The sequence below is a fragment of the Bombyx mori genome, chromosome 21 (assembly GCF_030269925.1).
Source record: "Bombyx mori chromosome 21, ASM3026992v2".
Lineage (NCBI taxonomy): Eukaryota > Metazoa > Arthropoda > Insecta > Lepidoptera > Bombycidae > Bombyx > Bombyx mori.
This window is the reverse complement of record NC_085127.1, coordinates 11,180,133-11,324,311: the sequence shown is the minus strand read 5'-3', so window position 1 is coordinate 11,324,311 and position 144,179 is coordinate 11,180,133. Positions and strand designations below refer to the sequence as shown.

General features: G+C 39.1%; 5 protein-coding genes and 2 long non-coding RNA genes across 61 annotated transcripts; 3 read left to right on the top strand and 4 right to left on the bottom strand.

Annotated features, from left to right (window-relative positions):
- Positions 1-2,084: 2,084 nt before the first annotated feature.
- LOC101745435 (synaptotagmin-4) lies at positions 2,085-47,373 on the bottom strand. The gene is made up of 10 exons (XM_004929732.5): positions 47,107-47,373; positions 22,015-22,140; positions 21,269-21,459; positions 20,522-20,676; positions 7,199-7,333; positions 6,127-6,240; positions 4,635-4,746; positions 3,962-4,089; positions 3,013-3,205; positions 2,085-2,372 (listed from the first exon to the last, which is right to left on the bottom strand). Exons 1-10 carry the CDS (start codon positions 47,156-47,158, stop codon positions 2,256-2,258), a joined length of 1,323 nt encoding a protein of 440 aa, XP_004929789.1. The 5' UTR covers positions 47,159-47,373; the 3' UTR covers positions 2,085-2,255.
- Positions 47,374-48,129: 756 nt separating this feature from the next.
- LOC732984 (tropomyosin 1) lies at positions 48,130-60,618 on the bottom strand. Of its 2 annotated transcripts, none has more exon segments than NM_001046980.1 (7): positions 48,130-48,434; positions 49,889-50,066; positions 50,680-50,781; positions 50,887-51,004; positions 51,961-52,220; positions 52,735-52,892; positions 59,905-59,934. In NM_001046980.1, coding segments are annotated over 6 exon segments (855 nt in total). In that variant the 5' UTR covers positions 52,849-52,892; positions 59,905-59,934; the 3' UTR covers positions 48,130-48,351.
- Positions 60,619-65,391: 4,773 nt separating this feature from the next.
- LOC100101174 (tropomyosin) lies at positions 65,392-115,461 on the bottom strand. Of its 51 annotated transcripts, XM_062674488.1 has the most exons (13): positions 115,233-115,461; positions 113,629-113,724; positions 112,811-112,918; positions 110,623-111,829; positions 110,139-110,277; positions 103,418-103,570; positions 101,379-101,504; positions 83,502-83,635; positions 81,328-81,445; positions 79,941-80,011; positions 76,938-77,013; positions 76,616-76,678; positions 72,236-74,578 (listed from the first exon to the last, which is right to left on the bottom strand). In XM_062674488.1, exons 6-13 carry the CDS (start codon positions 103,529-103,531, stop codon positions 74,411-74,413), a joined length of 870 nt encoding a protein of 289 aa, XP_062530472.1. In that variant the 5' UTR covers positions 103,532-103,570; positions 110,139-110,277; positions 110,623-111,829; positions 112,811-112,918; positions 113,629-113,724; positions 115,233-115,461; the 3' UTR covers positions 72,236-74,410.
- On the top strand, positions 97,512-100,577 carry LOC134200879 (uncharacterized). 2 transcript variants are annotated; one of them, XR_009975976.1, is made up of 3 exons: positions 97,512-97,826; positions 98,194-98,340; positions 100,286-100,577. It is a non-coding gene; the product is annotated as an uncharacterized LOC134200879 (long non-coding RNA). The 2 variants fall into 2 exon arrangements; XR_009975975.1 differs by lacking the exon at positions 100,286-100,577 and having other exon boundaries at positions 98,194-99,216.
- Positions 115,462-119,565: 4,104 nt separating the features above from the next.
- LOC105842148 (uncharacterized) lies at positions 119,566-128,650 on the top strand. 3 transcript variants are annotated; one of them, XR_009975972.1, is made up of 4 exons: positions 119,566-120,158; positions 120,362-120,439; positions 120,907-121,023; positions 125,632-125,863. It is a non-coding gene; the product is annotated as an uncharacterized LOC105842148 (long non-coding RNA). The 3 variants fall into 3 exon arrangements; XR_009975971.1 differs by lacking the exons at positions 120,362-120,439; positions 125,632-125,863 and adding an exon at positions 128,510-128,650; XR_005245920.2 differs by lacking the exon at positions 120,362-120,439.
- Positions 124,557-128,507, bottom strand: mrg (mortality factor 4-like). Its single transcript, NM_001146064.1, has 6 exons — positions 128,453-128,507; positions 128,219-128,336; positions 127,481-127,593; positions 126,833-126,928; positions 125,894-125,984; positions 124,557-125,196 (listed from the first exon to the last, which is right to left on the bottom strand). Exons 1-6 carry the CDS (start codon positions 128,478-128,480, stop codon positions 124,623-124,625), a joined length of 1,020 nt encoding a protein of 339 aa, NP_001139536.1. The 5' UTR covers positions 128,481-128,507; the 3' UTR covers positions 124,557-124,622.
- A 4,939-nt stretch (positions 128,651-133,589) lies between the features above and the next one.
- LOC732915 (fructose-1,6-bisphosphatase) lies at positions 133,590-143,948 on the top strand. The gene is given in 6 exon segments (NM_001046916.1): positions 133,590-133,837; positions 136,751-136,895; positions 138,271-138,377; positions 139,488-139,714; positions 142,223-142,401; positions 143,718-143,948. Coding segments are annotated over 6 exon segments (1,011 nt in total). The 5' UTR covers positions 133,590-133,661; the 3' UTR covers positions 143,895-143,948.
- The last annotated feature ends 231 nt before the right edge of the window (positions 143,949-144,179 follow it).

Sequence of the window (144,179 nt, the reverse complement as noted above, 5' to 3'; positions counted from 1 at the left end):
GTATATATTCCAAAAATGCTAAATATATATAAATTAATGTGGTTTCTTCTTAGATCTTATATATGTTTTCTAATATTCTATTGTATTTAAATTTGTTTCAAGACATGTGTCTCGATTTAATGAAATTAATATTCTTTAGAATGGCTAATGAAAATGCTATCGAAATTAAGAAATGTAATACTGTGCGCTATCATTTTATTCTAAATCATGGACACTGTCAATGTCTGAAGCATTTATTTTCAAATAGTTTTAGTCCAACGTTTGCTGTAATGATCATTTTTCAATTATATCAGTTATTAGACATGATCAGGCGCCGTTCTGATGAATCGCGGGTCGCAACAACATAACGAAAAAACAAAAACATTACTTATATTTTCATTACGAATCATACGAAACTATATTTTTGTCTATCTATTATAAAATTATAATGCAATTACAAATTAATTTTTCTAAATACGTTTTTTCTCTTCACCGGACCCCGGCTTTGCTTTTTGGTAAAGACCAAAACTAATAAAATACGTTGTATTTAGCCGATAAGCCGCACAAGTTAAATATACTTTGAACAGCAGAGACATAATTCTGCATATCTTCTAAAGATTTTGTCAGATTTTTTTTTTATGATTGAAAGATTACTGGTGATGGCCCTGAGGCCTTTCCAGCTTCACCGGGACAGGTGAGCGAGCAAAGGCTCAGCCAGGAGGGGTGGGATTTGCTAACAGCTTCCCGAGCGCCTCCGAAGGAGACCTAACAACTCAAGAGCAATTGCTTCGCGAATGAATCTACTACGGGATCGGAATCGCGACCCGCTGAGAAGATCCGGCGAGAAACTCAGCGGGCTGATGCATGGGTTAGGTTGCACGTCGACCTCTTTGTCGAGTTCGACGAGTACGGTTACCGGGGTTCCTCAGCTTGCTCCTAGTGTTAGAGCTGAAGGTATCTAATACAAGAGTTATTGGATCTGATGGATCCGTAAGGACATATTATTATGCATAATGTCCATAAACATATAGTAGTTTAGCGTATCTTATTTATGAAAGAATTACGTTAATCTAACAAGATCCTTAGAAGATATTCAGGTTTTTTGTTTCTGCTAGAAGTTAAGCAAGTTAGAATTGCGATGTTTATCAGCTGAGCGATGATTTGCAGTTTATGCTTTGTACACGCACGTTATCTATCGGTCAAACTTTCCTCACAATAAAAATGGCAGACTAAATTCCAGCTTTAGATATATATTTTTTTTTTGCTTAAATGGGTGGACGTGCCCACAGCCCACCTGGTGTTAAGTGATTACTGGAACCCATGGACATCTACGACGTAAATGCGCCACCCACCTTGAGATATAAGTTCTAAGGTTTCAAGTATAGTTACAACGGCTACCCACCCTTTAAACCGAAACGCATTACTGCTTCACGGCAGAAATAGGCGGGGCGGTGGTACCTACCCGCGCGGACTCACAAGAAGTCCTACCACCAGTAAATATATAAGTATTTGATTATTTTTAACGCACTATACTATCTGTCACGTAAATAATCAATAATAATTGCCAGAATTTTACAAATGCACGTAACAGTAGACAAGAATATTATTTGGAATCTGGGTTCTATAATATAACCATTAATGTTATGTGAAGGAAATTTTTGTGGACAGGATTTTTGTGTTGACATTCAACTTCACAGCTCTATGCGGAGTCGATGATTATTTAATGTAGAGTACTTCAAGGTAATGAGTATTTAATTAAATTCATAGATATTTTGTATAGATTTAGAGCAGATTTTGTTATCAGTTGCATTACATCGATAATCTGACATATAACACGTCTGGTGTCGTCATGAAAGCTCATTACCAGTATGTGAGTGCTGTCAAGAACCGTGAGATATGAAGTCTGAGTCTTAATATGAGTCATATAAAATAGGGACTTTCAAATAGGAATGTTTTTTTTAAATCGGATTTTATGACCTGGTAACTAAGACCTTTAAGTCATGTCTTATGTTAATTTATATGCTTATTTTTAGGAAAAATGATATTATGGAGTGAAATGAAATGAAATGTAATTTGAGACATTAATCAACTGGGATGAAATTAAATTAAATGAGATGATATGGGATGAAATATAATCTCAGTAAAATGGTGGTCATTTACTCATATTTTTTCAGTGGACTTTTTGAGGGAAAAATAGGAATGTATTCGCGCATAAATAGAGTGGTCGTAACTAAAGAGCCCTGGACAGTTGGAGGTGTGGAGGTGTAGAGGCGCGTCTACTCCTTCAGCTTGTGCCAGTCGGCGATCTGTCGTCGCGGCGCCGCCTGCACCTCGCGCCAGTGGTGCCGCGCGCCGCCCGCCGCCGCCGCGCCCAGCTCCAGCCGACCGATCACCTGGATCACGGAGACCGACGAAAATATTAAGTTCCGTTTAGCGGTAGGCAGCGGCTTGGTTCTGCCCCTGGCATTGCTGAAGTCCATGGGCGACGGTAACCACTCACCATCAGGTGGGCCGTGTGCTTGTCTGCCTACAAGGGCAATAAAAACTGGTGGAAGGAACTCTTGTGGGTTCGCGCAGGTAAGTACCACCACCCCGCCTATTTCTGCCGTAAAGCAGTAATGTAAAAAAGTAAATAACACTTTTTTTTGCGAGTGTACATGCGCGAAAATTCACATGCGGCTATATTCAGACTCGCCAAGTTACGTCGGTCGTATTGCAATGAGCAATTTAGTGGGCAACTTCATTTCTGTTAATTTTGTGTTACGGTGCGCGCGCATCGTAAAATTTCACTCTCATCAATTTTTCATAACGCGCCTAAAGAAGTATAACTTCAAAAATGACAAAAGAAAGCGCAGGGCCCACCTCGTTTTTGGTGACGCGGTCCCAGTCCAGCACGAGCATGGTCAGGCGGAGCCCTTGCATGCTCAACTGTTCTAGTGAAGCTAGACAGACGTCCAAACCACCAGTAACCCCAAAGAACGTTTCAGACATTCGCATTTATCTCGACTCGTAGTACGGAAGCGCAGGGCCCACCTCGTTCTTGGTGACGCGGTCCCAGTCCAGCACGAGCAGCTCGAGCGACACGTGGTCGAGCGCGGCGTTGGGCGCGGCCGGGACCTCGAACACGAACGACTCGTTGAACACCGGGTTCAGGGTGCGCTTCTTCACGTGGGTCTTCTTCTTGGCGATGCGTTGCCCGTTGTACAGCAGATACATTTTCACGTAGCTGGAAGTTATTAGAAGAAACGATTTAAAGTTACCTAGAAAAATCTTTTTTTATTACTAAGGCCGTCCCAGAACAACTCGGCGTCGCTCGGTGAAGCATGATGTGGGAAGAGCTAGAACTGCCCAAGACCGATGTAAATGGAAGGATTTGATTCGAGCCCTACACCCCAGCAGAGGGTAATAGGAAAGAAAGAAGAAGAAGATGGATATACGAACTCACAGCCCACCTGGTGGTTAAGTGCTTATCGGAGGATATAGACAACCACAACGTAAATGCGCCACTCACCTTTAGATATGCGTTGTTAGGTCTCAGTATAGTTACAACGGCTACTCCACCCTTCAAACCGAAACGCATTACTGCTTCACGGCAAAAATAGGCAGGGTGGTGGTACCTACCCGCGCGGACTTACAAGACGTCCTACCACCAGTCTTAAAAACTTATAGAAAATTGACCAAGTTCTCGGATCAATTTTGGTTCGGCGATTCAAGAAGTATTCAAGAAGTAGTCCCGTGGACGTCTTAAGGCAAGTAATAGAATCACGGAAGAATTTGAGTAGCGTTCTTTGAGTATTATTTTAAACCAATTTGTAACTGGTATTATAACGTTAATAGGGCGTATTATAAAGAACGTGAAGACAGCGGAAACCACTTATGAGTTAAACACTGTACAAAGATACGTGTTATACGAATTTCGATAGTCAAGTTGTGGCATGCATCGGTGCGTGTCGGCGGCTGTAGTGTGAGCGTGTGTGCGTACGGGTCGGCGAGGCCGGTGAGGTCCATGCGCGGCAGGTTGCGCGCCTTCAGCAGCACCACGGTGAGGCGCGCCGCCGCCGGCTGCCAGCACAGCGACACCAGCACCTCGCCGCGACCGGCCGACCGCATCTGCGCACCACACAACTCCACGCTGCACAACTCAACCTGAGAAACTTTGCTAATATCTAGTGAGACTGGTTCTTTATAGAAACCACCAACGGATCGGGATCGTGACCCATTTTTTTTGTGAGCCACCTTTAGCTTTTATACAAGCCTTTAATCTGTTTGGCCACGAATGTATGGATTCACGCACTGTTTCCAATGGAAATTTCGCCACTGCTTCCTCCAAAGATTTTTTAAGAGACTCAATTTTTTTTATTGCTTAGATGGGTGGACGAGCTCACAGCCCACCTGGTGTTAAGTGGCTACTGGAGCCCATAGAAATCTACAATGTAAATGCGCCACCCACCTCGAGTTAAGTTCTAAGGTCTCAAGTATAGATACAACGGCTGCCCCATCCTTCAAACCGAAACGCATTACTGCTTCACGGCAGAAATAGGCAGGGTGGTGGTATCTACCCGTAAGGACTTCTAAGACGTCCTGTCACCAGATTTGAGCTATTGTGGAACACTATGGACTCACTGATGGACTCTTAAAGAAACTTCTGGGCTTACCTTGAGGCTGCGCGGTTGGATCTCGCGGCACAGAGCCATGGCCTCGCCGCTGTGGAGCTGGAGGTTGGACAGCGGAGACACGACCTCGCCGATTATCTCGTCCCGGGAGTATCTGGAAACCGAAGTAAATATTTTATGGAAATATTATATGCTTACTACAACTTACAACTACTACTTACTATTTTCAACAAATGCATAATGAAAACCTTGAATTTTTCTCATAATTAAATAGTCATTTACTCCGATATTAAAATTGTGTCAAATTGTGTATTTGAAATAAGTCTTTATTTAATGTAGCCTTGGTTCAGCCCTTGGGCTTGAAGTCTGAACACGACAATATCCATTTAAGCTTATGTGCTATAATTGGTAAGAACCACAAAGTATTAGAATAGTATTGTATAGGGATTATAAAAATAAGTTTAATTTAAAGACACCAAACAAAAAAATAAATGATGTGATGTTTTATTATTTTATTGAAGTGAAAACTTCTTTAGAATCGTTGTGATTTCAAACCGGATGCAACGGAAAAAACGACAGGTAAGAGACACAAATACAAAAATGTGTAGGATGAAGCCAGCAAAGAATGAGACAGAGATATACATACTATTTAATACAGCGGCATCTGTGAGATTTTTTAATACTAACGTGTGTATGAAAGCTCTTGTAGTGAATTTTAATTCAGGATTATACGTGAAATTAAAATATCAATTCACAGAGGGCGCTACCTTACAATTATTTACTAATGACAAAATTTTACATATACTTCAGACGTTTAGGATAATTGTATTTTAATTTTGGAAGGTTTCACTTCTACCACGTGTCAATTGCACACATTTTGTTTTTTATTATTATTGTGTTGGTTGTATGTAAACTGTCTGTTTATGTTATGTGTGTTGAACAGAAATAGAGGATAATCTCTCAAAGTACAACATGTAAAGAAACTTTGTGGGTAACGACAAAGGAAAGATTTTAAACGGAGACTGAGGAGTACGGATGCTATTTATTTATTTTCCTACCTATGCTGATAGTCTTGAGACGCTATATCAGCGTTACCCTAGCTCTCGGGGCTCAAACCGAAAGTGTTTCTAACACTGGTCTTAGCAAGAGCAGTGCTTCGCAAAATCTACCACCGGATCGGAATCGCGACCCACTGAGAAGATCCGGTGAGAAACTCAGTGGGCTGTGTCTATGGATTAATTCACTCATTCACAAACACATTCATTAACAAAAGCACCGGTCACCGTCCTCGTCGAACCCGTCGCTTGAGACGAAGGGCTCGACGAGGACGGTGACCGGTGCTTTTGCGGTGCGGTGCCGTACCTCAAAGTACCGTTAATGGAGCGGACGTTACTGTTAAAGAACTTGCATATATACAAACTTATCTGGTAAATGTCGTTAGCGCGATTCAGGCATCTGTCAGAAATCACGTATTCTATCATAACTACCCGCAACTGAATTCAAATACAAATAAGAGTAATGAAGCTAAACATACCGATCAAAACTGAGGACCACGAAGTGCAGGGTGATGCCGGCGATTTGATGCGGAGCGATACCGTAGAAGGTGAAGTCTTCATCGTAAACTGGGCAACGGGTCTTACGGACAACCCTGAGTAATGCGACCATCATTTAATATCAACTAAAGGATAATGTTATGAAATTACCATTTATTATTAATACGCTTTTATTAGCTTCAGACGTATTGTATGTAACGGAAACTTTGAACATGATTTTGACCCCCTTCAAAACGTCGGATTAACTCGAAATTTGGTATACTTATTAAGGACCGATGACAATATATATATACATATAAACAAAAAATATTGAAAAAATTGAAATTCAACTCCCCATGCTTTTTAACAAAAAATAATTTTCTTACACTAGTCTTAATTTAAATTTATTAAAATTTATTTTCTATTTTTTAGTTGGATTTTCTATAAAAGCGTATTTTGTTAGTTTTTTTAAACTATAATTTTTTTAATTTTTTTAAACTATTATTTTTAGAACCCAATTTTTGTGAGCATTGTTTAAAATATGCAGTTGATTCGTCGTCTTGTATTAAAATATTTTATTGTTAAGTGATATGAGTCATATAAAAATGCCTAGATTACCTTTAATGATGCTGGGCCCAGTGAAATAGTTCGTAGCGGATGGATAAAATGTATCAAACACACACACACACAGGGTTTCCATTGTTTGCTCATCGATCATTATTCATATATCATTCCAATTTAATTAAGAACGCCTTTATCAGAGATAAATATTTGTGCGTTTTCTTTATTAATTTATTCTATAATATATATATTAATAAGAATTAATGCCTAAGACATTCCCTGCCAGCCAACCAAAGATAGGTTAGAATAAATAGTAGTAAGTGCAATGAAATTTATATTAAATTCAAATACATACACAAAAATATATACATACGTACATACATTTAATAGTTTTTACAGTATTAAAGGGAGTATATTAATAAATTCACCTAACAAAAACTTCAACTTAATAAATTCATGACGATTCCGCTAACCTTTCATACATAACTTGTACATAGCTTTTTTCATACATACCTAGTTTTAACCTTGTGCTGTTTGTCGGGGAGTAGCTGAAGCTTGACGTAGGGGTCAGGTCCGGCTGGCTCGCGGCCCGGGAGGTTCTGGCACGACACCACCGACACCACCAGAGCGTTCTTCTCATTCTCGTATCTGAGGTGACACGATTGAATTACAACGAAGATCGGATGATAGAAATCGAAATAAACATAAATTAGGTGCGGCGTATAGAGGCTATTGACGAACCCTCCGAGCACATTGCCCCAAATAGATTAGAAGAACGCTTGTCCCAATTTGAAGCCAAATAACGGCTGCGTGCCGGAAACGGATGACGACGAACCCCGCACGCTTACAGTATAATAAAGCACAAAACACTTTATTGCACTTAGGTACATCATAATAACGACAATATACAGAAAAAAATAATGAGAAAAATTATACTTAAAATCAAAGTACAATGGGTGGACTTATCACTGAAAGCGATCTCATCTAGTCAATATTCGGATGCCAAGATCTCAAATAACAATCTATATCACTAGGACAACGCGTAATAAGCATCTAGTCAACCTTCGGATGTCAAGCAATACCGTCTTTACCATAAGGGCACACGGGGCCCGTGCCCAGGGCCCCCATTCTCAGGGGGCCCCGAAAGACCGACAATTTCTCTCACACGTTTATTCTCAAAACATTTTTGTCGGGCACATTACACTTTTTTCACAAATCAGTAATCAGAAGGTATTTACAAGGCATATACTATGCCTATAATAGAAGATTTTGCTCAACAGAAATCCCGAAAGAAACCGTTATCGAAATCGTAACCAAAAAACCGGCAGCATTTTAATATCATTAATGACATATTTTATCATACTGTATTTGATTACCTATAATAAATGGTCATACTCAGCAAAAAAATGTTATTATAATTCGTTTTTTTACTTTCCAAAAGGGCCTCAAATTCTTGTGTGCCCAAGGGCCCCATCCTAGTTTAAGACGTCCCTGATGTCAAGATCTCAAAATACAATATGTATCATTGGGACAACGCATAATAAGTTAGCCATACGAAAAACTCTCTAGTTATTAATTTTCTATTTGCATTTGTAACGCACATTAAAGCAGGTGAATTATAAGAGAAATAAAAACAAAAGAAAATAAAACTTCCTCGGAAGTAATTCATTCATGAGATACTGAAAATGGCGGTCGTAATGTCAAATTCGAATGCAAACTGTCGAAACATCGAGTTTATCAGTTCAGAATCTGTTCAACAGTAATATCCTAGTAACTGTCGCGTACATACCTCGTCGAGAATTCAAGCAATAATTTATCGTATTTATGTATTACTAGTGGCCCCGCAGTACTTAGTCGAAATTCGACTATAATTAATTGAAATTATAAGTTTTAACGTTATTATGGTCCTATTGTTACAGATTTCGCCAAGACTACACTATAGACCAATACTCGTAATATTAAAGATAAACAATACTAACCTATTCTCAATTGGACAACAGACTTTAAGCAATAACAAAAGTTTGACAATAAAGAAAGAGTATATTATGTGTGTGTGTGTGTGTGTGTCAAATACATGGTAGTATGTGTAATGTTTTCTTTATTGATTTAATGAATCTTTTATGCGTTATTTAAAAAAAAAATTAGCATTCTGCACTTCTCTATATTCTCTATAAATGTGCGAAATTTCATACTCCTCCGTCCGGGCAATTTTCGTAAAAAGGGGTACAAAGTTTTTGCTTCACGTATTAATATATAGATATATTTCCACCGTGCGTACTTCAAGAATAAACAATATACAATTCAAATTTAATTTCTATTTAAAAACGATTAGCGTAAGATGAACACATTTCTGTATCACGATTGCGAAATTATTTTTAAGCATGAACGAGATCAGTGTGCTTAGTGCGAGCTTTTTAACGTTCTCGATAGCGTAAAAGTTAGGCCAATTTTGTATGCAGTTGGAACAGCGCCCCTAGCGGCAAACGTACGCAAACGATCCCATTCCATACAAATATGAGCTAACTTTTACGCTATCGAGAACGTTAAAAAGCTCGCACTAAGCACACTTGTCGTTTGAATCACGAGGTCCTAAACATCAATTGTATAGTGTAACTGATGTCTCGCCCTTCAAGCTGGAACTAAAGCTTTCGCGGTTGAAATAGACAAGAAAGTCATGCTAATCGTGCAGCCTGACAATACGTCCTAAAACTAGAAATTCGGTATTAACTTTGCAGTTAAGATTTTTATAACGCTAAATTACTCCTTGTTATTGTTTCATCGTGATAATCCTTCGTGAACGTCTTGCGTCTAGAAGTTTTCTTTCATTGCTATTTTTGTAGGCCTGGCATTTTGTTGAACGCTATGCGTTGCTGTAGGCTTCGAGCTCATTAACGTCTACCTTTGGACATTGATATAACTAGACTGGATGTAGACGCGTCTCTGAAAATCCTAAAATTCATTAATATGTAGTTTAAAAACTTAAAAAAAAAAATACACGTTTTTAATAGCAAACCGACCTAAAAATTTAATTTATAAATCGTTTTATCCTTTTGATACTGCTCAGGATATAATTAGAGAGAACAAAATGATGCTACCTTGGACCTTGATGCGTGTGCAAATTTTCAAGTCAATCGGTCGTTTTAAGACGGCGAAGGTGACTTTCAAAGATTATATTCCATACTAGCGACCCGCTCTCGCTTCGCTTCGGAATCATTAACTTTTATTATTGATAGCTGAGTCCCGCGATGTTAACCGCCGTTATCGTCGTGCCGCGGATGACGTCGCAGGGCGAAGCTAGTTTTAATAAAGCCTAAGTTACTCCTTATATCATAAGCCACCTATCAGTGAAAGTCTCGTCAAAATCGGTCCAGCCATTCCAAAGATTACCCGGAAAAAACAGACAGACAGATAGACAGAAAAAAATTGTAAAAAATGTTATTTTGGTGTATGTATCGTGTATATATTCATATGCATGTAGTAAAAAGCGGTTATTTCAATAATATTACAAACATACACTCTAATTTTAGTTATATGTATAGATAAACAAACTTACAAACATGCCAGACTAACAAAGGTATGTTAAAAAGAAAATATTTTATTCTTGAGGCACTTTTCTCGGCCTTTCACTAGCACTGAAATTAATAATCTGGGGCCGAACGTCCTCGAACTTCAGATTCAGACGAGACGATAAGCTAATCCAGGCATAATGTCGGTTCAATTTATTTTAACCTTACATTTTAGGATCCTAATTTGGAAGGCGGCAGATTTATTCCATTCAATTACGCAGTAGCCTTGGAACAAAATTAAAATTACACTTTAAGTGTATTTAGGGAAGGGAAAATATTCTTATTATAAATTTATTTTTTAATAAACAAATACTTTATTTTGGTTATTAAAAATCCATGCCACTGTCTGAAAATATTTAATTAGTTCGTCAATAAGTAGTCTCGCATTTTCTAAACTACATACTTTATTTTGATTATTAAAAAAAGCCGCTGCCTGAAATTAATTAATTAGTTCGCAAATAATAACTATTCTCGCATTTTCTATGCAAGCTACACAACTACCTTTATTATTGCTTAGATGAATGGACAAGCTCACGATCCACCTGATGGTATGTGCTTACCGGAGCCCGTAGACATCAACAATGTATATGCTATCACTCGAATTGAGAAATGAATTCTAAGTCTCAGAATTATAGTACAACGGCTGACCCGCCATTCAAGCTGAAACGCATTTCACGGCAGAAATAGAAAATGGTAGTGCTTGCCTGTGCGGACTTCCAATACTCCTGAACAGTTGTAATTAGTATTTATGTAAATTATGCTAATTAATAATTGATTGTTGATAAATAAAATTATTAGGATTCTCCAAGTCTATTATCTATGAACTCGCGCGCCGTCATTTGGCATACCTATTGCGGGGATTATACTAGCTTCACCGAACGTGAGCTCATGGGGCTCAGCCTAGGAGACTTTGCCAACATTTTCGCGTGCCATCTATCTTACGCTTACTGAATTATATCCAAAAACCTTCTCTATTATTAATTCTACAAAGGCAATGACGTGTAAACGTATAAAAAAAAAACATAACCTCAAAAAAACCTTTATTAACATTCGCTTTTAAATCATGTAACACCACTGGGTGTTACGTAGAATATAAAAAAAAAAATGTTTTCATAAAATTATAATATCGAAAGCTAAGTACGTAAATAACCATCGTCTCGGGAGAGTTCTCTTCGGTACTAAATCGAAGTAGGGTACAAGTAAGCGTCGAATTCGCGTGTATCTTCTGAAAAGTGTTTTCAGGCAAAATTACGTGGGCGTGGAACATTGAAACCCTGAAATTGCGTAGGTACAGACTACAAGACGACTGACTGGAGCTAGGCCGACGTAGATATGAGTTATATAGCATACGTATCGTCAATTTATGAAAGTCGTCAGTGTAGTTTGAATATTTTATTAAGGCACCCTATAAATTGATTGCAAAAGTAGATAAAAGAAACTTCTAGAACATTTTAATAGTTACTTCGAAGGGCTTTTAGTACATTAACAACTGGCAATTCCAGCTCCTGATGTTTCTCGTGAACGATTCTTTAAAACATCTCTTACAAAAACATACATCCCTAGCAAATTTTCAATTCAAAATACATTCATAGAACATTTATACTAGATTTAATTTAAATATCACTACATAGTATAAAACAAAGTCGCTTTCTCTGTCCCTATATCTGTCTGTCCCTATGTATGTTTAAATCTTTAAAACTACGCAACGGATTTTGATGCGGCTTTTTTAATAGATAGAGTGATTGAAGAGAAAGGTTTATATGTATAATAACATCAATTAAATAGTGTAGAAATCAATAATAAATTACAGTTTCCGAAGCGAAGCGTGGGCGGGTCGCTAGTAATTCAAATATTTGCATTTGTTTAGTTGCAACATAAGATCTCCCTTGAGTACAGCCAAATTTATTGTTACCTATAAATCTATATAAATAGATTAATATATCGTTTGCTAACCCTGGAGAACGTGAAATAAATGTCCGATGTATTTTACGAACGACCCGTCTGGGGCACCTTCGCTAAACACCAACCAGCGCAAACGAATAGGTCTATAAAAAATTATTAAGAATTGGCACATTAAGGTTATTTTTTTTTTATTGCCTTTGTAGGCAGACGAGCATACGGCCCACCTGATGGTGAGTGGTTAACGTCGCCCATGGACTTCAGCAATGCCAGGGGCAGAGCCAAGCCGCTGCCTACCGACACAGGTTCGGACACAATGTATTTATTTATTTACTGCACTGCTGCTTGAGATACAGTTTTTATCACCTAGGTCGAGCACCGATACAAATTATGATTGTTTCTACTTCTATGTTAACAACGAATAAATGAAAATGAATAAATATAAAATTTATTTATTATTTCACAGTTTATTATTTAAAAAAAACCTGTCATGCTTAATTAATTAGAGACTGCAATTCACAGTATATTAATAAATACTACATATTTAGTAATGGAAATACGATTACCTATTATATGTATAATTTTATGTTAATAAACCAAAACTACAGTTTATGAATTTAAAAATAGAAGCAATAACTAAATTCAATCGTTATATTGCTGAAAAAAAATCTCGATCGTGCGGATTGCGTTCAGACATTTTTATTTTACCATCACACCGTATGCATAGTAAAAAAAGGGTAAACTATGAGTCATGAGACATTTACTTGGCCACGAAGTAAGTGTGCCATTTAGATCGATTAGTTAATATTAAGACTCGACCGTGCTTCGCACTAAAGGCAAAGTGTAAAAATCGCTACTGAAAAAATCACATTTTTGTGTTTTGCACTGAATTGTTTATTTAAAAATTCACGTTGCGATATCCATGGGTGACGTTACATAATAATTAAACGGTACTTGACCTTGATCATCTAATCAATCATAATAAAAACAATAGCTGACGCACGGAATTCATTGTCACAGGGGATGCTCGAGGTCAACCGTTTGACTTCGTTTTACATTGAGGTCTTACAATAATACAATGGTTAGCCTTACCTAACTAAAATAATCTATATATATAAAAATGAATTGCTGTTCGTTAGTCTCGCTAAAACTCGAGAACGGCTGGACCCATTTGGCTAATTTTTGGCTTGAATTATTCGTGGAAGTCCAGAGAAGGTTCAAAAGGTGAATAAATATGAAAATGCTCGGAGTTATATAAAAACAAACAATTTTGTTTTTCCTTTGATGTGTCCCCCGTCGGACGGATTCCTTTTGTTTGTTTTAAGTTTGTTTTTTACAAAATTTTAGGTCTTTTATTTATCGATTGAGGCACTACGAAGTCTGCCGGGTCAGCTAGTTATCTATAAATCTTGTCATAAATATCGTCGCATGTTGGTTTTTTTTTTGAGAGCGTTCTGTTTGCAACCCAAACGAGATATAGACTTTTCTTTCGATCGCCCTCTTAAGCTGAAGGAAAAATTACGAGCTCTTCTAAACATTTGCATTGAACAGAGTCAAATTAACTTTACAGGCCTGATACGTATTTATGTGGATGGGATAATGTGAAACTCTTCTTCAATCCATGTCCACAAAAGAAGGCTCTTAGTCGTCTTTTTTTTTTGTTTAGATGGGTGGACGAGCTCACAGCCCACCTGGTGTTAAGTGGTTACTGGAGCCCATAGACATCTACAACGTGAATGCCGCCACCCACCTTGAGATATAAATTCTAAGGTCTCAGTACATAAGAGGTCCTACCACCAGTATAATTACGCAAATTATAATTTTGCGGGCTTAATTTTTATTACACGATGTCATTCCTTCACTGTGGAAGTCAATCGAGAACATTTTTTGAGTACGTATTTCATTAGATAAATTGGTACCCGCCTGGGATTCGAACACCGATGCATCGCTCAACACGAATGCACGTCTTATCCTTTAGGCCACGACCACTGTAAAACCACGACGTCTTGTTAGGCCCCATAAATCATAGGTGCTAAAATAAAACCCGGCGCATCAATGCGACAACAGCTCATAAACGTAACCCAAAAATTATAATAAGTAACCTAATTATTTTGTGTTTTCAACCGGATCGTAAACATTTTATTAATAGTGAAACGAACATCCTATCAATGTTTATAGCTTTCGTTCAATGCCGCCGTAAAATTCGACTACCCTCTGCGTACAGACGACATAACAAACAATATAAAGGTCTCAGTAATATGTCCAGCTTGTTGACATAAACCTTTCTTGTATATTTCTATATTTACAGAGCGGTAGTCGATTATGTCTGAGCGAAGTAAGTTATTATTCAGAAGAAAACAGAAAAGCTAAGATATAAATTTGAGTCTCCTAACCTCTGGCTACTCCAACTTTTGTTTTGAATGAAAGCCTAGTAGATCATGGCCTACATCATTTTAAAATCTACCGGAGTCCCAAAATCATAACATTAATACAACCACCCTCCCTAATGTACATACACATGTATAACTATACTTGAGACCTTAGAACTTATATCTCAAAGTGGGTGACGCATTTACGTCGTAGGTGTCTATGGGCTCCAGTAACCACTACACCAGGTGGGCTGTGAGCTCGTCCACCCATCAAAGCAATAAAAAATATGTATTTGTATCTAATAAATTACAACAACAACGACGGTCCTAGCCTTCGAAGTGAGAGTGCTTCGTGTTGAACAAATCAGACAATCTTCTTAGCCATACATATTTGATCACAATACATATTGCCACATCAATATTGGGAATTAGGAATTTTTCTAAACTCAAAATACAAATTTATGCTCTGTTTAAACACGTTAGAGTATTGCACCCATTTGACGTGAAAACCGTACATGCATATGGTGCGTCGTTGAAGATTCCGTATCTATCGATGCTTTATCTCCAAGTCCAATAACCGGTGACGTCACTGTACAAGGGGTGTATCCGATATAGACAGATTCTATCAGTGATTCCTCGAATACCCCGGCCCGTCCCGTAAGGGACGCCAAGTTATAAGTAACTTAAGATTCCGACCTTCACCGGCTATCCGTACAGTCTCGATGGGACTCGGGACGGACAGTCCGCCCGGGCCTCCGGTCTCCAAGGCCTCCCTTACTGCCCAACCGACATCAAGTGCCAAGGAGTGATCCGCGAGATCGCCGATCGACCAGGCGACGACTCTTGTGCCCAGCGGCGGGCCCAGAGGTAGACTCCCGGCCCATCTGAAGGCGATTATTCGCCGGAAGAGGAGCCTGAGGAGGCTCTGGGCGACAACTCGTTCTCCCAGGATCAAGCGCGAGCTTAATGAGTTGGAAGCGGAGTTGGCGGCGAAGATTAGCTCCTTTCGGGGCTATACGTGGGAGGAACGGATTGAGGAGGCCTGGGAGGACCCCTCATCCGTGTCCCTCCACCGACTTTGCCGCCAGCTCTCAAATCGGCCTGCCCCTACTTGTCCACTAGTGGACGAGAGGGGCAACCGATGCTTCTCGGCTCAGGCCCGCGCCGATGTCCTGGCCGTAATGCTGGAGTGGCAGTTCGTTCCAAATGACTCTGTACCCTCAGAGGCCGCATTCCACCAATCGGTGGAAGAGAGCGTAGCGAACCTACTCTCCTCCCCGGTGCCACCGTTGGGAGATGGTGATTTCATCACTCCCAGCGAATTGAGCCTCTCCATTAAGCGGATGAAGTGGCGCAAGGCGCCGGGTGAGGACGGTATTCCCTCCCTCGCATTCTTCCATTTCCCTGAAACGGTCGTGTCATACATGACACGGCTGTTTAATTCCATTCTGTCCACAGGACACTTCCCGGGAATTTGGAAATTGGGCAAGGTTATCGCCTTGCCCAAACCCGGTAAGGATAGGAGGAATCCCTCCAGTTACCGTCCGATCACTTTGCTGTCGCATGTGGGCAAGTTGTTCGAGAGGCTGCTGCTGAGAAGGGTGTCGCCGCACATCCTTCTCAAACCCGAGCAGTTCGGGTTTCGCAGCGGTCACTCGTCACTCGACACAATTGGTCCGCGTCATGCATCATTTGGCGGATCGGTCCAACGCGCGCCAGTACACGGCCGCAGTCTTTCTCGATATCGAGAAAGCCTTCGACCGTGTCTGGCATGCGGGACTGATCCACAAGCTGGTGCAGAACACGGACCTCCAGCACGCCTACGTGCGACTGCTGGGGTCGTATCTGGAGGGAAGATCCTTCTTTGTCGCGGTCGAGGGCGCCAAGTCGTCGGTGCGCCCAGTCACGGCCGGAGTTCCGCAGGGGAGCGTCCTGGCACCATTCCTCTACGCTCTCTATACCAACGATATTCCCACGCTCGAGGGCAACCTCGAAGCCTGGGAAGCCGACGTGAAGTTGGCGCTGTTTGCCGACGACAGCGCCTACTTCGCGTCATCCAACTTCCCCTCTGCGGCCATTTCGAGGATGCAGAGGTTATTGGACTTACTGCCCCAGTGGCTGGACCGATGGAGGGTCGCGGTCAACGTGGGGAAGACCGCGGCTATCCTCTTCGGTCCGGTCAGCACAACAGTCGTCCCGGGACAGCTCAGTCTCCGTGGCGCTAATGTCGAGTTTAGATCCAGCGTCCGGTACTTGGGGGTCGATATCGACCGGAGTTTCAGGATGACCGCCCACGACAATAAGGCGTTGGCGGCCGCTCGCTACGCGAGATTCCTCCTCCGGCCGGTGTTGGCCTCCAGGTTGCCGGTCAGGACTAAGCTCGGCATTTATAAGACGTATGTCCGTTCCCGTATCACGTACGCAGCTGAGGCTTGGTATCACCACATCCCGCAGGGTATGCGGGCGAGGTTACAGGTCCAGCAAAATCTGGCTCTTCGCACGATAGTCGGAGCAGGGCGTTACGTCAGAAATGACGTAATCGCCCGGGATCTGGATGTGAAGCCGCTCGAGGAGTTCATCCGGAGGCTAGCTCGTAATCTTTACGAGCGGGCTGACGGTGGACCCCACGAGCACCTCCAAAATATAGCTCCCTTGCACGCCAGACCACCTGATGGTCGGGCGCTACCAAGGGAACTACCAACTGGAACCCCCGGCTATGGTAAGATAGTCGGCTTAACCGGAGTGATATGGGAGTGCTCATAATGAGTCCCCCATGGGACTGAGCTGTCCACACTCTTCACTTCCCCCCACATCGTTGGGGTGCCCCCCTATGGGGACCCATTTTCCACCCCCGTTGGGTGGATCACTCCCCCGTCTGGGGAGTGTTTCACATCGGTCCCTCCCCGCGATGGTCTTCCCCTTTTGGGGAGCCCAGAACGGGTGAGCGCCAAACTAGTGCCGCGGCTCCCCCTCTGGTTTGTAAGATGGGGCCGCGGCATGGGGCCGGTGGCGGGCCCCCCGTGCTGACTGTTGTTCGTCTGTTTGTATAGTAGAGTAGAAACACGACGCCGGACGATCCTGCTGCCGGGCGTCATCCCTGGAGCCAATCAAGCCCATCGTTATTATGTTTATTTATATATTTTTTGACGATGTGAGTGTGCCGAGCACGCTGCGAACAGCCCCCCCCCCCACCTGTCTTGCATCCATTTCACCCCTGCCCTGTGTGGCAGGGAGCGTCTGCTCGGGTAGTGGGGTTTACCCCGAGGCCCGCTCCGTGCTCCCGTAAGGGAGTACGACGACCCGCGAAGTATTCCTCGAATAATCTCACCCGTTCGTGCTTTTAAAACTACCCGATGAATGTGGTAATATATGCCGTAGTTTGCCGAAATAAAATACAGACCATCCAAGACTGATAGCATGATGGTTTAGGTATTACATTACATGGATTAGCATTACATTATTTTACAATTACAATAAATTACATTTGGGAAATACACTTATTTTCAACAGACTTGTTTATTGACCGATTTCTTTGAAATAAATATAAACTGGGAACAAATCATGCAGGGTCATCAGGCCCCAATTTAGGATTCCCTGTGTTATGGGTACCAGAGAATAACAAGCATATTGTGAGTGTTGTTGTAATTCATAAATAGACTCCTATAAAAAAAAAACATCTTTACTATTAAAACTTGTCACAAATCTATATATATAAAAGAAAGTCGTGTTAGTTACACTATTTATAACTCAAGAACGGCTGAACTGATTTGGCTGAAAATTGGTGAGGAGGTAGCTTAGAACCAGGAGAACGACATAGGATACTTTTTATCACATTCCCGTGGGACTTGACATAAACCGTGGTAACTATAACAAAACGCAACTGACAGCTAAACGTAATAATATATATTCTATGGTTAATTATAGTAGAATTTTGAAGTTGATCAGTTGATGTGTTTGAAACAAACCGTGTGGCGGAACAAAGTTCGCCGGGTCCACTAGTACGTAATAAATAACACATTTTACGACATTCCCTATTAAATTACATAAATGAATACTGATTGCGCAACTGCATTGAACTACAAATACAATAAACACGCGTATATAAACCACGTTGCAGTGAACAATGTTTGTTGAAAGTTCTATAGACTTGTATAGGTCTTAATCACTGCGGGTCGACCGCAATCCCTATTAGCTTCGTGCCAACAATGAGCTTACGTCGGGAATAATGGGCAGCGCTAGACGTGTATCGATTGAACTCTCTTCGAATAGGTATTTTTCACTGTAATATATACACTAATACGTGAAGAAAAAACTTTGTACCCCTTTTTACGAAAATTGCGTGGACGGAGGAGTATGAAACTTCCCACACAATTACATATAATGGGTATATAAATGGACTTAATATGAATTGTCCATCGCAACAAGAAGCCGGTTGGTAATCATATATTGACACTTGTGACGGCACATACATATGAATATGCAGATCGACCGTGCCGAGTTTATTAGCTGATTCAATGATATAGTCATATTTTAGATACAGTGCTTAGATTGGTGGACGATCTCATCGCCCACCTGGTGTTAAGTGGTCACCGGTGCTCTTAGAAATCAATAACGTAAAGCCGCCACCGAAATTGAGACACGAGTTCTAAGGTTCAGTGTTACAGTACAACGGCTGCCCCACCCTACAAACCGAAATGCATTACTGCTTCACTACAGGAATAGGCAGCGTGGTATCCTACCTACCTACCTACCACAAGACTACCTACCACTAGTAATTACGCAAATTATAATTTTGATTTCTACTACACGTTGTTATTCCTTCACCGTAAAAGTCAATCGTGAATAATTAGTACGTATTTCATTAGAAATAATTGGTAATTTGGTAACTTGGGCGCCTTAACCTTTAGGCCACGACGCCTTCACTCAATCCATCTGTTATTTAGAGAATATCGACGTCGCCTACCTGGAGATAGAGTTCGAAGTCTTGTGCATTGTTAAGGCTGTCAATCCTTCAAACTGGAACACTTAGCCGTATATATAAATAGAAATAGATCGGATGATGGTACCTGCCCTCTTTGTTAAAAAAAAACGCTAAACACGAGGCTAAAACGGATTGACAGGGATAATCAGACAACAGTCCAACGTGACGTAATCAAGTAAATACTCTCGCACCTACAAAAGACCATTTCGTAATTATCAGCCAAAATAATACGGCAACTGGCCACGTAAGCCGAATAAAGAAATTAATGCAAGATAATCTCACAGCCGAATCGGACTTCCAGACATCTTTTGTCACTACGTCTGACCTTTTCGGCTAATTAACAAGAGTTATCATTATGATTAAAATTTAATAATATTTCAATAACTCCTATATACACATACGGACTGGTATCCGAAATTAATGATCTTAATTTAATTTAATCGTACGAAGCAGTTTCTTTTTTATGATTGAAGGATTACTGGTGGCCCGGAGGCCTTTACAGTTTCACCAGGACAGGTGGGCGAGCAAAAGCTCAGCCAGAAGGGGTGGGATTTGCTAACAGCTTCCCGAGCGGCTCCGAAGGAGACCTAACAACTCAAGAGCAACTGCTTGGCGAATGAATCTACTACCGGATCGGAATCGTGAGCCGCTCAGAAGATCCGGCGAGAAACGCAGCGGGCTGATGTATGGGTTAGGTTGTACGTTGACCTCTACGCAATAGTCTAATCAACTACTTTGTTAATATTGACGGCTTTGATCACCAGGCCATTATTTACCTAGCCTTTTTATTATTCTACTACCCATTATTTTTAGTTAGCTTTACAAGGTGGAGCCGTCTTCCCCGATTTAATAACGATACTTTCATACACTTTGCAGGTATCAATGGACCGGCCGCACTGGAATTTATTTGGAGAGGTCTATATTCAACAGTGAACAGTCATAGGATGAGATGTAGCTCTCATATATTATAATATTTTTCGAACTTGACTTGCATAACAAACATTCATGTAGCAAAACTCACCGCAGCTTGAAGTGTAGATCGCCGAGTCTTCCATCATTGGTTTCCGGTTCGGTTGGTTTGGTCTTTTCAGTGGCGTGGACGTCGGCAAGCTCCTTGCTCAGCGGAGTTGGCTCGGTGGGGGCAGTCGGGGTGTTTGGGCTGTTGCTTGCAGAGGACTGGGTGAAGACAGACGCAGGTTAGATGGTTTGGCGTATTCTTAAATATTCAATTTACCCACTGTACGTTTCTAACGAAGTAAAAAAAATGTCAATACATTTCGTTATTGCCTTTGATGACTCTTGAGGTTCGTGACGCGTTTGACGTAGTCGAACTTGATTTTTTTTTTTTGCTTACATGGTTGGACGAGCTCACAGCCTACCTGGTGTTAAGTGGTTACTGGAGCCCATAGACATCTACCATGTAAATGCCGCCACCCACCTTGAGATATGAGTTCTAAGGTCTCAGCATAGTTACAACGGCTGCCCCACCCTTCAAACCGAAACGCATGACTGCTTCATGGCTGAAATAGGCGGGGTGGTGGTACCTACCCGTGCGCACTCACAAGAGGTTCTACCACCGGTAATATAAAGTTAATAACAAACTCAAACCAGAACGCGGGTTTGCTTAATGGCGGTCATAGATAGGATGTTATTACCAACTCTAAAGAGCTACAATTCACGCTACCACATTTGGATGTAGTACAGAAACCTTCAAAACAGCGCCAAAGAAATCGGGCAGTAGTTAAGTTGAAACATCCAATTTTCTTACCGCCTTCTCGGATTTGACGGAATTCTGGGTTGGCGGTTGTGGCTGTGGGGGAGACGTAGCGGCTGGTGGCGCAGGAGCGGTCGGCGATGGAGACTTGCGCAGGTAATGGGTGGCAGAACCCGGGGAGCGGACGGCGGTGGCGCGTCGAGGGGGCTGGAACACCAGCGCTTTGTCCGGGCAACGCTTGCTTCCTGTCAATCAACAAAGTAATTTAACGGACCAAGATTAAACTAATCGAAAAAAATACGGACCTAGTTTTTTTTTATTGCTTAAATGGGTGGACGAGCTCACAGCCCGCCTGGTGTTAAGTGGTTACTGGAGCCCATAGACATCCACGACGTAAATGCGCCACCCACCTTGAGATATAAGTTCTAAGGTCTCAGTATAGTTACAACGGCTGCCCCACACTTCAAACCGAAACTCATTACTCCTTCACGGCAGAAATAAGCGGGGTGGTGGTACATACCCGCGCGGGCTCGCAAGTCTAGCACCATTAATTATGCAAATTAAAATTTGCGGGTTTTGATTTTTATTACACACGATGTTATTCCTTCACCGTGGAAGCCAATCGTGAACATTTGTTAAGTACGTATTTCATTAGAAAAATAGGTACCCGCCTGCGGGATTCGAATACCGTTGCATCGCCACATACGAATGCACCGGACATCTTATCCTTTGGGCTACGACAACTTCAACTGTAACTGTAACTTAAGCCTGTAAAATGATTACTTGTACAATCAACTCACCCAGCTTATGAGAGAGGGAGCTCTTGAAGCGCACGATCCAGCAAGCAATGCCCACACATAAGGCCAGTAAGATAGTGCCCAAGACAACGGTCATCACCCATATGGTGTCAGTCTCCAATCCGCCCGCTGCAAACAAAAAAAAAATTCATTTACAAAGAAAACAGAAAAAAAGAATATTATTAAAGAATGCAAATTGCTTTAAACAAAATAACAAATGACTTAGACTAATCTATACTAATATTTTATATAAATCTACAGTGGTTTTTACGGATGTTTCGTTATAACTACTGAACCTGAACCATGCATCCGATTGACTTGAAACTTGGTATCCATGTAGAAAATACATGTACTTAATCCATAGGCTAATATTTATATGAGTATTGGACTCCCTAATAATAATGGCAATAAATACTAATGTTAATTTTAAATGCCCAGCGAAGCGGGCGAGTACGGCTAGTCTTATTACAAATATGCTGAAAATGCTGATATGTTACCACATCATTTTCATGAAAGCTCGAACGAAATTAATTAGATTAAATCGCAATAAAGATTTAAAAAAAACTAATTTCCTCAACGCATCTAAGACAAACTGTGATATTACGTCGCAATCAGGAAGGAAACTTGCAAAGTTCTGTCTCAAATCTACACGCTCTTGAAATAGTGGCACGAATGATAAAATGTATCGTGAGATTGTTTTTCTTTCTTTACTGATGCACAAAACAAAAATTACAACCTGGATTGCAATTCAAAACAGGCACATACAGAAAAATTATAACAACTGAACAGGTGCCTAAATACCTTGTGTGTATATATACACATACGCTCACACACACAGCCGCAGGCACACACACCCACACAGATATGTAAGTTACTATCTAATTAAATTAAATCTAATGTATAATTAACTTGACAATATTCATTATTTGAGAATATGTTTAACTAATTTACAATATTTATAAAAACTATTTTTATAAATATATATATTTTTTTATTGCCCTTGTAGGCAGACGAGCACACGGCCCACCTGATGGTGAGTGGTTACCGTCGCCCATGGACTTCAGCAATGCTAGGGGTAGAGCTGAGCCGCTGCCTGCCTAATAATATACTAAATATTATCGAATCATAAATTCGTACCAAGATATTGTCGTTTGTATGCACGACATCACTCCAATCTACACGCTACCAATCCACTTGAAGCATTGCTATTTCAAACACGACTTCAAATCAGATTGTATTCGTGATGTGAATATCTGCATAGCTCTAAACGGCAACAGGGGGCAGTTTTTAGTATACAGGTTCTACAACACGGTAGATACATTTTTAGAAAGTTCCGCGTTGTGCGAAACCGTGTTATATGAGACTACAAGCCAACACAAAAAGGAGAGTATTTTTCTGAATAAAACATCTCAACTATGCCTGTATATATTTTTTACCTATTATAAGATATATAAACGATAAGCAGTAAAATTTATGTATTGTGTGTTCATAGTGCATAATGTAATTTTCTAAATAATTTTAACAAAAATCTCATTGTATTGTGTTGTAGAAGTGTCATGTAATTTTATTTTATTTTTCTTTTTGTCCTACCTATGCTGAGCTACCTATTCTGGATTGAGTTTCTATCCAAAGTTTTTTTCTGAGAACCTGTAACATGTTCATCTTCAAACGGACCTCGAACTGAGATATCAAGGGCAATGGCTTTTCTGTGCCCTTAGTATTCGTGATGTCCAAGAACGACGGTAACCATTCAATATCAGATGCAACGTAGCCTTTTTTTTCTACCTAAGCTAATGGTTTAGAGAGATCATATCAGCGTAACCTTAACTAGTAGCTGAGCTCACGGGCTCAAGCCTGACGATGTTGCTAACACGAACCCTAGCAAGAGCAGTGCTTCGCAGAATCTACCACCGGATCGGAAACGCGACCCGCTGACAAGATCTGGCGAGAAACTCAGTGAGCTGTGTCAGTGGGTTAATTTACTCGCAAGCGACGGGTTCGACGAGAACGATGACTGGTGCTTGAGGTACCTTAAAGCACCATTAGTGGATCGTGAGGATCCGAAATGACGTGTTTTGGGTGACGTCGACTGTTTACCATTTGGTCCGCAGGATCTGCTATATAGTATCCGGCGGCCACGATGAGAGGATTCTCATATCGTGCCGTTTTATCAAAGTGGCACGTAGCCTCGTATGGTTTTGAAGGCAATAAATAAAGCTAAAAAATACTCGATACCGAATCCATAAGATTCAAGATAATTTTCAACCGATACGTATATATTTTACTTCACTGTTCCCCACAAACGCCAAAAATAGATAATAAAATTGTGAAAATATAATAGATAATAAAATTGCGATGCGGTCATTATATAACGAAAGTAGTATAATGTTCTACATTTACAAGCTCAATTAAAATTCAAATCGTAAAACAAAACGAACTTGTTAGTGATGACGTAGTTTAAATTTGAAGCCGCAATATCAGACACGCAGCCACGACGTTTCTCCTTCAAAGGAGACAATGTCACGACCTATAGACCGGTAAAGCCCGAGATTAGCTCTCTGCAAACAGACAAACGCGTGGACTCAGTGAAGCGGGGGAAGCGAATATTGACATTCGTAAATAAGGATATCGAATTATTTTAGAACTAGCGACCCGCCCTCGCTTCGCTTCGGAAACTGTAATTTATTATTGATTTCTTCACTATTTAGTGGATGTTATTATACATATAAACCTTCCTCTTCAATCACTCTATCTATTAAAAAAAACCGTATCAAAATCCGTTGCGTAGTTTTAAAGATTTAAGCATACATAGGGACAGAGAAAGCGACTTTGTTTTATACTATGTAGTGATTAGGCCATTTATAATTTTGTTAATGTCTGTCTCGCTACTTTTTTTTACGAGGGCGGCACTGAAAATTTCGGGAATTAACGAAGTGACACAACATTACTATTTAAAAATGTATTTATTGCTTTTCGAAGTATTCTCCGCGAAATTGGACACATTTTTCCATACGATGGAACCAATCATTGAAGCAACCATTCCATTCGGAAGTTGGGGTCTCCAAAATGACCGTTTTGTAGGCGTCCACAGCTTCTTCAGGTGATGAAAATCTCTGTCCACGCAATTTATTCTTTATTTTAGGGAAAGTATAGAAATCATTAGGGCTTAGGTCGGGGCTGTACGGCGGATGGTCTAATAATTCTATGTTTTCTTGTTCTAAAAACTCTTTTGTTCTGTGCGCGGTGTGAGAACTCGCATTGTCGTGATGGAGGATGATGCGGCGGTTGCAGTTCTCTTTACGGAGTTCAGAAATGACCTGTGGCAAACAAAAGCTAGCATACCATTCTGCATTAACCGTTCTTTGTCCCTCAAGGGGAATAGTCGTAACATGGCCGGTTTTGGAGACAAACGTGGCCACCATTTTTTTTGCAACACTCCGTGAACGAACAATTTTTGTTGGCTTTAACTAATTTTCAAACACCCAAACTCGTGACTGGTTTTTTGTTTCGGGTTCGTACGCGTATATCCAGGATTCGTCACCTGATACAATGTTGTATACAGCATTTGAGGATCCTGCGTGGAATATTTCGAGAGTTCTGACGCACCAAGTAACGCGAGCCGCTTTTTGCTCTTCACAGAGCGAATGCGGTATCCATCGGGAAAACAACTTTTTTACACCAAATTGTTCATGCAAGATTATTTGTATTTGACTCATGCCAATGTCTAAAGTTGCCTGAATTTCGCGGTATGTCACATGTTGATGTTCCTCAATCAGCTTACGCACAGCATCAACGTTTTCTTGGGTGACTGCAGTTTTTGGACGACCTTGACGGGGATCATCACTGAGCTTGACACGTCCACGTTGAAACTCAGCAAACCAGCGATAAATTGTGGTTTTGGATGGGGCTTCATCACCAAATGCAGAAATCATCCGGTCAACACATGGTTTTTGTGTTAAACCACTTCGAAAGTCATAATAAATCATCGCTCTTGAATTTTCTCGAGTCAATTCCATTTTCTCAACGACGATTTTTAAAACCAAGGAGTTTTCAATTAAAAAGATTTTAATATGACAGGAACAGTGGAAATATTCCATTCCCGATACTTTTAGTGCAGCCTAGTATTGCTTAGATGTTTAGACGAGCTCACAGCCCACCTGGTGTTAAGTGGTTACTGGAGCCCATAGACATCTACAACGTAAATACGCCACCCAACTTGAGATATAAGTTCTAAGGTCTCAGTATAGTTACAACGGCTGCCCTACCCTTTAAACCGAAACGCATTACTGCTTCACGGCAGAAATAGGCAGGGCGTTGGTACCTACCCGCACGGACTCACAAGAGGCTTAAAGAATTTCACTTAACATACATGTACTAGAACTAAATATTGTATATTTGATACATTTTCCAGAATTTTCTTATCAAAGATTTAATTTACATGCCGTTAATCATAGATGGATCAATCGAGGATGCCTAAAGTCCAGGTATTTGAGGTAAAGGTCCGCGAATATAGGCCACAGACTCGCGATGAATCTAGGTCGTTCATTTAGCGCTCATCACTGTGGTAACGACATTACATTTGGTTAACCAACAATGACGAGGGGGAATATTTCAGTACAGTGTGTCAGATTTAGCAGCAGTTTTAAGGATTATCTTTATTTATTTATTTATTGTTAACATAGAAGTAGAAACACAATCATAATTTGTATCTGTGCTTGAACTAGGTGATAAAACCTGTATCTCAAGCAACAGTGCTCCTCGTACAAAGAATACAACAGCTTTACTTCAAATACACAAAAATAGACAAAAATTAAACTGAAATTCATGGATTGCATAAAAGTGACAATATGTGAGCTTAAAAATATAACAATTAACAAAACATATAGAAATGATCAACTGAGTTTTGTATGCAGTAAAAATGTGATAGCTACGTTTAGTTGTTGACATTTGACAGCCCGCACTTAAGTGAAACGGTCATAATGTCACCTTTTTTTTTTTTTTTTTTTTTTTTTTTTTTTTTTCAGGAGGAAATCGCCGGACTTCCGCCCTCCACTGGGGACGGCGGGCGGAGCATGTCGGAGTCGAACCGACTAAAACCTCCTGTCGCTCAACAACCAACGTCCAAACCTCACATGAGACAGAACTCATGAAAAGGCAAAGGGGGGAAAGTGAAGTGTTTAGTGCGGAGCACATCTCTCCCATCACCCTCCCCCTCGGGACGCCGGACTGGCGGTCGTCGGCGCCACGACCACCAGCCCTCTCGGTCGGCAGGCTATCCGGAGCCCGCCTAGATGGCGCCGGTTAGAGTGAGCTATCCTACGGAATACCCCGCTGGGTCAGAACCAGCGTGGGTCGAGGATAGCCGGCCTTCCATCACCCGGATGCTCTTGCGTAAAACGCGTGCAGAGCAGCTTGCACGACGTCTTCTTAGGTCCCCCTCGCCGGTCCCCAGACCGACATATGAGGGGGACCCGAAACACTTAGAGGGCCAGGGCTTGGGCGAAATCCGCCTCCCTGGCCCCCGCTCGACGGCGGCGGGCTTGCGCGTCTCTAACGCGCCCCGCCGCCTCCTTCTGCGAGATGGTGCACTCGCAGAAGTCGAGCATCGCCTTCCACGACTCGTCGTCGCCGAGCATCGATGCCACAACACTCGGCAACGACAAGTCGTTTCCTATTTTTGCGACGAGGACACGGCGCCACCCCTCCCATGCGGGGCAGGCGACGAGCGTATGCTCTGCCGTGTCCAAGTCGCAATCACAATGGTGGCACTCTGCCGTCGGCTCGGCTCTGATCCGGTGCAGGAACTCACCGAAGCAACCATGCCCAGTGAGAACCTGCGTGAGCCGGAAAGTGAGGCGTCCTCTGTCACGATTCACCCAATCCACAAGGACTGGGCGAATCGCCTCGACGGTCCTACGACCAGCCGAAGGATCGGCCAGCCGCCTGGACCATGATTCCAGCACGGACCTACGACATAATAGCTCACGGTATGTATTCATGAGAAATTAAATATTCAATACCCACTCACCAACAATCTGCGAGCTGTGAAATATTTAATTATTTGTTAAATCCCTCATGATTTTATAAATTACGCAGAAGCCGTACTTAATATTCTCGGAACATACCTATTTACTTATTCACTACTCATTATTAGATTGCAGGTTTTTATGTGTTGATATTCATCATCACAAGACATCGATATACATTTTTACTATCAGACAAATTAGAATAAGAATAAATAAATAATATGTACATGATAAACATCGCTTGGTAATTTCGCTGACAAGGTACAAATGACAACTCAAGCCTGATAATGTTCAAACCCGCAGGATCGATTTCTTAACAAAACATAGGTTTTGTTTCAGAGTCCTTTTTAAAATTTATCTTTTTTAAGGGTTGTTCTCGGACTGTTTCGTTCAGAGAAAAGCCAGTAGAGTTTGACCAGCTATCTGAATTTATAATACTTACTTCGAGCGAATCTAACAAAGGCTCAATTTTGACAATAAAATTAGATCTAATACTACTAACTATTATATGAAAATGCTCTTTATCAATATGTAGGGTGCAATTTTACACTTTTTTTTTATTGCTTAGATGGGTGGACGAGCTCACAGCCCACCTGATGTTAAGTGCTTACTGGAGCCCATAGACATACATCTACAACGTAAATGCGCCCCACCCACCTTGAGATATAAGTTCTAAGGTCTCAGTATAGTTACAACGGCTGCCCCACTCTTCAAGCCGAAACGCATTACTGCTTCACGGCAGAAATAGGCAGGGTGGTGGTACCCCCCGAGGGACCTGGGCGGGCCCCCCGGCGCGCACTCTGCGTGGCCGGGGGCTCCGTCTGTGGGGGAGTTTTGCTGGACTTCCACCGGGCGCGTCCGTAGGTGGCGGATAACGGGATCCTCTGGGAAATATCATTGGAGGCGCATTTTGGCCCGCCGCCGCACCAGATGAAGAATAATGATTTTACTTGCCGCAGTAAACGTGTTAACTTTAATTACTCTGTAACGCTACTATTTGTTTCCACAGTTCATTATTACAAAATGTTTTCTAAGCTTATTAAAATATTCTTATGAAGTTTCTTAAATAAACAAGGTTAATCAATAGATAGACATAAAAAAAATTGTATATGATATTTTAGAATACTGCAGATTATTTATCATAAGCGTTTCATCGAAAGGTAATGATTTAATTAATACAAAAACAACGGAGATAGTAATGTTTTAGTTGTTTATGTAACCCTGAAACAAAACCGCTTAGAGATTACATTGTTACGCTAAAATATACACTATCCAGTCGTATTAGAACAGCGATTTCCACAATACAATGGGGCTACCATTTCAATCCGCAGAGCTGCAGCCATTGTGATAGCTTAAGCTCTCGGGAATATGTAACTTTCCTTACAATTTATTTTGTCTAAATGTCTGTATTGTTGTGAGTGGTTTATCCTGATAGAATCCTGAAAAGTAGGATTTACTTTTGATGAAGCAAAATGTGTTATTTTTTATTGAAAATGTTTTTTAATGCATTGTTGCGAAGTAACTACCGCGGTTGGTAGTGGGGTAAAAGTATTTGAATTCCGCATATATAGTATAGCAGATATGGCAAGCATTTGATGGAAAGTGGTCACCGCCACCCATGGACATCGGCAACACCCTGGGGTGCAACCTCGCCACTGCCTGCTTTAAAACATCTTCTGGTCTGAAGAGGTACATGTAGACAATATCCGTGCGAACTCACAAGAGGTCCTACCAATAATTACGAAAATTATAATTTTGCATGTTTGATTGTTATTACTCGATGTTATTCCTTCACCGTAGAAGACAGTCGTAAGCATTTATCAAGTACGTATTTCATTAGAAAAATTGGTACTTGCTTATAGAATTCAAACACCGGTGCATCGCAAGATACGAATGCACTGGACGTCTTAACCTTCAGGCGACTTAGGACGACTTCAGAATTCAAATTCAGATGCCAATTTCATAAAATGGATTATTCATCCATCAGTGACAGCCATAAAAATCAATCGCACACAAAAAGGTTGTAAGGCTACGCCTGTATATTGAAAAAAGAGAATTTTCAGATAATAATTGGTATTAGATCTAATTTTATTGTCAAAGTTGAGCCTTTGTTCGACTCGCTCGAAGGTAATATTATAAGTTCAGATAGCTGGTGAAACACTAGTACTTGTTCTTTGAACGAGGCCGTTAGAGAACAACCCTTTAAAAAAAGATACATTTTGAAACGGACTCAGAAACAAAAACTAGGTATTGTTATGAAGTCGATCTTGCGAGTTTGAAGATAACCAAGCTTGAATTGTACTTTGTAATCAATACCATGCTATAGCTTATTAAGCAATATTTCGCTCAACTCGGCCATTGACTAGATTCCGTGTCTTTACTTCGCATTGTTTCAACATGCTTTAAAACGAAAACACGACTTGTAAATGGTTTTGTTCAAACAAAGTCAACTCGAGGTGATTTCTCCGAAAGCTCCGTTCGCGTTTCAATCCTGGAAATGTTTAATTTACAATGTTCCAATGAAGTTTTTTGCTTTGACGTCATAAAAAAAATTGTACATTCCAAATTCGGAGAATATAAAATGGTACATTAGAATTTTTGGGATACCGGCTTTAGCGAGTAATTTTATTTTTACAATTTCGTATTCTTGTGTAGGTACATATGTAGCTGTGATGTTATTCGTCAAAATTCGAATTTTGTTCTAAACACTGTCTAATTTCACTGAGTCTTTGGTGCAGTAATAAGTGCCCCTGATTGCTGAGCTGAGAAGCGTAAGACGTCCGGTTCATTCGTATCTAGCGACGCAACGGTGTTCAAATCCCGCAGGCGGGTACGAATATTTCTAAGGAAAGACGTACTTAAAAAATGTTCATGATTGACTTCCAAAGTGAAGGAATAACATCGTGTAATAAAAATCAAACCCGCAAAATTATAATTTGCGTATTTACTGGTGATAGGACCTCTTGTGAGTCCGCACGGGTAGGTACCACCACCCTGCCTAATTCTGCAGTGAAGCAGTTAATGCGTTTCGGTTTGAAGGGTGGGGTAGCCGTTGTAACTATACTGAGACCTTAAAACTTATCACCTTTGTCACCGTGTTTTCGGTGTTCCCTTTTCCCTGACATCCACTGCGTTATACCGTCACATACGTCATTGTCAAACTATCCTATTTCACTCGAGCGACGTGTCTCGCCCAGATCAATTTTAATTTCAGTAAGTGAATGCGTCCTTCACTTTAGTCTTTTTCCTAGCAATGATGCCTATTGTTCTTGGTATTTTTCTAAAGTTAAAGATACTGTTCTCCACTTTTTTAATGTCGTATATTGTTTTATGCGATTTTTGTATTTATATATATGCACCGAAACTTTGCCAGTTATTGTTTTATTTCGCGAATGAAACTTACTTGCAAATCGTAATCCAATGATGCCCCATGTAATTAGTTCTGATTTTTGTTTTGTTTAAATCTATACTAACTATACTGTAACCATACTGAGACCTCAGAACTTATATCTCAAGATGGGTGGCGCGTTTACGTTGTAGATGTCTATGGGCTCCAGTAACCACTTAACATCAGGAGGGCTGTGAGCTCGTCCATTCAACTAAGCAATAAAAAATAAAAAAAATTTGCAAACATAACCTTTCTGGTTCCTACTTGCATTCATTGCAAACATTTTCAGTGTTGCTTATACTCGTAATAATGAAGCTTCATCGTCGACATATCGCAGATGACTGAAGCACTTAAAGTTTATGCTTAGACTATTAATTAATAAACTCACTTCAAAAAAAAATTTTTTTTATATATTTGGTGGGTGGACAAGCTCACATCCCACCTGGTGTTAAGTGGTTACTGGAGCCCATGGACATCTACAACGTTAATGCGCCACCCACCTTGAGATATAAGTTCTAAGATCTCAGTATAGTTACGACGGCTGCCCCACCCTGCAACCCGAAACGGCAGCTTCACGGCAGAAATAGGCAGGGCGGTGGTACCTACCCGCGCGGACTCACAAGAGGTTCTCCAGTAAAAAGTAGTGTAGTGAAGAATAAAATGAAATATTCTATATTAATCGATATGTTGGCTGACCCGTCAGGGATGGCTGAGCGCTAGATTCCGTCATCACTCGTATTTGATTGAACTCAGTTTATAAAAAGTCAATAAAACCTTTTGAATAATAATTATTGAAACCCAACACACACAACTTTCACAATGACAGGATAAGCCGACAGTTTCGTTCCACATACCGACAGACCGACTGACTGACTCAGACTCAACTGACTGAATGGGACGGACCGAATGACTGTCTGACACGGAATGCCACGACTCTGTCCACGTACCGCCATTTTATACTTTTTTTTTTTTTTTTTTTATGATTGAAAGTTTACTGGTGGCCCGAAGGCCTTTCCAGTTTCACCAGGACAGGTGGGCGAGCAAAGGCTCAGCCAAGAGGGGTGGGATTTGCTAACAACTGCCCGAGCGCCTCCGAAGGAGACCTAACAACTCAAGAGCAATTGTTTCGCGAATGAATCTACTACCGGATCGGAATCGCGACCCGCTGAGAAGATCCGGCGAGAAACTCAGCGGGCTGATGCATGGGTTAGGTTGCACGTCGACCTCTTTGTCGAGTTCGACGAGTACGGTTACCGGGGTCCCTAAGCCTGCCCCTAGTATTAGAGCTGAAGGCATCTAATGCAAAGGTTATTGGATCTGATGGATCCGTAAGGACGTGTCTAGGGCGTCGACGGTGACTGGCTCCTGCATGATCAGGATTCGGGGAGTAGTCAGCGGCGGCAACGATAAGGCGATTATCATGACGCATAGCCTTATCGAAGTATCGTTCCGACGCTGACTTCATGTATTTCCGAATTGATTCGAGGCCCAGGTCGTCGTGTAGGTCAACGTTCCTCACGAACCACGGAGCCCCGACAGCTAACCTGCAAAAGCGGGATTGTAGGGATTGGAGGGTGTCTATGTGTGTGCGGGCCGCGTGTGGGTTGTCTAAAGAGAGTAATCGGGGGTGTGAGATTCCTCCTCCTAATCCGGGAGGAAATCCGTGTGGAGCTTCCCCTCTGAAATAGCACCGCAGTACTTTTCGCTGGGTTGATGTCTATGCGCCATTTTCGGAACCACTGTCCTAGGGCTAGGGCTGCGCTCTGAAGCTTCTTCGCGATTAGGGACTTATTTCTACTAGAATAGTAAACAGTCGTGTCGTCGGCGAATAAAGCTAAATGGGTCGGCGGCGACCGGGGAATATCGTTGACGAATAAGCTAAATAGGAGGGGTGAGAGGACAGAGCCTTGCGGGACTCCAGCTGTGAGAGGTCGTGGGGAGGAGCGGGTTCCCTCGACTCGATATCGAAAAGAGCGGTTCGACAAGAAGTCCCGTATGATGAGCACGAGACTATCCGGCACGCCCATGTTGAATAGTTTGAAAATCAAACCATTGTGCCAGACTTTGTCGAACGCTTTTGCGACGTCGAAGAAGAGAGCTCCCGTGTATAACGGTTTTGGTCGATTAAGCCCCACAAGAATGTGCTCCGTGAGGCGGTGCACCTGTTGAACGCATGAGTGATTTGTACGGAATCCGAATTGTTCATCGATAAGAATGCCCTTGGATGAGACGAAGTCTCTGAGGCGTTTGTAGAGCAGACGCTCATACAGTTTGCCTAGAGACATGAGGAGGCTAATCGGGCGGTAGCTCGTCGGATCATTTTTTGGTTTACCGGGTTTATGTATGCCGATAACGTCCGCTTCTTTCCACACCGCGGGAAAGATACAGTTCGCCATAGCGGCATTGAAAATAGATGCCAACATCACGATGAGTTGGACGGGTAGAAGTTTAATAACGCGGTTGGATATACCGTCGAAACCGGGAGCCTTGCGAGGACGTAGGTCTTTGATCAAGTCTTTAACTTCCATCGGGGTGACGGGTGGTAACGCATCAGAGGGTGGCAAGGAGGCTCTGCGTTCTACCTCACTGTCTACTAATTCTACATGAACAGGGTCCACGGATTGAGTGCTGGGCGTGCACTGGGTTTGCAATGTATCGGCCAGCAGCTCTGCTTTTTCGTCATCATCGAACGCCGCGAGTCGGCCTGAGGGGCCTACGAGGGGGGGCATAGTTACTACCGTATCCGATTTGAGAGTACGAGCTAAGCGGTAGTAAGACCTTTGGGAGGGCGCGAGTCCTTCTAAGAAATCAGACCATCTGGCATCTCGGACTTCGGCGATGCGAGACTTTACGTCGCGTTGTAGGGCACGCATTCGAATACGATTTTCCGCGGTAGGATACCTGTCGTAGGCGCGTATCGAGGCGTTCTTAGCTCTAAGAAGTTCCCTAATATCGTCGGACAATTTGAAGCGGTGAAGAAAGTCCTCCGCTACAACTTGTTTCGATGACCTATCTAATGTCGAGGTGATGTGTGACGTTAAGATGTCTATGGCTTCAGCGGTATCCTGAGGAGACGGGATAGAGTCCGGGTTAAACGGGAGCGATGGTGGATCAGATTCAGCCAGGCTGATGCCCAGCGTGTGCCAATCCACCACAGTCCTCGTGACGGGAACGGAATCGGGAGCGCGACCGAGCTTCATAACGACGGGACGGTGGTCTGAATCTAACTCTGAAACTACTTCGATCGAGTGTAAGCGCAGAGTTACGTTTTTTAATAACGCTATGTCGAGTATATCCGGGCGATGCGCGATATTTAGCGGGTAGTGAGTCGGGGTTAGCGGAGCGACGATATCGAAGGCGAGATCATCGACTAACGCGTCAAGCCGCCTGCCATTCGGGGTTGTGGTGTGTGAGTTCCACCTGATGTTTTTACAATTTAGGTCGCCCGCCAGAATGACAGAGCTCCCCATACCGAGCAGCGCCTCGATATCACTGCTTAGAACGATCTTATCCGGTGGAAGATAAACGGACGCGATAACGATCGGCGCGTGTCCCGTCAGTGAGATTCGGCACACTGATGCTTCGATATTAGCGAGCGCGGGAGGATCGAGCGGGACGCAATGCAGGGCTCTTCTATAGTAAATGACGGTACCACCACCACGGGCAGAGAGCCTGTCGTTCCTGACCATGTTATAGTTCGCGATTTTAGGGTCACGGCGCGCGGGCTTAAGTAGGGTCTCCTGCACTAAAAAGATATCAATTTGGTGGTCACGCAAAAAGTCAGAAACCTGATCACGTTGATTTGCGAGACCGTAAGCGTTAAAAAATCCTATCGTTACGGATAGGGGCTTTATTCTACTTATATACGCCATTGATTACCGGCGGAGTGAGGGGAGGACGTACGTATTTAATGACGCGTATACGTCGGCGTATTCCTGCACAACGGCGATAAAGTGTTGTGCAGTGGAGGCAGCGCGAATGGCGTCGCCCAAAGCGTTAACGCGCTCAAAGTTGATCGACTGAAAGAAGTCGATCGCTAAAGCGAGATTGTCGGACGCGGTCGGAGGGCAAGTCGCGGGAGAGGGACGAGTCGCGGGGGCGGGACGAATCGCGGAGGAGGGAGTTGTAGCCGTGTTCGTGTACGGCAGCGGTTTTGCCCAGGCCGAGACACTGGGCACCGCCGCCGGAACGAACGCTGGCTTAGCCTGCGACGCAGAGGGTGCCGAGGCTTTGATGTCTGGGCCGGAAGCTCGGAGGCGGTTTAGGCGGGCGACGCGGCGATTTATTTTAGGGGCTCGGGGGCAACCACGGTAATTCGCGGGGTGACCCTGTGTTCGACACAGGACGCAGCTAGGCGGTTCCGTCGCGGTTTTTTGGTCGCGAGCGCAGAGGGCCGTGGCGTGATCGCCCAAACACTTAACACATCGGGGGCGCGCGTGACAGTTACGGGAAGAGTGCCCGTACAATTGACAGTTATGGCACTGGCTAGGAGTGCCTTTTTTATGAGGGGCTTCGACAGCGATACCAGAGAGCCTACAGACGGTCTGTGTGTTAAAGATTTTCTTACCCTCGGGGGTAGGCTGGAGAGCGACTAGAACCATATTATATGGCTCCCTACCGCGACCGGTGTGCATACGGTGCACAGAATTCACTGGTAGGCCTTGTTCTAACAGGTCGGCTTTTACGAGCTCTACATCTAACTCTTTAGGGATTCCGCGTATTACAACGCGGAGTTCGCGCTCCTCCTGGAGCGTATACGTATGGAAACTTATACGCTCCTTACGGAGGTAAGAAGAGAGGGCCCTATGGTCGTCGGGTGTTTGAACCTTAATTTGAATGCCGTTCGCGAAGTTACGGGCATTCGTGAAATTTATATTTTTGGCCTTAAGGGCCAGGCAAACTCGATCCCAAGCTGCCTTCTCCTGAAGGATAACCGGGGGAGGGGTCTGGGTTTTATTTTGTGCCACCGGACGCGGCGACGGAGTGGCACGGGCTGGGGGCGCAACGGGAGTCTGAGGGCGGGGGCGCGACGCGTTCACGGCTTTGCTAATTTTAGCGGCCGCGGGAGCTCGAGACTCCGCGGCACGCTTCTTACCCTTCTGTACCAGGGTGAATCCATCCGTCGATGAGGCGGGGGCGAGGTCGACCTCCATGTCCGAGTCAGAGTCGGAGCACGAGGAGGCGGGTGCAGGCGACCTACGAGCAAGTGTAGGTGTTTTAGAGGGCGCGACGGAGGCCGCGGATGATCGCTCAGCTGAAACGATGGTCACGGCGGACGACGCAGCAGCTTTTCTCGCCAGTATAGGCGACACGGGAGCGGCAGGCACGACAGAGGCTGCGGTGCTCAATGCAGAAGCTCTGCACGCAGGTACAGGCGACGCAGGAGCAGCGAGCGCGGCGGAGTCCTCGAGAGGGCTCGCAGTGTGATTGGCCTTGAAGGCCAAAAACTCCGAGGCGAGCTGTGGGTGGCGAAGTCGGAGGAATTCCGCGAATACAGCGTCCATGATCGCTGAGTACCCAGGTGGGGCGGCCCCGGGTCTTGAAAACACTCGCCTTGCGGCGAGGCCCCAACTTCTCGGACCTGAGCGGTTCTATTGAACACAGGTGGCAATGCGGCGCGATTACTACAGGACAAAGAAAAAGCACAACAAAACAGAAATTACGAAAAGAAACAAAACAAATAAATACTTGCAGGAAACCACTTTGTCGGCAGATGTACCACGAACACAGAAACAACAAAAGGAAACAAAACAAATAAAAACTTCCAGAAAGAGCACTTAGTCGGCAGATGTACCACAAACACAGGCCGCGCGAACAATGGCCGGGCTAACAAAAGCCGGGCGAACAAAGACCGGGCGATCGAGTGGACGATGAGCACGTCCGCACGTGACGGGTGCCTCTATCGGAATGCCGCCATTTTATACTGTGGCGTTACGGAGTCTACCCTTCATTTTGTGATATTTATCAAAATAACATTTCATCATTTAAAATAATAATCAAAACCGCTGTCTTAATATTACTAAAAGTCGTTATCCACGACAGATATAACAAGACTAATTTTCGTTTATGCAAACATTTGTCTGAATATGATTCTTGCAGTATCTTCTTTAATTGGTTTAAAATGCATCACACTAAATTCGTATAGATAAATAATTTTAACAATTAAACATTCCATATTAAATGCCGATATACATTATAAACTAGCTGACCCGGCAGACTTCGTAGTGCCTCAATCGATAAATAAAAGACCTAAAATTTTGTATAAAATAAACTTATGACAAACAAAATAAATCCGTCCGACGGGGGACACATCATAGGGAAAACAAAATTGTTATTTTTATTTAATTCCAAGCATTTTCATATTTATCAAACCTTTTAAACCATCTCTGGACCTCCACAAATAATTCAAGACCAAAATTAGCCAAATCTGTCCAGCCGTTCTCGAGTTTTAGCGAGACTAACGAACAGCAATTCATTTTTATATAGAGGTATAGATTAAAGTAAAAAAAACCTTGATGTGTATTCGAAGCAAACTGATTTTGTTTTTGTAGTTCAACAACGGATTGAGAAGAGCCACAAAGAGCCTTAAGCCGTAAATCTTGTGACGCGTTCAATAAAACAGGCTCGCCCTTGTCAGCAGCCTACATCTCAGACGCTTTACTACATAAACACGGATAAAATGGCTGACAATGCTTTTAAATTAACGAGCTATCTGTCTGTCATATTGAATAAGTATGTATTATAAAACTTGAAATTTCATTACGTTGGAAGTTCTTAATTAAGCAACAATGACGCGACCACATTAGTCTATTAGTATATTAGGCAGCGGCTTGGCTCTACCCCTGGCATTGCTGAAGTCCATGGGCGACGGTAACCACTCACCATCAGGTGGGCCATATGCTCGTCTTCCTACAAGACCAATAAAAAAAATAAAAAATCTCCCGGGGAAAACCTTATTTTATTATCATCTGTTAATCTGTACCAGAGGAATATATAGGTCTATTCACCGCTAAAAAGACTCTCCAGAGCTGCATGCTATGGACAAAAGAATGTCCTCAAACACGTCGTGTTGTTGTAGACAAGAATTCTGCTCTGGAGGCTGGTGGTGAGTTGGTGAAACAATTATTGCGAGATCATTCAAATTTCACAATATAATTTAAGTTTAATTATTGTTATTAGAAATAGATCTATTTTATTAAAACAGTAATCATTGAAAGTTATTTGAATGATGATTCCGCGAGTTGCTTTTTTTGTGCTTTATTTTAAATCTTGTAATCTTGTTTACTTCCAACTGACATGAAAAAAGCGACAAGATCCAAAGGGTGTCATGAAAGCAAAATAACTCCGTTTCAGGGATCACTTAAAGTTAATTTTATTCTGTCCCAACGAAGCCTTTTAAACGAACTTCACAATTAATTTAGTCAATAGAAAGTACCTGTTCCGACGTTCTTATGAAATCGTGAGGAAAATGGTTTTTTATATACAAAGCCATATAAAGTTCAAGGGAAACCTTTTTCCGCAGGAAACTAGAGTGCTTAAGATTTGGACCCAATCTTTGGAATTTTCCGTTTTGGATGATAAGAAGAATATCGTAGTATTTTTGTTTTTTTTTACTGGTGGTAGGACCTCTTGTGAGTCCGCGCGGGTAGGTACCACCACCCTGCCTATTTCTGCCGTGAAGCAGTAATGCGTTTCTGTTTGAAGGGTGGGGCAGCCGTTGTAACTATACTTGAGACCTTAGAACTTATATCTCAAGATGGGTGGCGTATTAACGTTATAGATGTCTAGATGGTTCCATTAACCACTTAACACCAGATGGGTTGTGAATTCGATCCACCCATCTATGCAAAAAATAATAATTGAGTTTCTTAAAAAAATTTTGGAGGAAGCAGTGGTGAAATTTCCATTGGAAACAGTGCGCAAATCGATAGATTCGTGGCCAAACAGATTAAAGACCTGTATCAAAGCGAAAGGTGGCCAGTTCGAATAGAATATTTTTTATTTTTTGCTGAGACTAATAAATATGGAGGTATAAATTTTATTTTACTACATTTAAAAAAAATGCATTTTCTTCGGTAACAAAACTTTTGGCTGGACTACGTATACGTTCGTATAACATTCTTCGGCCTCGCTCAAAACAGAGTGGAAGTGGCCGGAATTAAATTACATCGTGTCATACTGAGCGGGTCACGTTATTTACGTCACTAGCAGCGCGAATGAGATCGAGCCAAGAATAGAACGAAAAAATTGCTTCTCCGACGTCTGCAACGTGTGACGTAAAAATAACTGAAAATAAATAATTTTCTCGCGATCATTTAACAATCATTATAGCCTTAAAACTGTATGATCATACTGTTGTATCTGGTATCTTTGTTACTCTAGCATCATACAATGTATACTAGAGTATATCCTAAAGTGTTGGCGAGTTAATGTCATTTAAAATGTGTTCAATTTAATTTATTTCAATGAAACAGAACGTACAGGACTCGTTGTATATAATTCACTGTTAGACGAACAAATATAAATGATAACTTTTTTTTTAAATTATAAATTTCAAGAATATTCTAGTCTTCATTCTATTTTTAAGAACAATATTAACCATTTTACAGATCTTATAACAATCTTATTGATATAAAAATAACATGGGACATGTCGCATGACGTCACGCATCACATGATATGACCCAGGATAATAGATAAACAAACGAAATTTAGTTTGAGAAAACTTAACTACTGCAAGTTATCACTGGATGAGGCAGTGAGAACTCCCCATCCACGTAAAACTTAAGTTATTATGAAAGCATTCTATCATTTCTGGTTACCGTTGTTACTCATCACGTACCAGATGTAAATATTTCGATTATATGAATACGACAAAGGGAAGATCTTCCACCGGCCGGGTGAACTTTCTCGGTAGACCTACTGCCAAATTTTATTGTTTGGAACTTGTAAAAAATATAAATGTAGTCAGCACATAATGCCTATCGTCTATGCTATCCAGCTTACCAATCTTGAAAACTAAAAACTGGCAAACTTCTTCAATCGTGCTCAATTCATAAAATAATTAGGCTCGATCAATTAACTCTCCTCATTAAAACTTTCCATCGTTAAAAAAACAAAAACTCTTTTATTTTTATTTTACAATGTAATAGAGAAGTTCTATGGCTGGATGGAACCGTATTTATTGAAACAAAAGATTCATTGTGAAGTCTCAATAGCTATCAAATGGGACGCATAATTGCTTCTCGGATGACCGTGGAACAAACTGATGTGCACTTGCAATATACCCTTTGACGGGTATAACTAGGCGGAGGGTAACGCATTAGACAAGATAATAATAAACCATACCCTTTGTCTTTTCATTTATTTTTATATATTCTCTATGTAGGTTACTTCTAAAAGGTAATTAATGACTCACTGGATGGTGGTTGGCTATCGTCTTTATGGACGTCCGAAATGCCAGGAAGAGAACCAAGCCGCAACCTACCGCTGACTACTTTCCGCAGACCTCGTGTGATGATATATCCAAAGACGAAAGATGCGTTTTTAAAGGTTAACGACAAAAGGAAGATCTTTCACCGAGCGGATGAAATTGCTCTGTAGACCGATAGTCGGAATTTTGTTGTTCGGTGTGCTTAGTGCGAGTTTTTTAACGTTCTCGATAACGTAAAAGTTAACTCATATTTGTATGGAATGGGATCGTTTGCGTACGTTTGTCGCTAGGGGCGCTGTTCCAACTGCATACAAAATTGGCTTAACTTTTAAGCTCTCGAGAACTTTAAAAAACTCGCACTAAGCACACTGAACTTGTATATTTGTAAGCTTATTTCGATACCAGCGTTAGCGAGATTCAGGGATCTATCAAATATTTTATGTTCTTTATTAGCTTTTATTACCACCACACCGAGAGAGAGAGAGAGAGGGAGAGAGAGAGAAAGAGAACGTACTTTAATGCACACCAAAACACAATTAACATTAGAAAACAATCAACTAGCAGATACTGAATTAGTAAAATATTATTAGTTTATTTACTGCTGCCGCGGATATATGAGTGCCTGGTGACTAAAAACCTTACATACTAGTATCATTAAGATTCTGGAACCAAATTTAATGTATGTTAAAACATAGAGTACATTTATTTAAATTCGAAAAATAGCATTTAAAGAACAACAAATAAGCTTTAGTTTTCACATATGCACATACAGTTGTTGCTTAGAAAATTGAACCCTATTTCCAACAAATAAAATTAGTTTATACGCAACGTGAATAATTTGTGAAATCGACCTTCTGCCAACCCGAACTGCCACGAAATCCTAATAAAATTAAGTTTGTTGTTTTCCAAGCTCCATATTGTATGTAGTGAGTGAAGTTCTTCAACAAAAACAACTCAAATACTGACAAAAGTTTTGATTACATGACAAACAGGATTTTACCATGAGGTACATATATATTTCTGTATTCATAACAAATGGCAAACAAAATTTAATTAATTAACATTTAAGTAATTAATCGAAGTTGTTTTTTTTTCTAAATAGGCTTCTTAAAATTTAGCTAAATCCACGAACCCGTTTTCTGGAAATTATTTTCTTGTTTACGTCTTTACGTAAGCTTCGAACCTCTAATTTTAATTGATGTAAAACTCTAACAAACAACAAACATAATCATGAAACATCTATTGTGAACGATTCCAAGTATTTCATTATAATGTGAAAACCATAAGTATTGCGTAGCATTACGTAGCCATTCGACTACGACGTAGCAGTTATTGTTCCTAGCATCCATAGACAATTGTTTTTTATACTATTTAATTATAATCTGTATTATATTGTATTTCATAATATCAAGTAGCTTATTGACAGACCATTGGGGTATTCTTCTAGAATAACTCCGAAAAATTAGGTGTAAAAAAAAACACGGCACAAAAGCAGAAGAAATATGATTTTTATTTTATGATAATTATTTTTAGAATAAAAACAAAACATTTAGGAGGACGTCCATAACATGGGTACTATGCTTGATATTTTAAATAAGAAAATAGGTCATATTATATACAAAAGTGAACGCCATTTTATAACAAAGGAGTTTCTCAATGAGAGAATGAACAATAACTGGGTAACATGTTACTTTATCTGATAATGGGCCCGTTATATCAACACAAAAGGTTTGAAACTTGATAATTTAATGGTGTTTATGCAAAATACATTAACATGTTACTATGATATTGTATTGAAACTCGTTTCAAGTTTCTTTTTTTTTATTTCATATGGAAGATTGTAGATTTTAAATTGTTAGATTTCACTCAAAAATTAGTATTCTTTGACGGCTATTTTTTTTATTTTTATTTTGCTTAATGGGTGGACGAGCTCACAGCCCACCTGGTGTTTAGTGGTTACTGGAGCCTTATACATTTACAACGCAAATGCGCCACCCACCTTGAGATATAAGTTCTAAGGTCTCAGTATAGTTACAACGGCTGTCCCCCACCCTTCAAACCGAAACGCATTAGTGTATCACGGCAGAAATAGCCAGGGTGGTGGTATCTACCCGTGCGGACTCACAAGACGTCCTACCACCAGTAAAAAAGTATTTTTGTTTATGCTCACACAAGATTCCGTTATCATTAATCAAATATCGAGCTGTCAAAATCTTTACAATAGTAGTAATAATGTTTAATTTTTAATGTTCTGGCGCTTTTTTAACTAAAACCATTTTTATTTTAGATCATATTTGTTTTTCAGTTATTATATTTATTCAAATGAAAAAACCAATGTCGAGCTAAGCATGTACAAAATTATACTGACCAAGTTTTCTTGCACGCGGAATAAACAATCAATGGTTTTAATCTCTAGTATATCTACACAGTTCGCTTTACCTCCCTTCTCATCTTTAAATATATGATATAAAAAAACACGCTTAAATAGCAAACCGAACCAACAATTTTTTCCATATAAATTTTTACCCTGTCGATATTGGTCAGAATATCAAAGCGAAGTTATGAAACTAATGAGAAGTTTGTAAATTTTCAAGTTATTCGAACGCCTTATAGTCGTTAAAAATGACATTCAAAGACATCCATTACATACAGTGCAAGCCAATAAGAGTATGTTTAAAAAATACTCAACGGTCGAAAATGGCTTCTAAGTCTTCTAACTTCAAATTAAAAATAGTGGAACTAATTGTCAGATACTAAAGTTAAGTATATACAGAAAAACAGACTCTTACTTCCCCTAAAGTTAGGTTAACAGAACACTAATCCACAAAATCCGATTAGGGCACCCTTTTCTAGGGCTCTTTAATTGAATAAAACAGTCCCCGCAGTGAGCATTAACTAAATTAGTTCCCTAATTGTACGCTTAAATTGTCCTATTTGTACTATAGTTTTATGTAAATAAAATTGGCAATAAATAAGGTTGATTTGGCATTTCTAACGTCCATGAGCGACGGTGACCACTTACCATCAGGTGAGCCGTATGTTCGCCTGCCTAAATCTATCTTCTATCCTATGTATAAAAATGAATTGCTGTTCGTTAGTCTCGCTAAAACTCGAGAACGGCTGGACCGATTTGCCTAATTTTGATCTTGAATGATTTATGGAAGTCCAGAGAAGGTTTAAAAGTTTTAAAGTAAATATGAAAATGCTCGGAATTAAATAAAAATAACGATTTTGTTTTTCCTTTGATATGTCCCCGTCGGACGAATTCCTTTTATTTGAGGCACTACGAAGTCTACCGGGTCAGCTAGTAGGCAATAAAAATATAGAAAAGTACAGAGACACCATATATGTATATAACACATTTATGCACAATATGTAATCTTTAAAGGCCTTACTAATCAACGTTTTGTCCGTTTTATTGACAGTGAGCTTTAAATGGAATTAAAATGAAAATATACATTCACAGCAAGTTCATTAATAAGATCATGACGATGTAATTAAAAAAAAAAAAAAGAATTTTATTTTATCAATATCTTTGATTTTTCTTTTTAATGTATTGCACTTTGACAATTGAGTTCACAGGTCCACCTAATATTGAGTGGTTATGGGGGCCCATGGACATTCGAACACGCATGCCTTTATCAACCTTAAGACCAGATGTCCAAGTCTGAATTGAATAATATAACGGCTGCCCCACCCTTCAGACCGAAACTCCGGGCTGCTTCGCGACAGAAATAGGCAGCATGGTGGTATCTAGAAGGGCGGATTTACAATGCGCCATACAACCAACATATCGCGCCAACTTTACTTTTATTCATTTATTTATTTATTCAACTTCATGCACAAAGATACAATGGCATATTTAACGCCTGAAGCATTCTTTACCAGTCAACCAAGGGTGGTGTAGAGAGTCCTGTGGTAGGTGCATTAATTTGCATTACTTTTCCATTACTTTTCTATGTTTACTTCGATTAGATTCAATATTTCAAACGCAATTAAACCTCTAACTAATTCTAGAAACTTATTTTTTCAATAGTTTTAATAAGTTTTCAAAAGTAAGTTATTTATTACTGATGGTAGGACCACTTGTGAGTCCGCACGGGTAGGTACCACCACCCCACCTATTTCTGCCGTGAAGCAATAATGCGTTTCGGTTTGAAGGGTGAGGCAGCCGTTGTAACTATACTTGAGACCTTAGAACTTATGTCTCAAGGTAGGTGGCGCATTTACGTTGTAGATGTCTATGGGCTCTAGTAACCACTTAACACCTGCATTTGCATGTAGACAATTTCAGAAAGCACCTTTACGAGCTACTATAACACTCACCGAGATCCCTATTTTAATAGATCTAATTATTAGTGTTATAGAAGTCATTTTTAATTACTTCTATAGCGCATCTAAAAAGGTTTTGCTGTCGTCTAGACGCAACAATACTGCCGGCCATCTTAAGACAATGTCCTAAGAGTATAATGACCTTATTATACTCTTGACACCACCTCATTACTTCGCGACAGAAAGAGGTCAGGTTAAGGATACAAGTCGGTTCATAAGGCCAACACTGATATCTAATCATACAGCCATATCATACATATTCAGGGTTGAAACTGATTTTTAGTGGCATTTCTCCATCGTTAGTTATATTTGGAAGCGCATGTTAGCTTAAAAATCTTCATCTTCTGCGAATGCGTGTATACTGGTGCGCCCTCACGCCTGTATTATATCCAATTTTTGTTGTAAACCTTCTGAAACAGCTGCTACATAAAATATTGCGACGCCATTTATTTATAGTCCCGTGTCAGAACGAGGAATACATCCTTAGAATGTTCGTTTTCTGTGCCTTAATTACGCCTGTTTGTGTTCTCAAATTCTTATTTACACATTTCTAAATCTCTGTTTAGAATGTGCTGAAGAAGCATATGAAGACTGTGGAATTTAGCCCCTGATGTGGGAATTTCAATTCGCCAATAACTTAGAACTATGGACCTTAGAATCTTAGACTAATTACTCATGTCTACCAAACACTTAAGACCAGGCGGGCCGTAAGCCGGTTCACCCGTTTAAGCAGTAAAAAAACTCCGATCGGGGACTAGGCTTATAATTCCGAAGCAGAACACATACAGTAATGGATACCGCTTGAAACAAAATATCATATAGCTATATCACTATAGTTCAAATAGAAACGATGTTAATATCCTAGTTGCTGATATCGAATCTTGATAATTAAATCGATTTATCAGCTCTCGATACTACTCGGTATCGGAACTCCGAGTAATTAGTTTGTTTTCGTGCCATATAATGTTATCTGTAGAGAGCTCTGCTAGTTAAATACACATTGTATATCATCGTTTCAATTTGCGTTATCTGTGATATAGATTTACAGCGTAATCGGAAATTTTATTGTGAATAAAATCAGGAGCTTAAAAGTTAATTTTCTTTTCTGCATCTTTCTGTCAAGTTGTCATATCCCCTATCTACCCACCCTATTAGATCTAAAGGGTTTCAATATGTAATGACTGATCTGCATAGTTTTCAAATGAGGTTGAAACCGTTCGATATAATCGTATCCATTCCTTATTCACGGCTTTCCTGATCAAATTGAGATTTACCTGGGGTCAACTTAGTTATGATAGTCGCAAGGATTCCCCACAAATTCCTTTCGAATTAGAAATAGTTACGGATCGCTAATTTTTTATTAAACATCAGGGTAACGTGTTTATTGCTGTCAAATCTTTTAACATCTCACGGAACGTGTTACAGCTTATATAGTGTAATCAATATTGTTAATTTTCACATGTTTGCCCCATTTTAAATCCTACCTTCCTATTTTACTGCGAATAATTAACTCTTTTACGAAATAATTTTCAAATTATATGTACGTTCCGTATTTCAGTCAGTCGTCTATTTGAAGACAGCTAAATAATATTTTCAAAACTTCCATGTTTATTCATTTGAAAAGAAAAAAAAACCATATTCTAAAACGTAAAACAAATTACTTGTCAAATGCCTTTTTCTTGTTCCAGTTTATTTATTTTTAAGATTGAGCGAACAAAGACTACAGATTAACACGGTTCAATATGAACTACGTTATAAATAGTAGACGCAGAAACCACTTTTGATACATATTTCCAGAATAATAAATTGCATTTCTATATGCGTAAAACTGCTTAATAAACCTCAATCTTGATGAAAAATAATTACATATGTACATAGTAATAAGTAATCGATATAATGAGTTGTTATTATACGTACATGTTTCAACGGGAGCGATATCAGGACCATCGTGTGGTGCCAATATCTTCATCGTGATGGCGCCCGGTAGTACGCTACTTGACACCGACACCGTGAATTATTTCTTCACAAATTCACCGAAAGAATCTCTCGAACGCCCGAAAATTGCGAGCGGATAGCGCGAGGCCAACAGGCTGCTTCGACACTGCAGTATCGATTGAATTATAAGACTACCCGCGCCTGCGTGCAAATCCTTCAAACACGCCTGCGCGCGTTCAAACCATAGCAGCCATCTTCTACCGGAAGAACGTCATCTGACAAGTGTCAGTTTAGTCCTTTATCCACTTCCTTTAATAATGACGCGGTTTTTCAATTACGATTTCAAGTTCCGCTCCTAAGATTCCAATTTGCTAATGCTTTAATGGGTTTTTTGGTTTATAATTTTAAAAATTGTTTTTTTATAAGTGATCGATAAAGGCAGGAATACGGAATTTTTACTTATATCTGTTTGAAACTACAATTGTCTGCGACCTGCATATGACCTACTTAAAGGCTTCAGCCAGATTTCCGGGATTCCCTGCAAATGCAAACTAGGCGATGAACTGTGAATCATACAATAGGAAATAGCAATAAATTTTAGAAAATACGCTTCGTCGAATTATTGTGTTCCTTTTATATTTATTGGTGGAGGGGTAGGGCGTCTTTTGAACCCACACGGGTACGTACTGCCACCCTGCCTATTTCTGCCATTTAGCAGTAATGCGTTTCGGTTTGAAGGGTGTGGTAGCCATGTACTAAAAAGCGAACAATTAGGGTTCATGTCTCAAGGTGGGTGGCGGCATTTACGTTGTTATTGTATATAGGCTCCGTTATCTACCAGCTCTCTTCTACCTAATAAGAAATAAATAAAAACAAGTCTCGTTCTCAAGCTGTGTTCTCAGCCCTTTAGAAAAATTCTATAAAAAAGAAAAAGTATTTTGAAGTAGTTGAACTGTTAATTAATGATTGTAAGAAAAACGGGTTTGTAAGAAAAAACAAGGATTGTAAAATTTACAAAACTATTGTTATAAATTAAATTTTATTGAAAATCGTAAATAAATTTACATAAAATATTAATAAATATTATTACATCACGTGTAAACATGTATCCGAGTTGTTGTGTGATTAATGTACATGTGTTTGTGTGTGTGTGGCAGCGGCGCTGCGTATGTGTGTGTACATGTTCTGTTTGTGTGTGTGTGTGGTCTGTATGTGGAGTGCGAGAGCTTAGTAACCAGCCAACTCGGCGAAGGTGGAATCCATCTCATCAGCCAAGCTCTTGTATCTATCCTTGTTGATGCCAAGCTCGTCTGGAAACGGACACGTAAATAATATTAAAGACATTGCATTACAGCATCGCACACTACGGGGCAATAATTTCATATTTCTAGATGCTTCGATTTTTTTCTACCATTTTGTTTTCTATACTGCTATACTAATAATATTATAAAGAGGAAAGATTTGTTTGTTTGTATTGAATAGGCTCCGAAGCTACTGAACCGATTTGAAAAATTCTCTCACTGTTTAGAAGCTACACTATTCCCAAGTGATATAGGCCATAATCTTTTTAGAAAAAATTAGGGATCTTTACTAAAACTCCAATAATGTAACCCATGGTGTAAAAAAAATTCTAAAAATATTCTTTACATCGCGTGCCCTACGACTTTATAGAACACTTTATTATCAACAAAAAATGTCGCGGCAGCGTATGTCTAACTATTACAGTTATGCCGCAATAAGTGTTCTTTTATTTAAAAAAATAAAACAACGTGAAACATCGTTGAAATTTTTGTTAAATACCCGAGCCAAGCCGGACCGGGCTGCTAGTAAATAATAATTATAATAGTGTCGTGAATTAAGTCGAATAATTCGTAAGAAATTTAATTGAACTTCAATTAGGAGCACAAGCGGACAGCTTTATTTTGGTTTTAAAAAAGAAGAATTACGTGATTGAATAGTAAAAGTACCTTGGAAGCATAGGTCCACGGCGGTGGGCGCAAAGCGAAAGACAAGTTAATCACAACAAATAAAGCGGGGCTTAAACTACGATATCCAAAGGATTGTCACCAAACACTGAAATTTTGACACTAAAAGACCACACAAGACCACACTGTAGTGACAATCCTCTAAATATTGATAAATAGGTTATACAGCATTAAACATATTTGTGTAGTCGAGCTGGATCCATGAAAACTGATCTTGAATTTGTCGTTTCTTCCTGCTATGAAACTAAAATCTAATGAATGTTCTGTGAGGCATAACGTGCGCGGAAATGTATGGAAAAATGGTTGATGACGCAAATCGGATGGTAGGTACGTTTTAGACGAAAATCTATGAAGGTTTGTTAGTATCCTGTCAACTCTGCGAATGTGCCGTCCAAGTCATCGCATATCGCCTTGTATTTCTCCTTCTCGTTGAATAATGCGTCTGTAAAATGTCGTTATTTTGATAATAAACATTCATGCCGAACCGTCACAATTTTTACGTTCATTAATATTAATATTAATTATGTAATTTTATTAGAAAAATTTCAATTAAAAGCCACTGCCAATAACGAGAAAAGTTATAGAATTACATACACCTCTCTCAATTAAGTGTATTAATATGAATTTATTTAATTAATAATTTCTTTATATTGTTAAAGTTGAAAAAAATTTAGAATATTATAATATTATTTTTTTTTTGGTGTTTTAGTTCAAATCAAATTTATTTGTAGTTATTAAAAAGAAAGGTTAGTTTCGGTTTTTATATACGTTAGTGTTACCTTCGAGCCTGTCGACCTCCTTCTGCAGTTTCTTGACTGTCTTCTCGGCGTACTCGGCACGGGCCTCGGCCTCCTTCAGCTTGCCGGTCAGGGTCTTCAGCTGCTTCTTGAACTCTTCGACGCGCTGGTTAGCTTTCTCTTCGGATACTTCGAGAGATTTAAGGGAGTTACCGACGACCTATGGACCAATATTGGTCTATGTGTAATGAATAACAAAAATCTTACATGCAAGATGGTAGGACCTCTTTACTGATGGTAGGACCTCTTGTGAGTCAGCACGAGTAGGTACCACCACCCCAACTATTTCTGCCGTGAAGCAGAAATGCGTTTCGGTTTGAAGGGTGAGGCAGCCGTTGTAATTATACTGAGACCTTAAAACTTATGTCTCAAGGTGAGTGGCGCATTTACGTTGTAGATGTCTATGGGCTCCAGTAACTATTTAACACCAGGTAGGCTGTGAGCTCGTCCACCCATCTAAGCAATAAAAAAAAATACATTTATCCCGAAAATCGACATTAAAAATTGTAAGTATTTATTTATGGATAGCCCTATTATGCAGACAGCGCAGTACCGGTCTTTGTGGTGAGGCTTGGGGGAGGCCTATGTCCAGCAGTGGACATCTGTGGGCTGGTAAGGTGACCCTAATTCCATTGAAATTAAAATTCAAAACCTTCTATCTTCATAAATATCTCTATTGAGTTGCATAGATGTGACGTAGCTCTTATATTGTTTCATCGATGCAAATAAAAAAAAGTAACTTCTGTTATCCCGGCCGCAGTCCACCTTCTTACCTTTAATTCTTCTTCAAGCTCTGAGATCTTAGCGTCACCAGACTTGACACGGTCTTCGGCGACTTCGAGTTCGTCTTCAACGAAGGCCAGTTTTCGCGAAACCTGGAAGCCGTATCATGCCAACTTGAACCAAAGGTTTGACCCAAATTATTACCTTTCAGAATTGAGCTAGATAAATGTAAGCATGGTAGTAGTGCTATAATGAACCTCGTCGGATTTTCCGTCAGCGTCCTCGGCGAGGAGACGGGCCTCTTTCAATTGGTTGGTGAGCTGGTCCATACGCTCCTCGTCCTGCTGTGCCCTGTTCTCCAACACTTTGCACATACTGTAATAAAAACGAAAAATACTTTCGTGGTATTTGTACTGTTGCTTGTAGTCCTCTGTAAGTTTTACTATGCATATTAAATACTAGCCGAGACCCGCGATGTTACCCGCGGTTATTATCGTACCGCGGGTGACGCCGCGGGGCGAAGCTAGTCTAAAAAAAGGTAGCCTAAGTTGTTCTTTATATCATCAGCTACCTATCAGTGAAAGTCTCGTCAAAATCGGTCCCGTGGTTCCGGAGATTAGCCGCAATAAACAGAGAGACATACAGAAAAAATACAAAAAAAAAAATTTGGTATATGTGCTGTGGTATACATACTTACGCATTTAGTAAAAAGTAGTTATTTTATTATTACAAACAGACACTCCAATTTTATTTATTTTTATTTTAGAAAAATAAAAATGGCTATACGATCGAGTGTCTTAGAACATAGCTCCTGAACACAAAGATTTGAAAATTAACCCAAATAAAAAAATAATTGCAAATGCCAGTACAAGTGTGATAGCATTTACGCTATAAAATATACCTTGTTATTTTTAAATGTAACTTGTAAGCTATTATTATCATAATAAACAGCGCTCGATACGTGTGGAAATACAGGAAATAATGCCAGACGTATCGAGGGCAAGCCGGGATTTATACCTAGCATATGTTCAATAATCCACCCTGCCTATTTCTGCCGTGAAGCAGTAATGCGTTTCGGTATGAAGGGTAGGGCAACCGTTGTAACTATATTTGAGACCTAAGAACTTATATCTCAAGGTGGGTGGCGTGTTTACGTTGTAGATGTCTATGGGCTCCAGTAACCACTCAACACTAGGTGGGCAGTGAGCTCGTCCACCCAACTAAGCAATAAAAAAAAACCAGTTTTGTATTTCAGCTGTGAACTGTCTATGTAAATTTCAGTGTTGTTTTGCGTTCAGGATAATTGAAAGTAATATTCAAGTAGAACTGACCGGTTGTTCTCGTCAGCCGACTGCTGGGCCTCGAGCAGCTTCTGTTGGGCGGTGCCGGACCTCTCCTCAGATTTCTCGAGGTCTTCCTCAATCTGCTGCACTTTCCTGTTGAGGGCAGCGACCTCGGCTTCGGTGGCGGTCAGCTGCTTCTCCTTCTCTTCAAGGTCCTTGTTGGCCTGCTCCAGTTTGTTCTTGTTCAGGATCAGGTCTTCCTCCACCTGGGCGAGCTTCTTCTGGAGTTCGCGGACTTCCTCGTTTACCTGAATTCATAACGGACTCTTTGAAATAAAATATAATTTTTTTAATTGTGATGAAAAATACTTTTATCTCGCATGGCAAATAAGTCTTTAATTTACAAAATGAACTATACTGCACTGATTTTAACTTATGTTTTAGTTGAATGAAGTAGTGATAGACACCCCACATTTAGACACCTGTTGTATCCATGTTCATCACAAGAAAGATCGGAGCAGAGTTCATCCATATTATCTGGAACCGCTGCGTTCATCGACAGTGCGTTTCCAAAGATATTTTTTGCCACGTACCATCCGGCTTAGGAATGAACTCCCCTCCATCGTGTTTTCCGAGCGCTATGACATGTCCTTCTTCAAACAAGGCTTGCGGAGAGTACTTAATGGTAGAATGGTAGGCAGCGGCTTGGCTCTGCCCCTGGCATTGCTGACGTCCACGAGCGACGGTGACCACTTACCATCAGGTAAGGGCCGTATGCTCGTCTACCTACAAAGGCAATAAAAAAAAAGATAGGGTACCTACCTTCTCAGCACGGAGGTTGGCGTCTCTAGCCTGCTGTTCGCAGGTGTCGGCCTTGTCCATGGCATTGTCCTTCTCCAGCTTCATCGCCTGCATCTTCTTCTTGATCGCGTCCATGGTGGCGGCTTTTTGTTGTTACGGTCCGGTCGAATTAAATACGCCTGTAACAAAGTCTTCAATTTAACATTAGACAACAGAGATACCAACTACCATTCCTTCTAAAGTAGTAATGGGTCGTTGACTTGGATGTGCCTCCGAAATTGCTGAAGCCTGGGAACAACAGTGACCGCTCACCATCTGATCGGACATAGCATAATTCTTGACGGCAAATATTCAGCTCAGTTCTATTAGTTTGGAAAAATAGCCTTATAGAATTTCGTTAGAGATTTTTTTCCTTTCCCTCGAGATGTACAATATATTTTTTTTATTTAAATCTAATATTTACAGAAACCAAAGGCATTAAACCGAACAATTTGAAATGTTTAAAAATAGATTTCCGTAATGTTTCAGGACTAAATATTCGTTGACATTGGACATTTGAATATTGTGCTAATTATCGTATAATATTCCATAAAATTGAATACCCGAAATAACCGACAAATTAGTTTTAATTATAATATTATATGTATATAACTCAAAAAAATACTCAAGTAAATCAATTGGACCGTGTTTGATAAATGTCGTTGTATTCTCAATTACATTAAATTATTATGATATTCCAGATAAAGATCGCGCAAATTGCTTTTTTCCAATTTTTCCACAGAATTGAGACATAATTAAATTTGTTTTCGTAAGAATTTTCGGAGAACAGAATCTTTGAAAATTAATTTTGGTTCAGTTTCTATATTTGGTACAAATAATTAATTGGTTTTTGTTATTCAGTACGAATTTATTTCTGTAAAAGTTCCACAATAACTTAATATAATTTCACTGCACCTACCACTATTTACTCTGCACTACCTTTGGTTGACTGATAGAGAATGCCTTAGGCATTAAGTCCGCCAATGTAAAAATTTTACATGAAGTGTAATGAATAAATAAATAAATAAACAATCCTATATCCCATCGAATGGTATGAATGGTATTTATACAGAATGAAAGCTTTTTCATGTTAATAAGCTCCAAGCCAAAAAGTTTGAATGTGTTTATACGCTTCATATGTTACAATGAAGTTTTTAAGAGGCGAAAAGGAATATGAGTTAATGTGAAAAAAAAATTAAACTTTCAAACACTTTTCAAACATGAAAAAGCTTCCGTTTTATAATAAACAGCTGTTTCATTCCCTATATAAATGTTGAGCCCAATTTCAAACTAGCACTTAGTCTTAGTACTCGATATTTTATTATGATTACCTACCGTCTTTATGAAATAAAAAAAGATGTGTGGTGTCGTGGGATACCGGATAGGAACGAAGTTCCTTATTATAAAAATATTAATTTAAAGGTCTATTCGAGGTATAAAGAAAATAAAATTGGAGGCTTCGCAACAACTCACGATCATTCGGTAACGTGCGAACTCATTGTGGTACACTTCATTCACGGTTGTTTGCATAAGAGTTAGTGTATTGCGCAAACGAACGCTCTGAGATCGTGGTCAATGAATGATAAAAAAATGATATTTTTTGTACGTTATTACAAAGTTAAGTCGTACACTGTGTGCATTACTAATAAAAATCTTACGTTACGGACGTTTTTTCCAGGTTAGAGTACCCCTCCGCATCGTCCCATAAGGAACTTCGTTCCAATAATTGTATGATTATCTATTACCTATTATTATGATTATTATTACCTATGCGCTCACTTTTGTTTTATTAGGTTGAAAGTTTGTGCATTCGTTCCACTTAATTTAAAATTGTTACACAAATCAACCTTCGTTTAAACAATATACGAAACAATAGAACTATATTTACTACGAGTACTAATGAGTATGGTATTTTGTTGAGAAGCGAGTCGAAACAGACATAGTATTAACACACTTGGCAATCTGCCAGATGACCACATTAGGAATTGCATAATTATTAATATTCTTTATTAGTCCATGTGGGATGAGAGTTAAGCACGCAGCCATCACAAGGTGTATTGTAATACCTTGAGACGTAAGTGTCTCAAGTATCAATAGCATTAGCTGTCTAACCTGGTGATGATGGTGATAGTGAAATCTACCGTGCCGTGCTAAATATACCGTGTCACCAGTTAATTCTAATTCATTATTGACGAGAGACTTCCACAATGAAGAAACAACACCGTGTAATAAAAGTCACAAAAATTATAATTTGCTTAATTACTGAGGGTGACACGTTTTGTGAGTCCGCGCGGGTGGGTACCACCACGCCCATTTCTGCCGTGAAGCAGTAATACGTTTCGGTTTGAAGGGTTGGGCAGCCGTTGTAACTATAACTATACTTGAAACCTTAGAACTTATATCTCAAGGTGGGTGGCGCATTTAGGTCGTAGATGTCTATGAGCTCCAGTAACCACTTAACACCAGGTGGGCTCTGAGCTCGTCCAACCAACTAAGCAATAAAAAAATAAAATAAAAAAAACCCTAAATAATAGGTGAGATGGTGGTATCTACCCTTGCGGGCCAAACAAGCCCTACTGGTGATACCGCTCAGAATAACGTACGCTTAATTAATATTGTTTGCCCTTATGTTAAGATAGTACCTGCTACCGTATTTATTAATACAGCTGTAACCAAGTTTATTTGGTCGATACCACTGGCGTTTATTTATTATGATTTCGAAAGAACGATCTTCATTATAAACGAAGAGAAATGTTTGTGATCCTAAAAACTCGCCCAAATAATCGTTTAGTAATAAATAGTCCCTTCGTGCTATGAATATTGGATGAAAAACAGGATAGTGTTGTACTGCTTAAGTAAATAAATTGGAATTCGTATTTTGAAATGAATAATTACTTACGGTTTTATTATATCTCCAAACGAAGCTTTCCATAATTTTTATGAACGATAGAAGTTCTCTAACAAGAACTACTTGTAGAATTATGTACTTGCACATAGTAAAGATTAGGTATAATATGTATTAACAAGTGATACCCGTTTCACTGTGACTATATCACATGTAAGAAAACATCAAATTATTGAAACAGTTCGTGCGCCATTATCAATCGGTGATGTTACTATGACAGAAAGCTTCTTATTCTCAACTATTATCAGTTTCATTGGATTCGGATGAGTGGTATAAGAACGCATAGAGGACAAAGATGCAAACTAAAATTGAGTTTTATTCAAATTCTTCTCCATCGCTCCCTCATTGCTGAGGATCGTGACTCCATTTTAGCTTGTCGACTGTCAGCCTTCATCGGTTCCGGTCAGTTGCCTGGTGTAGTGCAGCGCTAAGTGGTCCGCTGGTTTGCTCGGAGATCTGGTCGGACCAACGTTTGGGGCTCCGGCCTCTTTTATTCAAATAGATAGAAGATAATAAATAATGCAACTTGTTTTTGATTTTGTTACTAATGTTTGTTTCTAATCATTTTAAGCCTACTGAGTTTCTTGTTGGATATTCTTAATGGGTCGCGTTTCGGATCCGGTGGTAGATTTTGCGAAGCGCTGCTCTTGCTAGGGTTAGCAACATTCCCGGTTTGAGCCCCGTGAGCTCACCTACTAGCTCGGCGAATCTAGAATAACCCCATCGAGGGTACTAGAATAGGTAGAAAAAAAATCATTTTATTTTGTTACTAATCATCACCCCACAGACAACCACTGCTGAACAAAGGTCTCTCCAAGGTTCGTCACAATTACCAGTCGTACGCAGTCGGTATCGATTGGATTCCCGCGACCTTTAGCAGATTGTTAGTAATTTTGTCATTCTTCTTCTTCTTCTCCATCGCTCCCTCATTGCTGACGATCGTGACTCCGTTTTAGCTTGTCGACTGTCAGCCTCCATCGGTTCATTTTGTCATAATTGTTGCTATTTTCATTTGATCGCTTTGTTGGTCAATGCCTTCCCTCAACCACGGGGTTTGGTTTGATTCTCAACCAGAGAGAATCTTTGAACATATGTCATATTCGTTTCTGGAAATGTTTTGGGGCTGTTGAGTATTTATTGAATATTGTTTTAATATTTTAAATGTATTTCTTTTATATGGTCCCGTTTTAAAAAAAACTAAAAGTAAAAACATCTTTAAACTTTCGTATTTTTAATATAATGTTTTGATGATACTATTTTTTTCGTTTTAGCGTCGCTTTTACGCGAACTTAACTTCAGCACTGATATGTTTTAACGGTGCCATAAAACGGATGTAAAATTGAAACCAGACAGTGAAGCGAAAATAACGTAGTCGCTGTGACGACTTGTATCTGGAACGTTGACAAGTTTCCGATTAGCTTAGCGAAAAATAAATTCATGCAGATTGTTACAACTCTAGGTAACCTCATTTTGGTTAATTGCCGCGGAACGTTATATAAAATCGATTATTATAATCATAATATAGATATTATAATCGAACATAATGCTCGTGTAGTATTTAAATATAGTAATTTTAGCCAAGCTAATCTGTGAACCAATGAGGTTGAGTTGTACTCGATTTTAAAAGCCTCTCTGTGGTTATTCGATGTTGTAAATTGTCTTCTCGTGCCTAACAAGACATTCGGCTCAATAAGCCGATAAGCTTCAGGCTATTTTGCGTAATTACCATTTGTGATTCCGAAAGTATATGCAGCACCATATTCAATTTCGCCACGAAGAATCAATCCGCTTTTTATGATCCCATGTCTGTATACAACGGTATTTCCGTATCACGTCCTATTGCTTGGTTCAAGAGATATTGTTATTGTGAAATTTGACATTAAAAACTTGATAAAGGATCTTAAATGAGACTAGCATTATATTTCCGGCTATCAATTAGATAATTTACTAGTGGTAGGACCTCTTGGGAGTCCGCACGGGTAGGTACCACCACCCTGCCTATTTCTGCCGTGAAGTAGTAATAATGCGTTTCGGTTTGAAGGGTGGGGTAGCCGTTGTAACTATACTTGAGACCTTAGAACTTATATCTCAAGGTGGGTGGCGCATTTACGTTGTAGGTGTCTATGGGCTCCAGTAATCACTTGACATCAGGTGGGCTGTGAGCTCGTCCACTTATCTAAGCAATATTTTTTTTAAATAATAATACAGCTATGTGACCCTGAATCAGTCGAGCCTACTACTTCTAAATATTTTTTTTTTATTTCCCTTGTAGGCAGACGAGCTTACGGCTCACCTGACGGTGAGTGGTTACCGTCGCCCATGGACTTCAGCAATGCCAGGGGCAGAGCCAAGCCGCTGCCTACCGTATCCGTCATCAATCCTCGTCATCCGTTCAGGATGTAGTACACTCAATCTATGTATTAATTCACCTACTAATCTAAGCTATCAGTCTTAAATCAAGTATCAGATTCGTTATTACAAAATAAACTTAGCAAATTCAAACGCAAGCTTTAAGATGTTTAGAGTGCATTTTACTATGAAATTCCCAGAATTTCCACCAACTGTTTTGTAGTTGACAAGATTGCTTTGTGTTCGTAAATTGTACTTAATAAGTATTCATGGCCGCCCAGGTAGGAGGCAGAATTAAACTTAGACTTAAAAAATGTATAATATTTAATTTTCATTATTAAAAACTACTTCAATAATTGTAGTTATTTTGCGTAAACTTGACCTTGAAATTTACAAAGAAAAGTCTCAATCTTAATCATCAACAATGTTTTCTTAATTGTAGATTTTAAAAGCGTAAGTATATTTCATATAAAAATTATCGTTTATCATCAAAAAATTTATCAATTTCTTATGTTGGATTAGTTTAAATCTAATTTTTTTCTTTCTTTTGTCTTTATTTCAGTAAAAACCATACATTTTGTAAGTAATACTTATAATCTTTTACTTAAAATCTATGTTAATAACTTAGAAACATAACACAACAGTATTTGACTATTTATTACTATTTTTTTTAATGTTTCCCATATTTTTTTTCAAGGGTCAGACCATTTTAACCCATTTCAAATTGAAGTTCTGAATTCGAACGGTGTTTTTTTCTTAATTTCATCTAACTGATCAAATATCTATTTGTTTCAAACATTGACAAAAAAAACGCGTATCTCTAATTAAATGTCAGTTAATCTGTTCTGTTATATTGAATACACTATTGTCGTTATCATTCATGATCATAATCGATTTTATTTGCTTTTAAAATAGCCGTTGTTTATATTCATTGTCGAATCGGTGCGCTAATATCGATGACCTTGTTCCTATTTATGGGTACCTGTTATTTGAGATTCACCATGCCTGTGAAATTGCGGACTATTTAAATTTGTGTACAAGCTCGTTCGATTGCTGTGTCGATTCATTTTACTTAGTGTAACCCGTTGTCAGTTCTGTCTTTTTTTTTATTTGCTTCGCTTTGTCAGTGTAAAACTGTAAAATATATTCAAAGTGACCTCCTACATTTCATAAAGACGATATCGGAAGGAAAATACTGACTGACGTTTAAGATATTTTAAATTTTTGAAACAAATTAAAATACCGTGATCTTTGTTTCTTAACGGTTCAATTAATTATTAAAAAATGTATTGATTATCTTGCCGGTCACCCTGATATGTTTTTAAAATTTTTTAAAGTATCATGGCTTCTCGAAGCAAATTATTTTTTAAGGTTCGAAAATAAGAGCGCCCCACACGGCGCCCCAATTCATAAATGGAGCATATTGAGCGCTAAAATAAAATTTGAAACGAGTTCCCTCATCTCGCTAAATAAATACTGATAGTCGTGCGCGCCGCAAATAGTCTAGAGGCAGCGCGAAGAACGCTCGCAGCCGCGTGGGCGGCCGCACACACTATTTTCAGCGAGGACGCGATGCCGATGAAACCCGAGTCATATCCCTGGAAATCGCGCACCGAACCATTTCTAGTCACGAAGGCTTCCTTCCGAGGCACTTCCATCCGAAACTACACGTTTTGTCTCAAATTCTGTATATCCGCGAGACTAAAATTCGCAGATAACGACATTGCACAAAACTACAACACCAAATAAGCTCTAAGGGGATTCCAAGAGATTGGATACTCCACTCTGCACGTCACTGTCACAGTATCCGGTTCTAGCCGGTGAATTCCTGCAGGAGCGGAGTATCCTGGTGGAGTATCCAAGCTCGAGGGTCCATGGTGCGCACGCGCAGCACTCACCTCACGAACGGGCTGTTCACACGGCGGAGCGACACGCACTGCGCCGCGCCCGCCCTCGCGGCCGTAGCGCGCGCCCGCCCGACTATTTTCGGTGCCAAAAATCCAGGATTCCGATATGCCGTCACGATCGTAATGAACGCCGGGATCACAGGCCGTCACAGTCTCGCACATCATCTTACAAGTCGCGATTCTGTTTGGCCAAAAGCGATGGACGCGACCGACTTGTGACGGCTTGGTGTCGATAGATCGATGCTATCAAGACACGTGGCTGATGATACGGATGGGTCTGTGCCATCATTTGTTTAAGCTATTAAAGAATTTGCAGATTTCTCAAATTCCTTCAAGAGCCCACCCGCTGATCGCTTGGCTATATTTAGCGTAAGCGCTACTGGACTCCATTGACGTTTAATTTTACCGCATTAACATAATTTTCATGATATTTGTACAAAATTGTTAAATCAAATCGTTGGAGTTTTGCACGTTAGCTATATTTTTTCCGATCAAGCATAAAGGTTAACTTTTTTTAAACATTTGTTGTCCTCAAAATGCATGTAAATAAATATGTACTAAAAAGTATTGTAGGTACAAAATTTAATACAGAAAAATCTTCAATGCACATTTAGGTAAACTACCAACGGTATTTTTTTTCAATATTATTTATTAATTTTTAGTTTCTTCGAATGGCAGACACGTCTACAGCTTGCTAAACAACATATTTCATCGTCGTCCATGATCAAGGAACTACGAAAATATTAGAAACTTCGGAAATGAAATTAAGAAATGTGAGAAACGGTAGTTGTTAGTATCATAGAAATGTATTTAACAGTTCTGTAACATCTTTAGTACGTCACGTTTCCATTATCACCTACCTAGTATAAATAATGTATAGTTTCATTAGTCACTAATAACTATGCTTTTTTTTTATTGGTTAGATGGATGGACGAGCTCACATCTACAACGTAAATGCGACACCCACCTTGAGATATAAGCCCTAAAGTCTCAAGTATAGTTACAACGGCTGCCCCAGCATTCAAACCGAAACGCATTACTTACTGCTTCACGGCAGAAATAGGCAGGGCGGTGGTTCCTACTCGCGCGGACTCACAAGAAGTCCTACCACTAGTAAAATTATGATATATTATAATAGCTGTGTATTAAATTTTATCTTATAATTACCTAATAGCTATGATACATTACATGTTACTACATCTAGGTTTCGTAAATTCAGTAGGTACGTACCTTTATAACACATGTATGAGAGGCCACGGTATGTAAAGTGTCTTGTGTACTTTTAACATGAATGCTGTTAGCCACCTTCAGATGTAAGGTTGAGGTTTCGATTATATTGTAAGACGGCTGTGCCTCTCTTCGAACCGGACCGCACCCATGAACCTAACTAGTATACACAATGCACATCATTAGCACGTGGTCACGAACTTTTGGGCAACGATTATTTTATTTTGTAGTTCAATGCTGTCGATGGATAACCAAAGTCGCGTTAACACATTAGTAAGGAGTTTGTAGACATCACACTGTCATTGAGGGCTAACTCGAACACCCTGAACTCGCAAAAGCTTTCTGGTCACAGAGGTCGTAAGCTTTATCTACGTTGTCGGTGAAGATAAATAATTTAATGTTATTTTAGGACGGAAGGATTACTGGTGGCCCGGAGGCCTTTCCGGTTTCACCAGGACATATGGGCGAGCAAAGGCTCAGCTAGGAGAGGTCGGATCTACTACCCACCGAGATTTATCCCCTGAGAAGATCCGGAGAGAAATTCAGGGTTAAGGGTTAGGTTTCACGTAGAACTCTTTTGACGAGTTCGAAAAGTACGCTTATCAGGGTCCTTGTGCCTTTTTTTGGGTCAGGAGGAAATCGCCGGACTTCCGCCCTTCTCTGGGGATGGCGGGCGGGGTATGTCAGAGTCGAACTGACTAAAATCTCCTGTCACTCAACAACCAACGTCCAAACCTCGCATGAGACGGAACTCATAAAAAGGCAAAGGGGGGAAAGTGAAGCGTTTAGTGCGGAGCACATCTCGCCCATCACCCTCCCCCTCGGGAAGCCGGGCTGGTGGTCGTCGGCACCACGACCACCAGCCCTCTCGGTCGGCAGACTGTCCGAAGCCCGCCTAGACGGAGGGTCCTTGTGCCTAGTGCTAGGCGTCTAATATTTGTGTTAATGGATCGGCTGGATCCGTAAGGACGTGTTGGGGCCGTCTGTCTGAATCCTGTGTGAGCCGGTGTCGGAGGGTAGTCGGCGACGGTCACGATGAGGCGATTTTCTAGAGGCATTTTAAGAGGTGATGACGCGTTGGCGCCTTGACGTTGCCTTTCAAGCTATGTCAATTTAAAATGCAAAAAATCACATATTCATCGTCAACTTAGTGCTTTTTAAATGGCCCATGTGCCATGATTTCTATGACAAGCCTTTTTTTTTCTTTTTTTTTTCCTACCTAAGCTGATAGCCCTAGCGGCTATGTCAGCGTAACCCTAACTTTAGTAGGTGAGCTCACGGGGCTCAAACCTGACGATGTTGCTAACACGAACCCTAGCAAGAGTCGTGCTTCGCAGAATCTACCACCGGATCGGAAACGCGACCCACTGAGAAGATCCGGCGAGAAACTCAGTGGGCTGTGTCTGAGAGTTAATTTACTCGTCGAGCCCTTCGTCGCAAGCGACGGGTTCGACGAGAACGGTGACCGGTGCTTGAAGTACCTAAAAGCACCGTTAGTGGATCGGGAGGATCCGAGATGACGTGTTTTGGGCGACGTCGACTGCTTTCCATTCTGTCCGCAGGATCGGGAATGTAGTTACCGGCGGCCACGATGAGAGGGTTCTCGTGTCGTGCCGCTTTATCGAAGTGGCGCATGGACGCCGACTGCAGATACTTACTGATGGACTCTAAGTCCAGGTCGTCATGGAGGTCGACATTCCTGACGAACCACGGGGCTCCGACGGCTATCCTGCAAAAACGGGATTGAATGACTTGGAATGATTTTAAGTGTATGCGGGCCGCGTGAGCGAACACTACACTTGCATAGGTCACGACGGGGCGTATGCAAGTTTTGTAGAGTGTCACCTTATTTCTAAGGGACATTTTACTTCGCCTACATATCATCGGGTAGAGACGTCCTAGAATGAAGGCGGCACGGTCGCGTACCGTCTTGATGTGGGGGCGGAATGTCATCCTACTGTCGAGGGTGACGCCTAAGTATTTGACCTTCGGGGCCCACGGTATGGGCTGGTCGAACATCGTGATTGGGCGAACGGCGGGGGCGGGGGTGTTGACGCGCCTAGTCGGGAGAGGGATGCTCAGCGTGGTGTTCGGAGGGCGACCCCTTTTGAAGAGCACCGCTGTGCTTTTCGTGGGGTTGATGTCGATGCGCCACTTCCGAAACCACTGTCCCATGGTGGTAGCTGCGGTCTGAAGTCTTCGATGAAGCAACGCCTTCTTCCTACACGAGTAGTAGATGGCGGTGTCATCGGCGAAGAGCGCCAGATGGGTCTCCGGAGACCGGGGTATATCATTGATATACAAACTAAATAGTAACGGGGAGAGGGCGGAGCCTTGCGGGACTCCGGCTGTGACGTGACGGGGCCGGGAACGCGTTCCCTCGACTCGATATCGGAACGAACGGTTCGACAAGTAGTCTCGTATGATGAGCACGAGTCTGTCTGGCACTCCCATGTTATACAGTTTGTATATCAAACCGTTGTGCCAGACTTTGTCGAACGCCTTCGCTATATCGAAGAAGAGGGCTCCTGTCGGAATGGGTTTCCGCCTGTTCAGCCCTAGTAAGATGTGCTCCGTGAGGCGGTGCACTTGATGGACGCACGAGTGTCTGGCGCGAAATCCAAACTGCTCGTCTATCAGAATTTTGTTCGCGGATACGAAGTCCCAGAGGCGTTTACGAAGGAGCCGTTCGTATACTTTGCCTATCGCCGGGAGGAGACTGATGGGGCGGTAACTCGCGGTTTCGTTCTTCGGTTTGCCCGGCTTGTGTATGCCGATAACGTCCGCTTCTTTCCACGCCGCGGGAAAGATGCAGTTCGTCATAGCAGCATTTAATATGGTGGCCAACATCGTTATCAGTTGGGCTGGTAACAGTTTAAGCGCGCGGTTGCGGATGCCGTCGGAGCCGATGACAAGCCATTAAACTACTATTAAAAAACATCACTTATAGTTCCCCTTCCATTCGGATTCCTCTAGGAATTCAGCTACAGGAAATATAGACGAAAAACAATGCTTTCAACTTACATCGTAGTTACTTTTGGATAGATTATTAGTCCTATGCCCAGCAGTGGACGTCTGTCAGCTGATAGATAATGTGTGCTTAGTGCGAGTTTTTTAACGTGCTCGATAGCGTAAAAGTTAACTCAAATTTGTATGCAGTTGGAACAGCGAATATAGCGGCAAACGTAGGCAAACGTTTCATCTCCATACAAATATGAGTTAACTTTTACGCTATCGAGAACGTTAAAAAACTCGCACTAAGCACACTGATCATTAGTTCTCACACAGTAGCACGTTATCTAACATTATAATCCAATAATCCACCTGAGGCCTATTAATGTAAGTTGTTGTAACAGAATGTCACAGAATTACCCAAACGGTCTGACCTATTTTCAGCGTCTCGTAAAACAAAAACGAACAGTATAATTTGATAATATGATAATTTGATTATTTCTAATTTTCATGTAGCGTAGGCAAAACCTAAAGCATATCGTGGTTTGATCTCACGGTTTTATTACGTTTGGTGTTTATATGTTTACCTAATGTCTGGCGGTGAGGTGTATTATGAGCACGCACCGGTGGGTACCGCCATCCATCCATTTACGGCCGTCAAGCTAAAAGAGATTCCAGTTTGAAAAATGAGACAGCAGTTATGTATTGCATTTGAGATATGAGAGCCCATTTCTGAAGGCTGTAACTATTAACAACAACAGCAATTAGGAAGAAAAAAAGTCATCGTAAAAGTTAAATATTTTTGTCAGATTATCCAGAAAGAATAAGAATTCTGGAGTTGTACTGTAAACACTGAGAACTTAGAACTCATGTCTCAAGATGGGTGGCGGCATTTACGTTATACATGTCTATAACGTTAACCACTTAACACCAGGTGGGCCGTGAGCTCGTCCACCCATCTACGCATTAAAAAACAAATATAAAACCAAAATCAATTCAACCAAATGTTATATCCACAATCTGAATTCGTCCGACATCCACGGTTGCTATTTACCAGAGGTGTATAAATGAAAGAAACATTTTTTTATAGAAATTTATTATTCAAAGACAGTGAATGTCTAAAGCATAAAATGCACTGTCGGAAAGAGCTGAGCGACTGAAAGAACACGGCTATTCACGCAATCTCCACAATGGAGAGCATTATTAATAGATGCCAAATCCCTGGGAACATATTTATATAGTATACAAAAACTATTTCTAATTGAATAACATTTTTTTTGTATACCCAGCAAAAAAAAATTATGATATTGTACGACGCTTAAATAATATATGAGTGTACTTATGTTAATGTAAGTTCATTATAACATATCGGATAAAAAAGGAACATCAAAATTTTCTTCTGGGCAGTTAAATTATGTTTATAGTTTCGTGTGTTGATCACTCGTGTGTTGTTTCTAGCAAACACGTCGTCCCAAATTTTGTAGCTAATTTTATTTGAATCCTCAAAACCGAGTCACTTAAGTATATAGGCATGTCCTTTATTACTAATGCTTTTGAACATTTTCGAACTATGAAGGCTTTGTGTGTGGGCTCAAAGATGATACCATGGTGTCGTTCATTACTTCAGAATTTACTAAGACTTCAAATGAATTAGAAGTTCGCGTACTGAGTATACAAAAATACTAATCATAATTTAGTTAACTCAATATTCATTTACGATACAAAATGTACTTAAATTAATTTTACAAAAACGTGGCAGTCTCATGGCAATATGTCACGGATATATTATGTCGTAAGTTTTTTTTTTTTTTTTTGGAGTATATATTCTCAGTCTAAATTTTGCAAAGAAATCAATTGCTTTTCCTCCCTCAGTATTTTCAACATCTAGCATTTATAATTTCACTTATCTATAAAACGCAGGGAATGTTCATAAGTACAAATTTAATCGCAAATATTTAGAAAGTACTATTTTAAAAAATTCAGTCAATCCTAAAAATACAACTTATCAATTGTTGGAATTTATTTTAATGGTATTTGAAATTAGAAATATGTATTTATAAAAAAATCTATCTTACCAAAAACTATTTCTATCGACAAATATATTGGAATGCCTATTTTTAATAATAAAGACATTTTAAACTCATAAAGTTTTCATAAAAAATATCGTTGCTGCTTAGAAATAAATCAAATTGCCTATGCATATAGTTAAGGCAGATTAAAGCGAATCAAGTGTTCAGTGCAATGTTTAAAAAAAAATGAATGTCCATCGCATCAAGATGGCACCCCTTTGTTCACTCCACACATAAAATAAGACTAACTATAATCTATAAACCGTTCATTCTATCCTACTCACACTTTGCAATCCTGCAATGAGCTAGAGCCAGACAGAACCGTTTGTAATTTATCAACATTATTTATTTAATCTATGATCTATTTTTCATTGTCCTAACATTTCTTACGGTTTGTTCTAGTAATTTAATAAGAAAAATAAATAATAGTTTAAAAAAACTAAAAAATACGCTTTTATAGAAAATCCAACTAAAAAATAGAATGCATGGTATCAGTAGTTATAAATATTTATTTTTATGAACAGATATGAGTACGGGTTATTTTGATAATATCCTGAAAAGCACCTCACGCTTTTTTTTACAATAAAATCATGTTTTCTTACCCTATTTTTAATTCTAATTTATTAAAATCTATATTCTATTTTTTAGTTGGGTTTTCTGTAAAAGCATATTTTGTTAGTTTTTTTAAACTATTATTTATTTTTCATTTTTTACTTATATTTCAATTTTTCAATTTTTTTTTCATTTTTTTTATATATTCAAGTGTCATCGGTCCTTAATAAGTATACCAAATTTCGAATAAATCCGACGTTCTGAAGCGAGTCAAACAAAATCATGTTCAAAGATTCCGTTACAAACATACATACGTCTGAAGCTATAATAAAAGCGTATTAATAACTAAAAACGCTGGAACGATTTATGGATTTTAGTGTTTGTCGTTTGTCTGTGTTGTAAGCTATTTAATAACCGGACCAATCTGCGAAGGTCTGGTCGACTTCCTCGGCAATTGCTTTATATTTGCTCCGCTCCTCGACCACCTCATCTGTATAAAATGTTAGTAAGTTAATAAAGACACGAACGCTTAGAACAATTTTTATTCTAACACAAAATATATAGGAGGGATAAACATTTATGGGATCAATTTGCTAATGCTTAAATTTGTTATAATATTTTAAATACCGATAAATTCGCCAAATTTTCATCACAAAGTTTAAACGCGATGAAAATTCAGACATACAAAACAGCTTGGATAATGTTAAATAATAAAATTAAATGATCAATTAGATTTTATTCTTTCTCGACTCTGACAGCCATATAGGTGGAACTGCAATCTATACATATAAATAAAATTGGAGTGTCTGTTTGTATTATTGAAATAACCGCTTTTTACTACATGCATATGAATATATATACGGTACATACACCAAAATAACATTTTTTACAATTTTAGTTTGTCTGTCTGTTTGTTTCGGCTAATCTCTGGAATGGCTGGACCGATTTTGACGGGACTTTCACTGATAGGTAGCTGATGATACTTTTTTTAGACTAGCTTCGCCCCGCGACGTCACCCGCGGGTAACATCGCTCCGCTATCAATAATAAAATTTCATGTTTCCGAAGCGAAGCGAGGGCGGGTCGCTAGTCAATAATAAAATTTAATGTTTCCGAAGCGAAGCGAGGGCGGGTCGCTAATTTAAAATATAAAAGTGCATGCCTACAAAATTTATGAAGCTTGAAACAAAACTAAAAGCATTTAAAACATACTTACCGTTCTACATACAAGATTTGTTCTAATAATAGATTTTAAGTATGCTATCGGTTTCAGTAAGAAATTCATAAAGGTGCTTTCAGACTACGCTATACTATAGTACCATATAGTAAAGCAGCGTATACTTAATCAATAATATATTATATAGTACAGTACAGTGTGAACGTGTCCATATAACAATGTATGTATGGTGCGCGATATTGTTGTGCTATGAGCTATAACTATATGCTATTATATATGAAAGATTCTTAAGGCTTAAACGTGGTCATTGTAAAAATGAAAGTTCTTTGAAGTATGACTAGTTTTAATGAAATAAATAATTTAGCTTTTTTTTAATTAATTAACAATGGCATCTGTCTATTGACCTTTCTCAAGCGTACTGCCTACGTAATGCATGTAAATGTAGTTCTCGAAGAAACGCGAGTCGTGTTCTCAAAACAGTAATCTCTCTCTAGGTAATATCCTATACCTTTAAACATCAATTAGCGAATAATAATACTATTTTTCAAAATTGAGAGCAACTAACTGCTTTAGACACAATAACACTAAAGCTATTCCAGCAGATGGCGTTGTTAAGCCACCCGAAGCCAATTAGTGTTTAGTTTAAGGTTAGACCAAGAAAATGAATTGTTTATTTATATTATTTGTGTCTTTTTAACTCACGTGTTCACTTGAAAATGCCTAAACGATCTTAGAATATTTAATTATTTTATCAATATGTAATTCGTATTTAAATATAATTTTCAAAAAGCTCTATACAAAAAAAAATACAAAGCAAGGCTTGGTCATCGTCTAATGTACACTAGAGGCTCCTAAAATACTCATTATACATTTTTATACTACGCGATGTGCGTGATTTCCACCATCACTATAAACTCGTACCAAATTTGTTTCGACTACCACAACTACCAAGCTCGTGTCTGTCTACCTTGGTAGTTAGTTACCCTAGGCCCGGGAAGACCGTACTCACAGGTATCATCGCACGATCTTACATAATCGGTTTAGATTCTGAACCAAAAGACACGACCACCATTTTTTTATTTATTGCTTAGACGGATGAACGAGCTCACAGCCCACCTAGTGTTAAGTGGTTACTGGAGCCTATAGACATCTACAGCGTACATGTGCCACCCACCTTGAGATATAAGTTCTAAGTTCTCAGTATAGTTACAAAGGCTGCCCCGCCCTTCAAACCGAAACGCATTACTGCTTCACGGCAGAAATAGACAGGGTGGTGGGACCTACCCGTGCGGACTCACAAGAGGTCCTACCACTAGTAATAAAACCATTACTTCTGAAGGGATAGCAGTATTCAATGCAGCTGAAACTTCAACCGTGCCAAGATGTGGGTGGCAGTCATCAAGTTTATAAACAACTAGATACAGCCCATACTGCTGCTAATCAAAATCTTAATATGTACACATAGCGTGGAAAGCACATATTCTAAGAAATATTACAGATTAGGCATACTAATTAATATCAGTGACTCGGATTAATCTCGGGTTTATTATTTCTCAAGTTTGCAAAAATTTACAGTTTTGTTCGTCACGAACGATTCAATTTTTTATTATGGCAACGACTATCGAAAACCGAGAAAACAAAACCTATACTACACATTGATTTTAATGTGGGAAATATTTTAAACTCACAAAGTTACAGTGTATGGTATAAAATAAAAGACATATTATTATAGATAATAAATTAGTTTATTCGAAAATAAATACCACCATGTTTGTATGGATTTTCATAACTTAAAGTCAGGAATACAAAATTAAAATTAGAATCTATGTTTGAATATTGAATCGCGGGCTGATGGTGTTGCCAGGGCACTCAGACTTCGGGTCTTTGTATAACGGAAGCTTATTCCTTGAGAATGAGCTCTACGAAGGCGGTATCCAGATCGTCTCCGATGTCCTTGTATTTCTCCTTTTCGGCGACAAGTTCGTCTGAACATACAACAATCGATTTACGAGCCGTTTCAATTCGTTAATTTGTCAATATTGATTTTAAACAAAATAATATATTCTATCGCTCGGCTGCCACTTATACATCCTCACTGAAAATTCTTCTAAGTCAAGTTTGCATTAGTTTTAGCAGTTATAGTAACAGACGGAACTTTAGGCTTACACCAGTAATAAAGATTTAATTTCAAAACATCTCTTATTTGTAATTTAAAATTTATATTTTTCATTTCTGTTTGAGCGGTGTTCGCAGTTCACACACTCCCGGGAATATAATGTTGGAATTTTTATTAATGACACAATAGTCCTTATATCATCCTAGTACCGTCTGTCAGCGATGTAAAAGCAATGTTTATGAGAAGTAATTAAATAAAAATAAAACAATGCTTACGTGTTCAGTTCCTGTTATTTTGAAGCCATGCGAAGTTTTGCGATTACGTTATTCCTAAATTTGTCGCCACACAGGCAGATTTGACATAGTAAATTTTCCAATTAGCATGCAATTTCGTTAGGGAAGCGTCATGGAAAAGTTTTTTTTTTCTTTTTTTTTTTAATCGTAGATACAGGGTAACTGGCTTAAATGCACGTGAAAAGCGCTGCTAGTTTCGTGCGATCAGTGGCAGCAGGTGCAGCGGTCGCACGGGCGCGGCACGGGCGCCGCGGACGGTTGCATGCCCAGGTCCCTGAACGCGCAGTCCAGCTCGCCGCCGATCTCATGGAACAGCTCCTTGCTCGCGATCAGATCGTCTGCGGAGACTCGGCTGTTCACTACGCCGTCTCGATTAATATTAGTTTACACGAGCATGCGGGCGGGTATTCACTACCATCTATCTGCGTTTTTTTCCTTTTTATTTCAAATTAACTATTCCATCAGCTATGTTCTTAATTTTTTTTATTTTTACGATTACATCAAATACTTTAAAATATGTTATATAAAAATCATATCGCTTTAACCGAATACGTCATAGTCCAAATCGCGCGAGAATCGAAATCAAGCCGTCCAATGTAAATAATCAATTTAGGCAGCCGGCGTGTCCGTCGGAGCGGGAGCAGATTCAGGCGCGGGGGGCGCCGGCTCTGAGGCAGGAGCCGGAGCTGGCTCTGCGGCGGGCTCTGGTGCAGGTGCGGGTGCCGGGGCACCATCTGCAGCAGGGGCGGCAGCAGGCGCCGGAGCTGCTGCATCCACAGGTGCGGGAGCCGGAGCACCATCAGTTGGAGCAGCTGGTGCCGAAGCAGGGTCTGCAGGTGCAGCTGCAGCCGGAGCAGACGCGGTATCAGCTGGCGCACCTGCTGCCGGGGCTGAAGCGTCAGCAGCCGGAGCACCTTCGGTTGCGGGTGCTGCTTGTGGAGCTGGTGCCCCTTCGGCTGTTGGAGCTGGTGCCCCTTCTGGGGTTGGAGCTGGTGCTCCTTCGGCAGCCGGAGCCGGTGCTCCTTCCGCCGTTGGGGCTGCCGTGCCATCGGCAGTTGGAGCTGGTGCCCCTTCAGCAGGCGCAGCCGGAGCCGCAGCACCTTCACTAGTCGGAGCCGCTGGTGCTCCTTCGGCTGGAGGCACTGGGGCCGGTGCGCCATCTGCAGATGGTACTGCTGAAGGTGTTCCTTCTGCTGGTGGAGCACCTTCAGCCGGTGGCTGAGCAGGAGCAGTTCCTCCTTCAGCAGGTGGAGCGGCCGGAGCAGTTCCGTCTGCCGGCGGGGCTCCTGGTGCGGAGCCGTCAGCCGGGGGAGGCACACTGTCGGCAGGGGGCGCGGCGCCGTCTGCAGGCGGTGCGTCGGACGGTGTCGGTGCGGGTTGTGGCGGCGGGGTGGGTTCCTTGGGCGGCGGCGGAGGTGTGGGCTGCTTGGGCGGATGGAGGCGCTCGTACTCGCGGCGCGCGGCTTCGATCTGTCGCTGGTTGGGGTCGACCCCCGGGATGAGTTCGACGAACGAGTCGTCGATGTCGTCTCCGATGTCGTTGTACTTCTCAATCTCGTTGATGAGATCATCTGCGACAGGCGTTGTGGATGAGCCCCGGCCGGTCGGGCTGCTCGAGGGATGCGTTAGCACGGGGCCGCTCCATGCGATACTAGCGGGGACGATGCGAGGATCCGCTCATGCCCGTGCCTCGAACCATGGTTATGTACAATGCGCCGTATTTTCTCTCTAATTACTCTAATTCTTCGGTGTTTTTCATTTAGTTTTTATTCAAATGGTTTCAAATGGTTTTCCGAATGGTGCGGTAATGATAGTGGAGGTCATTCGATTTAAAAATGAAAAAGTTAATGATATATTTATAGCTGATAGAATCGATGAACGGTATTATCAGAACAAGGATAAAAAAGGTCACACAGGTTAGTAGAAAAACAACCAAATAAAAATAATAATACAATATATTTATAAACACTTGTGTTAGAATACTCTTAAAAATCATTAATTTATTTCTCACGAACTTATCAATTCATTAATCGATAACATTGTAAAGACGGAAATCCCTTGATAGTCATACGTAACGGTAGCGCTACTCCGTTACTACATCGTTTGTAGAAGAAAAGTCGCAGATGTTGCCAGCGCTACCGGCGATAAACTACTGTACTGTTCATATTTACAGCTCAGGAATACTCGTAATACCATCGATTAATTTAAATAAATAACAACAAACTCAAAATTATGACACAAGAAATGTTCATACTCGAAACAAAAATAGAATATCAAATACTTCATAGCAAGTATACTCCTATAAATATCAATATTTACGTGTTACCAACTCTCATTAAATAAAATTTCTAATCTCTTCCTAAGTGTTAAGTAAATTTCATTTTGCGATAAGTCGCAAACAAAAGTGCAAACCAATGTGTGTCTTGCTCGTTTGTGAATTTAATCTATTTCGCGAGAAATAAAAAAAATACAAACAGACAAATGCTATTATTAGGTTATTCCAAAACAAAATAACTCGTTTAGGCCTTTACGGAGAAACTGAATTATAAAAGTGCAATCTTTAAAATAATTCGAACTCACAATCAGCCGTCGCGCAAAAAATGCGTTTAAATCACATTTTGGTCCCAATATTGGAATGTCGAATGTAATTAAGATAATAACCGTGAGTGCCGTAAAAAAAGCGTTTGTAAGATAAAATAAAAATATTAAAACATCGATCATCGGCATACGCAGGCACGCTCGTAAAATAATGACTACATAGTATGCGAGATACACTCTCAAACAGTTATACGGAATAGTATTAGTATTAATTTCTTTGCGTATCAAAATTAAAAAAAAAATTGCACTTGGCAGTGGCGTATTAAACACTCGGTATTTTGACGTTACATAAAAAAAAAGCGGCTGGCAATTACTCTAAAAGTAGTAACATCTAGAAGCCCGCTCGACTCCACTATAAGTCATTTCATCATTCATATGAAAGTGAATTAATATAAAAAATTCATAAGAAAAATAAAATTCTAAATAAACTATTAATCTACACAATTTTTTCCATAGAATGGTAGAAAAATATTTTCGGCAACCCTAAGCGATTAGTTGCGGAACGGGGAAGCCGAGCGGGCTAGTGAGGGGAGCGCGGTGTTCACATATTCTGGATGTCGTGGAGCGTGGCCTCCATCTCCTCCTGCAGGAGTTTGCTCTTTTCGCGCTCGGCCACCAGATCGTCTGCAAGATCGGACGCGGCCACGGGTCAGTCGCACACCACAACAAACAAACATCCAAACATAACCGTTGACAGTGACTAGCAAATCCAGATACAACAATCGAATCCATACATTTCTTTTTCATAAAAAAATTAATCACCAAAATTGCTGGAAACTACAGTCACCTGTCATATGATTATATTTGAATCATACAAAACAGGCAGGCAACTTAAAAACAACATTTAAAAACCATGCCAATACACAATTGAAAAAACACCAAAGGTACGGTTTTCTAGTAGGTCGTATTTAACATTAAACCATGCTAACACAACTAAAGTAGTGTGTACAAAACTTTATTATAAAGTTTCATAGACACTACAACAGTAAACTAAAAATAAAGTAAATTATAAATAGAAAAAAACGTGAAGCTTAAAGAGAATTAAAGCAAAAGTAAAATTAAGCTCTCAAATATAGTACAGCATTTTAAATAATTAGGCAAACTCATTAAAACGGTTTTAAATGATTTTTTTAGTACAAGTACAATGTGTAATTAAGCACTTGTTACTTTTTTTAAAAGAGAACTCTGTTATTTGTACTTGACCATAGAGAGAATTTTTTCTAAACTTAACCAAACTGCTGTACGACGTTTACTGCTGTAATAACTGGATAACCTTGAAAACTAGGACCATTATAGAATCAAAGTTTATAATAGAAATTATTTGTAAAATGGAATTTAATTTTCAGGAAACTGCTAGCACAAAGCCCCGTAGAATTCAGTTACAATTAATTTACAAGCGCAGTCACTGTACGATGTATGTCTAAAAATATTGAAGAGAAATCTATGGTTTGTATTGCCAACAACAAATTTTCGAATTCCGAATCAAGATTCCACTAACATTTTGTATACTGCTTTTATAATCTAAAAAAAAAAGCTAGAGTTTCCTGAACATATTTATAATTCTTCTTTCGTTTTCCTTGTAAAATATCGTATATAATACAGTATAATTTACCTTCAAGCCTATCGACCTCCTTTTGCAGTTTCTGCACGGAACGCTCGGCGAACTCGGCACGTGCTTCAGCCTGAAATATTTTTAATACGACTTTTAAAAAAAAACAGGTTCGGCTTGTTTCGCAGTCTTTTTTCTGAATTTTAAATTCGTGGCCTACTTTCAAGTACTTAAAAGATGATGAGATAAAATCAAATTAAAGTGATTTAAACTATTTATGTTCGTAAGAATGTTTTTAATTGTATGTATTTAAAGTTAAAATGTTTTGCTATTTATAAGATTTATACAACTATAAAACAAATTCAAACACTATCATCTGCATTTAAATGTATTACTATTATATTTATGGAGCACATATTAATAAATTGTATTTGAATTGAAAAAAAAAGTTTTCAGAAAAAAGACTTCAAAAAAAATCAACATGCACTTTGATTAATAAATCTTTAACTGTCGACAAACAAAAAAAAAACTGACAACACATTGTCGTATTAATTGTAAAAATAAAAAAAATAATGAAACAGCTATATTACATAAAGCATTACGAATAATTGAACAAACTCTATACGTTTAAAGCGAAAAGTTCATGCATTTCATTTTACCTTTCCCAAAGCAGCTACGAGATGTGAACTCTACAAAACTAACATAATAATAAATAATATAAACCATTATCCAATGTAACTAACGACGTCACCGATTGAGGGCGATGACAACGACATATGAATATTAAATACTATAAAAAAACAGGGTGCTCTGGTGTAAAAAAATATACTGATTTGTTAGAATCTTGAACAATAACCGTGATTTTATTTTCAAACGGTTTCATCATGTTTTATATTTTTTATCTAGTGAAAAAAAGACAAGCAAACAATTATTGTTTTTTTGCTTTAAATACAGTAATACCGATAAAGTTTTTGTACTGTGTGTTTTGATAGTTGGCAACAATATGAAACATAGGCTAACCATAAAGTTTAGGTACCAGAGCTCCCGCGTTTTATTTGCAAACTTACTTGAGCCAATTTCTGCGAGAGGCTGTGGATCTTATCCTCGACGTGCTCGCGAGACGCCATCGCCTAGCCACACAGGACGGATTACTGACGGCTCGCCACCGGGACATGCCGACGTCTACGTTCAGACTGTACGCTTCTGTGCCCGTTCGCACGTGCATTTACCGTATTCTTGTAAGCGCTTTAGACGAACTAACCGATTTACGCGCGAAAATTCAAGCGAGACCGTTTCAATGGCTTATAACTTTACGCTTACGCGGTTTTAAAGAGGCCACTCGAACGATAACAATCTACGAGTGGCAACTGAATTAAAAACGCATCAGACAATCGATAACGGGATTAACGAAGCGTACAAACTCAACGCGAACGCCACTTACATACATGTAGATAATGAAATTTATTAACACATAGAAGGATTGGCAGATAAAAGAGGCAAAGATGAAGCACCAACCGCCGCCGTCAGCCGCGACTCGGGGCCTATACCCAAACGAATACAGCCTCACGAAGCCTATACCAAACTCATTACATACTATGCCAATTTAAAACAATTAAAATACAGGTGAAATTTTTAAATTAGCATACACAGCGTACCCGTCTACCTGGCAGACACAAGACTAATGAACATGGATCGATTCTACAACCGCAACCGAACTATCTACGGGCCCTCCGCTTCGGCTGTACGATTTACCTCTTTGAGTTGGGCGTCCAGTAGTTTAAGATGAGTTTCATATGTCTCTTCCCTTTTCGTCGCCTGGAATTATTATTTGCTTACGGAAACACAAAACAGCGAAAACGGTATCACTCATGCAGTAAGTACCCCCCACAGCGCCATCTTCGTTCTAAAACGATGACATTGCGGGGACACTCCGATAGATATATCAAACTGTACATTGTTAATGAGAGTAAACATGTAAACACAACAGCTAAACAAACGTTTTTAAGAGAATAAAATCGGCCAGTTATACACGCACTATTCTCTGTGTAATTTGAATCATGCCGCTGGATTAAACGGAAAATCCATGGGCTACACTAGAGAAAAGATGCCGTGTGCGGTTAGAACAAGCATAAAAACACTCGCAAATCGACCGAGGTCGTTCATTTCACACCTCCTTCAGACGGGTGGTGAGGGTTTTGATCTGATTTTTGTACTCCTCTTCGCGTTGGTTGGCCTGCGTGGAACGGTACATGACAAGTTACATTACTGTTCACTATCATACATGTAAATAAGATCCAATTATTTTTTTGCCTAACAATTTTATATCCATGGCTGTACGTTTATTGTTCGACGAAGAATTAATTGTCTTGAGTAAATTGGTTGGTGCATCATAAAATTGGGACTGTAGCTTTGCAATATTTTGGGGACTTCTATAATCTAGCCTTGATCTTAAACTTATTATTAGGTATAGTTTATTAATGATTTACACATACCTTCTCCTCTGAGACTTCCAGAGATTTCAGGTTGTTACCAACGACACGGAGCTCCTCCTCAAGCTCAACGATTTTGCTGAAAGAAAAAAAGAGACCCCAATCAAATTTTCTCTGTAGCAACTATTTCGACATGTTTAGTAAGACTTCAAAATGAAAATAATTTGCACATCGATTTAACAGAAACGATTCAGTTGAATTGAAAATTTTTGATATTCTTACGTTTTGATATAAGTACGTTTTATTAAATTATTATTTTATTTTTATTATTAGGTCAATAATTCAAACAAATTATTCAAAAATTCGAGGTTACAACTGTTTGAAATTAAAGGCGGAATATGCAAAAGACAGTTTTCATTAAAATTAAAATAAGACTTGACTTAAAGGTCTGAGTTACCAGGTCATAAAATCCCTTAAAAATAAAATATTGTTTTGCTTATGTGCGGTAAACTAACTGTGGACTGGTACAAAGGCAATTTAGATTCAATAAAGCGAAACTCGGAAAAACTTACGTTGCCCGATTTGAATCGACTCGACTCAAATATGACTACAAATATATGTATTATAATTAGTGATTTATAGAACAAAACATGCAAAAACATATGACAAAGGTATTTATGCGAAATGAGGAGGATAACGTTTATAACGAAAATGATTCAGAACGTGTTATCCGGGCCGGTTTGTTTAATGCGACTAAAATACCTTTGACATAATGACATCTTTGATGTCCTTTATCAGCGTGTATCAGTATAGTTTCGAATGCACACAGATAAGAGCATAATGTGTCAAGCGATGAAATTCCTCATATAATTTCACTGATACACACATCTATAAGACTACTTTCATGCATCGATGATCTTTATAATGAATTCAATCTTAAGCTAAAAATAGCCAATGCGAACTATTAAAGTACTAAACCTAATAAGCGTAGTATGTTTGTAATTTTTTAATGCAATTTTTTTTATTTTTTTTATTTTATTTTTTTAGATGGGTGGACGAGCTCACAGCCAACCTGGTGTTAAGTGGTTACTGGAAACCATAGACATCTACAACGTAAATGCCACCACTACTTGAGATATGAATTCTAAGGTCTCAGTATAGTTACGACTAGCCCACCCTTCAAACCGAAACCTACTGCTTCACGGCAGAAATAGGCAGGGCGTAGGTACTTTACCCGTGCGGACTCACAAGAGGTCCTACCACCAGTAATTGCGCAAACTATAATTTTGCGGGTTTGATTTTTATTATACGATGTTATTCCTTCACCGTGGAAGTCAATCGTGAACATTTGTTGAGTACGTATTTCATTAGAAAAATTGGTACCCGCCTGAGATTCGAATACCGGTGCATCGCTTAACACGAATGCACCGGACGTCTTATCCTTTAGGCCTTAGGTATTCGATATTTGAAAAATATTTTCCTATACACCCTATCTCGTCTCGATGTGTGCATGTGTGTACTTACCAATCGCTTTGTTCGGCGCGTTCCTCCGCCCTCTCTAGGTCCTGCTCCATAAGAACAAGCTTGCGCGCCACCTACCGCCGGCCGAGCGTTAGTTCGCACGCACACATACACGCGCACACACGCACACACACACACGCTCACAAACAACACACACTAATCCTATCGAGCCGGACGCCGCTCTGTTCACTCGTACGCTTCTCCGGTGCAGTGCATACATTACAACTACGGATACTTCGAAGATCTTCCATAATAGTGAATGGTGCTTTAGTGCAGTGTGCTTAGTGCAATTTTGTATGCGGTTGGAACAGCGCCCCTAGCGGCAAACGTAGGCAAACGATTCCATACAAATATGAGCTAACTTTTACGCTATCGAAAACGTGACGTGACGTGAAAAAACTCGCACTAAGCACACAGGTCACGTAATTTACATTACAATTAATCAAAGTGCAAAAGGTTCTTGTGCATTTTAAGATTCGTTTAGCTTAAAAATATTTTAACCACTACATTGAAATCGTTAATTTCACAAAATACAGGTCGGCTTTGAAACTGATGAGCTACGTAATTTAGGCTGTAGGCGAAAATCTATTTAATTTAGGCCTTATATGCTAGGTGTAGTTCTGCCACAAAATAAAAGCAAAGCTCGTAGGTATATATATTCATCGGAAAATAAAACTAAAACAAAGCAAGCAGTCGAGAGCGGCGTCAGTACTCACTCGAAATAAAAATAATAATAAACGAGGGTTGTCCCAAAACATTTAACTTCTAAAATGTTAATATTTTCAAAAAAATACAAGTTTAATAATAATCTAAGTGATATCTAGTGCATTATCATTATCGTTATGTGATGTGTGCGGTTGTATATGCGCGGCACGCATACGGCCAGTAATTCTGGTGTAATGCGGTGCATATCTGAAAACGAAAATTGCCCTATACCACACATATTTCCTGACATCCTAGCCTGTAACCACGTTTAGCTGTACACACACTGAAAGACGGAAGTTTAGTCGGCACATGGACACGATAGTTAAACATAAGAAATATCCATGAGATGGGGCAACCCTTGTTTTAGTCTGAATCGGAGAGGATAGCATTATTTACCTACTTTGGTGACTGTAGGAAATAATGCTGACCTCTGTTTCTTATAATAAATAAGCGTCACCATTTCACGTGTGAATTAGTGACGCCGCAATGTCATGAATGATGCAAATTAAATTAAATCCTCCTAATCAGCTTGCAGCTCGTCGGCAACCTAGTAATGGACATGCAGAAAAAAAAAAAACAGTGAGAGCCGATGTTAGAAATACCTATGTAGGTAAATCGGGTTACAGTGCAGCAATGTTAAGAATGCAAATGAACAACCATGCAGAACGGCGGCGAAAACACGCAAAAAAAACGGCCTACGGATCACCACGTTAACGATCATTATCGCGTGACAGGCTCTAATGCTAGACGAAGCGACGTAAACGCCATTCTCATTAGAGCCCGCACGAGGTCAATGTCGAGACGTATGGCGATCCTTCGGCGAAATGTATGGAAACCTACGATTCGCCGGACTCGGCACGCTCCTCGGCGCGCTCCAAGTCAGCCTCAACCATGGCCAGCTTACGAGCAACCTGAAGACACCACATCATATTAAACGACCGTAATCATATGAATTGTCAGATCATGCACAGATGCTATCCGTCCGGGCGTTGAGCAAGTACATCCGTCTTATATGGACGTATAGCTTATGTAACGACATTCGCGACGATGGAGACCTGTCCTCCCCTTTTAAGGCAAATGGCCCAAGATCGGGCCCGGTACAACTCCTTAATGGGACGGTGACTTTTACGTGCACCTTCACCGCGCAGGGTCATGTCAGGGGAATTGGGACGTATAATTGCAGCGGCGACCATATGGCGTAGACCTACTACTCTACCTACCTATCCAACGCGTTACATGTCTTTCAATAAAATAAAAACTGGACATTTTTTGTTTTTTATCTAATCTTGATACGATAACGCGTCACACACAACATGGCACGAATCATTTATCAAGCAACATACTCGCGATGACGAAAATCTTTATACATTACAAAACTCAACGCTGGTGATTAATAATTTTAAAGTTTTATTAGTTAAATCACAACTCAAATCCACGTCATTACATATATTAGTAAGATTATATCAATTTCTATTAATAAAACATAATATTCAGTCTGGAAATGGTTTAGGAATATGTTTAACCGTCATCGCTGTTGAAGAAAGTTAAAATAAACAATGATTTACAATCGTGACTCGCACAAACTCATGGAAACTGAGAATTAGAAATGCCAGTACAGTATCATACATATGGGGTCAAGTGGTAAGGCAGTGAGGAGGGGACAGGTTTTGCTATTTTTTTAAGCATGTATCTTTCTTGCTCTATCAATAACCTGTCACTCCCGGTGTTGTGATATATTTCGTTTTTTTTTTCTACCTATTCTAGTAACCTCGAGGGATTATTCTAGATTGGCCGAGCTTGTAGGTGAGCTCACGGGGCTCAAACCTGACGACGTTGCTAACACGAACCCTAGCAAGAGCGGTGCTTCGCAGAATCTACCACCGGATCGGAAACGCGACCCACTGAGAAGATCCGGCGAGAAACTCAGTGGACTGTGTCTGTGGGTTAATTTACTCGTCGAGCCCTTCGTCGCAAGCAACGGGTTCGACGAGAACGTTGACCGGTATCATTGATGAGCATCGTGATATACCCTCATATAACACATGCATAGACACATCGTCCGGACTGCAACCGAATCTCATGCTATTTGGACACTTGGTCGGACTGCGACCCCAAAGTATTATTCCTGCTAGCTTTCAGTTTCCTCTCAGTTATTAGCAAGTCATTTTGTATAGGGGGAAAGCGGGACAAGCCAAACCAAACGACAACGAAACTCCCATATATAGACCTCATCGTATTTCTTGTCGGCCTCCTCAGCGAGGAACCTGGCTTCCTTCAGCTGATTCTCGAGGGCGTCCATGCGCTCCTCATCCGCCAACGACCTGTTCTCGAGCACCTTACGTGCGCTGGACACCACAACAACATACATAATAATATTGAGTAATCTCGTTACATATAAAAATCAAGAGTAACCCCAATAGTTAGAAGACATGCAAGATGACGAACAACTCAATGATGCAAGGAACACACAAAGCAACAAACAAAACCGCTACCGCCGGAATCCGCTGCGAATAGAATTATCTTCGAAGCCAACAATATGGTAATTACTGGTTTAATTTACTAATGAGCCTCATTGGTGACTTCAAAGATGTCGTAAGTTTTATCGATAACGTTGCACAAATGATGTTTCGTTCGATTTTTAAAAAAGATAAAACATTTATGCAACATTGACATATTAATTTGACATCAAGAACGTAATGTGTTTTATGCAATTCGTGTGCAACAAGTTACAAGAAATTTATCAAAAAAGAAAAAAAAAAGAACCGGTATTACATAATGTTCTTGATAAATCATTTATCTTGTACAATAAATCGTTTTGCGAAAGTTATTTTATACAACTGAGGGTAATTATTAAATTAACTTTAAGCATGATTTGTGTAAATACTTGCAAACCAGAAAATGTATTTATATTTTTAATACGAAACGATTTATTATAACACTTAAACATATCGTCGTTAATGCAGTATTCAACTCTTCGAACGTCGATATCACAAATAAATAATTTAAATTCTAATGAAATATATAACTTTGACCTAATTTGTCATACGAGTTTTCATTATCACAATGTATAAATAAGCAAGACGGTACGTCATCGGAAAATACTGCACGTAACGAGAAAGTCTACGTTACATTAGTAAGCAATCACCTCTTCGTATTTCTTGTCCGACTCCTCGGCGATGAGCTTCGCCTGTGACAGTTGAGCCTCCAAGATGGCAACGCGATCATCCTCCATGTTGGTGCGGTTCTCCAGCGCCTTGCGTATTCTGATTAGTGCGGGGCCAAACGACATGCGTGTTAAAACATCGATGATACACTCAACTACGAATACCGCACAGAATATTCGTTCTAGAAGTTTCTACCGTATTAAAGTAGGAACGGTGTGGTAGTTTTTTTTTTTTTGTTTTTTTAATAGCGATATCAAGACTAGGATCAAGAATATTGTGGTTAAGGGCATAAAATATGAAGAACAAAACACATGATCATGCACACATTGAAAACGTATTAATCGTACTGAAATATATTTACAGCTTTATTTCTAAGGTAATTAAAGACAGATCCAATTATACCATAGATTTTGAAGAAGCCACATACTTGTTGTTGATGTTAACAACTATGATGTTATAACGCGAATTTACTCAATACTGTATAAATATATTGGTATGTATATTTAAATAAATACCAAATATAGTGGCTTCTGCAATATAATTTTAGCCAGCAAAAAAAAATTGATAAAGAAACAAAAGTGATATCGCAGCTTTGCTATTTAAAATACTTTATTTTTCAGCAAATAAAAATAAATCGATTACACTTTTGTTTCCAAAATCATTTGAAAAAAAAAACCAATAAGGATAGTGTCAAACTGTCGACAAGATTTCTTAATAATTTTGAAGATCATAATACCAATAGAATCATTAAAAATTTAATTGAGTTTAGTGATTTGTGAACCTTAAAATTAACTGTAGACCGAAGTTAAAAAATATCAATAAGAATCTAAAAAACATGTTTTTTTATATAATACTAGCTGACCCGGCAGGTCTCGTAGTGCCTCAATCAATAAATAAAAGACCTAAATTTTGTATAAAATAAACTTAAAACAAACAAAAGGAATCCGTCCGACGGGGGACAAAGGAAAAATAAAATTGTTATTTTTATTTAATTCCGAGCATTTTCATATTTATCTAAACCTTTTAAACCTTCCCTGGACTTCCACAAATAATTCAAGACCAAAATTAGCCCAATCGATCCAGCCGTTCTCGAGTTTTAACGAGACTAACGAACAGCAATTCATTTTTATTTATATAGATAGATAGAAGATCGATAGAAGATAGATATAGATTTGCCACTATCCTTAGAAGGCGAAAGAATAAATCCACCGAGTCTGGTAAACTGGTACGGACTCACCGCTCGGATTCATCGGCGGCCTGGCTGGCCTCGGACAGCTTGGCGGTGGCGGTCGCGAGACGCTCCTCGGACCTCTCGAGGTCCTCCTCCAGCAGTTGGATACGTCGGTTCAGGGCAGCCACTTCGGACTCAGCCTGTACAACAACAAAATTTAATTAGCATTCTCTGTGTGGACCACATTCATAGTCACAAAATCTGTAAAGTTTTCGTTTTTCCTGCCTATTCTAGTAACCTCGAGGGGTTATACTAGATTCTCTAAACGAGTAGGTGAGCTCTAACTTGGTGACGTTGCTAACGCTAGCCCTAGCAAGAGCAGTGCTTCGCAGACAGTGGTAGACCACCGGATTGGAAACGCGACCCATTGAGAAGATCCGGCGAGAAACTCTGGGCTGTATCTGTTGGTTAATTTAGCCCTTCGTCGCAAGCGACGGGTGCGGGGCAACGGTGACAAGTACTTGAGGTACCTAAAGCAGCGTTAGTGGATCGGAAGGATCCGAAATGACGTGTCCGTGAAATATTCTAATTGAATCTATTAATTGCTGTAATCAAAAAGCTATTATTTTCGATTTAAGCGGCAAGTCATCCATAAACTTTTTTTTGTTAACTGTTCATTTTTTCCCCTACATACTCACTGGTAGCCTAAGGGGCTATTTCAACTACGCTATGTCTGGTAGGTGAGCTATAAATACGCCTCGATGGTGAATTGTTGATTGGGTTCTATTCTCCTTATTGGTTGCACAAGAACAATCTCGTTTTTTTTAAAATCTTTATTACCATTAGCTGCGATTTCGTGCAAGCCTTTTGACTATTAAAGTTCGTCAACATTTTTTTAATTTTAAATTTACCAATACCCTAAGCTCATAACAGCAGCAACTTAAGTTTTCTTTATGTAAATACCAAATCAGTCTTCAGTCTCCCACTAGACACTGTTAATTGCAATTATAATATCTACTCTTAATTATTCTTTCAAACGTCGCCATATTTACCTTTGGTTAGGTTAATCTAAAAAACCTCGTACCAAATGTTTTCAAGATATTCAAGTAAAACAGGTATGTACGTTGAGAGAAATGTCGTTACATTCACGCCTTCGATAAGAAGTAATAAATAAAAATTATCTTTGTATGTCAATACCATACGTTAAAGTCGATTTAACTATTACTGTTTGAATTACCTTTTCACTTACTAATTGTGAATGATAAGCAAGTTAATTAAAATAATATAACTACTTTGTGACTCAACTGCTGACTACCTAATGATTTTATAATTAAACCTATTATTGGTTGATTGCTGCAGTTAAAGGTCCATATTGAAGTTTTGGATATTAGACCTAGATACGATGAGGACACAGGAAACAAAATCAAAACTCTATCTGCTGTTTTCCGCGAAATCGTACCTCCAAAGTAGTATATTATTACATATTTTTCATTTTCCCAAATCTTTAGCTTCCACAAGTCATTTAAAAGGGTTTTAATGTCCAATAAACTAAATTGAACGCGCTCAACAGTGGCTACAGAAAAATATAACCAACAATAAATCCCTTTAATTTATCTGTGTGGTCTTTTGAAAACATTGCCCAGAATTCAGACCTAATAGACGTTGGCCTACTTATCGAAACATATTGAGCTAGTGTTCATTTCAGAGTTTATTTGCGTATATTTTTAAACACGATTTTGCCTTGAAATGCGCCATTGATTCCCATAGTCACCATTATGTCAATGCGTACCTATTCGGTGAGAAAAACAAACTAGAGATACACGAAATGTAAATGAGGTAATTATGTCATAAAAAATAGTTCATAGACTACGGCGTAGCTGAAGTATGGACGTACTAAAGAACTGACGCTCGATTAGTGACTAGGTGAAACTAGATAAAATTTAGTAAATTCCGTGGACATGTTGATTTTTAGCAGTCCCTCCCAAAAGTGCAAAACATTTTCGTGAAGGACTAACCCAAATAAATTACAAAAACTATATGAGATAATTAAATTTCAAAGCCTATACTTGATACGAATCTTCATTATCGATTGGTATCTTCAGAAAATTGTTTAGATTTTAGCACTTCTTAGTAACAAGTTGTATATTAATAATAAGCGTCCGTTAAAAATGGTCCGAAACAAATGCTACATCGGTCATATGAATGCCCTCGTACAATCGACATTGTTCGACGTGGAAACATCATACGTGTTGAGAATTAAGCGAGCACCGAACGAACATTTCGCGTTACAAACTTTATATTCATAGTAATGCAATGTGGGTGACATCAGGCGGCCTTGCCGCTATGAAGCACTACACAGTCCCGGTTTCTCTTCCTTTTATCCTGTGTCGTCATCACATCTAATAATATACATGACACAACTAACAATCACGGTCGCACATTACCTATTTAAAGCAAAAAATACTCGATTTTAAGGAAAATCAGCCAATATACACAATATTGGACCGCCAAAGCAACGTTATTTGGCAATCATAAACTTAATTTGACAAGTTGTGTAGATTAATATCCAGACGTTTATTTTAGACGTATGTATAGTCATTAGCACGTCGAAATCACCTTGAACTCACAAAACATCATTTAAATCGAAGTGTAGGTAAGGATATTTCCAAAGCTCTCGGAAAAAGGTCATAGACCTTTTTAACCGGCTCATTGCTTACACAACGGAATTTTAAATCAGGTAGTCGATTTTATTTACGTGGGTACATCATGCGGATAAATTTAAAAATAGTAATTGATTGTAAACATGCACTTTCACGGAATAGTGACATTGTCTAATTTTTGGGATAGGCCTGGGCCGGTCAGCCCACCCATTGTAACGAACGGACACAAAAGCAATCCCTTTGAAAGCCCTACAAATTCTATAATGGTGTCACGCAATGGAGCACCGTATTTGGGTGGGCACTGGGCTTCGACGATGCTTTCTAAATGTAATCATACCTACGACATGACTACATTCTCATATTTTTTACATGAATATCTCTATCCGTGTTTAGTTCAACTTTAAGTTCGTAAACAATAAGGTCGAATATTGCGTTAGTATAATTACTAATAAACAACAAGAGAACTTTGAATTCAAAACAGTTTTACGTGAATCGATTGCGAGATTATTTTTTTTCTCGTTTAATGGACCTCTAAGATCGTTAATTTAAACAATGTCGCGTATATAATTCCAATGTTACTACACGCCCACAAATAATTTCTTAAAACTTCCACACAAAATTATTTTTGGTCTCCGATAATCCAGTTTCAGACCTTTTAGGTATACCGTTTTAAAATTAAACAAAACGAAACAGTAAGTAGGTAGGTATATCTACACGAAATCGTGTTATCGTCTTTTCGATACATTCAATGCGATAAGAAATAGTATGCTCTAAGAATTATATAGAAAAGGTATGACCTAAACTCGCATAATCAACACTATGTTATAAAAGTTATAACAATGTAGGTACCTAATTAGACGATCATTCTTTAATGCAGTTTAACGTTGGTTCTCTATTATATTATTCAGTACACAGGTGTTCGTAATAGGAATGAACATCGTCGCTATGTTCAGTTACGTCATGTGGATGATAGCGCAAAGTAACACGGACACGCCTTCTCGGCGCCAAAGGTCCTAACGAAGAACAGGAATTTAAAGGGTGCTTCTCGATTCCAGTCGGTACGCTCTAAATGTGCCACAAAAGAACGGTAGACGGCCTCCAACGCAACTAAACCTGTTACTTGTAACATAAACTAGCATATAACCACTACACAACCTATCTTAAGTAGGTTTTAAAAACATCTCATGAATCGAAATTTTACTTAGATACGACAGTTAAATTCCTTAATTGGTGTTTACACGATCTCAGGTCGTTCTCCAGAAAAAGAAAATTAAATAATATCCAATGTTAAGGATTATTATTTTTCGTCCCTTTCAAGGGGCCCCAAAACGAGATGAATCCGAAAGAGAGGTATATATGCGTACGTCGCCTGCACACCTATTCACCTAAGTATGGCCGGACATTACTCACTAGAGGTAGATAGCACAAGACTACTGATATCTCTCGTGGATAACCTAACTTGAACTACATATTTTACACATTTCATATGCAAAATAAAGCTATCCGCACACTTCACACAAAAATAACACATTTTCTTACTTCTTCTCTTCGCATAATTTCCACTTGCAACCGTTTGTGGTACTCCTCGCACTCGTCCTTATATTTTTCCATTTCCTCTTTCGTTTGACGCATTTTCTTCTTCAAAACGTCTAAAATCGTTCCTTGCTGCATGTTTGTCGTCATTTTGATTCACTTTTGTGTTAAAATCGAATGCTTAAACGCTAATAAGCAGAGACACCTTCGTCCTACTCGCGAAAATGCCAACTGACAGCCTCGCTCGTCGTTACTATTTCGTATCGTTGAGATGGGCTCGGCACGAACACAGCCGGCGAATAAAATGGCCGCCACCGAACTTGGACGCTACAAAAATATCGTTACCGCACTGATTACTGGCAACTATGTGTCACTAATTTCGCCCAACGAGCCTGCACTAACGATAATTATTAATTTATTTTTAATGCAATTAATATTTTCCACAACCACACATTCTTCCAAATCGTATTGACTTTGACAGCGGAACACGAGTAGTGAAACGTCACACCAATATGACGAAGATAAGCACAATTCTGATCGACCGTGCTGACTTCAGTGACCGTGGCTCCACCTGTTTTTGTTTATTGGAAACAGCATCCTGTAGGGTCAAAGCTGTAAGCTTCAACTAAATGCCGAAAAATAGGTGGGGCGAAACGCTACAGCGATCGGATACAATGGATATTGAATCGGATGTGGAATTCAAAAATAGTGAAGAGTTTAAATCCCACTTTTATTTCATGATCACTATGAGAAATATAGTTGAAGAAATATCAAAAAGCAAAGCCCCAAAAGCTCCCAATTGCTATCAACACAAAAATTTGTGAAAATTGATCATAATGTTTTAAAAGCTGATTTCAGTTCTCAGACTTGTTTTAAATACTGATAGCGCCATCTAGCGTGTTACTTGAGAACACATTGGACGAGATAGTACTGTAGTACAGTTTGCCGAGCTAAGTATTGAACAACATTCAATAATACCCATACCTCGAAAACTACCGATATTCTTATGACGTAGTTTGGAAAGTATGCGTCTGATTTAAATTCCGTTAAGTAACCTGCACTCAGACGAACACAAAAAATAACCACGCGGATAACTAAACTCATACTGTTACTCGGAGCAATGCTAAGTATGTACATATACTTGTGATTTTAGCCGGGCTATCCAAAATTTCCAGGTAAAGTTTTGAATGAAATGGGCGGTTTTTCGTTCGTTAAATCGATTTAGAGTAATAACATGGTGACTTCTGTCCAATTTAAGCTGAGAAGGCGTTTTCTTGGTCTACATTTTACGTGCCTACGAATTCTCGAAACAACGACGACTCGTGTAGATTTCACGCGGCTGATTCATACTCGTGCATTTCAACACAATAATTATGTTCTGTATTTATACTCTAATTGTATCGCCCTTGAACGATTCGGTTACCTCCATTTTTTTAGCAGAAACTGTTTAATAAATGATACTACATCATGTTTTTGTTTTCCCTACCTAATCGTTGGTAACCTAAGGGGCGCGGGCCGCGGGGTACACGCTAACATCATGCTGACAGGAAGATGAGCTCACGGGTTCAACCGGAGAGAATTGCTAACACTGGCCCTAGCAAGAGCAGTGCTTCGCAGAATCTACCACCGGATCGGAATCGCGACCCACTGTAAACACCTGGCGAGAAACTCAGTGGGTTGTCTCTATGGGATAGTTTGCACGTCGAACTCTTCGTCGTAATCTAAGAGTTCGATGAGGACTATGACTACCACATTGAACAAACAAATTTACAGTTCCAAAATTAAATTGATATTAGTGTATACAATTTTCAATTCGATACGCCCCATTAAAGTTCTGTTGCGAAATAATCCAGTTAATTAAAAGATGTATGTACAATTGCCTACTCAATATAATTATTATTAGCATAAGTAGGTTCTTCATAAAGTTACGATGTTTGTGTCAAAGTGAAATTAAACTTCATTCATAACGTTTAGCATTTAAAGTCAACAAGTGACACAATCGTCTGGAAAGTTTGTCAGATGTCCATAACATTACGTTATATGGTCAAGAGACACGTTGTATGATCAAAGACACTAATAACGTATCCATTAATGGTCGATCGTAAAAGGCCAGTAATATATTGAATATATTTAGGACGCTGATATGTATATCTACATATTGTATTCATTTAAAAATTTCCCTCAATTCGAAGAGTTAATTTTTTTTAAAGGGAATATCTTTCATCAAGGAATGAGTTCAAGGCCCACCTGTTCTTGAGGCGTCACTAAGGCTGATGATTCCTATTTACTTTCCCTACTAATTGTTCAATACAAAAATTGTAAAACTAAATAGGTAACTCTATTTTCAGTTCATGCCTATAAATGTAATGTAAAATGTCTTAGCATAATTATGTCGACACCTCCACTACCCGACGTTGGCAAAGTTGTACTTAAATCTAAGTAACAAAAGCCAGAAAGAAAGAAGAAGAAAAAAAGGCTTATGATGATGATCAGTCTATAGAAATATACTGCTGAACATAGGCTCCTCCAATTGCACGCCACTGGGCACGATCCTCGGCATCTCTCATCCAGCTCTTGCCAACCACCCTGCATAGAATATAGATCGTCACTCCACCGAGCATGAGGGCGTCCTACACTACGTTTGTCAATTCGCGGTCTCTACTCAGGAATACGTTTACCCCAACAGTTATCGGTGGTAGTCCAGCTAATATGACCCATATACGTCACAAACGCCACCGTCCACCTTAAGATATGAGATGGAAACCTCAAGTTTCGTGTAATGAAAAAACCTATTCAAATCGAACCGACAACGGATATGACTGACATATTCAAACAAAGGTCCGAGTTTCCTTTCTTTAATTATAGATTTAATTATAGATTATTCTATACGTTTCAAGTCACCGCAATAGTTTTCTTCATGAATGATTTTAAATCGACGTATTTATGCCACTGGAAAGCGACGTTAATACAAATTCCAATTGAACCAGTTACAATTGCTTTGCAAAAAGCATTATTACAGCTATATTTTGACGTTGATATCGCGTGTACAATTCGGATTTCCATTCTACAAGCTACAAGCTTTTTTTTTTTTTTGGTCAGGAGGAAATCGCCGGACTTCCGCCCTCCCCTGGGGATGAAGGGCGGGGCATGTCGGAGTCGAACTGACTAAAACCTCCTGTCGCTCAACAACCCGCGTCCGAACCTCGCATGAGACAGAACCCATGAAAAGGCAAAGGGGGGAAAGTGAAGCGTTTAGTGCGGAGCACATCTCTCCCATCACCCTCCCCCTCGGGACGCTGGACCGGTGGTCGTCGGCGCCACGACCACCAGCCCTCTCGGTCGGCAGGCTATCCGGAGCCCGCCTAGATGGCGCCGGTTAGAATGGGTTATCCTACGGAATACCCCGCTGGATCAAAACCAGCGTGGGTCGAGGATAGCCGGCCTTCCATCACCCGGATGCTCTTGCGTAAAACGCGTGCAGAGCAGCTTGCACGTCGTCTTCTTAGGCCCCCTTTGCCGGTCCCCAGACCGACGTGTAAAGGGGACCCGAAACACTTAGAGGGCCAGGGCTTGGGCGATATCCGCCTCCCTGGCCCCCGCTCGACGGCGGCGGGCTTGCGCGTCCCTCACGCGCCCCGCCGCCTCCTTCTGCGAGATGGTGCACTCGCAGAAGTCGAGCATCGCCTTCCACGACTCGTCGTCGCCGAGCATCGATGCCACAACACTCGGCAACGACAAGTCGTTTCCTATTCTTGCGACGAGGACACGGCGCCACCCCTCCCATGCGGGGCAGGCAACGAGCGTGTGCTCTGCCGTGTCCAAGTCGCAACCACAATGGTGGCACTCTGCCGTCGGCTCGGCTCTGATCCGGTGCAGGAACTCACCAAAGCAACCATGCCCAGTGAGCACCTGCGTGAGCCGGAAAGTGAGGCGTCCTCTGTCACGATTCGCCCAGTCCACAAGGACTGGGCGAATCGCCTCGACGGTCCTACGACCAGCCGAAGGATCGGCCAGCCGCCTGGACCATGATTCCAGCACGGACCGCCGAGATTGGGCCCTCCGCGCTCTGACCACACTGGGGCTGGGGCGCGCCACGCCCCGGGCACGAAAGTCAGCCCGCCACTGATAGTCAGCGGCGAGCGCCTCCGCTTCCAGAACCCAAGGCGGCGTCCCAGCCAGTACACACGCCGCCTCGAAGGAGATGGTGCGATAGCCGCGGATGACCCTGACCGCGATGGTGCGTTGCGGCCGTTGCAGCAACTTTGCTACCCCCACGGCCAGGGACTGGCCCCACACGGGCGCCCCGTATAGGGCCATTGACCGCACCACCCCTGTATAGAGACGGCGCGTCACCTGGTCAGGCCCCCCGACGTTGGGCAGAAGCCGGCTTAACGCGCCGGCCACCCCCAACAAACGAGGGACCAGATTCTGAAAGTGAGCACGGAAGGTCCAACGACTGTCTAGAATGAGGCCGAGGTACTTCAACTGCACCCCGACCCCAATACGGACGCCTCCAACCACGATTTGAGCATCGATAGGTGGCACTCTCCGGGGCCTGTGGAACCACATGGCCTCGGATTTACTGAGTGCCACGTCGAGGCCCAATCTCCTGATTTTGCCGACGACATGCGCCACCCCAACGGTAGCAAGACGGGCAGACTCAGCAAAACTCCCCCCCCGGGCCACGACCAACGTGTCGTCTGCGTAGCAGATTACACTCAGGCCCGGGAGGAGGGCACCTCTTAGCACCCAGTCATACCCGATATTCCACAGAAGAGGGCCGAGCACCGACCCCTGTGGAACACCGCGCACGACCGGGAATCGGTGCACGATCCCATCATGTCCGGTACACGTGACCGATCTGTCCTCTAAGTAGGAACCCACCAGCCGGCGAAGGTAGGGGGGCACTCCGTGTCTTTCCAGCGCCCCCCCTATCACGGACCAGGGCAGGGTGTTGAACGCATTGGCGATATCGAGTGATACCGCCAGGGCCACCCCGCCCCTGGAGACGGCCTCCTCCGAGAGGGCCCGCACGCGAAGGATCGCGTCTACGGTTGAGCGGCCCTCTCGGAAGCCATACTGTTCCGCCGACAGATCGGGTCCCACCCCGGCCAGATGCTGGATGATGCGGGCTGCCAGAATACGTTCCAGCAGCTTGCCCACCTCATCCAGCAACACGATGGAAGCTACAAGCTAGTAAGGATTACATCAGTGGAGTATACGAAATATCGTTAGGCAACTGTTTGAATCAGTTTTCGTGTTTTTATTAAATACTAGAGGTCCCGCAGTAATCGAAATTCGACTATAATTAATTGGAATTGTAAGTTTGTACACTATTATGATTGTATTTTATACTTCTATAATCACAAATTTCGCCAAGACTACACTATAAACAATATTAACAAAGACAAAAAATATTTAATCTATTCTCAATTTGACAACAGACGTCAAGAACAAAAGTTTGACAATAAATAGTATGCATGCGTGCGTGCGTCAAATACATGGTATGTAGTGTGTGTAATGTTTTCTTCATTGATTTAATGTATCTTTTATGCATTATTTTAAAAAAATATTAGCATTGTGCACTTCTTCTCTATATTCTCTATAAGTGTGGAAAATTTAATACTCCTGCGTCGGCGCAATTTTCGTAAAAAGGGATACAAATTTTTTCCTTCACGTATTAATATATAGATTTCGATTAGGCATAAAAATAAAATTTCTTTCGATTTCATTAAACAAATGGGTTTTAATTTTTAAATGTCTAAAAATAGTTGACATTGTAATCTGAAGCTTTGGGTATAATGAAATATATAACTAGTCAGGTCATAAGTATTGTCACACAGTAAAAACTTTTCTTTTAGAATTCTGGCCACAAAAAAGGTTATTGAATTCGAATTTCGAATTGTTCATGAAATTAAAAATGTATACTTTTAGAATTTTACTCATTTTTAAATATGGAGTGGACGCTTAAAGAAGACCGTGTTGCAGTTATTGCGTTGCATCGTTGCGGTTACGCGCCAATTCAAATTTTTAACATACTGAAAAATTTTAATATAACCAAAAGATTCGTTTATCGTACCATCAAACGATACAATGAAGACTCTAGTGTAGATGACAGGTCAAGAAGTGGTCGCCCTCGGTCTGTTAGGACTCCAGCAGTGATAAAAGCTGTGAAGGCGCGAATTCAAAGAAATCCCAAACGTAAGCAGAAACTGTTGGCCCTTCAGATGGGGTTAAGCAGAACCACGGTGAAAAGGGTGTTAAATGAAGACTTAGGGCTTCGGGCATATCAAAGAAAAACAGGACATCGTTTGAATGTTCGTCTAATGGACCTGAGACTGAAGAGATGCCGCGCTTTGTTGAAGCGGTACGCGGGAAAAAATATCGGGAAATTCTTTTTTCGGATGAAAAAATTTTTACCGTAGAAGAGAGCTACAACAAACAAAATGATAAGGTGTACGCACACAGTAGTGAAGAAGCAAGCAACCGTATTCCGCGTGTCCAACGAGGTCATTTTCCATCCTCGCTCATGGTATGGTTGGGAGTTTCTTATTGGGGCTTAACAGAGGTACATTTTTGTGACAAAGGTGTAAAAACGAATGCATTTGTGTATCAAAATACAGTCCTGACGAACCTTGTGGAGCCTGTTTCTCATACCATGTTCAATAACAGGCACTGAGTATTCCAACAAGATTCGGCGCCAGCTCATAGAGCGAAGAGCACACAAGACTGGCTGGCGGCGCGTGAAATCGACTTCATCCGGCACGAAGACTGGCCCTCCTCCAGTCCAGATTTGAATCCGTTAGATTACAAGATATGGCAGCACTTGGAGGAAAAGGCGTGCTCAAAGCCTCATCCCAATTTGGAGTCACTCAAGACATCCTTGATTAAGGCAGCCGCCGATATTGACATGGACCTCATTCGTGCTGCGATAGACGACTGGCCGCGCAGATTGAAGGCCTGTATTCAAAATCACGGAGGTCATTTTGAATAAACTTTAGTGTCATAAGAATCTATGTTTTGTTAATTTCATTTTGGTATATGAATGGTTACATAATGAATAAACTTGTTTCATTTATTTTACATTAAACATATGACAGAATTTATGACCCGACTAGGTATATATTTTTTTTTTATTGCTTAGATTGGTGGACGAGCTCACAGCCCACCTGCTGTTAAGTGGTTACTGGAGCCCATAGACATCTACAACGTAAATGCGCCACCCACCTTGAGATATAAGTTCAAAGGTCTCAGTATAGTTATAACGGCTACCCCACCCTTCGAACCGAAACGCATTACTGCTTCACGGCGTAAATAGGCGGGGTGGTGGTACCTACCCGTGCGGACTCCCAAGAGGTCCTACCACCATCTTCTGATACTTTATTTCGTAAAAAGTTTTTGTTGATAACGATCACAGTATTGTGATTTGTAAAATTATTTCTTGAAAGTCACATAAGTGATAAAATTTCTGATATAGATATGTATATGTAAACTAAAACAAAAGAAACACCTGAAACAAGAAGCAATGTTATGATCGCTTTTATGTATTAAACACTGAAGCGATTTCTATGTAATAGCAAATTTCATGTTCAATTCATTTAAAAAATTAAAAGTTCAGAACAATGATTTGCTTAATTCCGTTTGGATCTTCACGTAATATGGCAATTAATTCAGGGCCACGCACACAGGAGAACCATTAGACCTATCATTGTAAATAATCAGAAAGCACGTCAATTAAGCAACATCTAAATAAACTGCATGCAAAAGAAATGCACACGATAAACAAGTCATGTTGGGTCACGCATTTAGATAAAACCTGTGTGATGAGTAATTATTTTACAATAGATAAAGAAACGGGCAGAATCGACAGACATCTCATCACAACGCGAATAAATGTCGTGATAAGTCAAAATGTCGATTGAATTGTGTACCTAATTAATGTCCTACCTTTCAGAGCAGAACACATGTATGATTACTTCGTGGAAAATAAATAAATAGAAAGTTCGGTTGTATTTTTTTTGTCAGTTTTTTTTGTTAATATTGCTTAGATGGGTGGACGAGCTCAAAGCCCACCTGGTGTTAAGCGGTTACTGGAGCCCATAGACCTCTACAACGTAAATGCGCCACCCACCTTGAGGTATAAGTTTTAAGGTCTCAAGTATAGTTACAACGGTTGCCCCACCCTTCAAACCGAAACGCATTACTGCTTCACGGCAGAAATAGGCAGGGTGGTGGTACCTACCCGTGCGGACTCACAAGAGGTCCTATCACCAGTAATTTTATAGCGATATGTTATTATTTCATAGAGGAAGTCAAGTTTGGGAGCGACTTGTTTGTACCCTGACATTTTCTGAGCAGTGATAACAATTAACTATTCACTAGGCCCGCAGTCTGCTTGGATTTTATCGGTAAAATCCGTCTGTTTCAAGGTTCAAGATGTTTGCGATCGCCTTCACTGAACTTGCGTAATAAATGGGTATTCAAACTAATTATGTAAATTAAACTCACATTCGCGCCATTTAGATTTAAAAGTTGAATCAAGTTCGGAAAATTCGTCTTACAAATCTATTCATGACAGTGTATAATTCTGAATAAAGCAGGTTAGCAGGTTATCGTCTTTTGAATTATTTTAAATAAATCGGTTAAAATATATTGTAGTTACTAAAAATTTTATGCAAAAAAAATAATCTAATCATACCGCAAATTTTAACAGCGCAAAACATTCTCTACATACGTCTACAACGTGAATAGGTAATATTTTCGAAAGTTGCACAGAAAAGTAAAAACTGCAATAACAGTAGTTGGTTGGCTTAGCAGCGATTTCGTTTTCAAGACTATTTCATAATTAATTGTAATGTACAGCGGAAATGTTATGAAGGCATTAAATTCATTATCTAATGTTGTTTGGTAGGTTTATATTATCACCAGTCGCTGGATATTGTCAAGTAAATACTTGAGATAGCAACGAGATAAATTATATACTTTTAACTACATTAGGCTATTCGACCTTCATTTTAGAAATAATTCTTTTTTGTGTTTTTTTTAATTCATAGTAGTACTTTTAGTTGAAACAATAAAGGGCTAAAAGTTGACTTAAGGTCCACGTGTACTGGTCGGTGGTCGCGACATCTAGCAGCGTGTTTTGTAATCCTTCAAGTAAACATTTCAACAGAAATGTCAGGCTCAGCTGATTGACTCGAGCGAGATTCTCTCGGTGGAACAGCCTCGCTTTCCAACGAACGTGATTAAAAATAGTTCTGTGCGCATTTGGCCCACGCTTGGATTACTCATACATCTAACTAACTCAAATCATATAGGACATTACCCTTTTCAGCGCAGTATTCTTTATGTTCTGCAACTCATTCTTGATAATGGAAAACTTCATCATAGTGTCTGAAGAAAATATTGAACTGCCAAAGGCGAGACCGGGATAATCAGCGCATCTTCTTCGCCGCCTGTTTTCTCTTTCGGCCAAGACCTCGGTACATTCACTAGTACATCGAAGTTTTGCAAGTTCTACAGTTTCAGGGTCATCATCGGATATATCAGAAGGAAGCGCGGCAACGATAGCTTCCGCACCGTCTCCTGCAGACCTTTCTTCAAACGAGAATTCATCGTCTAAGCTATCTAGAGAATCAGTACTCTTAACCCTATCTAATTCGTTTTCTTGTTCATCATTCGCACAGTCCTCGGCTACAGTAAGATTCGAATTTGAAAGTGCATCGTCACTATTCGTCCTTGTCACATCTTGAGATTCACTGACACTATTGACACAAGGCACAACATCGTCTGTTTGAGTTAAGGTCGTTCGCGCAGACGGCTCGGGGTCGGGATTCGTGGCGGGGGCGGGTTGACGGTCGCCCCTTAAACGCGGGTGGTGTTGGTGCCCCCTGCGCCGCACGGGGGTGCGACCGTGGACGTGGGGTGCGGGCGCGGACATCACTACACTAGCCGAGCTGCGTCCGGCCGCGCAGCGCCCGCCGCCATGTTGACTGAGTGTCGCTCGTGGCAACAGCTTCGAGACGAACACTAGCGCCATCTTTTTATTTTCCCGTGCTGTTTTAACGACTAACCAACTATACGCATGACCGACGCTAAGCGCGCGCAAAATTTGTAAATACGAATACGAAATTGTTTAGATGTAAACAAAACATAACACCTCTAATAGAAAACATAAAAAATGTATACGTATACGTGCGTAAGTGTCATTAATATTATTAATCACTTGTTCACTAATAATCACGTATTCATTACAGTGATAAGTAAAAAACATCATTGAATAAACTGTATCAGTTCCATATTTTATTCAAAATAGGCATAAAATATACATGAAGCCGATTTCTGTAACCGTGTCGGCCATTGTACGTGTTGATTTATTATGGTAACTGAAAAAGCCTAAAGCCTATTTAAACAAGTGGTCACCGTCAGTCGGGAGCTTCAGCAATGCTGATGGAAATAGCCCAGTCAAGCTTCCACTGATAACTTTCAATTAAAAACGAGCTATCTACATTACCAACTATCTTAATGTTTACGGAAAGTTTTGTTGTTTAAATCTAAATCTGTAGATGAGAGCAGCTAGTCAGGCGTCTATTTATATCGAAACACCGGGCATCGGGCCCATATTAGGCGTCGAGCGCCGAAAATAAACGGGAGCACAGAAAGCAGCCCCCTGTGGATCGCGAAGCAAACGCATTCAGATTCAACTATAGCACGTAATCATCATTGATATTTCTCAATGAACTATCTTAAATATAACGATATAATCTATACTAATATATCTATTACAGTGGTTTTTACGGATGTTCCGTTATAACTACTGAACCATGCAGCCGATTGACTTAAAACTTGGTATCCATGTAGAAAATACATGTACTTAATGGATAGGCTAATATTTATATGAGTGTTAATGACGAGAATCTTTCTGGGGGTGAGAAATAATAATGTTAATTTTAAATGTCCAGCGAAGCGGACGGGTACAGCTAGTATAATATAAAATATAACGATATTTTTGAAAACAATAAATCAATAGGTGTTATTAGGTAACTATAGCTATTGCACAGACAAAAAATGAAATGTGTTCAATCAAAAAAAATAAGGCTACTATTTTTGTTAGGTCTCTGTGGTGCAATTTCATTGATATCATTATAATTTAATCATAAGTGACAAATGAATAGTAACAATTTTATACGCGGCTTCCATCGCTTTAATGTAGATATTGAAAAAAAATTATGTAACTACATATTATATGCGACGGAAACAGTCCTTTTTTTTCTGAATAAAAAAAATACCTTGTGTACTTGTCGGCTGTCTAAGTCCTTGAATATTTCATAAATAAACAAACAAACTTACATTTGCATTAATAACAATAGTATGGATATATTGATACGAAGGCGTACGTGGTATTTGACTCTAATAAATATGTTGAAAATGATGCAGAAATGATGTTTTATATTTCAAAAAATATTTTGTTGGTTGTTTAGTTCAGTTTAATAATTTTATAATAAGTGTGTACTTGATTTTTTTAACGTTTGACGAGTAAGTATTTCTATACTAATATTATAAATAAATAAATAAATAAATAAATAAAATTCATTTAATTCAGACCCTCTTAAGTCCATATGTTGTAAGTTGAATAATACTTAGAACTATGTTAGTAAAATTAAAATTAAAATTGAAATTAGCAATTAAAACATTAAAACATTTAAACATTTAATTCATAAAGAGGAAAGATTTGTTTGTTTGTTTGTTTCGAATAGGCTCCGAAACTACTGGACCGATTTGAAAAATTCTTTTTCCATTAGAAGCCGACATAGTGCCTGATGAACATAGGCTACTTTTTTAAAAAAAAAATTTTATTTTATTTTTTTGGTTTCATGTGTTTTAATGTTTCCGAAGCGAAGCGAGGGCGGGTCGCTAGTAAACGATAAAGACAATACTACAATGCTCACTTCCGTCGTATGCATAACCATGCTATGATTGTACTTCAACCGGAAAAAGAAACATTCCTCTTTATTCCATTTTTTTAAATTTCAACTCTAACTCTTAAACCATAGCCATTCATATTAAATTACAAAATATATACTAGCGACCCGCCCTCGCTTCGCTTCGGAAACTGTAATTTATTATTGATTTCTCCACTATTTAATGGATATTATTATACATATAAACCTTCTTCTTCAGTCACTCCATCTATTAAAAAAAACTGCATCAAAATCCGTTGCGTAGTTTTAAAGATTTAAGCATACATAGGGACAGACAGATATAGGGACAGAGAAAGCGATTTTGTTTTATACTGTGTAGTGATGACAAATAATTTTTTTTTACATTACACATGCGTTTTATATTTTAAACTTTCAACGAGCAACTATAGCAGATCAGAGCTAAATAAATAATTTACTAAGAAAATAATCGACTGTGAAAATAGCATTCAATATTGTTAAACGAAGATCAGCACTAACAAAATGTAATAAACCTATAACAGTTTCTTTAATCGAGGTTACACATCTATCTATAAACGACCTTGCGAAAACGGGTTTTACAATTAGTAAAACATTCGCTTTCCTTAAAATGTTTAAAAATTATTATTTTTTTCAAAATATATTGACGCGTTCTCTTTGTGCATTGAGAGATTATTAGAGTTTATTGGTCATGTTTCAGATATCAATAATTTATTTATTTATGGTCGTTCTTATTTCCTGAGTTCAATAAACAAAATGCACCACAGTCAATATTAGAGCAGTTGGTAAGTACGCATACATACAACGAGGGGTTTTGCAACTTTACAGGAGAGGAACTTTACAGGAAAAAAGATGATATATAATTGAAGTTCAATTAAAAACATCGAACTTTTGATGCTAATACCAAATAAAACGCACCTTTAATTACAAAGATAAATGTCGGGTATTAAACGAAGTGTCGCTTAAACCAAATAAATAGCTATTCACTCCCAGATATGTGTATAATCCTCTCAACGTCACCTTCCACCCAAACCTCAAATCAGAGCTAGGTACTTGAAATAACAAAATCTACTCTTAGAGTTTAATTTCCGGATAGTCGTCCGCGACCACGAAAAATATAAAATTTTCGAGACATCAGTAATTGAAATAATAAACACCACACTAAGCCACATAAGCAATTTTAATTTTAAGCCCCGGTAATCGAAGAAAATACTACTTGAACTACTTGAAACCTTAGAATATGTATTCAGAGCCAGTTTATGAACTGTAACCACTTTCCACAAAGCCCGCTGTCGGCTGGTCTACCTACTTTGGCGGGAGCGCTTTACAGACGACTTCCGCAGTAGTACAGCACTATAACATATTAATTGACAGCACTACAATGTAAATTTAGTTTGAGAACTCATACAAAATCATTCAATGAGGAAAATTTATTGCTTCCTCAAAAAGAATTTTACCTGGAAATCACGTAACAAACGAAATATTTAGGCGGAGAACAATTTTTTTAAAACCCTATCTTGAGTAATTGTCAATTTTAAAAAATCATATGAACCAAGTGTTGAAAAGTGACGCAAATAATTGGGTACTTTTTCGATTATACGCTCAATTAGTGCTTCCTTACACGAGGACTTTGAATGTCTTTACTTCGAGATTTACTTATTATTATTGAGACAGCATTTTCCAATCGTCTCCTAGTTCTATCTGACCTAAAGGTCTTAGTTACCAGGTCATAAAATTCCTTAAAAAAACTAGTTCTATCAATTCTATCGATAGATTAGTAAGCAAGTACTTACGTTCTGCAGAGCCTTCTCCTTCTCTTCGAGCTTTCCGTTAACCTGCATGAGAGACTCCTGTGTCTGGTCGAGCTCGTTTTCAATTGTCTGGATCTTCTTCTGAAGCTGTCTCGCCTCTTCTTCGGCCTACACGAAAGATTAAAATTATTCAAAAGTAGAAAATGATAATAAATTATTAGGCATTTTGTGTTTTATTAAATCTTTGTTATTGCAAATTCCTATAAAATACAATTATATTGTAACAGATTAATAAACATGTTTTAAGGCGATTAGAGGGGTCACTTGCTTTAAAATATAAAATATTTTTACTAATTATTGATATAAATTAGCTTCTTAGCCTAAAAAATTTAGTTCTAAGTTGAAGACCGTGAACGCCGTCTTTCCTATCTATAGGACACAGGATGTTATTCTAACTCATTGAAATGACAGTAATAGTATTTTTTTATTATTTTCTATCGAAACGCTACATCTCGTTAGGTACCTAATAGTATGTTACTATTTTACTTGAGATTTTTCATTAAATACAAATTACACAGAGCAGGAAAATGTTAAAATAAATTTATAATCAAATGTTGTAACCACAAATCGTTTTACGAACCGCAAATTAATTCTAAAAGTCTTAGTTTACTTTATTTATATTATTCTAATAGGAATATTTAGATTTGATAATGAACCGGATTTTCATTGTTATTTATTTGCATTCTTCATAAAAAAAAATTTAAATATAACTCATTAAATAAAATAAAAAAACAAAAAAAAAACAAGAGATTCGTAATTCACAAATAAGAATAAATTCAAATTACGGATCTAATAAGAACATAATCTAATAAGAACATAAATAAAACAATGACAAGAAAACGTGGCAGAAGTATAAGCCTAATCTCGAACCTTTCTAGACGCATGCAAGCATACATTATTTCGTTGTGTCCAGGGGATATATTTATACTTAGTAACAAGTTTTTCTTTTCTACCTTAGCTAATGGTCTTGATAGACCATTTCAGCGTGACTTTAACTAGTAGGTGAGCACACGGGGCTCAAGCCTGACGTCGTTGCTGACACTAGCTCTAGCAAAGGCAGTGCTTCGCAGAATCTACCATCGGATCGGAAATACGACCCACTGAGAAGATCCGGCGAGAAACTCAGTGTGCTGTGTCTGCGGGTTAATTTACTCGCCGGGCCCTTCGTCGCAAGCGAAAGGTTCGACGAGAACGATGACCGGTAGTAACAAGATATATGTTTCTCTGCGTGTACTTTACAACATATGAGTAGCATTGCAAAGTCGTTTTTAGCCTTGACATGGGCTTGCGAGATGCAACCAAGGTTCGGTGCCAACAAAAAAATTGCATTTGTTTATTTAATTATGGTTAATGTCAAAGTATTATTATTTCCAAGATTTAATTCTTCTATCGTACAATATTTAGGCAACTACTTGTTTGAAAAAGAAAAAAGTTGAAATATTTGCCTACTAATATATTAATTTTATGTTCTGTTATCTTTGATAAGTGGTGAAATGTTTTCATAGATGCATTCTTGTATAATTTAGTATAATTATAATTTATTTTGTGCGTTTATTTTTTAATAATAGTGGGTAAATTATTATTCTATTACGCAACAATCGTAATTCCACATTAAAATCACAGTAAAATATTGAATTTTACATCATTAATGAATATCTTTATGAAAAAATTAACGAAAAGTCATAAATTGGTATTTCATTATTAGAATGCAATGTCTCAATCTTTAAAAAATATTTCATTAACTACCGTTGATTTTTCAGTTCTATTTTTTTTGCCCTTGTTGGCAGACGAGTATACGGCCCCGGTGATGGTGAGTGGGTACCGTCGCCCATGGACTTCAGCAATGCCAGGGGCAGAACCAAGCTGCCGCCTTTGTAGGTAGACGAGCATACTGCTTCCGTGATGGTAAGTAGTCATCGTCGCTCATGGACATCAGCAATTCCAGGGACATGTGCAGACCAATGGTTGCTGCATAATTCCGACTTTTGTTAATTCAATTAAATATAGGTTTATGAAGGTACCTTCTCAGCACGAAGGTTGGCGTCTTTGGCCTGCTGCTCACACATGGCAGCGCGGTCGAGCGCATTGTCCTTCTCCAGCTTCATCGCCTGCATCTTCTTCTTGATCGCGTCCATTTTGGTGGTTTTGTTTTTTCAGCTCCCTTAGATGAAAATCTATTGGAAAATGTACTTATTTATTAAAAATGTTTTTTTATTATTATTTTATTGCTTAGATGGGTGGACGAGCTCACAGCCCACCTGGTGCTAAGTGGTTACTGGAGCCCATAGACATCTACAACGTAAATGCGCCACCCACCTTGAGATATAAGTTCAAAGGTCTCAGTATAGTTATAACGGCTGCCCCACCCTTCAAACCGAAACGCATTACTGCTTCAGGGCAGAAATAAGTAGGGTGGTGGTACCTACCCGTGCTGACTCACATGAGATCCTACCACCAGTAGACTGAGTGCTTTAACTTCTTATCCCACTAGGCTACATCAGCATGTGTGGAAGTTACAAGTGGCTTAGTACCAGCCGTTTGCCTGACAACAACCTTGAGAATTTAAGGCCTGAGAACTCGCTAGTCAATATAGAAAACATTTCGACGCTTGAAAGGCAAACGTGACTAAGCGACAATGCGTGAACTTTACAGTAGACTAATTTAAAGTCGAAATAACTGAAAAAAAATCTAGCTATAGGATTGAAATTATTTTAATAGACCTAGAAATTATTTTTTTTGTGCATCGAATATTGTTATTGCCTATCATTTATGTACAAAGCAGTTATTGTCGCTTAGTCACGTTTGCCTTTCAAGCGTCGATTTATTGTGATTGTTAGACTAGGTTGTAAGTTGAGGATACTATTAATGCGGACGGAAGATTGGTAAATAGTGCAGTTAACTCGACGTAAAGCACACATCCTATAATATTGATTGATCATCTGTGCTCATGGATTTTTTTGCTTTAAATGGCCTAAGAGCACACATCCCATCTAATGGTGACTGATCACGCGTGCTCATGGACATCAAAAATGCTAATGTTATAACTCTATATGAACACTTTATAAACATCGTTTAAAGAAGAAAATGTCATGGCGCTCAACAAAAGCACGTGTGGGTACCACAAACATGCCTTGATGGGTGAGGCAGTCATTATAGAATACAATTATTATTGAGTCTCCGACCTGCATGGCGAAAGCTGGAAATCACTTAACACCGAGTAAAAACCTTGAGCTTACAAACGATAATTAAAAAAAAAATGTTTTTTTTTTTAAACAAAAAAGGTGCATTGATTCAGTGAAATAGATTGCCAATATTTCATCGTTTCTTTTGAAATGTACGTATGAATCGCATGTAATTCACGTAGGTATTTCAAAGCCATTAATTATCGGAACAACCGTTCACCGTTTGAATCGGTTTTTTCGGTACGTTCCGTTCGAAGCTCACGGAAGGTTAAAAACCTCTGCTCAACATTTCGTCGCTTCATTGCAAATGTTAAAAATATATATTTTAAATCGTTTTACGCATACATCCATTCGCATCCATGTGCAAATAATCTTTGACACAAATATTTTTCTATACTAATATTATAAAGAGGAAAGATTTGTTTGTATTGAATAGGTTCCGAAACTACTGAACCGATTTGAAAAATTTTTTCACTCTTTGGAAGCTAAACTATTCCCGAGTGACATAGACTATAATATTTTTTGAAAAAAATTAGGGATCCTTACTAAAACTCCAATAATGTAACCTAAGGTGTAAAAAAATTACCTAAAATATTCTTTATATTGCGTGCCCTGCGAAAACTATTGATGATCGAATAAAATAATGTACCACGACTTTGTAGAACACATTATTATTTACAAAAAGTGTCGCGACAGCATATATCTAACTATTATAGTTATGCCGCAATAAGTGTTTTTTTTATTTAAAAATATAAAACAACGTCAAATATCGTTGAAATTTTTGTTAAAGACCCGAGCGGGGCCGGTGTGGGCCACTTGTATTGTATAAAAATACGAAATAAATTTAAGTCTAAAATAAGTATGTACTTGTTATAGACAAAACTAAAATAACTTTAAAAACAACATTATCTAACATAAATAACTTTTCCTTTCTTCAATCAAAAACGTCTTTAGAATGTTCGTAGCAAAGAAAACATGTTTTTCGTCTTGTATACTTTCTGAGGAATCTTACTTAATTCAAGAATTAATTTGGTTCGAAGTTTATTTAAATAAATAAAAAGTGCTAGGAGTTATTTATGGTGGAAGCTTTTTAGCATTTGTATGTAATGGCATGTTTGAACATCATTTACATCGATTTCAATACGTCCGATTAAATTGAATTTGCACGCGCATCAAGGATCGAAGACAGTACAATGATTTTATAACTTCGCTATAATATCCTGACTAATACCAATTCTATGTACGCCGACTGCTTGCTTCGTCTATGGCTCAGCTAATAAAAAGATCTACAGATGAACAACTTTATTAAAAAACAATTTCATCTTAATGTATTCCTAATTTTACTGTGAAATATGCGATTACGAAACAGAGGTCAATGGAGCATACGGAAGAGACCTTGTCACCGTTTCTAGAAGACCGTTCGCAAGGCATTAGCATAATTTAGAAATACGGTGATTCAAAAGGAATGTTTCTGTTTCTTTCTCGTGAATATTTTTATTTTATCAGAAAAAAGAAATCGACAAATAAAAATAAAGAAAGTACTACAATTAACTGTTTGAAATTTGCTTTATAAATATGATACGACATACATTTTATATTACATAGGACATTTAAAAATTTCTTCTTTTTATTTTATTGTTCTCAAAGTTTTCTATAATAAAATTTATAGAAACAAGCAGTAAAATATGTCTTCCAATTAAAATAAAATAAATTGGAAAACAATGATTGAAAGGCATGTTGTGCTTTGCCACTAACGCTTTTGTATAGATAGCGATTTTCTCCAAACTTCATTACATGCAAGGTACAATCACAATTGCTTAGCTGGTCTAATGACTGTCAAGCGTGCCATGATGTCAGTCAATATCTCTGTTAAAGATATTTAGAATGCGGGTTGTGCAATTCTTCGTACCTCTTCTTAAAGAACAGGGCTGTACAGACCGCTGCCCGGTGTTTATTTTCGTGTGGTCCGCGACGAATGTTTTAATCAGAAAATCGTTTTGGAGAATAGAAATATTTTTCAAAACATTTAATCAGTGTTTGGTATAATTTATCTTTATTTTTGTAACATTTCATTCCCATGACATCATTTAAAAGTGAGGCTATCTTTTACTTTAATTTTATTGGGGGAATTCACGGAAAGTATTGTGTTTTAAAAATTTTTTTTGTAAATTTAATTAATGTAGTTTGGACAGCCCTGTTATAGAGTATGGAAATTTATTTATTATTTGCATCCTATAAAAAAAACAGCAAAAGGACAATTGTGTTTAAAGAAAAGGCAAGAAGAATTAATGGAATTTGTTATGAAATGCTGTGACTCATTTTGGAATTCTTTGTTGTGAGTCACATTCGCATTTCTCGAAGCGTAAGGCCTCAAGACGCGGTCACTGGACGGACAAGGTTCAGGATATTGTTTTGCTCACTAGCTTTAGTCTGGGGCATTACTCTCATTCAAAGCTCGCGTTTCCATTCTAAGAACATTTAAAAAAATTACAAATGGAAACCATTTTTTTTTCATTCCAACTTTAACGCTATGCTCTATCAGCAGTAATTACGAAAATTTGTAATATTTTTCGTTTGATTTTTATTAAACAATTTTAGCGATATGTCGTGAAGTCAATCGGGAATTTGTGCTAAGTACTTACTTTCTTGGAAAACATTTGAACTAGCCTGCAGGGTTTGAACTCTGGCATAGTCTCATTGCTTAGTATGAAAACAGCAGTCAAAAAGGTTAATATTATTTGAAAGCATCTATCTTTCCACATTCTTGTTTATTGTAAATGCGTTTCCCATTTTCCGTTTGTTGTACTTATGGACATCAAAAGCTTAAGATAGTATTTACCTTTTACAAAAATCGCTTGGGTGTCTCGACTATGATATTCGGGTTAATTATTAAAATAAATCGATCGACCTTAAAATGGTCGAGCTGTATAATGTATTAGATATCAATCAATGGAAAATGATGAAAAATTCAAAAGTTTTACTGGGTTTATTTGAGACCTACTATTAATAGTAAAGAACGTTGACGGAAGGCGCCTTAGTGAAGCCACATAAAACTACATTCAATGTTGAGACGGCGTTTTAGTGCCACAACTACAAGATGTGGATCCGACTATTTCCAGTAAACGAAGTGTCCACGGTGCCTTTAGAGCTCGCCTGTATAATTAAATAAATAAATAACTCATTTGTCAAAATGCTGGTTCGAAATCCATTATGTACTTCGTTTTCGTCGTAAATAGGATGATAGAAAACCTTTTTTTCCTTTAACTATTCGCTTGAACCTAAGGGGTATTTCAGCTACGCTGTGACTTGTGAGTGAGATCTCGAGGAAGAAAAACCTTTACGAAAACGAAGAAACTCGGTAAAAAACATACCGCGAGGAACGCCTAGACGTCACGCAAATACATTTCCATTATATATGAAATGACTACAGTAAATGAGCTTATGATAAAAAATCAGTATTTATAATAACGCGTATATTATATAGTACATTATTCCCCTTTCGCGGGCCAACATGATTTCAAATAGTTGACGGAACCGCCCCAACATGAATACTACCGTTGACGTCAACGCCTTGCTGACCTACCCTTTCAAAAATAATCCATAATTGTTGATGGGTTCAAAAGAAAACATCTGAAGCCCTGTATAAATAAATCACAGATAAGCTTTGATCACGTCCGACAAACGTGTCTTTCTCGTACGGCCACGCCAAAACGTGCATTCCATGAATTCTCGCAATATAATGTTTTTGTTTTATCAACCGCATTTGCATAGCAAACAAGGTGCACCAGTCTGTGTTTCCTGAACGACACGAGTTTCATCATTTAATAAAACAGAAGAATACAATTGTATCAATATTTATTTTTTGTGTACAATGAAACGTTGTAAATTCATTAAAGACACTTCATGTTGGGAATGTTATTTTGATAATTTATGATAGTTTTCAATTCACATGTATATTTTTATTTAAAAAGATTTGCTACTGGTAATGGTGTACCAGTAAATTGTATATTTTTGTTTTTTTTTTCGTATTTATTGTAATATTTATATATGTTAAAATATCCTTGTCAATCACACAAATGTATTTGACTGATTTCGATGAAGCACTTTGATGGCGAGAGTAATAATCGTTGCCGCAAATAAATTCGTTCAAATTTAATAACGTAAGCATTAATATAATTAAATATCGACTTTTATATCTTTAATCATAAAACTTATGTTTTGACTTTGGACATATGATATTTATCCTAAGGTAAACGACATTCCAATGCGCCTGTAAGGTATTATTTAAAAAACAAACGCAACGGGTCTAAACATGGAACGGCCTACTCCATTTTATATGTTTTTTTTTAAAATTAATATCTAATAAAAACTACTTATACTCATTTGAAAAATATATATTTAGATAGCATATGTCTCTCTCTGCCACGAAGCAGCTATTCGTCCTGGTTTGAAGGGTAGGACAGCCGTTACGCAATACAACTGTAGACATCGACCTCATGTCTCAAAGTAGCCGGCGGCATTCACGTTTATAATATCTATTGACTCCACTAACCTCAACGCCAGTGAGCTATAGCCCCACGCATCCATTAAAGCAATAAAAAAATACATAGTAGATTAAATACAATGAAGAATATATTAGCTAACGAAAAAATATATATTTTTCCACAATTTTCTCTTTAAAGCTTAACATCATTCGTCATAGCCTTGCTGTCTCAACAATTGTTACTGTTTCAAGGTGGCCATCAATTTTCTGCTATTTCAAGTGTTTCGAAATTTATTTTATAACTGTATTGCTTACTTTATTACTAATAGCATTTGTACCGTTAAACATATGTTCTAAAGTGTTACGGTGAAAAACAGCGTTGTGTTGTTTGTGATCGTGACTGAACAAATTAGGATATTTAATTGGAAAATTATTATTGAACTATTAGCATATTTAGTCAGCGAAATAGAGGCAGCTAGACGCACCAGCTGATTACAAGTCCGGTTTATATTTATCTCAGCTGAAAAATAAAACCGCATTTCTAACGACAGGAACACGCATGCGCGTCTCGGACGCCCACGCATCTAATCTCGTATGCGATTGGCTCCGCTTGGCAACCTGCCAAAAGCGCGGGAAAACTTTGGATACAACGTTCCCATTGGACGAAATAATATTGAAACCGAGCACCGCGATATTCAAAAATAGAAACGGGACGTTCGTTCTACGCGTCCACAAAACTGGCTGATTTGTCCATTGAAAGAATTTATGGGGCTAACTAAAAATAATGATATCCATACGTATCGCATTAATAAAGTTATAGTTAACACAATTAAACCGTCAAAATTAAACATTAAATAGGTCACGAGATAATTTTGAAACTCAGAAGTTATCCCTGGGACGCTTATCTTCAACAGTCTAAATTTTGCTCCTACAATTCTAAACTGCACCGAATGCACTTACCGAACGCTTGGCAATTTAAAATAAGTATACAGAGATCAATGCACCGTTTACAAAAAAAAAAAAACACTTATTTCTCACTGACACACTATGAGGCACAGACAGAGCGGTCGTACTTACATGTCGAGTCGACGCGTGCTGTGGTGCGACTGGCGAGATTCTCGAGACTCGACCGAGGCACCGGTGTCGCCTTACCGCCGCGAAAGGAGATGAGGTCGGCCGTCTCAGCCGTCCAAGAATACAGTTCATGGGGAAAAGCCTTATCGATAACACGTAATAAAAGGATCTTTCTTGAAACTAAAACATGCAGAACTTAAATGAGGGGATGTTGCAAGAAATATTTAAATTTATGCTTTTCCCTTTGTTAGTCCGCACGGGTAGGTACCATCATCCCGCCTATTTCTGCCGTGATGCAGTAATGGGTGTCGGTTTGAAGGGTGGGGCAGCCGTTGTAACTATACTGAGACCTTAACTTATATCTCATGGTGGGTGACGCCTTTACGTTGTAGATGTCTATGGGCTCCAGTAATCACTTAACACCAGCTGGGCTGTGAGCTCGTCCACCCATCTAAGCAATAAATAAAGTATAATACTTGCTACTTACCAACAATAAGCAGTAATTAAAATACGAGTACGCAAGAGTTCGTAACACAGCTTAATTCAGTTCTTCTAAAGACACCTGCACAATTTGGGCTTGATTAGCACTTTAAGTACTTTCTAAGTCCTTAGTCAGCATTTGAAATATCCCCTTGAATTAACATTTTTTTTTTTTTTTGGTCATGAGGTAATCGCCGGACTTCCACCCTTTTCTGGGGATACTGGGCGGGGTATGTCAGAGTCGAACTGACTAAAGCCTCCTGTCGCTCAACAACCAACGTCCAAACCTCGCATGAGACAGAACTCATGAGAAAGCAAAGGGGGGAAAGTGAAGCGTTTAATGCGGAGCACATCTCTCCCATCACCCTCCCCCTCGGGACGCCGGACTGGCGGTCGTCGGCGCCACGACCAGCAGCCCTCTCGGTCGGCAGACTGTCCGAAGCCCGCCTAGATGGAGCCGGTTAGAGTGGGTTACCCTACGGAATACCCCGCTGGGCCAGAACCAGCGTGGGTCGAGGATAGCCGGCCTTCCATCACCCGGATGCTCTTGCGTAAATTTATTGAATTAACTTAACCAGTTTTTCCATATAATAGTTAATCAGTTGTCCCAAAGCTTGTACTTTGTACAGCTTGTAACAAATACTAGTTGAGTATTACTAAATACTACCTCCTTAATAGGTTTTTACACGTAAAACGTGATACAGGTAATTGAGAGGTTTTTTTTTGATAATTAACTACCGCTTCAGGCCCACCGCTTCAGAAATTAGAATGTTCCTTTTGTTCTTCAACCTTCGATAAGAGTGGAACTCAAAAATTGGTAATAAAATAATGCAGGCTTTACACAAGCCAATAATACAACGGAATGAAACAAACACATCTGGTTACTCACGCGCGTGTATTCATAAATCATAATTAAATAATTCGATTAATTGGACCGAATGAAAAATATTCATGGCAAATATCTACGAAAATTTGGATATATTTTTTCATATGAAAAACTCACGTGTTTCGTTTTAAATTGCTTATTCCATATAATGTGGGATTCTCTAGCATGTCCTCTTTTTCCACACAATTAACTATCATATCATGCTGCTTAAGGATTTAATATGAGTTTTACGACCGCCAACTGCTTCACGTCACACCTCCAAAAGTATCCAGAGGGACTGTTTATGTTTCTTTCTTTAGCATTTCTTTTATTTCATCGTGTTTGGGTTCTGCAAATTACATTTTATTATACGGCAATCGTAAAATTACCTTCAAATTTGAGTTAACTTATACGCGATCGAGAAGTTAAAAACCTCGCACTAATCACACTACTGCCAGAATAAATCGACAGGATAACGGCAGCCACATCAACTAATTTAATATAAAGTATAAATAACGTATGAGGGTCGTCCCTAAGCTGACACGTCGGGTTACTGAGTGAAGTTATTGACCCATGAGCTTAGTACAGTGCACATTGCGGATTTACGAAATATAAAATCACTTTAACGATGAATATAGGCTTAAAAATGATAATAGTTCCCTGTTTTTGATTAGGATTATGATGTAAAAATATTGATTTTGAGCCGTTCACATTTAAAAAATTATCATCGTATGAAGAAGTCTTTTAACTCGAAGGTATCTCAGAAATTTCTAGACTTCGATCCCGTCCCTTTCTTCAAAAACAAGTTCTAGGTACACGACTCTCTACATTGTAAGTACAGTCCAGCTCACAGATTAATCCTTCGACACTACTTAATATAAAATAGATAGGTCCCAAAGGCTTTCTCGTATTGAAGGGATTTTCGAAAAATATGTTTTGCTTTTATTCTTTGATATATATATATATATATATAGGTATTTATTATAATTTTAGTTATGTGGAAAATTAAGTCAACCTTTTTTTCCTTTTAGATATCATTTATGCCCACATATCAAATCGGAACCCATGCTTGTTTTGCGTCGGATAGATGGTGGAAATCACCTGTGCAGGAATAGCGTATGCCATAACACTAATGCCTTAGCATGTCGCACGTGTCCTTGATACTATCTCCACCTTCGAAACCAAACTTACTGTTTTACAGCAAAGTGTGAACAAAAACCTGGGCTATCGTCATTGTTTATTACGTACCTTGATTAATAATTATTTACCTAGAATTTTGAAACCAAATTATTCAAGACCTAAATGAAGTCATTTTCCTTGAAAATCTAACCTTAAATAAACACGTAGGTGCGTACAATTTTCAGAGTTGTACTGACGATGAACGCTGATTTATTTGTCGATTTTTATGTCCACTTTGGTATTATCGTCTATTTACAGTCTAAAATAATAATAATATTTTAAACCGGAAGATAAATAAGACATAATGTGATATATTTTGAAATTGCTGTGGAGTGAATGTTTAGGTAAAAATTTTTGGGAGTTTATCTATGCGAATAAAACGAATCCATCAATGACTTATTTAATTAGGCATTTCCTATAAAGTGACAAAAGGTTCCATACGAGAAACTGAGAAAAATATTTATTTTAAGATTAATAAACTGAATAACCCTTACTAAAATTCCTAACCAAAAAAAATGTTGAGACCTTCGTTGGATAAATGAAAAATGCTTATAGAGATAAATAAGAGAGATAATAAATAAAATTAAAACTTTAAAAAACTTAGACTTTCAAATACTGGTTTTTTAATATATATTTTTTTTATTGCTTAGTTGAGTGGACGAGCTCACAGCCCACCTGGCGTTAAGTGGTTACTGGAGCCCATGGACATCTACAACGTAAATGCGCCACCCACCTTGAGATATAAGTTCTAAGATCTCAGTAGAGTTACAACGGCTGCTTCGCCCTTCAAACCGAAACGCATTACTGCTTCACGGCAGAAATAGGCAGGGCGATGGTACCTAGCCGCGCGGACTCACAAGAGGTCCTACCACCAGTAAAAACTTTCACACTAAGCTGCAGCCTCATCCTCACTGGGAGGATTCTAAGATCTATTGACTTCATATTGGTATTTTTGTTACCGTCCCGTACCGTAACGTAATTCCCAAAATTACATTTGAAGAGCGATATGCCATAGTATTGAAGTAACATCGTGCCTCGGAGTTCATTTCTTGATAATATGCACCGCTAGAAAGACAAATTATTGTTATATTTAGCAGTATCTTTTTTGTAAAACTGATAATAAGAAACGCTTATATTTAATAAAGACAAATTCTTGTAATATTTTTAGCAATAATTTTTGTAAAACTGATATCTATCTTACTTTCGTTATCATCTTCTCAATTTAGGCATCATTAATGCAGTCAATTTAATAGGTTTAGCTTCTATTCTACGACCATAACAAGTAACTTTTAATTAGCAATCAACGCCTTTGATTGAACACGTCCAAAGGTATATATGTACCATTAGAATTGGAATCTGTACATGCAAGATTACCCGTCTTGTCTGACCTATTGAATGATTTTTGTTCAATGTTGGATTTGCAACTGAAATATTTCTAGCATAGTTCTATAAAAGTTAAATAACATTAAGAACGTATTCGTCTCTCTATTATAGAACTATAATCTATTATGGGAAATAATTGAAATATTTTTGTTGATGGATCACGAAAATTGGCCTACTTGGAATTTAATTTGAAAAAAAATAATTGGCTACTAAATGCGATACATAAAATGTATTCTAGCCTATAATAATACAACAGTACGATTAATTAAAAAATAAACTGGAATAGCCCCTTAGACTACCAACGAATAGGTAAGGGTTTCTTTTTTTTATTGTTGAAAACTAGCTGATCCGGCAGACTTCGTCGTGCCTCAATCGATAAATAAAAAACCTAAACTAATGTATAAAGTAAACTTAAAACAAGCAAAAGAAATCCGCCCGACGGGGGACACACCAAAGGAAAAAAAAAATTGTTATTTTTGTATTTCATTCCGAGAATTTTTTCATATTTATCTACCTTTTAAACCTTCTCTGGACTTCCACAAATAATTTAAGATCAAAATTAGCCAAATCGATCCAGCCGCTCTCGAGTTTTAGCGAGACTAACGAACAGCAATTCATTTTTATATATAAAGATATATAGATTAAAAACCGATGCAACCGCGGGTTACGCTAATGGCAAATAAGTAACAATTTTAATGCTTAATTCGTCGTGTGAGTCATGGAATACGTAACGTTTATGTAAACATCTGACCCAGATGCGACTTTTAAGGTATAAAGTAACTTAAGTCTCACACTGCCACTAACTTCAGAACAGGGCCAAGTTGAAATAACTGCAATTTAATCCAATTCAAAACATTTTAAAACCAGTAGATATTGATAATTTTTTTCTTCATTGCTCTTCTTTAATACTAGACGTAATTGAGATAAAATTTCGCACCTTTAGAATTGAAGTGGTTTATAAATCTAAAATTCTTATTTTTTGGTAAACTCCAAAAATGTAATTGAAAAATTGTATTTTTTTTTCAGTTTAATAGATACTTTAAGGTGTGCGCTTGATTTAAAAGAAACGGAAAGAGTACTTTGTAAAGGAGACTTTTTAATTCTATAAACTGAAAGAATACATTTTTATAAGTATTTTCCTTTGCAAAGAAAAATAAAACAATTCAAAGTTTTGACAAAAATATCCGTACCTTAATAGGCGACAGGAACTCTCAGGATTATCTTTTTGACATTTTTGTATCGCATTTATGTTATTTACTGGTTTTCTTTATAATTTAATCTCATCACGTAATTTTATAAGTAATGAATCCGTTGGTTAAATTCAATAGAAATACCACAAGCGAATCACTATGACGAGTTTCTCAATTAAGACGAATTCAATCGGACAGTGACGTACGTATTGGCGAAGAGTCTGAAAACGATCGCCAAACCAACAATACGACCCTGGCCGTATTTTTATATTAGTACATGCTCCGCGTAAAGTATTAAAACTTGTGTTTGTTTGGATGTAGTTTTACATAGATGACGTCAATAACGCAGTAATAGTTTGGCCCGACGATCTTACAGAAACTATATTGCTTTTGGAGCGTACTGTGAGTCCGCACGGGCAGATATCACCCTCCTGCCTATCCAAATGCAAAACTATGTTATGTAAATTTAGCATTAAATTCTCAATACAATTTTAACACTTATCTAACTATTATTAAAGCTGCCTTAAAAGTTATTATCGGTTACAAATTCCCGACAGACGGTGCTAAAGTGAATCATCACAGGTAAAACATATTCAGTCACATTGTTCCGATTTCGAAGCGTTTCTGAAAATTTGATTCATCGTTTTCGGAATGTGTGACGTGCGAAATTTAAAATCCGCATCTGATGAAAAAAAACACCGGCTTTGCCTCTTCAAGCACCGGTCACCGTCTTCTTCGAACTCGTCGACTGTGAGGAAGAGTTTGACGTGCGAACTAGGCCATAGACACAGCCCACTGAGTTTCTCGCCGGATCTTCTCAGTGGGTCGCGATTCCGATCCGATAGTAGATTCAGCGAAGCACTGCTCTTGCTAGGGCTAGTATTAGCAATTCTCTCGGGTTGAGCTCGTGAGTTCACCTACCAGTCCGCGCAAAATTCGAATAGCCCCTAAGGCTACCATTCATTAGGTAGGGGAAACAGAGAAAAGCACCGGCTAGTTTTTTTTATTTATTGCTTAGGTGGGTGGACGAGCTCACAGCCCACCTGGTGTTAATGGTTACTGGAGCCCATAGACACTTACGACGTATATACGCCACCCACTTTGAGATATCAGTTCTAAGGTCTCAAGTATAGTTACAACGGCTGCCCCACCCTTCAAACCAAAACGCATTACTGCTTCACGGCAGAAATAGGCAGGGTGGTGGTACCTACCCGCGCGGACTCACAAGAGTTCCTACCACCAGTAAGCATTTGATTATTATATTAGTCTATCAATGAAATCATAAACCGATATTACATATCAAAGTCGAACTCCGAAACAGTGAAATTTTTGTAACATCTTCAGATTGTGTTACCGTCTGATTAAGTACATATATGATCAAAGTTCATAGATGTAAAATAATTAAAACTACTTTTACGGTTTGATATCGCATTTTTTATTGTCATTATAACATTTTTAATATTTCGAAGTTTCCGTGGTCGCACCGGACTAAGGTGTTTATTCATCGATATATTTATGTTGTACCGACTATTTTTCTAAAAGAATGATTTCTAGACTGAAACGTAACTTAAAAGTCTAGAAATAATTCAATATATGGTATTTTTTCTTCTTTTTTTTTACGTCACTGATATTGAGTGTTTATCGTCACACATCGACATCAGTAATGCCAGGGGCAAAGCCAAGCCGCTGCCTACTAAAATCAAAAACTATAATTTTAGTGATTATTGTACTACGAGTAGTATATCGTTTTAATTTCAATTATCTCTAAGTGAATCGTTGAAAATCCATGTTTAAAATAAATATGAGATTTATGTACTAAAAAAAGTATAGGATTTGAACTTTCATCTGATCTCTTAGGAAATCAAACGAGTCGCCCGCAATGCTTTTCTTGCAACCCAATCTTCGATCAACAATACTATGTAGGTATATATATTCAGATGGGTATCTGGCAGTGGGTACCTACTGCTAGGCATAGACACCTCCCCTTTATTTGCTATAATGTTCAATTGCCCGACATTCTCATCCACGTTTGTCCCGCCATTCTATGTCCTCGATCCACCTTGCCATATGAGAAAACTAGCTGAATTCTATATCTATATCTATATTATATAATAATAATAAAACATAGCCGAATAACGTTTCATCCTGTTTTCGTTGTAACACGACGAGTTCTCGTTACTCAGCTAAAAATAATGATCGAACATAGATACATTTTCATTCCTTTTTTTTACATCTACTTTTTATTGCGTTAATAGGTGAACAAACTGAAGACCGTATAATCCACAACGTGATGTAATTAGAAATTAGTTCGAAAACTCAATTGTATTGCCTGTCGCATCCTTAAAATTGGAACGCAAAATTGCTTCACGGCAGTAAAAGGCATGATGGCGGTAGGTGAGTCCCCTTGCTGGCCCACGTCCTACCACCAGTAGTCTGTCAGGGCCTTTATCGGAGCTTATGGAGACGTAAACCTTTATATTGCGATGTACTACAGCTTATGCCTGTAGTAATAGTTACCTTATTTACTATCTCCAAGTTCCTATTTTAAATATTAGTGATGGGATTTATTGTGAGCGCTCACGAGTAAATCCCGCCATAGCATCCATTCCGGTAGCTTACTTTCCAATGAAATTCGATTTCATGTCTCGAGTACCACAAAATCTATTTCAGTAAGGCGGCGCGTGTTACCGACGCCTTCAAAATAACTTTGGCTTACGTCATGTACAAGCTCGTTACATTTTTTAAAGTTTTTCAGAATCAACGCGAAATGATTTTAAGAAGATCAAATTATAGCGTGTTCACTTCTGTGAAGTATTACAAGGTTTTTAATGTATTCAACTATCTATCTATCTATATATATATATATAAATGAATTGCTGTTCGTTAGTCTCGCTAAAACTCGAGAACGGCAGTACCGATTTAGCTAATTTTGGTCTTGAATTATTTGTGGAAGTCCAGAGAAGGTTTAAAAGGTAGATAAATATGAAAATGCTCGGAATTAAATAAAAATAACAATTTCGTTTTTCCTTTGATGTGTCCCCCGTCGGATGGATTTCTTTTGTTTGTTTTAAGTTTATTTTATACAAAAGATTAGGTCTTTTATTTATCGATTGAGGCACTACGAAGTCTGCGGGCTCAGCTAGTACGAAATAAAATGTTCCAATTGGTTGAATTTCTGACAATCACATGTGATATTACCTTAAATTCTGAGACGAACTCAAGTGTCTATTGTGCACAGAATACGTATGAAATTTCTCCAAACCAAACAGCTGGATCAACAAATCGCTTCTATTCGCTATTCAAGCCCACATTTTAAATTTCGCTTTTAATTCTACCCCGATTTTTAAAATGCAACGTAAATACATTTTTTTTTTTTTTTTATTGCCCTTGTAGGCAGACGAGCATACGGCCCACCTGATGGTGAGTGGTTACCGTTGCCCATGGACTTCAGCAATGCCAGGGGCAGAACCAAGCCGCTGCCTACCGCTTAATACTCTCCACAAGCCTCGTTTGAAGAAGGACATGTCATAGCGCTCGGGAAACACCGTGGAGGGGAGCTCATTCCATAGCCGGATGGTACGTGGCAAAAAAGATCTCTGGAAACGCACTGTGGATGACCGCAGTGGCTCCAGGTAGTACGGATGAACTCTACTCCGGTGGCGGACGGTGCGATGGTAAAAACGAGATGCCGATATCATCTCGAACAATTCCTACATGCTAGGAACATGGATTGCACTATAATCCTACGAATATTATCAACGCGAAAGTTTGTAAGAATGTATGTTTGTTTACTCTTTCACGTAAAAACTAAGTACTGAATGAATTTTGATGAAACTTTACAATAATATAGCTTAATCATCAGAATAACAAATAGGCTATAATTTATGAAGATGTAGTGTGAATTATCCAAAATATAACGAGCAGTGACAAGTAAGTAGGAAAAAATCTGCTATCTCCAAAATAATCTGGCGTGCGCCGCAAGAACTGTTTGAGTTACGCGTATGATACATATAATGTAAAATGGAAATGTTTATCCTAAATAGTCATACAAAAAAACCCGTGACAGCATATATTTATTTTTTATTTGGAAACCATTATCACCAAAATAGTGAACCATGAATATAAGAAGAAGAAAGATTAGATTTTTTGTTTGTTACCTACTGTCAGGACAAGATTTGTACATATAAAAGAAAATTCAATAAGATCAAATTACATTACCCGAAGCGAAGCGAGGGCGGGTCGCTTGTAAATAATAATACCTATTTGAATATTCGAATCCAAAAAAACTCGTTCTATCTTGAAAATTAAAATATTGTTTGATGATGACGTACGGCACCGGTGACCTACATGGCTGTCAAAAGATTAATCTAATGCTATTTTGTGTAAAATTTTCGCGATATTGCAATTTTCGAACTGAATGATTTCGCTTACGTAAATTAATCAAATTAAATTTTATCTAATTTCAAATTGATTAAAATTTCAAAGTGTGACAATATTTTTGGCAACATTTTTAGTTACTTGAAAGTATAATTTAAATTATGCAGTATTAAGAGGCGAAATGCAACATGACATGTCATACAGCCGGCTAAAACGGAAAAATATTAAAACGAAAATTTCTTAATTATTAAGTACAATACGTGTGATATTGACGATGTAAGAAACAAATGAATTAAACGTGTATTGTTACAAGACAACAGACGGATGGGCATCCGACAAATGAAATATATGGCGTTTCTTCACTATAACGAAATAAAACAATGTAGTGAACAGTTATAACTGCAAGGTCACACTTGTAACAATTGTAACCTCTGTGCTTAGTGCGAGTTTTTTAACATTCGCGATAGCCAGAGCCGGATTTAAACTTAATGCCGCTCCTGGCCACCGGAAAAAAATCCGCCCCAATACTGGAATTTTACTTAAACTTAGGTATAGTTTATAATTATGTTTTATTTTTCAAATTAAAAAAACTAATTTATTGCAGAAACTTTATTATATGTTATATATCCCAAGAACTTAATATAATAAATAAATATTTGTTTTTTTTCTAACAATTATAAATTTGGCACTAAGGGTGACTCATAATTAAATTACATAAAATAAAAATACTAATTGAATTTCTTTAATTCCAGAAAATACGAAAACCAATTATTATTTTAAATCTCCAAGGAAGTAAATTGATTAAATCATTTTATTAATTTTTACCAAAGGTGCCAAAATTATAATTCACAAATAATGGATGAATTGATTTTCTTGAATTATCAATTAAACAGAAAATTATTAATTAATAGAATCAATTTATTATATTGAGCAATCTTGATAAGTAAAAAAACTTTATTTCACTTTTAAAATTTTGCCGCCCTAAAAAGTTTTCCGCCCTGGGCACTTGCCCCGACTGCCCTTAGTGTATAGGGCGTCACACACGGCGAAGATACTATAATATTTTATCTTAACATACAATATCGCTCGCTATACATTTTGTATGAACTATAACATATGGTTAAGATAATATTATATATTTTTATATTACAGTATCTTCATAGAAATAAAAGTCAAAGAGGTTAGTTTTGTGTTAGAGCCATTGAAATAGATATATTCCTCCCATGATACATTTGTTAGGTTTAAAGTTGGTTTCAGACCATAGACAATACATCTAATTTCAGACTTTACTATACAGGAAACGAATAAACTGCGAGAGATTCTAAATAATTATTATAAATATGTGATGGGAACAGTTCCCGAAGAGAGACTGCCACAGAAAACATGCCTTTTAAGGATCTTTAATAATATTAAGGTGAGTAATGACCTAAACATAAACCTGAAACGGTATTTTAATGTTATTCAAACGAAATACACGACGCAAAACATAAAAATTGAGATATCCACAGCCGCGACGAAACGTAATGTTGCAAGAATTATTATGACCGACCGGTATTTTTGTTGTAACCTAATCGACCTCACTTTGTCGACTGCTGGCGCATTTTCTACCATTTACGGTACTGGCAGACCCTGTAATGAACTACAATGCATGTTTACTTGCAATTAAATCAAAATTCATTGTCGTCGCTATCATGAGTCGAATATAAATATTAATGAGTGGAGGCAATGGAAAATTCTGCATTAGTGTCCACGATGATAAACATCGGTGTGCAGATTTATGAGGAAGTAATCCTCTTTAGTGAATATTACTTAGCCATTGTACCAGATTACTTATTTTTACTGCATAGACTGATTGCATTAATTGCATACTTAATAGAAACAAATAAATGTAATTTTAATACTAACATAACATTTAGTGCCTGATATTTCTGAACATATAATAAATAATAGTAGGTATTTACTTAATTCTTCCACGACTCTTTTTGGTATGCGACGTCTCGACCTCCTCAAGCAACCTACTAGCTAGATTACTTGGTAGGCACCCCATTCTACCTATTTTTGTCGAGAAGTAATAACGTATTCCGGTTCGAATGGTAGGACACCCGTTATACAATACAGTTGAAATTTCAACCTCACGGTCGCAAATTGGCGATATTCTCCTATCAGCCCCGGTAACCGCTTCCCACAAGCCGTCTGCAGCATAAGCTCCACTCTTTTCCTACGACCCTACCCTTATTCGCCCTGTATTTCCTGATTTATAGGTAGTAACGCATGCTTTTTTATGTTTGAGAGATAACTGGTGGCCCGGAGCCTTTCCAGTTTCACCAGGGCAAGTGGGCGAGCAAGGGCCCAGCCAAGTGGGGTAGGATCTGCTAACAGCTATCCGAGTGCCTACAAAGGAGACCTAACAACTCAAGAGTAACTGCTTCTCGAATGAATCTACTACCGGATCGGAATCGCTCCGGTAGTAGATTCGGAATCGTACTCGGTGAGAAGGGCGAGAAACTCAAATGTTGTTTAGGTTAGGTTAGGAACTCTTTGCCGAGTTCGACGAGTACGGTCCCTAAGCCTGCTTAAAGGCCTCTAATGCAACCCGCAACCTCGCAACCCGCTGAGAAGATCCGGCGAGAAACTCAGCGGACTGAACTAACGTACAGTATCGTCTTCCTTCCAATGCCTAGCGTGAAGCAGTCGAGCACCCGTCGTGGTGTGCATAGACGGTGACTGTTTAAATGGATTTCTAGATCAACATCGCATCTCCTACCAATAAAAATATGCACAATAAATCCGCCAAAAGCCTGACACATTATCTATAGATTTTACTGGCACTGTTATAAAATCTATTTGGCTAAATTTTATCGCAAGAATCAAACCTAGATGCGGCATTTATTTTTTACTGGTTGTAGGACATCTTGTGAGTCCGCGCGGGTGGGTGCCCCACCCTGCCTATTTCTGCCGTGAAGCAGTAATGCGTTTCGGTTTGAAGTATGGGGCAGCCGTTGTATTGTAAAAACGGAGAGCTTACACCTCATATCAGATAGGTGGCGGCATTTACGTTGTTAATTTCTATGGACTCCGGTAACCACTTAACACCAGGTGGGCCGTGAAATCATCCACCAAACTAAGCAATAAATAAAAAAATAACCTCTAACCAGTATAATATATGAACGAGTTAAAAGCATCGAATGCCAACGGCATGTGTGTTCGCAAGCCATATGCTCTCGGACCTTGTATAGCTTTATAAAGCTAATTTAGTATATTATTGTACTTGACAACTTGCAGTCTGCAATAATAATGACTAATAGCACACATGGTGTGCGAGTATTATGGCGTGTGCAAGTTCTGGTAATGTAAACATCACCGTTGGACTGATTACTTTTAACTAAAAGAGTATTGGGAACTAGGATAATACATTGATTATGCTCTTCCCCTGGCATTGCTGACGTCGATGAGCGACGGTACCCGCTTACCATCAGGTGGGCCGTATGCTCATATGCCTGCAAAGGCAATAAAAAAAATGCTATCTCACCTAATGGTTGTCGTAAAGGCGCCGTGAACGGGATTCACCGTGTACCGGGTAGCTATCACAGAACACAAGATTTCTAACAGATCCCTGAATTTCGCTAAAGACGTTTTCAAGCAAACAATAAATATTAGGTCCTTACTTTTGAAATTGGCGTTTTGTACGGGAGGAATATATATATATTTTTTTTGTAATATGTATATATTTAATTGACCAAAGTCTGCACCGTTGTTATCTAAGCACTTTTGCCATCTTAGAGTTCTGTGATCCCTTTACTAAAAAAAAATGGGGGCGAGAATCAATACGCTCTTTGAAGACGGTTTAGAATGCGGCATCGGAGTTGAATTTTTATCTTGTCCAAATTCCGAAAAAATGGTAATGGCATTTGGAGCAAGGTCCGGGGACTACGGTGGATGTCGCGAACATTCCAATTGTAGCACATCTAGTTAGATTTATTTAGAAGTTTAGTGGTTGTTTGTTGTACAGGGTATGTGGCCTTGCGTTGTCGTGAAGCAACAGTGGCCTAGAGCGATAGACCAATCTCGGTTGTTTAGCAGCTAGTTCTTCCTTCGTGGTTTGCAGTTGCTGACAATAGATATCTGCCGTAATCGTTTGGCGAGATTTTAGAAAGCTGTAGTGAATGATACCGGGGCTAGTCCACCAAACACTCACAAGTAACTTTTTCTGAGTCAATTTTCGTTTAGGGCAGGATTTGGGTTTATGGTATGTTTAGTGGTAGGACCACTTGTGAGTCCGCGCGGGTAGGTACCACCAACCCTACCTATTTGTGCCGTGAAGCAGTAATGTGTTTCGGTTTGAAGGGTGGGGCAGCCGTTGTAACTATACTTGAGACCTTAGAACTTATATCTCAAGGTGGGTGGCGCATTTACATTGTAGATGTCTATGGGCTCCAGTAACCACTTAACACCAGGTGAGCTGTGAGTACAAGTAATGATTCGATTTAAATTCCCTTCATTATTGTGTCAGTTGAGCAAAGTAAATCAGCAAAGTAAAAAAGCGATGGATCCGCTTCCACAAGTCTTTAAATTCTTCATTTTCCACTTTGGTCTCCGACCGTCCACGGGGTTGGTTCTGAAGCTCGACATTTCCAGAACGATAACGTTGAAACAAAAAAAAGAGGACATATTTCAGATCAAAGTGGTCAGTCATATTATTTATTAAAATAACAAAACGATATTAAGCCGTAAAAGTCGTTTTAGTTATATACAGGACTCACGAAAACAATATTAACTTCCTTATTATCTCAAAAGGCATGTTTATTTCCCTCGGAACTGTAGTATCGAGATCACCTACAAGCTCATCAATTGACATGAAAACACTAATCAAAGCTATATATATTTTTAAACACACCCATTAAATACATTAATCTTAACAAGTTAGAAATTCACATTAAAACCAAATAATAAATCACAACGATTATTTATTTCGTAATACCTAAATGTACAAACAGACATCTTAAAAACTATAAATTACTGTATTTTCCTATGATATTCAGGCGTGGCGTTGCCGTAATCTTGTAAATTGAAAAGCGTCGATCTGTTCGTCACCATGTACTTCAAGAAGTCCTGGATGTGCGACAACACGTGGTGGAGCGACTTCTCGTCGAGCGCCGTGTACGCCAGCATCGGACCCATTTTCGCGAACAACCGCAGCAAGTGAACGGCGCCGTACACCTGAGACATCGGGGTGTCGGGATACTCCTGCAGTATCTCGCTGTACTGCGGCCTCTCGAACTTGTACAGCAGCTGAGAGCCCAGGGTCGCGTTGAAGTACTCCTTGATCCCCTCCGTGATGTCGACCAGCACAGACTCCTTAGCCTGGTTGTGAGACTTGCTAGATTTCTTGAAAGCCAAATAATTATCCACTATTTGACTAACGGTTAATTTTGCTGGTAAAATAGCTAACTTCTGTTGCCTTGTGATCACGTCCCAGTCGTCAACGAGCCAAACCTTCAGTTCTTCGGGTATTTTGATCTTAACTTCTACTTTTGCTAGGTATTGCTCTTCGGATTCTATTGACAAGTCTAGACGTCCTCGTTTTTTTCTGTAAGACAAATTTTAAGTGTTTATTATCGTTTTGTAAGTTTTAAATTTATAATGGAGCTGAGTCCACCTAGTCTTGAGGGCAATCCACCAAGCACATATGTAACATACATATCGAACCACCATCAGAACACTATACAACACTAATTTCTTATAATAGTGATATATTGAATTCCTCTTTATTTCCAAATAACATAATACCTCATATTTCAATATTCAACAAAAAATATTTTAATAATATTATGTTCCGAGGATACTGGGCCATAATTAAATCAATATTGTACAAATATATTGTTACTTTTTTTTCTTTTCCCTACCTATGTTGATAGCTTTGAGAGGCTATATTATCAGCGTTACCCTAGCGTGTAGTGAGCTCACGGGGCTCAAACCTGACGATGATGCTAACACGAACCCTAACAAGAGCAGTGCTTTGCAGAATCTACCACCGGATCGGAAACGCGACCCACTGAGAAGATCCGGCGAGAAATTCAATGGGTATATTGCTACCATTTCCATTATTAGACGACTATTTTTGAACCCCAAAATTGTATGGAATGTTAAAGCGGTACACATATATAATTATCAACTTTTATATATAAGCATGAACTTAAGTAGGTGAACCTGTGTAGGAACATGAGTAGGTTCCAAAAGATTGCAATATGCGTGTGAGTGTGTGTTAAACATACGGACAGACATACTTAGGTTGATCAGATCCAGAATCAGCAGGTGTATCTTTACTCTGAGTTTTAGTTGTTTTTGCGGGAGCTGGTGTACTATCGGACTCTTTTACTGAAAAGAAAACATTAACATGAGTTTTAATGAGAGATAAAATTTAAATTGGATCTCACACTGAATGCCAACTATATTTACAATGGGAACTCATTTTCCTAAATACCTACTTGTTTTGTCATTATAATTTTTTTTTTTTTTTATTTGCGTTAATAAACCAACTACCTGTTGGAATACATCTTTTTAGTGGGTCGAGAACTGAATTGCATTCTTATGACAGCTGTCCTATCCTTTAAATCAGCAACAAGCTGCTTCGTAACTGTATTAGTGAGGATATCTGTTCTTCTTTTAATAAAAGGATTTCTAAGTGCGGGTTGTATAAAGACACACACACAGTGAACTGCTTTGTTACCCAACACATGTTCTTAAGTTCATAATTAAATAATAAAATATAATAATAATAACAATAAAGTGAAACAGTGTGAACATCGCTTTGTTTGTCAAAACATATGGTTCGAAATAAGCAGGCCATTCCAGAGAAAATTTTAATGTGAGTAAAAGGAATCCTTCAAAATCCATCCCAGCTTCTCCTCGTTGTGATTAGATCCAATTTTATTTTAAACAAAAACTAAGGCGAGACAAAACTGACACACTTTAATAATTTGCTAAACAGAAGTAACATACTTTAGAATTGCTAATTTTTTTAAGTTACCTTTTGCTGACTTTCATCCACAAATAAAAAAAAAAAAAACACTAATTGGAAAGCATTAGGTTCCTGGTGTCCATAGCTTTGATACATCAATAAAAACACCATAATACTATAGCTATCGACTTCTTATTCATCTTGAATTTTTAGGCTTCCAAATCTAATAACCTTAGCAAGCTTCTGTTAATGATAACAAAAATACCTTGAGTACTACTCGCAGGGGTAGATGCTCTTGATTCTTCTCTAGCTGGAGTAGTTGCAGCAACTGCTGCATCAGATTTCCTACCCTTTGCGGGAGCTGCAATTGTATTTAATATTGCAGATTTTTAGACTGTTGTACAGAATGATCATATTGGTTTATTTAATTTTCAAGAATCTATTGCAAAATCAAGAAGTAATACCCATTAAAACTATAAATCACCTGTTGTCATATTTTTACATTTGTAACTATCACAAAAACTATAAAAGTATAGACAGTACATAAAATGCCAGGATGAACTAATAAAAATAAGAACAGACTTTTTCTTATCATGTCTACTTTACTGTCAAACTCGCAAAACTAAGAAAATGTTAATTTAAATAAATCAAAGTAACAACAATATCTTATACTAGTTCATACAGATTCTAAATCTGATTTGTTTTCCTATATATAAAAATTTAAAGTATTTTTCAAATTCATAAAATATGTACAAATCAACTGATTTTTAATCCTTATACTTGCACCACCCTCTAGAATTGCAAGAGACAATCCAGTGTTTAATGGTATTATTTCTTTTAATTATAAAACCAAATATTTCCATGGTTCCAAATATTTTTAAATGTAACTTAGAAAACGGTGTAAATTACTAACTTTTCTTAGTTTTAGTTGGTTGTGCGGAATGAGCTCTTTGGACTTCTTTCTGCCTTTGTACATTTGCTTCATTGTACTTCAGAACACGGCTTTCAGGCACCCATTCATCCCAACTGAAATAACATTAAGACATTTATAATATACAATTTGTATTTCTCTTTTCAGTAGTTTTTCATATCATACAGCTAAATAAATTTGGTTTAAATTTAATGTTTATTAATCTACTAATAATTTTAGTGGTATGGATTCAGTCCACTGTAATTTTATTATAAGTATTAAGACTATTAAGTTAGATTTCTATAAAATACTTTTAATTTTATTGTTAAAATATTTTGATGCAATCCTTTAATTTGTTTTTAAGTCGGTGAGTTTTTAATCTTGTGTAGTTTTGAACTTCATGTGTTCTTGTGTTATTATTGATCAATGTTATAATATATTATTGTTTAACAGTTTAACATTAACCAATAAAATTTTTGGTGTGGTGCTATATGATTATAATTTTGAACAGCAAAATAAAATACTGTGAATATCACTAAATTTCTTAACTTAAGCTTTATTGTATGAATTATAATGTATAGCTTGCAGGTTTTTATAAAATAATAGTACATACTTTAATGGTAGATACTAATTACTATTGAATCCTTTCAAGTCTTCGTGATTCAATCGGTCACCGTTCAACAAATTTCGTTTACATTACTTGTCTTAATTTTCGTCAAATCTGACATCCAAATGACTTACTTTTTGTTCCATCCCGCGTAATGAATAAGATACCTCACGTGTTTGTCCTTTGTAACTGAGCTTTTTAAACATTTTGCTTCATAAATTAGCGGTCCGTGGAAACATAGCACTTTTTCACCTGAAATTAAGGAATTTGCATTGAAATAAATTACGGTAAATAAACCGATAAATATTTTCAAATAAATTAATTGATTCTAAACATTTATACTGAATAGTGTACTAAAAATAATTTACCTTCAGCAAATTTTAACTTTGGTGCCATTGCTACATAATGTGATTATTTGTTTACAGTTTACAAATGGCTGACTGACTTGTGACTTGAGTCGTTTAATTTTTACAAAAGAGGAAAGGCGAAGGTAAAAGACCATACTGCCAAATGTTTCCTGTGTTACACATAAAATGAAAATAAAGTTAATTTACAATAATAATTAACTATAGAATTATATTTTAACCTGCTTTATACATATTAAGCTATATAAATTTAGGGCGAAAATGGGCATCCTTGTTAACTAGTCAGTTTTGCCTTAGGTAGCTGTGTAGCCATGGAGGATAGAACTAAGGAATATCATTTTGTATAGAGGACAAGTTGAAAAAGTCTCCACCTCTAAACGGTAAGATATTGTTCGAAGACTCACCGAAATATCGCTAGTATAGAAAGTGCAAATGATATGAACACAGCAGTTTTAAACAAACTGAAATGTACTAGATGGCAGTGAAGGCTATGTTCCGATCATTAATTGAAATTCTGGAACTATTCAATTTGTCTATGTGTGTTCTCTGTATTTGTATTACGCAGCATTATATTAAAGTTTTATCTAGTCTTTGCTACACATATGGAGGGTAGAACTAAGAAGTACCATCTCAGTATAATAAAAAGTGTCTGCTGAAAGGAATATAATTAAGCTGGCGCCATAGAAGCAAGTGGAAAGATTTAAAAAACAGCGCCATAAACTACCACCCTTCGGTTATGTTCTAGCTTGCACTGCGAGTACTGTAAAGTCGGATGTCAATATAGCGAAGCTGTTCCTTCATAGTTAGATATATTGGTTACTATTTAAAACGGAACGCAGCATAGTATACTGTCATCACATTTTTTTTGCGTTGTTTTCACTTCAACAAAAATTAGCGGTTTCATATACAAACTGTATAACATGGGACTACAGACTCGTGCTCATCATACGAGACTTGTTGAATTGTTCGTTTCGATATTGAGTAGAGGGAGCTCACTCTCGCCCCCGTCATCTGACGGCCAGAGTCCCACAAGGCTCCGCGCTCTCCCCGTTATTATGTAGTTTGTATATCAATGATATACCCCGGTCTGCGGAGACCCATCTAGCGCTTTTCGCAAATGACACGGCTATCTACTACTCGTGTAGGAAGAAGTGGCTATTGCATCGGCAATTCCAGATCACAGTAGCCACTGTTGAATAGTAGTTCTGGAAGTAGCGCATTGACATCAACCCCACGAACAACACAGCGGTGCTCTTCAAAAGGAGTCGCCCTCCGAATACCACTTCGAGCAGCCCATTCCCTAATAAGCGCGTTAACACCTCCGCGTTCGCCCGATCACTCTCTTTGGCCAGCCCATACAATGGGCCTCGAAGGTCAAACGTTTAAGCGTCACTCTCGGCAAAGGGACGACATTCCAACCCCTCAATAAAAACGGTACCGGTAAAATGGGGCGATTAGGGATTGACAGGCGAATCGGGAAAAAACTGGGAAAATCTTTCGACACTCAATATAAGTTTTATATTCGTTGCAAAATCTTCCATTTTTTGTAGTTTAATAGTAGAATGTTGAAAGTTCACAAAACAACTCTGAATATGCATGATAATAGCTGCTAACTTATAAAAAATCACGTTTCAAATTAACTTCCTGTGGTGGTCATTATTTTAGTGCTAGAAACTTTGCTGTCTTTTATTTATTTGATAATAATAGAAGACGACTATGATTTATAAACGTTATTTAGTGTTTGAACCAGCATATATATTAAAGGTAAGTCTCAGTTGTTATTGGTTTTAATGTATTTGATTATATAAAAATACATGTAAAAATCTGTTGTTTTTGGGGATATTGGGGACGTCTTAGGTACAAATAACAACGAAAAAGGGGTCAATTGGGATGAGAATACGTGAAATGGAAACGACCTAAGTATAAATAGGTACAGGTTTGTAGGGTTGTCTATGTAGTTATAACAATATTTTTTTAATTTGTTGGTAAAAATCTGGTTTATTCGAAGCGAAATTGGGAATAAGTCTTTATTTGAAATAGATAAGCAATTTAATATAAGTAAGTCGATTTTGCAGAGACATGTAACAAGATCAATGAAATCTTAAGGTGGACAAAAATGTCTAAGTAATACATAATAAAATATTTAATATTTGTTCAGAGTGGGGGTATTCATCCGATTAATCCATGGAATAACCGACACACCTAATCTGTTAACCCAGATAGAAATATCAGCAGTGTCGATTGCACCTATAATTGAGGTGATGTCTGCCATGTACTTTTGTCAGTTTTTCAATTTTTTTTATTGATGATCACTTTGTTGGTGCAACTAAATAAATTAATTAATTAAAACTATATATAAAAATAAAAGTAGTGCCAACCCTAGGAAATTTCTCATTTCGTCCCAATTAACCGCAATTTTCGGGTAAATAGGGATTACACCTATTTTTGCATTTTTTGCTTAAACTGGAATGCTAGTTGCATAATTTTAAATTAGACAACAAAGATGCCCCCAAGACTCAATCATTTTGATCCTGATATAGCATTATATACATCAACAACTACCTTAAAATTGGTCATAAAGTTGGAATTTGTCCCTAATCGCCCCATTTTACGGTACCCGACCGTGCCACCTTCATATTAGGACGCCTCTATCCTATGATTTGCAAGCGAAGTATTTGAAGAATTGTCCCTTCGTAATAAGGTGACACTACAAAACTTGCATACGCCCCGTCATGACCTATGCAAGTGTAGTGTTCGCTCACGCGGCCCGCACTTAAAGTCATTCATCCCGTTTTTGCAGGATAGCCGTCGGAGCACCACGGTTCCTAAGGAATGTGGATCCTCATGATGATCTGCAGCTTGGCACAGTTAGTAAGTATTTACAGCCGGCATCATTGCGCCACTTTGAGAAGGCGGCACGACATGAAAACCCTTTTGTCGTGGCCGCCGGAAATTACATACCCGATCCTGTGGAGCGAATGGTAAACAGTCGACGTCGCCCTAAGCACGTCATTACGGATCCTCCCGATCGATCGGTGCTTTCAGGTAGGTACCTCAAGCACTGGTCACCGTCCTCGCCGAACACGCCGCTTGCGACGAAGGGCTCGACGAGTAAACTAACCCATAGACACGGCCCACTGAGTTTCTTGCCGGATCTTTTCAGTGGGTCGCGTTTCCGATCCGGTGGTAGATTCTGCAAAGCACTTCTCTTGCTAGGGCCAGTGTTAGCAATACTCCCGGTTTGAGCCCCGTAAGCTCACCTACTCGCCCGGCTACGCTGACATAGTCTCTCAAGGCTATCAGCTTAAGTACGATTAAAAAAAATTAAAATATATTCTTAGATTTAATAATATTTAAAAATTGAACATTCAAATTGATAGTAGATATTATATAAATTAATCGCACAATAAAAGTAGCTATACTTTTAGTAGGTAACAGAAAAGATTGTTTTTCAACAAATCTAATGTGTAATAACTTAATAACCAAATTATTGACTTGAGGTTATGAACGGTAAAAGTGATCACGAGATCAAAGTACTGAGAGCAAGGTACCTCGAAAATACCAGTGTTCATAGTTGAAAAATGACAACGATTTATGACTTCATTTAATTCCTTAAGACGCTACTGCCCTACGACGATGCTGCGACGGTATACTGTCAGTCCAAAACGGAACAAATTTATCCCCAGTAAGGGCATGAACAATGCTCGCAATTTATATCGGAACACACCCACCCATAGAACGTCATTTAAGAGTGATGTGTTTATGATTCAATGACCTTTAGACAACGTGACGCACGTTGTTAACGTAACATGACAGGCAATATTTAGTGCACACTTGATAATAAATGGAAAGTTTATATTAAGGCCCTACCGTAAAACACAATACATTTTATATTATATATATTTTTCTCTTTTATGCCTACACACTTTTATGTTCAGATAATATCAATAAATTTCGCAATAGAAATATTTCCGAAGGCAATCGAGATTTAAAAGAAAACAAAATTGTTATTAGTACATATATAAAAAATATTTCGGATGTGTGGAAATACAATACAGTCAAAATCTGTTATAACGACATCGAAGGGACTGCTCATATTCAGTCGTAAAAACCGATAGTCGTAACAACCGGTGATGTTTAATGTGTATCGTGCAAGTACAAACAAATCGATAGGGAATTATTGGAAAAATATATTTACATAATACGCGATTTTTCTTCAATATTAATTTGTTTTCTTTTTCTGTGCGACATTTTGATAGTTGTGTATAGATAAGTAATAAACTAGCTGAAGAGATATGAAGAAGCGGGCTTTGACTCTACCGCATGCACGTGTTTTGTTTCTAAGAATTAGAAAAGACCCTAGACTAAACTAAACCCTATTGTTTTCTTTCCTGATTTTAATAGCCATTGAAGACAAATGTGGATACCTATTCAAATTGTTTACAATACAGCTTAGCCGGTCGTTCTAACAGATTTAATTCTCCGAAATATTTGTTAAAGGTGGTCGTTTTACGAGGTATGTCGATATAAGCAATGTCGTATAAAGCAATGTTTTTAATAAGGCGGTCATATAGCATTCAGCCGGGACCTTTGTTCTAGGTTACTATAACCGGCATGTTGTTCTAAACGATGTCGCAGTAAACAGTTTTGACTGTATATCTAAATACGCCTAGCACTAGGTGAACAATTGACTGTGTCTAAAATGTTGATTGCTCTTGATGTGCACTCTACATTATTTTTAAGCGATTGCAGGAGATAGATATCGCAAACAATGTGCAAGCATAAAAACATAAGAACGAAGTCTCAATAGCATTTTTTAACAACTCTCACACAGAAGAATGCATGTATCGCAACATGGAGATTATAATATAATCAGTTAAAATTATTTACAAAAGTCCTTGAGCATCGGTAACGCTTGACGTTCAATGCGCCGTATGATGATCAGTCGAAGCTGGTAAAAAGATATTCTCATCTTTAAAAATTTAAGTCAAATATTTTGTACCCGTAACATGTATGCACGCAACCTAATAACAACTTTCAAACTCGTCAACAAGCATAGATAAGACATATATACCTATACAGAAATCAACAAGCGAGCCATGCCAAGCCCCCGGCCCGACCAGTCTCGTGGCGTTACGTGTTACGCGCGGACATTTCTCGGAACGTTCTCGGATCGTTATATCATTTTATTTCACGAATATTATCAAGGACAATGACACAGCAAGGGCCGGCTTTCGATGTCAACGCTATGACGTTGACACGGTGGGTTCTCGCGCAGCAGAGGACGGCGCCTACTGCCACCGGGGACCTGACTCAGCTCCTAAACTCTATACAGACCGCTGTGAAGGCTATACAATCCGCTGTGAGGAAAGCCGGTATCGCTAAATTGTTAGTATTGAATTTTGTTGTTAAAATTTACGTAATATCAGTTTAAAATTGACGGTCTTGATGTTGTTCTACTTGTAATAATTTCTTTATTTGTATTAAAAATTGGTGCAAAGTTTTTTAACTTGGTAAAGTTTCGATTGTTTCATAACTATAAATTATTATTATAACTACATCAGACTGATTTCAGTCAGTTGATTCCATCAGTCGTCAAGGACGACGACTGATTGAAATCAATTACGAGATACCTAAATATAGCATGATTGACTTATCACACCAGATATAAATCATTCTAGTCATATTCTTTTCCTACCTATTATAGTAACCTCGAGGGGTTATTCTAGATTCACCGAGCTAGTAGGTGAGCTCACAGGGCTCAAACCGGGAGTGTTGAGTGTTGCTAACACTGCCCCCTTTTTTTTTAACGCTGGGGAATCCGTTTACGGATACAAGGTCGAGAGGGGTAACAGACCGGGTTATGTCGGACTCCGGCGCCTCCAGAGAAGAAGAGGGAGAAGGGGAAGACCAAAGTCCTTCTCTTCTTCCAATTCTTACCGGGAGACTACGCCTTGAGAAAGGCGCGCGAAGCGCTGCGCGGCGTCTACCACGCAGGACCCACCCCGCAAAACCGACTACCAACTAAACCCCATCGAGCTCCACCACTCCGACTCCACGAAACTTACGGTACGGCACAGTGCGCGCGGAAGGTTCGCCGTCGCCGGTACCCGTCCTGACAATAGGACGGGATTCCATTCCCAGGAAGATCCCGTAGGACGTCTTCTCGGGAGACACACCGTGAGCGGCGCACAGGAGCCACCTTGCGCCGCCTCACCACGGAACCGACAGCAGAGCACCGGGCGCCCCCGCACCCGGTACCCAACAGTCCCTACGGGAGATTAACGGGAGCATCGTGCCCGCATCGCTCACCCCGCCTTCTTCGCTGAGGAGCCGAAGAGGGATCACACTCCCTTTCGCGCTCCTCAGCCTCGCGGAACGCCATGACCAGGTCGCAAAATCTGGCCATGGCCTCCCACGAACTCTCGTCCTCTAGCATGCGAGCAATGACAGCTCGCAAGGAGAGGTCCCTCCCCAGCACCGCGATGAGATCCCGCCGCGGGTGCTCCCAACGCGGGCACGCTTCGAGTGCGTGCTGAGCGTCATCGTCCGGATGCCTGTACTGATGACAACCCGGATGTGGCTCTCTCCTGCAGACCTTCCACAGGTACCTCCCGAAGCAGCCATGCCCCGAGAAGACCTGCGTAAGGCGGAATGAGAGCACGCCGTGTCGCCGATGCTAACAATGCCCCTAGCAAGAGCAGTGCTTCGCAGAATCTTCCACCGGATCGGAAACGCGACCCACTGAGAAGATCCGGTGAAAGACTCAGTGGGCTGTGTCTATGGGTTAATTTACCTACTCGTCGAGCCCTTCGTCACAAGCGACGGGCTTGGCGATTACGGTAATAAGCTTTATCTATATAATAGATTGGGGAAAAAGTTTCTTCGCATTTTTTAAGAAAATCCACAACATTTTTTAATATATTTATTTACATTTAACTAAAGTATGTAGTTACCATTTTATTCGATAACTTTTTGCCATCTTGTAGGTAGGGACATGATCCCAATGCTATAGATTTTGGGGCTTCTGATCAAAATACCGCGACAATTGGTTTTGGCAGTCCTGTCGTGATGTTAACCTGACACTGCCTAAAAAATTCTGAAGAGGCCGAAACAGGTGGAAATCTGAAGGTGCAAGGTCAGGACTATACGGCGGATGCATTAACACCTCCCAGCCAAGCTCTCTTAATTTTTCTTGAGTGGCTAAAGATGTGTGAGGTCTAGCGTTATCATGATGATGAAAAACCACACCCCTTTCTGTTGATTAATTCCGATCGCTTTCTCTCAACTTCTTGCTTTAATTTCATCAGTTGTTCGCAGTAGAGTTCAGAATCGATGGTCCTGCCTGGTGGTAACAGCTCATAATGAATAATGCCCTTCCAATCCCACCACACACACAGCATCACCTTTTTGCGAGTTAACCCGGGTTTCGCCACAGTCTTTGAAGCCTGACCGGCCTTTAACCACGACCTTTTTCGCACGTTCTTGTCGTACGTGATTCACTTTTCATCACCAGTTATCAGCTTCTTCAAAAATGGTTCGGTTTCATTACGTCGTAATAAAGAATCACAAATGAGTAACACGGTTCATTAGGTTTCTTTCAGTGAGCTCTTGAGGTACCCAAATATCGAGCTTTTTTGTGTACCCAGTTTTTTTCACATGCACCAAAACTGTTTTGTGGTCAATTCCCAGTTCTTCAGCTACGTCGTAACTATATGCCGATCTTGCTCCACTTTTTCAAAAATGGCATCCATTTTATCCGTAATAGGGCGACCATAGCGACGTGCATTTTTGACATCAAAATTTCCGGATTGAAAACGCTTAAACCAAATTTTGTGCTACTCTCACAGACACTACGCTAGGTCCATAAACATCGCAAATTTGTTTCGCGGCTTGCATTGCATTTTTACCTTTTTGTAGTAAAATTTTAAAATGTGTCGAATTTCTTCATTAGATTCACTCATCTTGACAGTACGAAAACCATAGAGAGTGACGAAAAATAAAATAAAAATCACACATTTTTCTATTTTGTATTTGGAATTATCTTCTATAAAATTTAAACTTTTAATGATACTAAAACCAGCCAGATACAAATAGTATAGCCAAAGAGATTTTATTACAAGTTCATACATACTATAATGCGAAAAGACTTTTTCCCCGACCTATTATATATGGCACTCGAACTTTTCTCCTTTTTCGGATTCGTTCTACAGGACCGTAAAACCTGTAAAAATATGTTACGTTTAAAAAATAGCAACCATTGTATAGTTATTTCAATTAATACACGAGCTGTTGTTTCAGACATGGAATCTCCGGTGACACAAACGTTCAAGGTGAAGAGGTCAAAAAACTGGACGTCCTTTCCAACGACCTCTTCATCAACATGCTTAAATCCTCATTTACCACATGTCTCCTTGTGTCCGAAGAAAACCAGACAGTTTTACAGGTAGACAATAATACAAATAAATAAACTCCAATCATTTAAGTCAGTGTTACCTCTGCAACGCGCAAACTTTGTTTGAAAATTTGGCCGATATTTCAAAACTGTATTAATAGGTTTTTGCAATATACTTCACGAGTATTTTGACCTCATTGACAACACCTAACATTTAGCTGACGATGTGAAAAGCAGGGTACCCAAAAGATTCCTTACACTTTCAGCATTTGGCCCTGTATTTTTGGTCATTGACAACAATAGCAATTCTTAAAATAAATTTTAATCTGTACAGTAAGCCAAATGGTTTTCAATATTATCACATATAACATAGACCAACAACCCTCAAAATTCTCTAGACTAAGCTTTTAAATTAATACTAATTCCTAAGTTGCTAATAATTAAATCACGAAAATTAAATTTAATCATAGTTTAATCATAGAATCGATGCCAGCACCATCTAATGAATAAGTCTGATTCCTGCCAAAATAAAACCTAAATAAAATAACATTTTAATTGAACTATCCCAGGAGAATGATTTACGAGGATTTTTATACGTTCTATGTTTATACCTTTTATTGCAGTTGAGAAATAACGTTTTTCTAAACATAAATATTAATGTTTCACTATTATATCAATGACATATATTACTGGAATAGTAATAATTATCATGTGTCCATCCAGAGGATAGTCTATAGGTAGGTAGGTATATAACAATTTTCATCTAAATCAACAATCCGAACATCTTCATATTTATAATAATAAATAGAAATAAGAATTAGTTGATTACAAAACCAATGATTTAGATTAGGTAGTAGGTATAGCAACTGTATTAATATTTCATGATTTGCATATTTTAGACACGCGGACTATGCTGTGACCTTTGATTTTTTATTAAAATAGGTACCTGTGAAGCGCCTTCTGCTAATATTAATGACCAAAATGTTTCACCAAAGAAACATTATTTGATCTGAAACATTGTACAGATTTGAAATGCAAATTAAATATTAATGAATGCTAATTTAATAAGAATTATTGGTATCACTGACTTATACCTAAGTCACACTTGTATATTAGTAATAACTACGTAGGTACCTATCCGTTGAGTCGCTTATTTTTGATCATAAGTTATCTCGGGTCGATGCAGGGTTGACAGAAACATAGATAATTTAATACACTTAAATACGACAGAAAGTCAATGACCCGAGATAAAAGTATCCGCTAGTAAATACCTAATCTACATTCTTTTCCAAAGAAATTATGTAATGCACAAATGATATAGATCATACATTAGTGAAGTTTTTAGTAATAAGGTTACAAGACACTTTAATATAAGTTTAATTTTGATCGTACGTAGTTCCTATTTATTAAAAAATCACTCTTTCAGGTAGAAACAGAACGGAGAGGCAAGTATGTGGTGTGTTTCGACCCTCTCGATGGTTCCTCCAACATTGAATGTCTCGTGTCGGTCGGATCTATCTTTGCAATCTATAAGTAAGTATTGTTGCGCGCTGGGGTTCGGGATAAATAAATTTTCCACCAAAGTATACTACTAAAAACTGTATTCAACACTTAGAACACTTCACAAGCATTTTAAAATTGTCAAGTCACTTCTTCCGCTTCGCTTCAGGTGATCCGTTCGCTGTTTCGCTTCGAGTAGTTCCGATTACTAACTGACTGCGTGCCATCTCTGCAACGCTTTTATAGCTGATACCACATGATCCCTAGAATTATCGAGAATATTCCACACAAGTCGAGTATTGTGTTTCCGCTATCTGACAATAGATGGCGTTGTACTCCTCGAGCGTTCTAGATGCTACTAGATCCTTTGATATTAGTTCGACCATTCAGCGATAGATGGCGTTACTCTTACCGGCGTAACAGTATTAACTTTTCTAGTAATGACCAAATATTTTGGTATTCAGTAGCAATAAATACAAACATAGCGACACGAGAACCCTCTCATCGTGGCCGCCGGTAACTACATTCCCGATCCTGCGGACAGAATGGAAAGCAGTCGACGTCGCCCAAAACACATCATCTCGGATCCTCCCGATCCACTAACCGTGCTTTTAGGTATTTCAAGCACCGGTCACCGTTCTCGTCGAACCCGTCGCTTGCGACGAAGGGCTCGACAAGTAAATTAACTCTCAGACACAGCCCACTCAGTTTTTCGCCGGATCTACTCAGTGGGTCGCGTTTCCGATCCGGTGGTAGATTCTGCGAAGCACGGCTCTTGCTAGGGTTGGTGTTAGCAACGTCATCAGGTTTGAGCCCCGTGAGCTCACCTACTAGCCACGGTTACGCTGAAATAGCCTCTCAAGGCTATCAGCTTAGGTAGGAAAAACAACACAAACGTAGCCGTCGCTTAAGTTTTTATTTATTTATTGCTTAGATGGTTGGACGAGCTCACGGCCCACCTGATGTTAACTGGTCACCGGAGCCCATAGACATCTTCAACGTAAATGCCGCCACCATTTTGAGACATGAGTCGTAAAGTCTCACTTTTAAGCTCGTCTACCCATCTAAAATGATATCTCTACGAAAAAAAAAACTAATATACGATCATCATATTAAAGCTTATAACCTCAAATTCATTTCCAGAAAAAAATCCGAAGGTGATCCAGTTGAATCAGACGCGTTGAAACCAGGAAGGGAGCTAGTCGCTGCGGGCTATGCCTTGTATGGTTCTGCTACCATGATGGTCTTGTCGCTGGGAAAGGGCAAGGGCGTGAACGGCTTCATGTACGACCCTTCGATAGGAGAGTTCATTCTTACCGACCCTAACATGAAAATACCGGAGAAAGGAAAAATTTATTCTATAAATGAGGGTAAGTATAACTACAACCCGTTTTTAAAACAATAATCATTGCGCAAGCATTTTCGACTATTTTAACACTGTATATTGCAATCTGTAGTTATTTATTGTAATGTAAGTATTGGACAAAATATTGTGTGACAGGGCATTAGGGTTCACACTATTATACTATTTTGTACTATTTCCATTTTATTTTCTCGATGACAGCTCCTGTGAAAACTTGAACGAGCGTCTTTTTTACATCTTATATATAAAATTCTCATGTCACAGTGCTAGTTACCATACTCCTCTGAAACGGTTTGACCGATTTTAATGAAATTTTATACGCATGTTCAGTAGGTCTGAGAATCGGCTACTATCTATTTTTCATACCCCTAAGTGATAAGGGTTGTCCACCCCTAACATATATTTTTTATTTCTTGAACAATTTTTTTTTGTTATAATGAGGCATTATGTGGTTCAATGAGGTTTTGTTATTTTTATATTCCTTCATCATTCACAGCGCTACATGCCTCTTTCACTCATTTACCACATCCTTACACACAATAAGTTACGTTTTTTTTTTTCTACACTAGAAATTGTCTAGAAATCTTATATATGGCAAAACAACGTTTGCCGGGTCAGCTAGTTATGTATATTATAACGGAACCAAATATCCGAACGTGCGATCCCGCCCCCGCCGCCGCCTCCCGCTGAGACAGAACTCTGTGAGCGAGAAAACACGTGCCCTCGGCGCGCGTAAAGACAACCGGCAAAATATTGTCAATCTTAGCTAACTTAGCTTGTCTGTACTGTTCTCAACTCATTTTGTTTTATTTTAGTTATTGTGTCGTTTTTCTATTAAAATCTTAACCAGATCAGTGTTAACATCATTTCTATATTCTCTTCGCAAACAGCCCGTAACACCGAACTCACAGAAACCCACAAAAACTCACAAAAGCCCCGCCAGTCGGACTTTTAGTGTTAAAATACATATTTTTTTATATTTTCCAGAATTTCTATAAATTATACGGTTGTCTGGAAGAGATCGCTTTTAGCGATAAGACCGCCTATTGTACAAATTTATCTGTTTTTTGATTGTTTTTTTGAATGTATATTGTGTTTTGGTGTGCAATAAAGTGTATTCTCTCTCTCTCTCTCTCTCTCTCTCTCTCTCTCTCTCTCTCTCTCTCTCTCTCTCTCTCTCTCTCTCTCTCTCTCTCTCTCTCTCTCTCTCTCTCTCTCTATTTATTAAAAATATGACGCTTACGTACGTACAAGGCACTACAAGGTCATAGCAGAGTCGGACGCACGTACAAGATCATAACAGAGTCGGAGAAACTGATAGGGACGGAGTTATCAATAAGCGTAACACGATAACAGACCCGATATTTTTTTTACGAAGTGTAAGAAACTAAACTATTGCCGAATAATTTTGTACAAATTTATTAACTAATATTACACTTCATTACAGGATGTAATTATATTATGTTGATTATTTATTTACTATTTATTTTAATCAAAATCTTATGAGTCGTAACGAGCTCTCCCCAACATTTATTATAAGTTCCTGTACTTCTATATTATCGAATGCCACATGAGTTCCCCAATCCGACGCTATAATGTATAATGGGTTCTTCTCACAATTTTTTCCCAGTGTTCGGCGGTTACTTCCTGACCTGCATTTTTTAATAAATCTAACATCTTGTTTGCCGTAAAAGGGTATTGTTTCGAGCGCCGGGTCCTTTGATTTGTGCCCGTATTAGTTCTGGCAATGATACAGCGGAAGTCGAAGAACCTAATGACCACATTCGGCAGATATTTCGTCGGTAATTTATCTTTTAGGGAGGCTTTATTTCGATTTTAAAATATTCAGTAATTGTACTTTTAATAAAGTATTATCAACATTTTCGCCATGACGTTGGAGGCAGTCAATTATCTCTTGTTGTTTTGTTGGCCTGCGTCGGAATTTTATCAATTTGTCTGGAGTGATATGTAGCGTTGTCCATAATAATTATCGACGGTTCTTCCAGAGATTGCACCGTTTCTTTAAACCATCCTTCGTAAATCTCCGCGTTCATTTCTTCATGGTAGTTCACTGTTTTCTTGGATTTAAAGGCCAGTAAAGCATCTGACACGAATCCTTTCGTAGACCTTGCATGGCATATAGGTAAGGTGTTCACCTTTTCCCATTGGCACTGAACTAGTGGAAGCGGCGGTGTCGTCAGTCCAGTTCTTAGATAATGTGTGGTTTGCATTTAACAAAGTCTCGTCAGTGAAAATAACATTTGACCAATCTGATCTTCGTTTCGCTTCGCTTCGCTCAAAAATTCGCAGCAAGCCATAGCAACGTCGTGTCGCTCCATGAATGTTTTACGTTTGTCTGATTTTTTATAAGAAAATCCATTTACTTTCAAAACCAAGCTTAATGACGATTTTTGGCATGGGTTGGATTTACACACATTTGCATTTACACATATCGACCGGTCTACACTATTAAATGGCATACCATTTTTGTTACTCCACCATTTTCTGTTTTAAGGTTACGCAGCCGAATGGGATAAAGGTTTGCAAGACTACATCGAGGATAAGAAGCGCCCTAAAACCGGCAAAGCGTATGGCGCTCGTTACGTCGGCTCCATGGTTGCTGATGTGCACAGGACTATAAAATACGGAGGAATATTCATGTATCCGGCTACCAAGTCTGCTCCTAATGGAAAGGTAATCCCTTAAGAGACTTGTCCCGAATTACGCGTAACTTGAAGGAAAAACCATAGGTCATTTATTAAAGTAACTGGTAAGTACCTACTGGTGGTAGAACGTCTTGTGAGTCCGCGCGGTTAGGTACCACCACCTAGCCTATTTCTGCCGTGAAGCAGTAATGCGTATCGCGCCTGTTTTCGTGCTTTAAGGACTTGTTTACGATGGATCTGGACACGGATAGATTTAAGAATTTAGATAGATTTAAAACTTTTCTTCATGTTTTCTTATGCCCATGTAATTCAGTACAAATGAACCTTTTCTATCTATTTTCGATTCGATCTATTTCGTAAAAAAAGCATGCTTAAACAAATATCTTATTGCTAAAACAATTGCAGCGTCTTGAATGAGTTCAGTGTTGCCCATTGTGACGTACCTAACACCACGACGACCAAATGGAAAGTATCCTTTAGTTTGGTACGGGTCGCGTACAAAGCCGTCAGGCGGGGAGACGCGGTAAAATCTGCTCGAAGAGGCAGATCTGCTGCCCCGCGCCTCCGCGCGTCGCAATGTGTGAATCGCCTTACCCTCTGCTGGGGTGTAGGGCTCGAAACAAATTCTACCATTTGCATCGGTCGCGGGTAGTCTGTACTACCTCCTCCCACGTTTGTTATGTAATTTTTTCCAAATTTTAAATGGCTTTCCTGTGAAGTTGTAAAAAATGTCGCTAAAACCAAATAACCTTTCACCCCTCGTCTTCAAACTTCAGCCGAAGCTTACACGTGTTGATTATCGTCCAATACCACACGAACGAATTTTAACCTTTTCCGTGTGCTTAGTGCGAGTTTTTTACCGTTCTCGATAGCGTAAAAGTTTGCTCATATTTGTATGGAATAGGATTTCGTTTGCGTACGCACGTCATTTCGGATCCTCCCGATCCACTAACGGTGCTTTTAGGTACCTCAAGCACCGGTCATCGTTCTCGTCGAGCCCGTCGTCGCAAGCGAGTAAATTAACCCTCAGACACAGCCCACTTAGTTTCTCACCGGATCTTCTCAGTGGGTCGCGTTTCCGATCCGGTGGTAGATTCTGCGAAGCACGGCTCTTGCTAGGGTTCGTGTTAGCAACGTCATCAGGTTTGGGCCCCGTGAGCTCACCTACTAGTTAAGGCGACGCTGATATAGCCTCTTAAGGCTATTAGCTTAGGTAGGAAAAAAAAGATTGCGTACGTTTGCCGCTAGGGGCGCTGTTCCAACTGCATACAGGGTTAACTTTTACGCTATCGAGAGCGTTAAGAAACTCGCACTAAGCACACCGAATAATCATTATTGTTACAGCTCCGACTTCTGTACGAATGTAACCCGATGTCGTTCATCGTGACCGAAGCGGGCGGTCTGGCAACAAATGGAAAAGTTCCGATCCTGGACATAGTGCCCTCGTCCATACACCAGCGCGTTCCTTGCTACCTCGGCTCGAAGAAAGACGTTGAGGAATTACTGAATTATTTGAAGTGACATTTCGCGAAATCCAAACGTTCTGTATAAAAATAAAGACTGTTTTTAAATGTTAACAAGGTTATGTTATTTTAATTTTCAATATATATTTTTTTGTTTGAGATATTACTGGAGGCCTTTCTAGTTTTACCAGGGCAGCTGGGCGAGCAAAGGCTCAGCCAGGAGGGGTGAGATTTGCTAACAGCTACCCGAGCGCCTCCGAAGGAGACCTAACAACTCAAGAGCAGCTTCGCGAATGAATCTACTACCGGATCGGAATCGCGACCCGTTGAGAAGATCCGGCGA

What these genes read in the sequence shown, in the direction of transcription:
- LOC101745435 (XM_004929732.5), bottom strand. Translation starts at nt 47,158, where the DNA reads ATGAAGATATTGGCACCACACGATGGTCCTGATATCGCTCCCGTTGAA. An exon ending in CCGTCAAATCCGAGAAGGCG is followed by an intron (nt 20,677 to 21,268) that starts GTAAGAAAATTG and finishes GTCTTCACCCAG; the next exon opens with TCCTCTGCAAGCAACAGCCC. An exon ending in TCCAACCGCGCAGCCTCAAG is followed by an intron (nt 4,090 to 4,634) that starts GTAAGCCCAGAA and finishes TGTGGTGCGCAG; the next exon opens with ATGCGGTCGGCCGGTCGCGG.
- LOC732984 (XM_062674584.1), bottom strand. Translation starts at nt 52,848, where the DNA reads ATGGACGCGATCAAGAAGAAGATGCAGGCGATGAAGCTGGAGAAGGAC. An exon ending in TCGGCTGACGAGAACAACCG is followed by an intron (nt 51,005 to 51,960) that starts GTCAGTTCTACT and finishes TTTTTATTACAG; the next exon opens with TATGTGCAAAGTGTTGGAGA. An exon ending in AGCTTGAAGAAGAATTAAAG is followed by an intron (nt 50,067 to 50,679) that starts GTAAGAAGGTGG and finishes ATTGGTCCATAG; the next exon opens with GTCGTCGGTAACTCCCTTAA.
- LOC100101174 (XM_062674481.1), bottom strand. Translation starts at nt 97,667, where the DNA reads ATGGCGCTAGTGTTCGTCTCGAAGCTGTTGCCACGAGCGACACTCAGT. An exon ending in GCCGCCGATGAATCCGAGCG is followed by an intron (nt 82,364 to 83,501) that starts GTGAGTCCGTAC and finishes CGCACTAATCAG; the next exon opens with AATACGCAAGGCGCTGGAGA. An exon ending in TGGAAGTCTCAGAGGAGAAG is followed by an intron (nt 76,679 to 76,937) that starts GTATGTGTAAAT and finishes CGTTCCACGCAG; the next exon opens with GCCAACCAACGCGAAGAGGA.
- mrg (NM_001146064.1), bottom strand. Translation starts at nt 128,480, where the DNA reads ATGGCACCAAAGTTAAAATTTGCTGAAG. An exon ending in AAAGTTAAAATTTGCTGAAG is followed by an intron (nt 128,337 to 128,452) that starts GTAAATTATTTT and finishes CCTTAATTTCAG; the next exon opens with GTGAAAAAGTGCTATGTTTC. An exon ending in CCCTGCGAGTAGTACTCAAG is followed by an intron (nt 125,985 to 126,832) that starts GTATTTTTGTTA and finishes TTTTCTTTTCAG; the next exon opens with TAAAAGAGTCCGATAGTACA.